The sequence below is a fragment of the Moschus berezovskii genome, chromosome 7, assembly GCF_049115385.1.
Source record: "Moschus berezovskii isolate FMDL1 chromosome 7, NW_MosBer_1.0, whole genome shotgun sequence".
Taxonomy (NCBI): Eukaryota; Metazoa; Chordata; class Mammalia; order Artiodactyla; family Moschidae; genus Moschus; species Moschus berezovskii.
The window spans coordinates 78,836,778-78,965,010 of NC_142466.1; the positions used below are offsets into that span (position 1 = coordinate 78,836,778).

General features: G+C 39.7%; 1 protein-coding gene and 1 pseudogene across 2 annotated transcripts; both read left to right on the forward strand.

Annotated features, from left to right (window-relative positions):
• Positions 1-36,009: 36,009 nt before the first annotated feature.
• Positions 36,010-114,043, forward strand: ADAM28 (ADAM metallopeptidase domain 28). 2 transcript variants are annotated; one of them, XM_055427238.2, is made up of 22 exons: positions 36,010-36,130; positions 44,398-44,501; positions 49,894-49,970; positions 51,734-51,812; positions 53,368-53,444; positions 55,217-55,406; positions 60,319-60,390; positions 61,643-61,714; positions 66,954-67,123; positions 69,305-69,389; positions 72,910-73,040; positions 76,207-76,384; positions 78,137-78,226; positions 91,255-91,450; positions 94,996-95,098; positions 97,566-97,725; positions 98,652-98,732; positions 99,527-99,605; positions 108,077-108,185; positions 109,134-109,212; positions 110,808-110,870; positions 112,730-114,043. In XM_055427238.2, the coding sequence occupies exons 1-22, from the start codon at positions 36,082-36,084 to the stop codon at positions 112,748-112,750; spliced, it is 2,265 nt and encodes a 754-aa protein (XP_055283213.1). In that variant the 5' UTR covers positions 36,010-36,081; the 3' UTR covers positions 112,751-114,043. The 2 variants fall into 2 exon arrangements, with proteins under 2 accessions (XP_055283213.1, XP_055283214.1); XM_055427239.2 differs by lacking the exon at positions 36,010-36,130 and adding an exon at positions 48,905-48,984.
• On the forward strand, positions 57,004-57,456 carry LOC129556906 (ubiquitin-ribosomal protein eL40 fusion protein pseudogene; annotated as a pseudogene).
• Positions 114,044-128,233: the final 14,190 nt, after the last annotated feature.

Sequence of the window (128,233 nt, forward strand, 5' to 3'; positions counted from 1 at the left end):
GGTGGAATAGTGTCAGGATTGAATTGTAGGACACCCAGCTGGTGTCAGAGAATTGGTCAGTGTCAGAGGGAAAAAAAACACACGTGTGGTGTTAGAAGTATTGTGTGATGAAGAAAGATTTTTTTCTGTGTAAATCTGCAAATATGCATTAGTTATCCATATGTGGGTTCCCAGGTGGCTCAATGGTAAAAGGCGACACAGGAGACGTGGGTTCAATCCCTGTGTCGGGAGGATCCCCTGGAGGAGGAAATGGCAACCAACTCCAGTAGTCTTGCCTGAAAAATGCTCTGGCCAGAGAAGCCTGGCGGGTCAAGAGGAGTCAGACACAAGTTGGTGACTGAGCACACATGCATACATCCACACTGTAATAATCTCTATGGCTTGATGTAATCTTTTAAAGAGCATTCAGTCTGAAATACTGCCGCTACTATCACTGCTATGATGGCTTGTGCCAAGCTCTACGTGCCAGACGCTATTTTGAGAGCTTGACATTTATTAAGTCATTTAATTTTCACTATAACCTAGTAAGACAGGTAACATTAATTACATCTAACACAGGCAAAGAGAAGTGCCATAAGCATAACTTGTATATGCTGGAGCTGAAATAAGACACACAATGGAAAAATTATTGATGTTAAAAAAAAGAAATTACACTAAATGCCACATGAGTGTTAGAGGCAGTAAGTACAATAGGCGTTCAGTGGAGCAAGAAATCAGCGTGGGTTCTGTATGATCAGGGAATGTGTCTTGGAAGGTACAGGATCATAAAAGATAAAAGTATCTTTTAAGTATACTCTGAGCTTAGCGGAGCATAGTTAAGACAATGTCAAGCTCCATGATTTTTACCTAACCACGTTTGCAGTGTGAATTCAAAAATGAGGGCAGAGGTGGGCACCAGTGGCGTTTGGTCATTTCCTGTATTTCTTATCTATTCTGCTTTTTTCAGAGGCAGTATTCTGTTTTGTGGCTTGGGTGATTTAAAAAAAATGTAGAGCAGAAATCAAGGTGAAATAGATTAGGTTTGAACACTAGAAAATTGTTTATAAGATTCAATTGTTTTGTTTCTCTTCATTCTTTTTTTTATTTTTTAAATTTATTTTTTAATTGAAGGATAATTGCTTTACAGAATTTTGTTGTTTTATGTAAAACCTCAACATGAATCAGCCATAGGTATACATATATCTCCTCCATTTTGAACTTCTCTCCCATTATCTTTTTAAAGTGAAGTTGCTCAGTCGTGTCCAACTCTTTGCGACCCCATGGACTGTAGCCTATCAGGGTCCTCTGTCTATGGGATTCTCCAGGCAAGAGTACTGGAGTGGGTTGCCATTTCCTTCTCCAGGGGATCTTCCCAACCCAGGGATAGAACCCTGGGTTCGATGCGTCTCGCATTACGGGTGGACGCTTTACCATCTGAGCCACCAGGGAAGCCCAATTCTCTTTTTAAGCCACTAAATAAATCTGAAATAGCTTTACCCCGGTCATTTATGATTACCTGAGATTTATTGTTAAAGTGACTGAGTCAACTTTGGAATACACTCAGTATGAGAACCATTTTCAGTCTTTACTGCTATTACAATACTCTTTCTGTTTTATATTTTGGTTTTTTTGGCTGGAAGGCATAATCCACAACCCCTGCTTTGGAAGGTGAAGACTTAACCACTAGACACCAGGGAGACACCAAGAATTATTATTCAATAATTGTTTTATTTAATTGTTGTGTTGTCTCTGTTGCATTATCTAAAATGGCTATTTCAAACTTTTTCGTTTCCCTCAAATCTCTTCTGTCTCATTTCAGATCCCGTGAGTAGCTGATAAAGACCATGATAAAGTCTGTACCTCCTTGCTGCTCTTGACTCTATTATGAAGGATGATTAGTTGTTCAGTTGCTAGGTCAGGTCCAACTCTTTGGGATCCCATGGACTGGAATATACCAGGCTTCCGTGTCCTTCACTATCTCCTGGAGTTTGCTCAAACTCATGTCCATTGAGTCAGTGATGCCATGTTGGGTCCATCCAGTCAGAATCCCTTGAACATTTTTGCATTTTATCTGGATATTTCCTTGGATTATCATATTTTCTGTCTCTCTTTGATCCTGGCCAAAATTCCTTCTAAAGATCAGGTTGACTGAAGCCCATCCTCTGCTCCTATTAGGTCCTAAGTCATCTCTCTGCCCAGCCTCTTCCCTCACTCCCTAGTCATTGACTTATTGCCTTCAGGCATGTTGAGGTCTTACCACCTCAATATAACCTCTCCTTCATCCTAGATCTACTTATATTACCAAGATATCTTCCTCTTTCCTAGATCACAAATCTCCTAAATGAGCAGTCTTTCCTCAGTTCAGTTCAGTAAGCTCAGTTGTGTCCGACTCCTTGCAACCCCATGGACTGCAGTACACCAGGCTTCCCTGTCCATCACTAACTTCCAGAGCTTGCCCAAACTCATATTCATCAAGTCAATGATACAATCCAACCATCTCACCCTCTGTCGTTCCCTTCTCACCATCTCATCCTCTGTCGTTCCTTCTCCTCCTGCCTTCAGTCCTTCTCAGCATCAGGGTTTTCTCCAATGAGTCAATTCTTCACATTATATAGCCAAAGTATTGGAGTTTCAGCATCAGTCCTTTCAATGAATATTCAGGACTAATTTCATATAGGATGGACTGGTTGGATCTCCTTGCAGTCCAAGGGACTCTCAAGAGTCTTCTCCAACACCACAGTTCAAAAGCATCAATTCTTTGGTGTTCATCTTTCCTTATGGTCCAGTTCTCACATCCATACATGACTCCTGGAAAAACCATAGCTTTGACTAGATGGCCTTTTGTTGGTAAAGTAATGTCTCTGCTTTTTAATATGCTGTCTAGGTTTGTCACAGCTTTTCTTCCAAGGAGAAAGCATGTTTTAGTTTCATGGCTGCAGTCACCATCTGCAGTGATTTTGAAGCTTAAGAAAAGAAAGTCTCTCACTGTTTCTATTGTTTCCCTATGTATTTGCCATGAAGTGATGGGACCGGATGCCATGATCTTAGTTTTCTGAATGTTGACTTGTAAGCCAGCTTTTTCACTCTCCTCTTTCACTTTCATCAAGAGGCTCTTTAGTTCTACTTAGCTTTCTGCCATAAGGATTGTGTCATCTGCTTATCCGAGGTTATTGATATTTCTCCCGGCAATCTTGATTCCAACTTGTGCTTCATCCAGCATTTTGCATGATGTACTCTGCATAGAAGTTAAATAAGCAAGGTGAAAATATACAGCCTTTATGTACTCCTTTCCCAATTTTGAACCAGTCCATTGTTCCATGTCTGGTTCTAACTGTTGCTTGTTGACCTGCTTATACATTTCTCAAGAGGCAGATCAGGTGGATTATTTACCATCTGAGCCACCAGGGAAGTCCAATAATAATAATAAAACCAAGTCAAATACATGAATCTCTTTTACAATAACAAATGCACATTGCCTTTGGTGTATTTTTAAATTTTTCTCATTTTATATCCTCATTTGAAATATTAAATGACAGCAGAAAGTATATCCCATTCATCTCTGTTTTATCTGTGGTCCCTAGAATTTGCCCACATATAGTAAGCAATCATAAAGATTTACTATATTTACAAAGATATTCACAAAGTTCTCAAGGTATATAATGCCAAAAGATGTTCCAAATACAGGATGGTTGGTGGAGCCATTGCAGGCAATAGAGTAGAAAGGTTGCAAAAAGCAATTTTTGCATATTTGTGTATTTTTTCCTAGGTCCAGACATGACTGTGACCTCTTCAGTAAGAAACAAAGGACATTAATACAAAAAATGGATATATTTCTACCCATATAAACACTACGTGCTTTTTAAATCCCTTTGTTTTCTTTGTGATTGGGGAGCCCTACATATTCAGATTAATGTTCATTCTGGGTATACGTCCAGAAATATTATGGGATTAGTTCATGTATGAAACTTAAGTAATTTTTGTATATGATTATTACGCCGAAGAATTGATGCTTTTGAGCTGTGGTGCTGGAGAAGACTCTTGAGAGTCCCTTGGACTGCAAGGAGATCCAACCAGTCCATCCTAAAGGAGATCAGTCCTGGGTGTTCATTGGAAGGACTGATGCTAAAGCTGAAACTCCAATACTTTGGCCACCTCATGCGACGAGTTGACTCACTGGAAAAGACTCTGATGCTGGGAGTGATTGGGGGTGGGAGGAGAAGGGGACGACCGAGAATGAGATGGCTGGATGGCATCACCGACTCGATGGACATGAGTTTGAGTGAACTCCGGGAGTTGGTGATGGACAGGGAGGCCTGGTGTGCTGTGATTCATGGGGTCGCAAAGAGTTGGACACTCCTGAGTAACTGAACTGATTACTGGTAATAATAATAATTAGTTAATAAAGACAACATTGATTCAAGACCAACAGAGCTCTAAAAACCACTCAGTGTTTGAAATCCAACTGGAGGTAGTACTTGAAGAGTCAACGAGTGTGAGCCAAGAATTACAGAAACATAAACCTTAGGGAAACTTCCAACTTCATAAATTCCCTCTTTAGGTTTCAAAGTTGCTTTTTAAAAAAATTATAAAATACCAACACTTTCCATTTTATTTTGGAACTGAATTGTCTCAGAATTGAGCCACTGCTGTTCTCTGAGTTTTGGTTGGTTTCATCCTGCCTGTTCATTAGTGTGTCTGGTACTGGCTCTAGCATTATTCCTAAAAGTGTGGGCTCGTCAACAAAATTCAGTTTTTTGTTTTTGTTGCCAACATGTTACTTGTATACTCACTGAATACTTACTGGGTAAATGGAATAGTCTCCATTCTCTGTGGCAATAGGAATTATTTTTGAGTCATCTGCTGTAAATGAATGTGCTGATGTGGGCTACTGCTTATACCAGCAGTATGTAAAATTAGAAACATATTTTCAAAGAAACCTTAATATGAGGACATGATTTAAATCTTGGAAAGTTTTTAGATTGATATTTGATTTCTTAGACTAACACATGATGTATGGAGTATTTACCGGGGAAGAAATAAGGAACAGAAAGAAAAAAAGGCCCACAGAAACCTTTTCTTTGACGTTTATTTTTTCTTTTAGCCTATACAGACAAAAGAAAGTTCAGAATTTACTGCCAAGCACTTGTCCCATGAGTTTAAGTCAACTTAAATGAAGACAAGTTAAAAACAGCACTTTGTAAAATGATAATTAACTAAATAAATGAAAGGTATTACTATATTGCAGATCATTTAAAGTAATATTAGACAATATGGAGCAGTTTAGGAAAGATTTGAATTCATGAAAGACTGTAAAGTACTCAATGCTAGGAAAGAAACTCTGCTTCATTTTTGTATCTATTCGGAAAAGTGGTGTATTTTAAATGAAGATATACATGTGAATGTATTAATATAGGATTTTATATGCATATATCAAATATATAAATATTTTAATATTAAAAATATTTGATTAATATTGCAAAATATAATATGCACATATGATATATATTCAGAGTCACAAGTATATGTTTCTATTGCTTTATGGAAACATAAAAAGTTAAATTCAGGAAAGAGAAAGCAGGAGCCCAGAATTCTCCAATGTGACACCTTAGAAATATTCCTACCAAACAGAAATGTCTATGGATTGATGGCCTGATCTGAGAATATGGCCCTACAAAGATAATAGGATGAAGAAAACAGTTTGTTGACTCATCTGTTTTCAATAAATGTTCCTATGTAGTATTGTGAATGAAAGGCATTCCCACTCCAAAATAACACACCCAGACTCATTCAATAAAGTCAACTTCATATGTCCATTTCTTTAGAGAAAATTATAAAGCCAGTTGTTAACACACTTTGGAGACCTAGTAAAAATTCACTTATAGCATAGAATTGGCTCAGATGGTAAAGAATCTGCCTGCAATGCAGGAGACCTAGGTCGGGAAGATCCCCTGGAGAAGGGACTGCCAACCCCATCTAGTATTCTTCCCTGGGAAATCCCATGGACAGAGGAGCCTTATGGGGGCAGAGGAACTATGTCACAAAGAGTCATACACGACTGAGGGATTAACATTTTCACTTTTGTCTGTTCATTAATCCTAACAAACCCTCCAATCCCAGGTCTCACTTGTTCCTGGAGACATCCACTCTGCAGAAAGGAAAATTAAAAGCCATCTTATTTGACTGTATTATTTTACAGGCTAGAGGACTGAGGTTGGGAGAAGTGAAGTGAATTGCCTAAAGTCACATAATTTGTTATTCTAAAGCCAGAATGCAAACCTCCAAGTCCAAGTCAACTTTATTTTCCCCATGTCCTCACCATCTTTAGTGAATTTCTCAGGCTTTGAAAATGACCAATAAATACAGCTTAGGGATGTGGTGTTCTCAGAAATGGGTAAAATGTTTCAGGGCCAGCTCCCTAGAGGATATCGTCCTGACAAAGGAAATATATATCGTCCTGACAAAGGATATAAGAGGCTTCTTAGAGGCTAAACGTCACTTTTTCCTGGCTGATGAGTTTGAGTGGGTGATGACGGCATTTATAACAGAGTTGGGACAACCTCCTTGCCAACGTTATTACAGCTTACCTTTGATATCAGGAACTGGTGTACGTTCTAGAACACTGACTTTGAAAATGAATCCAGGAATGGACTTCACAAGCTCTGTACCTTTCCTGAAAATCTATGCCAAATTTTGTTAATTTGTTTTTGCACTTATCAAGGGTAAAGTCCAGAGATTTCTTCATATCATCTAAGGATTTGTGACCCAAAGAAGATATAAAAATCACTGACCTAGATTGTCAAAGAAACTAAATATCACTCTAAAATTGCCAAGTTGATGCTTTTATGTTTCATATTTCCAGCCTCTTTTTTCTGTAGTATTTTGCCTTCATTAACAATATTCTATTCCAGTCATTCTCTGCTGTTTCAGTCCTCTGTTCTTATGGTTCCCCGCCACCCTTCAAAGACTGTCTTAAAGGAAAAAAAATTCAAAACTTGTTACTCCCCACTGTGATGTTTGTAACCATAAGGTTAGCATTCACCCACTCTCTTCTGTTTGGTTAAGCTGGAGGTTTAAGGGTGTCCAACCACTTCCTGCTTTGGTAATGAGAGAATGTCCTCAACATTCCTTGGCTATTTGCCATCCTCTTTGTCAGACCAACTTTAATGATTCTAGGTGGGATATAATTCTTTTCCTGTGTTTATCAATTTAATCTTCTAGAGAACATGGAGTTTTTTTGTGAAATGATTACCAAAATCAAACTCATTAATATATCCAGTCACCTCCCATAGTTATCATTCTCTGCGTGTGTGAGGTCTGCTATCTTGGCAAATCTAAAGTATACAATAATGATGTATTGTTAATCATTTCAAGAACAAAACTCCATGTTCTTGAGGAGATTTGCAATACCAAAACAGAGGCACAGATGCAGAGGACGAACACATGTGTACCAAAAGAGGAGTGGGAGAGGAGGGTGGGATGGACTGGGAGACTGGGACTGACATATATGCTCCACTATGTATAAAACAGACACCTAATGAAAACCTTCTGTATATCACAGGGAACTCTACTCAATGCTCTGTGGTGACCTAAATGAGAAGAAAATCCAAAAAAGAGGGGATATTTGTATATGTACAGCTGAGTCATTTTGCTGGACAGCAGAAGCTAACACAGCATTGCAAAGCAACTATATTTCAAAAAGGATTTTTTTTATAAAAAAGTATACCATGCATCAAGCTTCCCAGGTGGCGCTAGTGATAAAGAACCAGTCTGCGAATGCAGGAGACATAAGAGAAGCAGGTTCAATCCCTCGGTCAGGGAGATCCCTTGGAGGAGGCAGTGGCAACTCACTCCAGTATTCTTGCCTGGAGAATCCCACACAGAGAATCCTGATGGGCTACAGTCCATAGGGTCACAAAGAGTCGGACATGACTGAAACAACTTAGCATACAGGTACACATTCATCAATATTAACTCTGATTACCGTGTTTTACCTCAGCTCTCCAGAATATATTCATTTTATAACTGACAGCACCATTTGATGAATTTCTCCCCTCTTCCCTTTTGCCCTCAGTCTCTGGTGTCTATCATTCTATTCTCTATTACTCTGAGTTTGACTTGCTTTTTTAAAGATTCCATTTATACATGAAGAAAGGACTGCTGGACCAGCCTGTAGAAAAAGGATTTGCTTTGGGAATTATAGGAAGTAAGGCTGAGCACCTACCAGAAGATAAGTTATGTAGGGTTTTCTATTCTATGATGAATTTGAATAGTGTTATCTTTACAGATTTAGTATGGAACATGCTTTTTTTGTGGGGACTTATGGACAGAGGAGCCTGGTGGGCTGCAGTCCATGGGGTCGCTAGGAGTCGGACACGACTGAGCAACTTCACTTTCACTTTTCACTTTCATGCATTGGAGAAGGAAATGGCAACCTACTCCAGTGTTCTTGCCTGGAGAATCCCAGAGATGGGGGAGCCTGGTGGGCTGCCGTCTATGGGGTCGCACAGAATTGGACATGACTGAAGTGACAGCAGCAGCAGCATGGCAAAAATAAAAGATGCTCAGGAAAGTGACTTACCTGCAAGAGTGACCCTACAGGTTCAGATGGGTGGAGGCGACATAATCAGGTATTCAGAACAAAATAGCAGGGAATTTAGGCAGAGGTTAGTTTTCAGATTTCAGCAAGAAGATCAGGAAGTAGTTGCTATATGTGAAAATTCTTCATGGATGGTGACGTTCTTCACACTGACCTGGGTTGAATGTAGAGCTCAAAACTTAAGGTGGGACTATGAGCCACATCAGGATCTCTCTCAACAAACACACGTGTGCACACACATACACACACTTGCACACTCACACACTTTAATGGACACAGTCCTAGATCAAAGACACAGAATAATAAGTAGGCCAACATTTTGGTCAGACTGAAGAAGGAATTATATCAATTGTACAACTTGTATCCAGAACTCTTCTGGGATTACAAACCTCTGCATTGACAAAAGGGATACAGAGATAATGGCAACCCACTCCAGTATCCTTGCCTGGGAAATCCGATGGACAGAGGAACCTTGCAGACTCTCAAAGAGTCAGACACAACTTAGTGACTGAACAACAACAACCAATATTACAGAAGTCCAGGTGTGGTAATGGTAATTGAGAAGGGGATGGTAAACGTGATATAAAAACTGCAGGTGAATTGAAAGTCTAGCAGGTACCAGATTGAGGGCTTGGTTATAGGCAAGTTAGTATGGAATTTATCATCCAAATCAAGATATAACTGAGAGTGAAAGAGCAATAGTTAGGTTGGGACAACAGGAGTAAACCAGGGTTGTCCCAGGCAAACTGAGATGGATGGTCACCTTGGGTATGGAATCCAGGCAGAAGAAGGAGTCCAGGTGAATTCTCAGATTTGATCAGCGCAAGGGAAACTTCCACTCAGCCTCCAGGGAAGTAGCTCTTATATTCATTCACTCATTGTACGATACGAGATTGCAGGGTATAATAAATCTTCTGTTGTTGTTGTTTAACCACTAAGTCGTGTCTGACTCTCTGCGACCCCATGGACTGAAGCCTGCCAGATTCCTTTGTTCACGGGATTCTCCAGGTAAGAAGACTGGAGGAGGCTGCCATTCTCTTCTCCAGGGGATTTTTCCGACCCAGTGATTGAACCCAGGTCTTCTGCATTGCAGGCAGATTCTTTACCACTGAGCCATCAAATAAGCCCAAAAAAATCTTCTAAGTACATGCTATTTTCTCCTTTTTTAGACTCATTTTAACAATTTGTATGTCTAATATGTGAAGTCCTCAGTATGGTGATGCTCCAGGCTTTGGATGCATTAAAACTAGTTCAGGAAATATCTAAAAGACAGTTTCCCAAACCATATTCTGAGAAACATTGCTTGAAATAATGTGATGGTTTTAAAACTTGTCCTCAGATGATTCTATGACACTCCTTCCATGAAGAGAAATCAAATTCTCCTCCCCTTAGTGACTTGTTTTTAATGATTAGAAGTTGGTGGAAATGGTTCTGTATGATTTTTAAGGCTAGATTTTTGAACGTCTGCCTCCTGAGGCTCTCTTGGGACACTTGTTTTTGTTCTGTTTTGGAACTAAGATAACTTGCTCTGAGGGGTGTCTGGCCATGTGGAGAGACCATATGACTGGTCAGTTGCTGTCTGGTTTGGATCCTATGCAACAAACAGTGCTCACCTCCAGAAACATGAAAGAATGTATCTCCAGGTGTGTCAAGAGCCAGCCACTGTCAGATATTTCAAGAACAACCTAGCCCAGGCAAATTCCAGAAATAGGAGAAATATTTGTCTATGGTTGTTTTATAAGTACTAAAATGTGTGGGGTGGTAAGGTATGCATCAACTGGGCTTCCCAGGTGGCTCAGTGGTAAAAAGCCTGCCTGCCAATACAGGAGATGCAGGAGATATGTGTTCGATCCTTGGGTAGGAAGGATCCACTGGAGGAGGGAAATGGCAACCCACTTCAGTAATCTTGCCTGGGAAATCCCATGGACAGAGGAGCCTGGGGGGTTATAGTCCATGGGGTCACAAAAGAGTCAGACACGACTTAGCAACTGAACAACAACAAATAAGTTACTAGAACAGATAGTAATCATTCTTCCACCAAAAATATTTCAGTGATCAAATATCTTCTGGCAATTCTACTGTGTCTCGTCATGTCATCAGGGATAGTATAGCTTCTGATATGTCTTACAGTAAGGATAGTTTGTCATTGCCTAACTCGTGAAGTCAACGAACATCCCCACCCCACTTCTTTTTTTATATAATTTAATTTATTTATTTATTCAATTTTATTTTTGGCTATGCTGGGTCTTCTTTGCTGCACTGGTTGTGATGAGTAGCGTCTACTCTCTGGTTTCAACACGTGTGCTTCTCATTGAAGTGGCTTCTCTTGTGGAACACTGGCTCTAGAGCAATCGGGCTTTGGTCCTTGAGTCACTTGAACTTAGTAACTACTGTTCCCAGGCTCTAAAGCACAGGCTCTGTAGTTCTGGCTCACAGGCTTAGTTGTTCCACGACTTGTGGGATCTTCCCAGATCACAGATCGAATCCATGTCGCTTGCATTGTTAGGTAGATTTTTTACCACTGAGCCACCAGGAAACCCAGCATCCCCACTTTTTCTGATAGAAATAGCTTTTAATATTAAAAAAAAATTCACAGTGTATCAGAGACTGTATTGACAGTATTGAAAACCACCTAGAAAACTCTCTATTTCTACTAGGTATTTTAAATTGTTGTTGAAGTGTCTCACTAGGAGCTAAATTTTTGCTTTTAGGTACATTGCTATCTTTCTAATTTTGCTAAAATGAATTCTGTGCAATTGAATAAAACCTTTTGCTCCAAGCTATCCAGTGTCCTTTCTGGCCAGTAAAGATCATCATTTCAAGAATGGGCTAGACAATAAAAAAGAATGAAATAATGTCATCTGCAGCAACATGGATGGGCCTAGAGATTATCATACTAAGTGAAGTAAGTCAGACAGAGAAAGACAAATATCATATTATATCACTTATATGTGGAATCTTAAAAGGAAAATGATAGTTGAGAACTTGTCTAGAAAACAGAAACAGAGTCACAGACTTAGAAAACAAATTTATGATTACCAAAAGGGAAAGGTGGAAGAGAGGGATAAATTAGGAGGTTGAGATTAACATATGTACATTGCTATATATAAAATAGATAACTAATAAAGACCTACTGTGTAGCACAAAGCCCTCTACTAAATACTCTGTAGTAGCCTATATGGATAAAGAATCTGAAAAAGAATAGACACTTCTTTACTATACACCTGAACTAACACAACAGTGTGAATCAACTATACTCCAGTATAAAAACAAATGTGCTAGACAGAACCCAGGGATGATAAAACAGCTTGTTAGGCTGGAATGGAATAAAACTCAGGTTCCTTGGTAACCTGAGCTCAAATTTTGTTGTTGTTTAGTTGCTAAGTTGTGTCTGACTTGTTATGATCTCATGGATAGTAGAATGCCAGGTTCCTCTGTTCTCCGCTATCTTTGAGAGTTGGCTCAGATTCATGTCCATTGAGTCGGAGATGTTATTTAACCATCCTATCCTCTGTCGTCCCCTCCTCCTCTTGCTTTCAACCTTTCCCATCCTTTCCCATCATCAAAATGTTGGACCTTCACCATCACTGTTTCCTGTGAATATTCAGGGTTGATTTCCTATAGGATTGACTAGTTTTATCTCCTTGCAGTCCAAGGAACTCTCAAGAGTCTTCTCCAGCACAATTTGAAAGCATCAGTTCTTCAGTACTCAGCCTTCTTTACGGTCGAACTCTCACATCCATTCGTGATTATTGGAAAAACCATAGCTTTAACTATAGGGACCTTTGTCAGTAAAGTGATGTCTCTCTGCTTTTCAATACACTGTCTAGGTTTGTTATATCTTTCCTTCCAAGGAGCAAGCATCTCTTAATTTCATAGCTTCAGTCACCATCAGCGGTGAGTTTTTGGAGTCCAAGAAGATAAAATCTGTCACTGCTTACACTTTTTCTCCTTCTATTTGCCATAAAATGATGGGACCGGATGCCACATTTAAGGTTGAGTTGTTTCAAGCCCCTTCACCATGACAACGCTGTGATCCATGAAAGAGGAGCTCAAATTACCTACCTTGTATCTCCTGAGTGTCTTATTCTGATCTAGAAGGTCATTTTGCTGAAATTCCATGTGAAGTTTTCCTGAAGTAAACATGAACGGGCTGAGAAAAACTAGCACAACAGTAAAGCGCACAGAACCAAGATTAATAGGCACATAGGGCTTTGGGGGAAGACTTAAGTGTTACACCATTTACTCTGGGATCGAGTATTAATGAGACATGATAAAGAGGAGAAAGTAATTATGACTCACTTTGTCATCTGGTACAAAGCACAACCTCTGGTGTGCAAACAGGTCCCTGTTCCTCTCCAGAAATGGTAGAAAAAATGGCTTTGGAAAAATCTGTTTCGCAAGATGAGTTTCTGAAGGGCCTAGTGTTATTTTTTGTTTTTCACAATCCTTACCTCCAAACACAAGGCCACCAAGTCCTTTATTTTTAATCAGGCTGCGGAGAATGCCAGTTTCTTTCAGGTCACGCTGACAAATCTGTTGCCCTGGTGCTGGTCCATTTCTGCCTAAATGAATTCATGAGAAATGCTGTAACTGGAGACAAGGTTTTCAGCCAAAACATTTGACTGAGACAGAGAACTAACTTTATTTCCCACTTTGGTGTTAAGTGATACCGGGATTGTTTTTAAAAAGTAACTTAGCCTTGTTGATCCCAGCATTCTTCTTCTGTTGTTGTTGTTGTTGTTAATGTTTATTTATTTATTTGACTTCACTGGGTCTTAGTTGCAGCATATGGGGTCTTTTATTTGAAGACTCTGGGATCTGGTTCCCTGACCAGAGGTCAAACCTGAGCCCCCTGCACTGGGACATGGAGTCTTAGCCACTGGACCACCAGGGAAGTCTTGACCCCAGCTTTCTTGTTAGGAATGGGATTTTTGAGTAGAGGCAGGTTTGGGTAGGAGGCCCACTAACAAGACCTTCTGTAGCTCAGACCCCTGATGCGTTTCATTTGTGTTAGGGTTAACAGCGGTGTGCTGTGCAAGCAGGGATGATTTCCACAGCTCAGTCTTTCCTTCGTCGGGTTCTGTCTTCTCCCTCTTCTTCAAATGATCTTCTCACCACGCACATTATCCATTCACTGATAATGAATGGATGCCTCAAATAGCATCCCCAGCCTTCCTTATACCTTCCATTAGTTCACACTCTAGATGTCTTCCCCTCATTTCCTCCCAGACTCCTCTCTCTCAGCCTTCCCTCTCACACCCAAGTCATTAACAATCATTGCAATTGTTCCCTTTATGTGTTCCACTTTCTTCCTCTCTGCATGCATGCATACTCAGTCACCTAGGTCCTGTCTGCCTCTTTGTGACCCCATGGACTGGAGCCCCCCAGGCTTCTCTGTCCATGGCATTCTCCAGGCAAGAATACTTGAGTGGGTTGCCATTTGCTCCTCCAGGGGATCTTTTCCCAACTCAGGGATCGAACCCACATCTCCTGTGTCTCTTGCATTGCAGGTGGATTCTTTACCCACTGAACCACCTGGGAAGTCTAGTTTATTCTTACAAGAAGTTGTTCTGCCTGGACAGAAAGAATAAATAAAACAGGACCAATGAAAATTCTACCTCTTCCCTGCCATCTTCTCCCATATGCTGTGTGCTATTTAATCATTAATTTTATGATATTCAGGTCTCCAGTTCTTGATTATAAATTCTCAGAGAAGAAAAATGCTCTCTCCTTGAGCATGGGAGAACAAAATTCTCATGTTTATTTTATTTGCTGTGTGATCTTTGGCAAGGGACTGCTGTGTGATATATGCGAATTCATGTTAGGACCAATCTCATGATCTCAGTGTGTCATCATGCAGTAAATGAATTGCTTTCTTCCTTTGCTCTACTTTTCTTTTTCTTCTCAGAAATGCTCCCATTAGGAGCTTATGTAAGCCTCTTGCAGGTAGTTTCTTTAGTGTCTGCTGTGTGTGTGTCTGTGAAAGAGAGAGAGTGAGTGGGAATGTGAATCTATAAAGAAGGTAATGGTTAGTCACTTATGGAATGAATGAATGAAAGTAGTTAAAAGACATGAAAATCAATGGGTTGTCATTTCTATTAATAAATATAACAGAGAAACACATTCACTTACTAATTGCACTATACTTAAGAAAGAAAAGCCAAAGTTTTCAAAAATTCAATGAGATTTTTTTTTGCTAGCTCCCATTTTTCATGAGTTGGACTGTGAAGAAAGCTGATCGCCAAAGAATTGATGCTTTTGAACTGTGGTGCTGGAGAAGACTCTTGAGAGTCCCTTGGATTGCAAGGAGATCCAACCAGTCCATTCTAAAGGAGATCAATCCTTGGTGTTCATTGGAAGGACTGATGCTAAAGCTGAAACTGCAATACTTTGGCCACCTCATGCGATGAGTTGACTCACTGGAAAAGACTCTGATGCTGGGAAGGGTTGGGGGCGAGAGAAGAAGGGGACGACCGAGAATGAGATGGCTGGATGGCATCACCGACTCTGTGGACATGAGTTTGAGTGAACTCCGGGAGTCGGTGATGGACAGGGAGGCCTGGCGTGCTGTGATTCGTGGGGTCGCGGAGAGTCGGACACGACTGAGCGACTGAACTGAACTGAACTGAACTGATTTTTCATGTCTGACTCTTTGCTACCCCAGTACTGGAGTCCAGCTTACCAGTACTGGAGTTGGTTACCATTTCTTTCTCTAGAAGGTCTTCCCAACCCAGAGAGCGAACCTGGATCTCCTGCATTTAGGCAGACACTTTACTGTCTGAGCCACCAGGGAAGTCCCAATTTATTTCAGAATTTTCCAAACTCCACATCTTCTTAGAAGGTGTATTTAAGGTTTTTAAATGTAAATAAAATAAAGCATGCTTCCAGGAAAATGCCCCTGTGCTAACAATTAGTTGTTCAAATTTTCAAGTGACTATGACTATTAATTCTTATTTGATAGAGACTTTGTGAGCACACTATACTCAATAGCTTGAGATTTGCCAACAGCAGGTTTACTTTTGTTTCCAGTGAAAGGCGTTGCCCATTTTGGCAAAAGTAGAACTAATTAATAAATCACTAATTTACTGTCACGTATTTACATATGGGTGACTCAGTGGTAAATAATCCACCTGCAGTGGAGTAGATGTGGATTCAATCCCTGGGTCAGAAGCTCCCCTGGAGAAGGAAATGGCAATCCACTCCAGTATTCTTGCCTGCAAAATCCCGTGGACAGAGGAGCCTGGTGGGCTACATACCACAGGGTTGCAAAAGCGTAAGACACAACTGAGAGACTAAACAACAATATACTCTCCCAGTAAACAGCCCAGTTATTCAAGCCTGCATTCCAACTTGCCGATACAAAAAGAAAAATGGCTGAAATAGCAAAAGATGTTCTAATAAAATTGTATGTCTACCTGCAAACTGTGAGAGTGTTCACATGTCTCTGTATGGGTATTTTCTATAACTCTGTGACAAAGAAATGTTGGAAGCAATCCCAACAAAAGTGCATTAGTTAAATTGTTGTTTATCCATCCACTGGGGTGCTGGGCAGCAATGCAAATGCTTCAAAAGTGTACCTGTTAATTTAAAAGGTTTTCATGGCATTTTTTAAATGAAAAGGAAAGCTATAAATCTTAATATCACGATCTCATTTTGGAAAAAGTAACACACATACAGATGTGTAGAAAATTTCCTAAATGATTATACTCTGGAGTGAGAACTTGTCTGTCTTGTGGGGAAGTTAGAATCTTTAAAACTAGGTTTTTTACCTTTGTTGCTTCTTGGTACTTTCTGCTTATCTATTCTCAGCATGAGTTAACATGATAATAAGGAGAGACACTTTCAGGATGGCTATTTGGCCATGTATATTAAAGCCCAAGAATCATCATGCCCTCAGCATAAGAAAATTTTTATACTTTGGAATATAACACATGAAAATGATTAACAATGTATACAACATATTCAAAATATTGGACTAATTTCCCTGCCCTCCAGCAGTGGTATTTTTAGCAATATTAAGCATTATCATTTAAAAAATTTGTGCCAATTTGATGGGTAATAAGAGGTGTTTATTTTTATTTATAGATTAATTTTTAAGCAATGTGGAATTAATATATCAGACAGGAATTCTAAGTTGATTTTTTTCTATGTAGTTAATTAATTAGATTTACTGATGCTAAAGCTGAAACTCCAATACTTTGGCCACCTCATGTGTGGAGTTGACTCACTGGAAAAGAGTCTGATGCTAGGAGGAATTGGGGGTGGGAGGAGACGGGGACGACAGAGAATGAGATGGCTGGATGGCATCACCTACTTGATGGACATGAGTTTGAGTGAACTCCGGGAGTTGGTGAGGGACAGGGAGGCCTGGTGTGCTGGGATTCATGGGGTCACAAAGAGTCGGACACGACTGAGCGACTGAACTGAACTGAACTGAATTAATAAACCTACTAATTATTACCATTTATTGAGGACCATAAGCTGGTATGAAAATTTAACCTTATTATATACTAAATTTTATAGATATATTTCTGTCTATTTCTGGACTATCTAGTTTATCTCATTTAACAGTCTATTAAAGACTGGACAACAGTCTGGACAAGACCTTAGAGTATTGTAGCTTCATGATTTAACTCTGGTGAAAATTGTCCCTCCTTCTCATCTATTTAATGTAAGTTTGTTTACTAAAATAGAGAACTATTAATCAAGAAACTCAAGAACATGAATAGGACTATTTGGAGGCCCTTTACAAAGTGCTTTGTTTTGTTTTTTTCATTTTGGCTTTTTTTTTTTTTTTTTTGGTTATGCTGGATCTTCCTTGTAGCAGGCCGCTTTCTCTAGTTGCATCTCGAGGTTTTAGTTGCTTTATAGTATATCGGATCTTAGTTCCCTGACCAGGGATTGAATCCTTGTCCCCTGAATTGGAAGACGGATTCCCAACCACTGGACCAGCAGGCAAGTCCCCCTTTACAAACTTTTGACAGATAAACTGGTGATATATTTCTCTAGGTATCCAGGTAAGTGATTTCACTCTGACTTGTTTACATGTGTAGACAGGTTTCATGTGCCCATCAGTACTTCTAATCAGCTTCTCTACTATAAATTTCTTGCTCCTTGCCACCCAGTTTCTTTCCTAGGGACAAGGAATAACAATGTAGAAACTTCATACAGCAACTTGAGTTCTGTGGGTCATATTTCATTGTATTCATCCTACTCCCCTGACCCCATTCACAAGGTATCACTGTTCCTGATAAATACCTTTCCTACGTATAGTAAGTCACCTACTAACGTCTGTACCCAAGAGCTCTGGTAGGTCAAGAAACTGGCTGTGATTCATTAGACAATTATGCTGGAGACATTGGAGATTGTTTTTGTAAATCTCTGTGATCTATGAAGTTAGTTCAAGACACTGTTTGTGAATGAAGGTCTCATCTCCCATTTCTGCATTCTTTTTATCCTTTCAAATATTTTCTCCTAGAACTGTAACTTTTAAAAAAAATTTAATTTTTGTTGTATAATGGAGTTGAGTTGACTTAGAATGCTGTTACTTTCAGGTATACAGCAAAGTGATTCAGTTATACATACACATATATACTCTCCTTTTCATATTCTTTTCTCATATAGGTAATTAGAGAATATTGAGTAGAGTTCCCTGTGCTATGCTGTCAGTTCAGTTCAGTTCAGTTCAGTCGCTCAGTTGTGTCCGACTCTCCGCGACCCCATGAGTCACAGCACGCCAGGCCTCCCTGTCCATCACCAACTCCCAGAGTACACTAAAACTCATGTCCACAGAGTTGGTGATGCCATCCAGCCATCTCATTCTCTGTCGTCCCCTTCTCCTCCCGCCCCCAACCTTTTCCAGTGAGTCAACTCGTCGCATGAGGTGGCCAGAGTATTGCAGTTTCAGCTTTAACATCAGTCCCTCCAATGAACATCCAGGATTGATCTCCTTTAGAATGCACTGGTTGGATCTCCTTGCAGTATAAGGGACTCTCAAGAGTCTTCTCCAACACCACAGTTCAAAAGCATCGATTCTTCGGCGATCAGCTTTCTTCACAGTCCAACTCTCACATCCATACATGACCACGGGAAAAACCATAGCCTTGACTAGACGGACCTTGGTTGGCAAAGTAATGTCTCTGCTTTTTAATATACTATCAAGGTTGGTCATAACTTTCCTTCCAAGGAGAAAGCGTCTTTTAATTTCATGGCTGCAATCAGCATCCGCAGTGATTTTGGAGCCCCAAAAAATAAAGTCTGACACAGTTTCCACTGTTTTTCCATCTATTTCCCATGAAGTGATGGGACAAGATGCCATGATCTTTGTTTTCTGAATGTTGAGCTTCAAGCCAACCTTTTCACTCTCCTCTTTCACTTTCATCAAGAGGCTTTTGAGTTCCTCTTCACTTTCTGCCATGAGGGTAGTGTCATCTGCATATCTGAGGTTATTGATATTTCTCCCAGCAATCTTGATTCCAGCTTGTGCTTCTTCCAGCCCAGCGTTCCTCATGATGTACTCTGCATAGAAGTTAAATAAGCAAGGTGACAATATACAACCTTGACGTACACCTTTTCCTATTTGGAACCAGTCTGTTGTTCCATGTCCAGTTCTAACAGTTGCTTCCTGACCTGCATACAGGTTTCTCAAGAGGCAGGTCAGGTGGTCTGGGATTCCCATCTCTTTCAGAATGTTCCACAGTTTATTGTGATCGACACATTCAAAGGCTTTGGCATAGTCAATGAAGCAGAAATAGATGTTTTTCTGAAACTCTCTTGCTTTCTCCATGATTCAGCGGATGTTGGCAATTTGATCTCTGGTGCCTCTGCCTTTTCTAAAACCTGCTTGAACATCTGGGAGTTCTCAGTTCACATATTGCTGAAGCCTAGCTTGGAGAATTTTGAGCATGACTTTACTAGCGTGTGAGATGAGTCAATTGTGCGGTAGTTTGAGCATTCTTTGGCATTCCCTTTCTTTGGGATTGGAATGAAGACTGACCTCTTCCAGTCCTGTGGCCACTGCTGAGTTTTCCAAATTTGCTGGCATATTGAGTGAAGCACTTTCACAGCATCATCTTTCAAGACTTGAAATAGCTCAACTGGAATTCCATCACCTCCACTAGCTTTGTTAGTAGTGATGCTTTCTAAGGCCCACTTGACTTCACATTCCAAGATGTCTGGCTCTAGGTCAGTGATCACGTTATCGTGACTATCAGGTCCTTGTTAATTATAGAACTGCAACTTTCGTTTTTCAAGTCCTGCCATCCTTGGACATCTTCCAAATGAAAACTACTCTGGTTAGTTTTTTTCTATAGTCTTATCTCAGAATTTCTCTGTGCTTCCTTTGCCAGCTTGTCAGCATACCAATGCTCTCAGACTTTCAGACTCTCTCATTCAGACTTTCCAGAATGACTGTGTCATTGTTTACAAAATCTGTGTCATTTTTAACATCATTCAGCTCTAGCAAGGATAATGCATATCTGCAGCTTTTTATTAGACAGTCTTCATTCAATTACCTCCTAAGAATGCAAGTAGTGTTCCGTTTTCCTAAGTTTCTCACTGCTCTTTGCATCTCTCCTCTTCTACATGCATGACATCTCTTTTCCTATGAAGTTCTATATTTGCTTAGCCTCCAAACTATTTCTCCGTTTTCGTCTAGAAGTTAGTACACATTTCACAGGTTTTCCTCTTTCAAACCCTAGTTTTCACCACCGTCCCATGTGAACACAACATTCATAAGATCTGATAGAAATATCTCAACTTATCTCTCAGTTTCTTGACATTCTGTTGTATTTATCTTCTCCTAATGTCATTCTAATAGCTTCATCCTCAACCTGCTTATGATTCTAAAATTTTCTGGTTTTGAAACATTAAAAGGTTTTTGACTTCTAATTTATTTTATTAAATTAATCATGTCCTCTTTAGGAAAATTTTGAGAGATTTTAAGAATAAAATAATTTACAACTCACCAGTAAGCCCATGATATTGGTGATTTGAATGTTACATATCTATCTCTGTATCTATCTATCTCCATATCTATCTATCTATCATCCAGCTGTCTATCTAATTTTTGTCTATCATATGTACCTGATGCGAAGAGCCGACTCATTAGAAAAGACCCTGATGCTGGAAAAGATTGAGGACAGAAGGAGAATGTCGACAGAGGATGAGGTGTTTGGATGACATTAGTGACTCAACGGACATGAGTTTGAGTAGACTCTGGGAGGTAGTGAAAGGCAGGGAAGTCTGACGTGCTACTGTCCAGAGGGTTGCAAAGAGTCAGACACAACTGAGTAACTGAACAACAATATGCATGTTATCTAGCCAGCTAGTTATCATCTAGCTAGATAGTTATTGATCTATAATTCTCCCTCTTCAAACCCTTAGACAGGGACCTCCCTGGTAGTCTAGTGGCTAAGAGTCCACCTTCCAATGAGGGACACAAGTTCAATCCCTGGTCAAGGAACTAAGATTCCACATGCTGCGGTTTAACTAAGCCCAAGTACCACAACTAGAGAGAAGCCTGAGCACAGCAACTAGAGAAGCCTGTGCACTGCAATGAAAGACCCCACATGCCGCGCAAAGATCCCACATACCAAAGTTAAGATCCCATGCAGTCAAATAAATAAATAAATATTTAAAAAGGAAAGAAAATTCAGCTACACAGTAACACTTAACACAAAAGCTAATGCCAGTATGTACACACACACACACATATATATATACATTTTTTTTTCTATGTCTGCATGAAGTGGCAAGTGAAACCCATTCTGACTCGGACTGCTATGAATATGCACATGCCCTGAAAATATGGCTGTGTGGATGAATTCTCAATATCATTACGTTGTGATTCAAGCCAATTTGAGCAAGAAGCAATACAGTTTCAGCCTTATTGCCTCTACCTGGTCTAAACAGAAGACCTCTTTAACTCCCTATAGCTCTTAAATAATCGTGAATAATGTGACCAACAACAGTGCAGCAACTGTCCTGCAAGACATGCAGGTTTCACTGTGTTCTGTGTATCTCCAGAGGACTTGTAGTGCCTGGAGCAGAAAGATTAGATTCCTAAACTCACATGGCCATCTGACATATGCATTCTTCTACATGCTTTTTTGTTTTTTCATTACAGGTAGCAATCTTTGAACATTAAGTGTATTTCCTTTTCATGGCTTTCTTTACCTGTTATACGGAAATTAAAAATACATGTATTTTGTTGGGGGCAACATATGACTTCTAAATAAACTCCCAAATAAACCCATGTCTCCTTTGTTGGCAGGTAGATTCTTTATCACTGGGCTACCTGGGAATCCCAAAGTTTCAGTTATTTGAGGTAAATAAGTTCTAGAAATCTACTGTGCAGAACAGTGTCTAGAGCTAATAATACTGTATTATAAGCTTAAAATTTACTAAGAACGTAGGTCTTAGGTTAAGTGGTTTTACCACACATAATAGTGATAGTGAAAATAAAACAATAACTTAAAATGAAGTAGGAGGAAACCTTAGGAGAACTTAGATATATCTATGGCCTTGATAGTGGTGATGGTTTCTTACTCCCAGACTCATCAGCTTATATACAGTGAATTTGTACAACCTTTTACATGTCAATTGTACCTTAACAAAAAGGTTTTAAAAAAGAGTTTGATGATTTAAATGTTAATCTCATCAAAAAACTATCATAGAAACATCCAGAATAATATTTGATCATATATCTTGGTAGGGTATCATGGCTTAATCAGGTTGCCACATAATATTAATCATCATATATTCATAAGTTATGTCAACTAAAAAGATTGTCAATGTGAGGGTTGCAAGTTAGGTTTTATTCGGGGCAAAGTGAGGACTGCAGTCCGGGAGACAGCACCTCAGATAGCTCTGAGAGACTGCTCCAAAGATGCAGTGGGGGAAGGTCAATATATAAGATTTCAGTGAAGCGGGAGCTCAATGCAATCAAATACTTACTTTACAAAAAGTTTTCTGCTAGTCACGAGGAACTGATGGCACCATGAAGGGATTTAGTGCTTTTTTAGATATGAGGATATGCAAGGACTGGGATCATAAAACTGGTTCCTGAAAATATCTAACTACCTAAAGACCTATTCCACCACTTTCCCTAGAGCACAGAGTGCCTCACTGTCGACCCTGAATTCCACTCAGGGGATGTTGAAGGTCTGCAGCTGCAATAGCATAGGGTTCAATCTCCACAGAGGCAGATGACAAATGCCTTGTTTTTCAGTCCCTGGCAAATGCTCTAGGCAAGTGCCAATTTGTAGTTAAATTCTAAATCTTAATTTCTTCAAGCTCTCTTTTCTCATTTCTTTAACATTCAGTTGCATTTATCTTTTCTTAAACCACTCTCAGAAATGAGAGTGTTTTTATTCTTTACCTATTAAGCAGATCTGTTTAATACAATATTAATTTAATCTGTGAATAATTAGGTGATTTTCATTCATACATGTAGTGCCTAAGTGATCACACATTAATAAGAGCGTGGGTTAGCAGCTTTGCTTGGTCAACTATAGAGAGAAATCAGAAAGGATCATTCAATCATATATTTTTATTTTATCGACCTTACAGAGCACTTTTTATCAACCCAGAAACATGTGACACAGAACTAGAATTTGTAGAATGACTCAGTTATAAATAAATTTGTTGAATGTTACTCCTGGAGAAGGAAATAGTAACCCACTCTAGTATTCTTGCCTGGAAAATCCCGTGGACAGAGGAGCCTGGCAGGCTATAGTTTATGGGGTTGCAAGAGTCGGACATGACTGAGCGATTGAGCACACACACTCTCCTGGAACAAAGTTTTTCCATATAGTTTGTATGAAAGTAAGGTCAATGCCTTCAGTCTCAGAGGTGTTTTTTGTTTCTGGTTTATACCAGGTTAAAAGATGAACAAGTCTGAGAACATATTCAGAAGACATTTACTCAGAACCTGCAATCAGCTTTCACTTCCGGTTTTTAAAGTTCATTCTAATTAACCTGTCCCTCCTAGCATCAGAGTCTTTTCCAGTGGGGGTAGGAGGAGACGGGGATGACAGAGAATGAGATGGCTGGATGGCATCACCGACTCGATGGACATGAGTTTGAGTGAACTCCGGGAGTTGGTAATGGACAGGGAGGCCTGGCGTGCTGTGATTCATGGGGTCGCAAAGAGTTGGGCACGACTGAACTGAATTAACCTGTCACAGTTTGGGGCATTATTACTTATGTGGGTATCCCTTCTTTGTACAAGGAGTCCAAAATTTCTAATCCTGTGTTGATCTTCTTTGTCTGGCAAAAGATCCCTTGGAGAGCCTTCTTTGATATGCAAATAGAAGGCTAGCAGGAACACATTTTTTTCTGGGATTAGAGGATTAGTGTATAGCTAGTTCTGTTTTTTTAAAAAAAAATAATTAAAAACCTGCAACACCCACTTGACATGCACAAATACATCTCTGTAGAGAGATTAAAGCCCTGGGTTTTCTGGAAAAAAATAAATAGATAAAATTTAAATTAAAAGCCCTGGATTCTCTGGAAGGAAAGAGTCAAATTCCAATCTCTATGTTCAGCATATGGCCAGCAGGCTTGTGAAAAACCCTTCTCCTCCTGCCCTCAAACTTTACTAGCATCAGGGTCTTGACCAATGAATCGGCTCTTTGTATCAGGTGTCCGAGTTATTGGAGCTTCAGCTTCAGTCTTTCCAATGAATATTCAGGATTGATTTCCTTTAGGATGGACTGGTTTGATTAGGGAACTCAGGGAATACTTCATGATGAGAGTTGGACCATAAAGAAAGCTGAGCACTGAAGAATTGATACTTTTGAACTGTATTGTTGGAGAAGACTCTTGAGGGTCGCTTAGACTGCATGGAGATCCAACCAGTCCACCCTAAAGGTGTTGTAGCCACGTGTTCTGGGAAACAAACTCACTCAGAAGGACAATGCAGATAGTGGAGTGCAGTTTATTACGCCGGTGGGCCCAAGGCATAGTCTCCTCTTAGCCAAGGACCCTGATCAGTTTTTGTGAAAACATTATATACCCTAAGTGTACTTGCTCAAACCCACCTCCCCAAATTCTTTGAAACTAGTCTGGACAAGGTAAAAGAGAGAAACGATCAAAGTTAACCCATGATTCATGTGTCACAAGACTAGATAAACAGTGGATATTTATCAATAGGCCTGTGGCCATATCCCGATAAACATAATGAAATTTACGACTTTGTTCTTTTACAGAGATAATTAGCATATTCTTTTATGTAACGGAGAGTCCAAGTACAAGTCCTGAAGCTCTTTTATCTGGGGGTCTGGTTTTCCATTGGTATGCCATTTCTATAGACACTGGGCACAAAGTTCAGAGTCCATTGGGAGGGTGACCATGCATGTAGTCTAATGTTCGCAGCCTGGCCTAAGATGGAGTGCAGTTCTGTCTGTTTCCTCCCTCAAAGGAAATCATTCCTGAATATTCATTGGAAGGACTGATGCAGAAGCTAAAGCTCCAATACTTAGGCCACCTGATGCAAAGAACTGACTCATTGGAAAAGCCCCTGATGCTGGGAAAGATTGAAGACAGGGGGAGAAGGGGACAACAGAGGATGAGATGGTTGGATAGCATCACTGACTTGATGGACATGAGTTTGAGCGAGCTCCGGGAGTTGGTGGTGGAGAGGAAGGAAGGCCTGGTGTGCTGCAGTCCATGGGGTCTCAGTTCAGTTCAGTCAGTTCAGTCGCTCAGTCGTGTCTGATTCTTTGCAACCCCATGAATCACAGCACGCCAGGCCTCCCTGTCCATCACCAATTCCCAGAGTTCACTCAAACTCATGTCCACAGAGTCGGTGACGCCATCAAGTCATCTCATTCTCTGTCGTCCCCTTCTCCTCCCACCCCCAATCACTCCCAGCATCAGAGTCTTTTCCAGTGAGTCAACTCGTCGCATGAGGTGGCCAAAGTATTGGAGTTTCAGCTTTAGCATCAGTCCTTCCAATGAACACCCAGGACTGGTCTCCTTTACAATGGACTGGTTGGATCTCCTTGCAGTCCAAGGGACTCTCAAGAGTCTTCTCCAGCACCACAGTTCAAAAGCATCGATTCTTCGGCGATCAGCTTTCTTCACAGTCCAACTCTCACATCCATACATGACCACTGGAAAAACCATAGCCTTGACTAGACGGACCTTGGTTGGCAAAGTAATGTCTCTGCTTTTTAATATACTATCTAGGCTGGTCATAACTTTCCTTCCAAGGAGTGAGCGTCTTTTAATTTCATGGCTGCAATCAGCATCCGCAGTGATTTTGGAACCCCTCAAAATAAAGTCTGACACTGTTTCCACTGTTTTCCCATCTATTTCCCATGAAGTGATGGGACCAGATGCCACGATTTTTGTTTTCTGAATGTTGAGCTTCAAGCCAACTTTTTCACTCTCCTCTTTCACTTTCATCAAGAGGCCTTTGAGTTCCTCTTCACTTTCTGCCATAAGGGTGGTGTCATCTGCATATCTGAGGTTACTGATATTTCTCCCAGCAATCTTGATTCCAGCCTGTGCTTCTCCCAGTCCAGCGTTCCTCATGATGTACTCTGCATATAAGTTAAATAAGCAGGGTGACAACATACAGCCTTGACGTACTCCTTTTCCTAATTGGAACCAGTCTATTGTTCCATGTCCAGTTCTAACTGTTGCTTCCTGACCTGCCTACAGGTTTCTCAAGAGGCAGGTCAGGTGGTCTGGTATGCCCATCTCTTTCAGAATGTTCCACAGTTTATTGTGATCCACACAGTCAAAGGCTTTGGCATAGTCAATGAAGCAGAAATAGATGTTTTTCTGGAACTCTCTTGCTTTCTCCATGATCCAGCGGATGTTGGCAATTTGATCTCTGGTTCCTCTGCTTTTTCTAAAATCTGCTTGAACATCTGGAATTTCATGGTTCACATATTGCTGAAGCCTGGCTTGGAGAATTTTGAGCATGACTTTACTAGCATGTGAGATGAGTGCAATTGTGCGGTAGTTTGAGCATTCTTTGGCATTGCCTTTCTTTGGGATTGGAATGAAGACTGACCTTTTCCAGTCCTGTGGGCACTGTTGAGTTTTCCAAATTTGCTGGCATATTGAGGTCTCAATGAGTCTCAAAGAGTCAGAAATGACTGAGTAACTGAACTGAACTGAACTGATGATGACCAAAAGCAGAGACCTCTAAATTAAATAACATGTGACAAAGGAAGTTTAAGCTGGACAACTGGGCTTTAGACAAGGGCTTCAGTTTGATTGAGAAGAGTAGGTTTGAAGCAGTATGTAGCTGCTACCTCCTTTAGATCTAGGCACCCTGCCATGAACAAGCCATAAAAACAATACCTAACCAAGTCAACATGAACTAAAAACATTAGTGCTTTTTTTAAAAAATAACTTTATTTGTATACTTGGCTGCACCAGGTCTTAGTTACAGGATCTTAGTTGTGGCATGCAGGCTTTTTAGTTGCGGCAAGTGAGATCCTACAGCTTACTCGAAGCAGGAGTCAGATCTGTACTCCACCCCCCTCAGCCCCACCCAGGGTAAAGCAATTGAAGATTCATTCTCTGTTGACAGAAAACTCCAAGACAAGAATAGCAGGACAATTAAGGGAGAAAGCTGGGCCGTGCTCATATCACATATTTCTTGTTTCTGAAATCAGGAGACCTCCCCAACCATACATGTGCAGAAGACAAGAGGGGGAGACCAGAGGGGGAGTGATGTCAATGGGTGCTCCACCCAGATGCCTCTTCAGTAGGATCCACCTTGGCTAAGAGAGGTGTGCTCACACATTGGAGGATCCTGAGATATACGAAACAAGAACTGTGAAACAGGCAAATTATGATGATTGGCTAAAGGAAAACTGGAGGAAATGCCCCATGTAAGTGATTTAAGCTGCCATGCAGGTGCAACTCAGGGACTCTCCCTCTGAGTCTGCCCGTGTGCATATCCACAGTAGTGTACTTTTTTCCTCTTAATAAATATTTCACTCACTTCATTACTTTCTGTCTTTGTGGAAATTCTTTTCTGCAAAGCTGAAGGCCATTACACTTGTCACTGACCACTGGTCTAGTGACTAGGATCTGCTGCTTTCCACTGCCGTGACCCAGCCTCAGCCTCTGGCTGGGAACCCAAGCCCTGTTTCAAGCCATTGCAGGCCGAGGCCACCTAAGATCATACCCATGAAAATAGAATAGGGAGGGAAATTTGTAGTTGGATCAATCCAGACTCTCTTGCCTTTTTCAGGATGTCAAAGCACACATAATATGGGATTTTAATTTTAATTTTTATGCTAGATGAGAGATAAGGTAGCATGTAGGTCAGCAATGGAGCACAGAAAGAGCAGAGGAATCACAGATATAAAGATGGACAATGTCTATTTTTATTCCGCTTAGAAGATAGAGTGTTTTGACAACCCTGTCTGCTTGTTAATTACATCAGATTATGCAAATGATGCACCAGTTTGATTGGACTCAATAAATCTCTACTGATTAGCTGCTGCTGCTGCTGCTAAGTCACTTCAGTAGTGTCCGACTCTGTGCGACCCCATAAACGGCAGTCCACCAGGCTCCCCCGTCCCTGGGATTCTTCAGGTAAGAACACTGGAGTGGGTTGCCATTGCCTTCTCTGACTGATTAGCTACTGCTTTTTAATTTGTATACTGTAGGATGACAGGAACGGCCATTTCAAGTTATATATCACTCCAGTATTCTTGTCTAGGAAACCCCATGGACAGAGGGGTCTGATAGGATAGTCCATGGAGTCCCAAAATAGTCAGATATGACTTAGCGACCAAATAACAACAACAACAAAGGAAACATACCATATCTTAAATAATAGTGAATCATTCAAGGTGACTGGACATGGAACAACAGACTGGTTCCAAAGAGGGAAAGGAGTAGGTCAAGGCTGTATATTCTTGCTCTGCTTATCTAACTTATATGCAGAGTATATCATGAGAAATGCTGGGCTGGATGAAACACAAGCTGGAATCAAGATTGCTGGGAGAAATATCAATAACCTCAGATATGCAGATGACACCACCCTTATGGCAGAAAGTGAAGAAGAACTAAGGAACTTCTTGATGAAAGTGAAAGAGGAGAGTGAAAAAGTTGGCTTGAATCTCAACATTCAGAAAACTAAGATCATGGCATCCGGTCCCATCACTTCATGGCAAGTAGATGGGGAAACAGTGAAAACAGAGACACACTTTCTTTTTGGGGGCTTCAAAATTGCTGCAGATGGTGATTGCAGCCATGAAATTAAAAGACACTTGTTCCTTGGAAGGAAAGCTATGATCTTCCTAGACAGCATATTAAAAAGCAGAGACATTACTTTGCCAACACAGGTCCATCTAGTCAAAGCTATGGTTTTTCCAGTAGTCGTATATGGATGTGAGAATTGGACTATAAAGAAAACCAAGTGCTGAAGAATTGAAGCATTTGAACTGTGGTGTTGGAGAAGACTCTTGAAAGTCCCTTGGCCTGCAAGGAGATCCAACCAGTCAATCCTAAAGGAAATCATTCCTGGATATTTATTGGAAGGACTGATGCTGGAGCTGAAACCCCAATACTTTGCCACCTAATGCAAAGAACTGGCTTTTGAAAAGACCCTGATGCTGGGAAAGATTGAAAGCAGGAGAAAAAGTAAACCACAGAGGATGAGATGGTTGGATGGCATCACCAGCTCAATGGACATGAGTTTGGGTAAACTCTGGGAGTTGGTGATGGACAGGGAGGCCTGGCATGCTGCAGTCCATGGAGTCGGAGTCAGATACAACTGAGCGACTGAACTGAACAGATTCAAGGTGAGAGGGGTATTGGCTGATTATAATAGTAAAGCCTAAGCAACAAAATACTATTGCCTGGAAAATCCCATGGGTGGAGGAACCTGGTAGGCAGCAGTCCATGGTGTCGCGAAGAGTTGGACACTACCGAGAGACTTCACTTTCACGCATTGGAGAATGAAATGGCAGCCTACTCCAGTGTTCTTGCCTGGAGAATCCCAGGGACGGGGGAGCCTGCTGGGCTGCCGTCTATGGGGTCGCACAGAGTCGGACACGACTGAAGCGACTTAGCAGCAGCATTAGCAAGCAAGAAAATAAAATCTCTGTATAGTACCTGAAAAGAGATAGCAAAACCTCTTGGCTTTCTTATGTAGAAATTTATTTACAGAGTTTAAAAGCAAATAGCTTTCTTTCCTTTGTGACATACTCTACATCACCATAGGTGGGAACATGGTAAGTTAGAATAGGACACCTTTAAGGCTTTACCTTTGTTCTAGTTTTGACAGACTAACAGTTCTTTTATCTCTTTTCTTCTAAGACTCACCTGCTCGTTACTTGTGGTTCAGGGGCTCTGCTTGTTTTTTGAATGCTGCTGCTGCTGCTGCTGCTGCTAAGTCACTTCAGTCATGTCCGACTCTGTGCGACCCCATAGACGGCAGCCCACCAGGCTCCCCCATCCCTGGAATTCTCCAGGCAAGAACACTGGAGTGGGTTTCCATTTCCTTCTCCAACGCATGAAAGTGAAAAGTGACAGTGAAGTCGCTCAGTCGTGTCCGACTCCTAGTGACCCCATGGACTGCAGCCTACCGGGCTCCTCCGTCCATGGGATTTTCCAGGCAAGAGTTTTTTGAATGATCCTCTTTCAAATCCCTAATTAGATATCAGTAGCTACTACTTTCCAAGCACTGTGTTGGGGTTTTGGGGGTGCAATGATGACTAATATGTACCCTAAAGGAGAGCTCAGTTTAGAGGAGAAAAGGTCTGTCTATGGTTTTTGGAAAATAATCTGATTTTTATGTTTATTTTACGTAATTTTTAAATTACAAGAATAATAGTAAAAAAAAAATAGCAATAATTAAAAATTACAAAAAAGAAAAGTGAGTAAAAACACTCAGTTCAGTTCAGTTCAGTTCAGTCGCTCAGTCGTGTCCGACTCTCCGCGACCCCATGAATCACAGCACGCCATGCCTCCCTGTCCATCACCAACTCCCGGAGTACACTCAAACTCATGTCCATCAAGTCGGTGATGCCATCCAGCCATCTCATTCTCGGTCGTCCCCTTCTCCTCCCACCCCCAACCTTTCCCAGCATCAGAGTCTTTTCCAGTGAGTCAACTCGTTGCATGAGGTGGCCAAAGTATTGCAGCTTCAGCTTTAGCATCAGTCCCTCCACACTTTCCCAGAAATATAGAAATCTCTCTCTAAATATTTGGGAATTTTTTGCTTCTTGTTTTTTAAACTCCAAATAAGTTTTTGAAGTTTTTATTTAGCTGTAACCATTTTGTACATACATTTATGGCTTCATTTTTATTCCAATATTATAATGTTAAGATTTCCCATAATATTAAATGTTGTTTTAAGTGGTTTAATAGTTCATTAATTAAGTATGTTATTGACTATATACCTATCTTTTTACTTTTGGATATTTAGTTTTAGGTTTATCCATTTTAGATGCTGCAATTAGCATCTTGATACATATCTGAATTATATTTCAGGCAATTTTCTTAGAGTGATTCCCACTCTAAGAAGTTATTTGTTTAAAATATAGAAGATATTTTAAAATCTTGAATTTGATGACCAATCTGTCTTAACCTCTAAGCTTGTATTTTTGTTTCTTCTTTTCTAGAAATGTGATCTGATAAAATTTCAACATATATGCAGTATATTTGCCTGGAAAATTCCATGGACAGAGGTGCCTAATGGGCTATAGTTCAAAGGGTGACAAAGAGTAGGACATGACTGAGTGACTGAGCACACGTACATACAGTTTATCTATAGAGCAGACAAAAGGAATGTATTCAGCCATGTTAAAACCCGAGTTCCTTGTGCTCTACAACATACCTTTAATAGCATCTCTGGAAGCTATTTATTTACTCAGTGCCAAATCTGTGTAGTTCATTTCTGGGCACAGGGAAAACAAACGTGCCTCAGTGTTTGATGACCCTATAGTCTATCTCTGGGTTAAAGGAATGGTACTTTTCTGTCTGTTCCAAAAGCAACTAACTGTGAGAGTGTAGAAGTTTAAGAATATTTTAATTAAATAAAACCACACTGAAGATCCTAGGCCCAGTGGTCCCAAGATCTGCCACACATGCTTAGAAAAGATCAATGTCAAGTTTTTGATATTTTAATGATACTTCCTTCTCTAGGTGTGGTGAAGATGAAACATTTACTATAAAACAACAGGTGCATTCTAATCACCCAGGAAGTTTTTGCTCCCTTCTCTCTTCCTAATAAGAAGACTTTGCATCCCCTTGAGTGGGGTCAAGTAGATGGTGACTGAATCATCCTTTTTTCCCAGTTCCAATACTAACATCATTTGCTTTTCTTTTGATGTGATGTTCTTTGAAATAATCAGTATGGAAAGCAGAAAGAATAGTGAGAATTCTGGACTGAAGGGATTTTTGTGAAGTCGTTTAGAGGAAAAATAGAGTCTTCCATGTGTACTATTTCTCTTTCACCCCCAAGTGAATAGGAACAGAGCTATAATGGTCCAGAGAGATGAAACTGTGATGGTAAGGTCCTCTTGGAACTTCAGTGAGAACACTCCCACCTCAACTCTACCCAAGGAGACAAAGTTGAGGACATGATTTCTCATTCACATATCTTGATGGGCTTCCTAGGTGGTGCTAATGGTAAAGAATCCACCTGCCAATGCAGGAGATGCAGAAGATGTGGGTTCCATCCTTGGGCAGGGGAGATCCCTTGGAGGAGGGCATGGCAATCTATTCCAGTGTTCTTGCCTGGAGAATCCCATGGAATGAGAAGCCTGGTGGGCTAATCTTGATGGTTCGAAATAATTGTTTTTGAAGATATTTTGAAGGTCTTTAATGACATAAGCATACAGAGAACGCAGCAGAACTACTATGATTATTTAATCAGATACAATCTAAGAGTCTTAGTAACCTGCCCATAATTGGGTCCTTTTTTCCCCCATCATTCCACTCCCAGTTTTAGGTTCATCTACTCCTAAGAGGTAAGGATAAGATGTTTTAAACCTTGAGCACCTCTCCAACCAGACATTTATCTGTGTTTGTTCCAAGAGTTTCTTTTTTGAGGTGTGCAGCGGGGTGAAGAATAAGAAGAAAGGGTATCCTACTATGATACAGATACTCTGCTCCAAAATACATACCAAAAGCACCAATGAAAAGCCAGAGCTCAAGACAGATGCTCCCTGGTGCATTGATCCTCATTGTTTCCTGCTTGGTGCTAGATCTTTTCACTATCAATCTGTTACCAGCCAGCATGCCTAAAGGGTTTTCCTTTTCTGGCAATCATCTCCCAGTGAACTGTGCTCCTGAGGGGCACACAACTATTCTTTAAAATGATAATGAAACTATTACCTAGTCCATAGGAATGATGTGAAGATAAAAAGTGTTGATTCACATATGAAAGCTTAATATATGTAATCTATTATTTTCTGAAATAGATCTCTAGTCTGAAATCTGAATCTATTTTTCTAATTAACGACTGGATATTCTGCCTCTGAGCTTCCCTGGTGGCTCAGACAGTAAAGCATCTGCCTGCAATGCAGGAGATCCGGGTTCCATCACTGGGTCGGGAAGATCCTCTGGAGAAGGAAATGGCAACCCATTCCAGTATCCTTGCCTGGAAAATCCTATGGATGGAGGAGCCTGGCAGGCTACAGTCCATGGGGTCACAAAGAATTGGACATGATTGAGTTACTTCCAAAGGAGATCAGTTCATTGGAAGGACTGATGCTAAAGCTGAAACTCCAATACTTTGGCCACCTCATGCGAAGAGTTGACTCACTGGAAAAGACTCTGATACTGGGAGGGATTGAGGGCAGGAGGAGAAGGGGACAACAGAGAATAAGATGGCTGGATGGCATCACCGACTCGATGGACACGAGTTTGAGTGAACTCTGGGAGTTGGTGATGGACAGGGAGGCCTGGTGTGCTGTGATTCATGGGGTCACAAAGAGTCGGACACGACTGAGCGACTGAACTGAATTGAGCTACTTCACTTTGACTAACATGTCTTAGTAGCTTCCTAATTATTTCTTCTTCCATTTCCTGATCTCTTTCTGATTCCATTACTTTTTGCTGAATGAATGATCTTTTAGAAACGTGAAGTAACATATATTGCCCTCTGCCCAAGCACCACCAAGATCTTCCCGTTGCACTTGAAATAAGATACTTAAAAGCCCAACATTATCTGGCCCTTGGCCCACATACCCAATTTCCTCTTTTCCTCTCTTTCATTTCCTCCAGCTACATCAGCTCACTTTTTCTCTTGGATATGTCAGCTGTGCTTCAGCTTTAATCCTTTTGCATTGTCTCTTCCTTCTGCCAAAATGTTCTTCCCTCATATTTTTCCATGCCTGGGTTCTCATCATTGTGTTACCTCCTGAATCCATCCCTGTAGGCTGGACTTTAAAATAGACCAGTGAGACTTTGAGCCATCTGAGAAAGAAGGTAAAGCTAAGGCAGATACTGACTAAAACAGCTTCTTTATAATTGATTAAAGTGAATAAGGTAAAGTGAAAAAAAGTGAATGTGTTAGTCACTCAGTCATGTCTGACTCTTGTGACCCCACGAACTCTAGACTGCTAGGCTCCTCCGTCCGTGGAATTTTCCAGGCAAGAATACCTGAGTGTGCAGCTATTCCCCTCTTCACAGGATCTTCCTGATCTAGAGATTGAACCCATGTCTCCTCCACTGCAGGCAGATTCTTTACTGTCTGAGCCACCAGGGAAGCCCTGAAGGTAAAGGTGACTTATAACTGTGGAATAAGCATGTTTGCCAGTGCTTATCCTTAGGATTCAGAAGACTCACTTACCTGTCCTAGAAATTCCACAAGGCAAGCATCTTCTGACCCACACGAGGACTCATCTGCACAGCACCCATACACTGAAGGTGTTGAGAACAGAGACTCCTAATCCTGATAGCTGACATATTCAGTAATTAGATTCAAAAATTCCCTTATGGGCGGTTTCCCTGGTGGCCTGATGGTTAAGAAAGTGCCTTACAATGCAGGGGATGTGGGTTCGATCACTGGTCGAGGAACTAGGATCCCACATGCCACAGAGCAACCATGCCTGGGGACCGCAACTACTGAGTCCAAGGGCTCTGAAAGGTCTCACATGACACAAGGAGGTTTCCACTTGCTGCAACTAAGAGGCAGCACAGCCAAGTGAGTAAGTTAAAAGAAGAAAATTCCCTTATGGTTGTTAGCCAATATGTGTGTGATCATTTGGACATGTTTCTTTTCATAGTATAAGCTTGTGCTTCAGAATCCATAAAATGATGTATATTTTTAGTGGACCAGAAATGGGTTTTATAATAATACTTCAGGATTTTTTAATAATAGGAATTGCATATTTATTTCTCAACAGAAATATAACTGGGTATATAAATCAGTATAAGTCAGAAAGCATGTAAGTAAGTGATCAGACAACACAAGTTTAAATCTCACTTCTGCCACTTACTAGATAGATGACTTTGGGCAAGCTGCATAATCTTTTTATTCTGTAAAATAAGGAAAACTGAGTCTTAATCTCTTGAATTTTTAAACTTTTAAACCCCATTTTTTTCTTATACAAAATAGAAGTAAGATATTTATTAAACAGGAGTATTATAAGAATCAATATGATAATACACATAAAGGACCTGGAATTTAGTAAGCAGCTGTAATAAATGTTAGCTGTTTAATTAGCTGTACAGTGTGAGAGCTGGACATGCCAACTTGGACTCACTACCACCTGTGACAACTCCTAATATTTTTCTGGAAATTACATTCTTTGAGTCTTAAAGGCTTCCCCTAACCCCTCTTTCCTGGTTGTTATTGATGATATGAATACCCTTGGGGAGCTCAAAAGCCTTAAGCTTATAGGGTCATACATTCTTATTTCATGATAGTTTAAGTTCCCCAAGATCACTATTGTGGAAGAAGAGGCTAAGGATACAAGATAATGGAAAAGAGAATTTTATATAAATTCACACTGTAGATGTTCCATGGTGCCCTAAATGGGAAGGAAACTCTACTATATTATGATCTACTTCTTTTTCATATTCTTTTCCCTTATAGTTTACTGCAAAATATTGAGGAGAGTTCTCTGTGCTGTGTAGTAGGTCCTTGCTGGTTATCTATTTTATATATAGTAGAGTGTACATACAAGTATATTTCTTATACAGATAATAAATACACATATTTGTCAAGGTACATTGAAGCCGTTCTCCTGGTGGCTTCTGGGAATATAGAATTTTATTGGACATGGACTACTTTTAAGTGGGGAACATGGGGAATGTCAGAGAAACAATAGCATAGGATAAAGGGATCTTGGAGCCAGGCAGCAGCCAGAACTTCCGCCTGCTGTGCCATTGTTACAGGACCACAGCTCCAAGGTTGTGCAACACCTTTAGTAAACACTTCCTGAAGCAGAGACAAGAATGAACCCTGGGGTTTCGGTCTGTCTCACTTGAGAGGAGGAAGGGACAGACCAGGAGGGCAGTCTGCTTGAGTGAGAAGAGTGGATACCAGGCTCCTGGGAGCACCCAGCATGTGGCAACAGCTTCTGATGGCCACCTTACTCCTTGCTCCACTTCCAGGTAGGCGTTTAATTCCTTTACAGATTCTGTTAAATACCTGCTTGGTTTTCATCTTCTCCCAAAAGTTTTTTTTCACCAGCTTTACTAACCAGTTTGGCAGGCTTAATCTGTTGTTTTTGGGGGCTCTGACTGATATAAATAGTATAAAGGAGAAGCAAGGGGGCTTCTTGACCACTATTTACACATATGATCTGAGAATAGGGAAGTCACAGGGGAGATTTCATTCACCATCATTTAACCAATGAATATGATCTTTGAGTCAAAGAATGGAAGGCCTCAAAATCAACCTTGTCATTTTTAGAGTGGTTAAGATGAGGCAGATTTGACTGGTTATTACAGTGCAGGAGGCTTCAGAAAGTATGTTATTATTGTTGGAGCCAGTTTGACTCTTTTCGTTTCGATCACATTTTTGTATTTGTTGTTCAGTTGCTCAGTCGTGTCCCCGACTCTTTGTGACCACATGGACTGCAGCAGGTCAGGCTTTCCTGTCCTTCACCATCTCCCAGCACTTTCTCCAACTCATGTCCATTGAGTCAGTGACAGCATCCAATCATCTCATTCTCTGTCGCCCCTTCTCCTCTTGCCTTCTTACCCCTTTTTATATTTAGTCCTCTTATTATTGGTGATAATAAATACATTGAAATAGAAATAAATATGATGCATTAAAAATAAACATTTCATGTTTATAAAGCACCGTGATATTACTTGATCAAAACAATGCTGCCATAAAGCTTAAGTCGATCATTCACTTCCATTTTTCTGGTTAGATCAAACATTTGTTATTGAAAAAAAGACACAATATGAAATTTGTGAATGAAGCTTTATTTGGGACAAAATGAGGACAATAGTCTGGGAGACAGCATCTCAGATAACTGGGGAATTGCTTTCAAGAGGTAGGGCAGGGAGATCAGTATATCAGTGATCTTGCTGAGGGGGATGCATGCAATCAACAACACATTTGGGCAGGTTGATCATAAGAAAACTGCTGCTGGATATCTCCATTAATGATTTTAGTGCTTTTCTAGATATGGGAAAATGCAAGAAATTAGGCTTATAATATCTTCTCCTAAAAGTATCTAACTATCTGAAGGTCTGTTCTACTAGTTTCTCCCAGAGCCAAGTGTCTCATTTCTCATCTCTGCCCTGAACTCTTGTTTCAGGCTATGTATTGAAGATCAGTTACTACTAGTGACTTCATTCTTGTAGTGCCAGATGGCAAGCAGCAGTTTTTAGTTTAAGGATTAAAAAGTAGGGACTTCCCTGATGGTACAGTGGCTAAGACTCTGTGCTCTCAGTGCAGGGGACCCTGGTCAGGGAACTGGATCCCACATGCTAAAAGTAAGAATTTGGGATGCTGCAACTAGAGATCCTGAGTGCTGCAACTAGGACCTAGCACAGCCAAATAAATATATTTATAAATATATGTGCATGCATGTTAAGTTGCTTCAGTCCATGAGATTCTCCAGGCAAGAATACTGGAATAAGTTGCGGTGCCCTCTTCCAGGGGATCTTTGACCCACTTGGGTCGAGCCCAAGTCTCTTACATCTCCAGCATTGGCAGGCAGTTTCTTTACCACTAGAGCCACTTGGGAAGCTCTTGTATGTTAGATCAGATAACATATTTCCTTTGATTATTTCTACTTCTAGAGCTTGTTGAAGTCAGCACATTAACTTCAATGTCTGAGACTCCTTCCCTGGTAAATGTTTTCTTGGGTTTTAGAATGTTTGTTGGGACCTAGAAATGATACAAACAAGAAGGATGAGGTTAGGAAGGGAAAGACTCTCCTACCCCTTGCACCTGCTCAGTTCAGTTCAGTTCAGTTCAGTTCAGTCGCTCAGTCGTGTCCGACTCTCCGCGACCCCATGAATCACAGCATGCCAGGCCTCTCTGTCCATCACCAACTCCCGGAGTTCACTCAAACTCATGTCCACAGAGTCGGTGATGCCATCCAGCCATCTCATTCTCTGTCGTCCCCTTCTCCTCCTGCTCCCAATCCTTCCCAGCATCAGAGTCTTTTCCAGTGAGGCTAGGCAAGAAAAAAAAAGGAAATACATTTAAAAAAGACGGCATATATGTATACATATAGCTGATTCACCTTGCTGTGAAGCAGAAGCTAACACATTATAAAATAACTATGCTCCAATAAAAATTAATTTAAAAAGTTGTGCTAGATATTTAAATTATTGACTTAAAACTCCTATTTTTAAAAAATCAAACTTACTAGACACCTTCTTTTCCACATTTTCTGAAAATACAATCACTGAAAACTCTCTGGGGCCCTTTGCTTGGTTGAAACATAAGAATTGTTTGTGTACTAGCCTTATCCAACAGCATAAAGATCAAGCTGGATCCATTAACAGAATAGCATAGCTGACACTGGGTGCCACCCACATTATAGCCTTTTTGATGAAACTGGGCATACCAACTGGTTCTGTTCCCCTGTCTTTGCACTCACAATTGCCCCAAGAGACACAATATTTTTAGAAGTTAAGTCTAAAAGTATGATATCTCTGAATGCTTGGTGGTGGAGGACCAAGGTTCTGAAGTGGCTTTTGTGAGGATGGGGAGGAGAGTCCTTACAGAAAGCTCCCCTGCCCCCATCTTCCATCTGGGACAGAAAGCTCCCTCTCTTCTTACCTTCCAATGTGTATTTTCAAGAGTGTTTCTATGGTCACTGAAATACCCTGATATCATTCCCATATTAATTTCTTTTCCAGTCAAATGTAAGAAGTAAAACAATTTTCATTTTCCCATCTTTTTTTGTTTGTTTCTCTGCCCTCATCACCCAGAGAATAAACAAGAGCCACTCCCAGCATACTTTTGCCCAGTTCTTAAATATGTGAAATTTAAAAAATGAAGTAAAATCAGGCCAACTGTTTGTAATGAGCTTTACAATCCCTCAAGAAAAATAACAAGAGATTTCCTTGTGGAAAGGGGGAAAAAATTTAAAGAATGTGGCAGGTGCTTGGGGGTGAAAAACTGAGACCAAAGAGGAAGGTCTTTATTTCAGCAGAATGCCCAGGGAATACAGTATCTTTTGAAATCACTTTACTTCAAATTAGCAATTTCTTATTGCTTTCATCAGGTAACTAGAAGACCAAAAAGAATATCTGTAATTTAATCTTAATAACCAAAATGATAGACTTAATTAGGATGTGTTTTTTCCTTAGTGTCTGTACTTTTTTTTATCACATAAAGTTTAAAATCATCAGATAGTTTGGTGGGGTACAGAGAATTCCAGAACTTAAGTCAATGTCATTGCATAAACCCTGATTCAGGGCTTAACATCTTGTGTTTAGTTTGGAAAGAAACTTCTTTAAACAGTATCTTTGGGAAAAAAAAAGGCTAAGCTCCAAAATGCCCCATGCATATTAAAAAACAAAGTAGCCTTCCAGATTAATGTCTGTTTTATTAATCCTGTAAACAAGACTTAACTTTTTCTAGAGACAAAGAAGAGCTTCCCAGGTGGTGCCAGTGGTTAAGAACCAACCTGTCAATGTAGGAGACAAGACAGGGCTTCGATCCCTGGGTTGGGAAGATCCCCTGGAGGAGGCTGTGGCAGTGCACTTCAATATTCTTGTTGGAGGATCCCATGGATAGAGGAGCCTGGCGGGCTACAGTATATAGTGTGGAAAAGAGTCAGACAGGATTGAAGTGACTTAGCACGCACACAAGTAAAGACAGAGAGAGGGAGTGAAAGGGAGACAGAACACAGGAAGGAAGAAAGAAGGGAGGGAAAATTCTAGATTAAAAAAAGGTAGGGAGACATGAAAACTAAATAAAAGACCTGATTCTAGACTGGACCCTGCAATGGAATGAATAAAATACCAGAAAGGATATTACTGGGGCAATTGACAAAATTGAAATATAGATGATAAAGTGTTAGGTCAGTGTTAAATTTCTTTAATTTGATTGTTGGGCTGTGGTGGTATAAGAGAATATTCTTATACTTAGGAAATATTGAAGTTTGTAGGAGTAAAGAATCATGGTGCATCTAATGTAACTGCTGCTGCTGCTGCTAAGTCACTTCAGTCGTATCTGACTCTCTGCAACCCCATAGACAGCAGCCCACCAGGCCCCATGGTCCCTGGGATTCTCCAGGCAAGAACACTACTCATCCTCAAATGATTAGAAAAAATTGTGTGTATATGTATATGTACACACATGTATATAACATATGTATATATGTGAGAGGCTGAGAATATGCAAAATTTCAGTAAGAACAACTTCAAAATATTGGTGGCTTACAAGAATACTTTATTTCTCACTAATCAGCATGTTTTGAAAAGGGTGAATCTGTGAATCAGGTAAATTTGGGCAAAGGCTATAAAGATGTTGTTTCTACTATTCCTATTCTTGCAACTCTCACGTATATTTGAATTTATTTCCAAATAAAAAGTGTTTAAAAGTCCAAAAATAAAAGATTTAACTTTTCTAAAACTATTAAGCAGTGAAAATAATGATCTAACCCAAACCTGAATAACAGTTTTCTTTTTTGATCCAGTTCTGCTAGTTAGAACTAATCTAGTTTGTGAGTTCTGCGGGAGAGAGAAAAGCAAGTGTTGAGATGAATTGGTGGAAACACTGTGTTTTGTCTTCAGATTTGTGGAATTCCTGGATGGCAGTTAGTTGTGATCATTCCACAGGCTTCAGAGTAATTAGCCTGATGTTTTTCAGCTGGGAGGAGACTGCAGTATCTCCATCACACTTAAGGATGAATGAGCCAAATAACATGTGGGTCCATTTCCTCTCTCTTCCTGCTGCATAATTAGTTATATCTCAAGTCTCATTCTTTCAGGGGCCTTCTTGGTTTCAGAAAAAGAAGGGCCATTAAGGGAAAATCTATCTGTTTTACTTAGAGATGTCCTGTGTTGTAAAAGCATGAAGAGCTGGAAATCTGTTCACTTCAAACTGAAAAAAATATGAGAGGTTCCTGGAAGCTTTTGAAAAACTCTGCTAGTTTAGTTTATTCATTGATTTAATTTGGTTGTCCATTGGAAGTGTTTGGCCATCAAACAAAGAGTTGGAAAGACAGTTCACCACAGATTTACATATTTAGACTTCACATTTAAGAGTTAGTTGATGATTTCTGATTTCATGAAATGTTAGAATTTGGATTATGAACTGGGTGCGTGGAGATCAATGTGTACATCAGAGAAAACTTGTGTTGGGTGGATTTGCCTGTTTGCACTCACCACCTCTGGTGGGGAGCATGTGAGTGTTATCACCCTCTGTTTTTATAAAAGGAATTAGTTGAATAATAATTTTTTTATGACCTGAGGGCAGTTTGGACTAATATTCCCCATCAGAATAATGTGTATTATGAATGAAAGCCATTTTTCATGCAGCAGTTTTAGAAGAGTTACTCTGGTTGCAGCATTGGTGGAATATATGGCTTCATGAGCTCCATATTAATGGGACTAATTGTGTCGATTACACAATCACCAGACAGCGCGTGGGTGCCTTTGGTGTATTTATACACAGAATAATGGGAAGCTGTAGGGAATTGTGTTGCTACCATCAGTTAATTTCTGGAGTAATGTCTCTGATTTTTAATAAGATGTCTAGATTTGTCACAGATTTTCTTCCAAGGAACAAGCATATTAAAAAGCAGAGACATCACTTTGCTGACAAAGGCCCATACAGTAAAAGCTATGGTTTTTCCAGTAGTTATGTATAACCCACTCCAGTGTTCCTGCCTGGAGAATCCCAGGGATGGGGGAGCCTGGTGGGCTTCCGTCTATGGGGTCGCACAGAGTCGAACACGACTGAAGTGACTTAGCAGCATGGATGTGAGAACTGGACCATAAAGAAGGATGAGTGCCAGAGAATTGATGCTTTTGAACTGTGGTGTTGGAGAAGACTCTCGAGAGTCCCTTGGACTGCAAGGAAATCAAACCTGCAAGGAGATCAATCCTCAAGGAAATAAGTCCTGAATATTCATTGGAAGGACTGATGCTGAAGTGGGCAATACTTTGGCCACCTGATGTGAAGAGCTGACTCATTAGAAATGACCCTGATGCTGGGAAAGATTGAAGGCAGGAGGAGAATGGGACAACAGAGGACAAGATGGTTGGATGGCATCACTGACTCAATGGACATGAACTTGAGCAAGCTCTGGGAGATGATGAAGAACAAGAAAGCCTGGTGTTCTGCAGTCCATGAGGTCACAAAAAGCTGGACACAACTTAGCGACTGAGGGACTGAACAACAATGACAATTTTCACCATATGGAAAGAAAATGACTGATTTAATATTCCTTTAAGATTTTGAACTTCAGTTATGAACTTTTAAAACTAATGCTATTATTTTCCTTTACCAAAAATTAAATAAAAATAAAAAACTCCCAGACTGCTTGAACTGTTCTTCAGTTCAGTTCAGTCACTCAGTCGTGTCCGACTCTTTGCGACCCCATGAATCACAGCACGCCAGGCCTCCCTGTCCATCACCAACTCCCAGAGTTCACTCAAACTCATGCCCATCGAGTCGGTGATGCCATCCAGCCATCTCATTCTCTGTCGTCTCCTTCTCCTCCTTCCCCCAATCCCTCCCAGCCTCAGAGTCTTTTCCAGTAAGTCAGCTCTTCGCATGAGGTGGACTTAGAAATCATTTAATTTGACTAATTTTTCTGAACAATTAAAAAACCCAAACTAAACCTAAAGTTAAGGTAAGTGTTGATGTCATGGCTTTAAGTGTTTTGGGAATGTTTTTAAGGATAAATCTTGAGTCAGTGAAAGAAAAGCCATTTCATTACTTAAGCACTCCATTTTGAACCCAATGAGCTCTTTGCCAATTTAATCCCTTTTCCTATCCTTCAGAGTTAAATGCAAATGGCTCTAAGAATGGTCAGATGAATGAAAACTATCCTAAAATGATAAAACAAAATCAACATCACTAGGCAATTTTGGAAAGTTTCTACTTTAGTTTCTGAAGAAACTTTGAAAAAATAAACACTTTTCTTCTCTGGTGCATCATTAGGATAAGTGTACACTCATGAAAGTTGATTAATGAAAAATACAGTTTTCTTTGCTATAAGATCAACCACAGTCACATAAATTTGTATTATCATAGAATTTAGGTTTGCCTATTTTATTTATTTATTTATTTTTATTATTATAATTTTAAAATTTCTGCCTGCCTTGGGTCTTTTTCCTAGTACACAGGCTCTTAGCACGTGTGATCTTAGTTCCCAGGCCAGGGATGAAACCCTTGTCTCCATCATTGGCAGGCTGATTCTTATTCTTAACCACTGGATCACCAGGGAAGGTCCTAGGTTTACCAATTTTAATAAGCTAAGAATACCCTCTAGTCATTTAAAGCCTTTGCAGTCACAGTTAGGACCTAACTTCTGGTTTGGCCAGAAGTTTCAAACCAAGTTGTGCACCTTGATTTCCCTGTACATACAGTCTGTGCTGAACCATGTGGGCAAATAAAAAAGAAAATAGAAAATTTTGTGTTAGCTTTGGGAAATCTGAATTTCTCTAAAAAAAAAAAAGAAAACTTCCAGAAGCAAGATTGATATGAGATCTCAAGATGCAGATAGAAAATTGAAGCTTTCCAATTCTCTTTCAACATAACTGCAGACTCAAAAATTTTCCTTCCTGACCAGTGCTAGTGTTCTAATTGTCTGCTTCTCTAGTTTTCTTTTTCTTTTTTGGTATTTGTATGCAAAAACATGAAGGTTTGTCTGTACTGCAAAAGCTAGCCCAATCTATGGAGCTGGTACTGGAGACTTTTCCTACTGATTCAGTTTCTTTCACTAGTAAAAAATATTCCTGTTGGAAAACCCAACAGAAATATACTTGAATCTTAAATGGCATCCATTCATTATTTAATTTTTATAACACTGTGTAGTTTCAGAGTGCTTCAATTCGATTATTCTGACACTGATTAGCTTTCTGGAGGATTAGTTTGATTCCTTCTCTCCTGTCCTGGTTTTTGTCTATACTGTTTGCTCCATTCCCCTAGGTGATCCTAGAGGCAAAAAGAAGTGGGGAAATTCCAAAGAAATATATTCACTAAGCAGAGGAACTGGTAAACTTTCAGTGGAAAAAATATCTGAAGATATAGGTTAAAGATAGAAAGAGTGGGTTTCTGATTTTTTTGGTTGTTTCTTATGTTGGCACTTGTATAACTCTCTCATATAACTAAGTTAAAGCCTCTGCATGTGGTATCATTCATCAGCAATGCCATCAGGAAGGTCGTTACCTAGTAGCCTATGTTAGTTCTGCTTAGCTTAATCTTCTCCAACGTTTTATTTTCTCAGTAAATTCTATAAAAGAGCTTCCAGGAGTGAAAAACTATGAAGTGGTTTATCCCAAAAGACTTCATCCACGACATAAAAGAGAGGTCAAGGATCCAGGTCAACAGGTACAACTTTTGATTTAATAAAAAAATTTGAATATATATATATATATATATATATGCACACACAAATATATGGGCTTTCCAGGTGTTTCAGAGGTAAAGAATCTACCTGCCAATGCAGGAGACTCTGGTTCTAGCCCTGGGTTGGGAAGATCCCTGGAGGAGGAAATGGCACCACTCTAGTATTTTTGCCTGGGAAATTCCATGGACAGAAGAGCCTGGTGGGCTTTAGTCCATGGGGTTGCAAACAGTCAGATATGGATATACACACTTCCCTGGTGGCTCAGAGGGTAAAGCGTCTGCCTGCAATGCAGGAGACCCGGGTTCAATCCCTGGGTCGGGAAGATCCCCTGGAGAAGGAAATGGCAACCCACTCTAGTACTCTTGCCTGGAAAATCCCATGGACACAGAAACCTGGTAGGCTACAGTCCATGGGGTCGCAAAGAGTCGGACATGACTGAGCGACTTCACTTTTGCTTTCATATATATATAAATATATTTCATATATAAGTATATACATTTTTTGTAGATAGACATATACACATTTGTGTATGTTTTTTACCAATATTATCTTTGTTAATCTTCATGATAACCCAACATTCTATTATTAGCTTCATTTTGATGCTAAAATTCTGACAGTTGAAATAAACTATCCAAAGTCTCACAGAGAGTAAACTTTAATTACTTATGGCAATTCATAATTCATTCTGTTACTTTTAAAGAATTTTATACAGTGTTTTTTATCTCTATCTATCATCATCTTTAGAAACGTGGTGGTGGTGGTTTAGTCAGTAAGTTGTGTCCAACTCTTGCAACCCCATGGACCCCTGCCAGGTTCCACATACAAACAAAACTGTGAACACTAAATTTGAAGTGAAAAAATAAAATATTGTGAGTGAATGCATGCATAGATGTGTAGTAAATTAGAATTACTGTAATTAAACACAAAATTTACCCTGCTTTTTTCAAAAGAAGTGGTTATTAAAGTTTGTAGAATTCTTACCACTTGACAAAATACACATTCTCAGTCAAAAGACGGAAGCTGAAACATGATGATTCATTCCACAGCAATTTTCTAATTACCTACACCTGCAATTCTTCTGCTGAGAGCCAGGAAAATACTAATATATGAGATGGAAATAACTTTTACATCTACCTACTATAAGATGAAACTTTCTGGAAGTTCATATTCCCCAACTGGACAAAGTTCCTCACCGGTTATTCTTTCTGACACAAACACATGTATAGCAACTAAAGTCAGAGAAGACTCTGTTTTCCAAAATAATAGTCTCTCAACAAAATGTTTCTGCTAAATTTATATAGGACCCATATGTACTGGCTTCTATGTCAATATTACTTTCTTCAAAAGCTCTCTGGCAGTGTCTTAAAAATGCCAGCTACCTTTCTTACTGAGTATTTTGAGGCAGAAACAAAGTTCTTGGAAATGATCTTGGTGATTTCTGTATTGAGACTTTTGGTCTTCCTTGTGCAAATAATTAATTAGCAATTACTTGAAACATTGAGAATTTCTAATGCCTGACCTAGGGGACCTACATAGATCTCAGTCTGAACTGATCACTTCTCAAGGCAATCTGCCTGCAGTGCAGGAGACACAGAAGATGTGGGCTTGATCCCTATGTGGAAAAAATCCCCTGGAGAAGGAGATGGCAACCCAATTACAGTATTCTTGCCAGGAAAGTCTCACAGACAGAGGGGCCTCATGGGCCATGGTCTGAGACTTTGCAGAATCAGACACAACTGAGCCCTCACTCACTATTATACAACTGTGCCCCCTGCTGGACCAGAGCACTAAGGCACAAGCATTACCTGTCAGGTGTGCCAAGAACATGGCTCCATCTCTCTGACTTCATCACACTTGTCCAAGTCACTTAAGATTTGAGCTGGAGTGAAGTCATCCTTTGAAAACTTTTCTGGAGGAGGCACTAATAGCCAAGGTAGAATTTTGAAGATTTTATTCATGATTGTATGTTACATACATGGCATAAAGAGGCTTGAATAAGCTTTTGTGGGATAAGTGAGCAAATAAATAAGTAAACAGATGAATGAATTCGTGTAAGTGGAATACATTTCCTATATACCTGCATAGATGCATTTTCAGCAAATACTTAGTCAAGGTCCCTGATGTTGAAACTTACATTCTAAAGTTGATCACTATTCTTCCTAGGATTCTGTCTTCAGATCACACACTTTCTTAGAGGCCAAAACCATCTTGTTGTCAGCCTATGACACAAAGTAGAATATCTGGCACCACAATGTGTGCTGTGCTTAGTCACTCAGTCATGTCCAACTCTTTGTGACCCCATGGCATGTAGTCCACCAGGCTCTTCTGTCCATGGGGATTCTCCAAGCAAGGGTACTGGAGTGGGTTGCTATGCCCTCCTCCAGGGGATCTTCCCTACCAGGATTGAACCCAGGTCTCCCGTATTGCAGGCGGATTCTTTACAAACTGAGCCACCCAGGAAGCCTAGCACCACAATGCCTCCCCTATAGTGCAAACAATTTCAGACCTTAACTCGGTCCAACAGGGTTTCTAGAGCTTAGATTACCATATGTTATGATCACAGTTGTGCTACTAGAATTAAGAAACTCCCTGGACTTCTGAGGTTTCCCTGGTGTGATCACTTGCCATTATCCAGTTCTGCTTCCATCCCAGAAGCATCCAGAACCATGACCTTCCCAATCCACCCTGTAGTCCTTAACCATGGTGTTTCCTAGAGGGAAATTTTATTTATATATCCCTGTGCCCAGCTAATCTTACTCAGTGGGCTCCAAGTCATTTCCTTCTAGTAGAATCTCTCCAAATCAAGATGCCAATTTCCTCTCCCACCCCCTAATTCAAAACCTAGATAGACGAGAAATAAAACACACTTCTTACTATCAGGCATTGTCCTTCACCATGAATTTCTACTTGAGAAGTGCAGTTGTAACGTTACCCAGTCCTGACTCTCTAATGCTCAGTCACTCAGTCATGTCCGACTCTTTGCAACCCCATGATTGGTAGCCCATCAGGCTCCTCTGTCCATGGTATTTTCCAGGTGAGAAAATGAAAATGGAGTGGGTGCCATTTCCTTCCCTAGGGGATCTTCCTGATCCAGGGATCAAACCCGTGTCTACTGCATCTTCTGCATTGGCAGGTGATTCTTTACCACTGAACCTCCAGGGAAGCCCTCTTTCGCATAGTCTCTGGTTTTCTTCTTTGCTGTTTCCTTTCATCCATACCCTTTATGCTAATGTCAGCTAAAACTTCCAATCCACAATTATCTTTTCTGAAATAACCTCCAACTAATATTGGGTTGACCAAAAAGTTCTTCGGGGTTTATATCGGAAAAAACCAAACAAACATTTTTGTCAACCTAATATTTTAGCTCACTATCCACCACAAACCTTTCATGACAGAAAATAGATATTGGGAAGGCTCTTCTGTATGGAAGGTCAAATCTAGTATTCTCCTAATATTTTCATTCTAAATCTGGCCTTTCTTAAACCTGAACAAAAAGTGGTGACAATAATTCCCCATGACATTTGTTTTCAACCTTTAGGCTTTTGCAGCTCCTGTTATTCATGAAAATTAACTGAATTACAACAGCTTTCCCTCATTTAGACCCACAGTGTAGGATATTTATAGTCCTGGATTTTTAACACCAGATGAGCCTTCAAAACTGATCATTTAAAGGAAATTTGGGCTGAAATAACTGACCTTGGAGATGGCAAATCCCTGTACAATATTTTGAATGGATGGCTCTTTCTTTTTTAAAAAAAGTTTTATTTATTTTATTTATTATTATTATTTTCCTTGTGCTTGGTCTTTGCTGCAGTGCACAGGCTTCTCATTGCAATAGCTTCTCTTGTTGTAGAGAATGAGCTGAAAGGCTTGTGAGTTTCAGTAATTGTAACATCATGGGCTCAGTAACTGTGACTCACGGGCATAGTTGCAGCTGCGGCATATGGAATCTTCTGGGAGCAGGGATCGAACCCGCGCCCCCTGTGTTGACAGGTGGATTCTTATCCACTTCGCCACCAGGGGGTCTAGATGGCTCTAACTTTCTGTTGTCCTTGGATGAGCTCAGGACTTTTCCCTTTCTCAGTAGAGGGAGGAGACAGGAAAACTTGACCTTAAGTGCAGCACAGCAGTGGAAACAGCACTCAGCTCATAAGTGGTGCTCCATCACATTTGGTCTGCCATATTGGATCTCTTTAATAATAACAATGTCCTGGCACTTCCCAGAGAATTGGTAGAGATTATGTGCCACCATGGTTTATAACCTTGCTTTATAGAACAAAGTAAGAATTCAGTACTTGATAACATCTTTTTAAAATCTTTCGATGGAGACCTGTCTCCTCCTGTATATACAAATCTAAACTTAAAATAGTTTTTTTCTACACAGTGTACTAGAAGTGACATTGTCTTCTCTTTCTGAACACCCGAGACTGTATTTTCTTCCCGATGACCTCTTCCTGCCTTCAGGTACAAATTTGTGTTATTTTTCCCATATTCTGCCCTCCACTTAGCCTTGAGAAGACCTATAGACCACATTAGTGAGGACTTTCTTGGTGGTACAGTAATAAGAATCTGCCTACCAATGCAGGAAATAGGGGTTCTATCCCTGGTTGGGATGGTTCCACATGCCACATGCACCACAACTACTGATCCCATTCTCCAGAGCCCTTGGGCTGCAACTACTGACGCCTGGGTGCCACAGAGCCCATGCTCCTCAACAAGAGAAATCACCCCAATGAGAATCTTGTGCACCGCAATGAAGAGTAGCCCTCACTCACCACAACTAGAGAAAGCGTGCACAGCAACAAAGACACAGCACTATCAAGAAAAGACGTTAGTGAGAGGCTTGCAGGTCTTTGGGTCTGTGTGCACACTAGTTTTTCTTCTCAAACCACTTCCCCATGCTGCATCACCTGTTCAATTCATATCTTAGCTTTCATTATTTCCTCAGGAAAGCCTTTCCTACCCTTAAGATATCAGACATCCTACCCTACTTCCATATTTATGCCCCTTATCACAGGCAACTCACTTTTGCTGTGTCCTTTTCACAAGGCTATAAGTTTTCTGATAGTAGGTAACACTTTTTTCTGCTTAGAAGCCCATTCCCAGAATTAAACGGTGTCTGGCATGTAACTTGCACTCAGTCTTTGTAGAATGAGCAACTGGATGGATGGATAGATGGCTTGGCATAAAGATCTCAGATAATTTGTCTATTCAATTGGCAGTCGTTTGCTTTGTTAAAAGTGACAGAAGTAGACATTTGGGATTACAGCCATTACTGGGGAAAAAAGGCAGGCATTGTTTCTAGTGATGAACATAGCCAAATGAATATGTGTATGTATTTATTTGCCAATAAATGTTTGTGTATTTTTGCAGGAAAATTTTGAAACTGAATTGAAGTATGAAATGACGGTTAATGGAAAAATGGCAGTGCTTTACTTGAAAAAAAACAAGTAAGTGCCTTTATTTCTGATGTTATCCTTGCCAACAACCAGTTAGCATATGGAAAGTGTGCTAATTTAGTCTGTTACTAGTTAGGGGCTCCTGGAAATCTTGGATATTCAGCTTTTATTCTCAATTGACCCAATGGGTTCCTTGAATATTTGTTCCTACTGAAGTAGTAGAGACAAATTGAGTAAAACCACAGTTGACTAGCGTTCTGATAGTTGGAGTCATAAAACGCAATGCAAGCAGACATATATTTTAGCAACTTCTATGAAATAGCATAGAGTTTTAAATCTTCCCATGCATTATTGCATTATTTTAACACTGAAAGATTAGCTATGAAAACAATTTGCAAGTATTTTTATTAGAAAAAAGACATATATGTGTTAAATTCTAGAGCCAAAATTCAAGTCAGTGGTAAAATTAAAATTGGGGTCCCCTAATTGTAACACCAGTTTGCTTTCTACCCACATCCACCAACCTTCCATCTTCTCAAACACTCCATTGTCTCGGTGCCTTCAGTCAGTTCATCTAAATTCAACATTGCTTTTCAAAATTCACTGCCTCAGCTTCCATCCAGATCTTGATCATCCTATGTCTACACTATTTCCAGAGTAGTTTTTCCTAGTCCTACTCCTTCAAGCTTTATTAATTCCTTAACTGTTCTATATAGGGACAACAAGATGCTTTCCCCCCCTCAAATAGACTATTACCTTTTACAAAAAGTCACAACTGACTACAGTATGGAAATAGTTTGATGCAACGGAAATTGTACAGACTTTGAATTCAGGCAGACCTGGATAGATTCTTTGTCACTATTTAATCTCATCTGAAATATAAGGAAGGTAATATTTATCTTGTTTGACTGTTGAAATGATTAAACATTACGCATATTGTATCTATTTCAGCGGCTAGGATAGAGACAGCATCTAATACATATTCAGTTCAGTTCAGTTCAGTCGCTCAGTCGTGTCCGACTCTTAGTGACCCCATGAACCACAGCACGCCAGGCCTCCCTGTCCATCACCAACTCCCGGAATTCACTCAAACCCATGTCCATCAAGTCGGTGATGCCATCCAGCCATCTCATTCTCTGTCATCCCCTTCTCCTCCCGCCCCCAATCCCTCCCAGCATCAGAGTCTTTTCCAGTGAGTCAGCTCGTTGCATGAGGTGGCCAAAGTATTGGAGTTTCAGCTTTAGCATCAGTCCTTCCAATGAACACCCAGGATTGATCTCCTCTATTAGTTACTCCCTTTTCTCCTTGCCCTGCCTCTTTAAAAAAATATTCAGACTCCTATTTGCTGGTGAGTCATTGAAAGAATTTTAAGAAGCTCAGTGAAAATGCTGAAAGGTCCCTAACTGCCAAGTGCAAGTCCATTTTCAATACACTTTCCACTGCTGCGATCGGTAGCTGACAAGGACTGGGTGAAAAAGGCAGTCGTCCGAAGCTGGGGGTGGGCGAGCCTTGCTCTTTTCAGTCATTTTATCAGTCATCATTTTTATCCAACCTTGCCCATTTCAGTTCTATTTCTTCCTCTAATCGCTCCTCTGACAAGCATGCAAAGTTTGATGAGGAAACAGACATTTTTGCACACTACTCAGGAATTTCCCTGTCCTTCTCACTCCCTCCAGTTTAAGGACCTCTTCCATGTTGAATTCGTCTTGGGGGACTAGGAGGAAAAGCTCACCACATCCAGGAAAATCTCTCAGTTGAATCACTGGACTTCGCAGTTAGCATGAATAAACATGACATTTCTTTTTCTCCCCCAGGAATCTCCTTGCACCAGGCTACACAGAAACATATTATAATTCCAGTGGAAAGGCAGTCACCACGAGCCCACAGATCATGGTAAAACAGAATATCCTAGATTCACTGTTAATTGGGGGTGTGACCCACATACCCAGAGGCAGTGTCTTTGCCAGACAATTAGTGAAAGTGAAATGGTGTTTTAGCAATGTTGCTTTTTTCAGCTGTAATAATTCATTATTTTAAAAAAATTTTTATTGGAGTAGAGTTGATTTAGAACATTGTAAAGTTGTACGGCAACTTTCAGGTGTATAACAAAAGTGATTCAGTCATACATATACATGTATCTGTTGTTTTTCAGATTCTTTTCACATATAGGTTGTTACAGATTATTAAGTAGAGTTCCCTGTGCTATAGTTGATTATTATTATATATAGTAGTATGTATAAGATGTGGTACATATATATAATGGAATATTACTCAACCATTAAAAGAATGAAATTATGCTAATTGCAGTATATGGATGGACCTAGAGATTATCATACAAAGTGAAGTAAGGCAGACAAAGATACATATCATATGATATCACTTTGTGGAATCTAAATAAAAATGATTCAGATGAACTTACAAAACAGAAGCAGTAGCAATTCTTAATAGATCGTCCAACATTTTTGCAGTTTGAACAAACCCATTCCTTTACCACCTTGGTAACCCATTCCTTTACCACCTTGGTAACCCTTTCCAGCCTTCAAGCATTCCTTATAGGAGAGTAGGCAGAAGGAGCTTCTTGTTTTCATTAGAAAAATAAAGAATTACGTGCATCTGGTGTTTTCACTTAGTGCCAGTCACCTGTCAGTGTCATTTAGTCTCTCAAACTCAACCCTATATCCTCAATATTAGAATTGTAGAATTCTGTGCTTTCCCTAAATAATTTCCACTTTGGACTCTTATTCAGAGAAGACAGGATGAAGAGGTACAAGGGGTGTTTTATCTTTGGCATCTTTTCTGAGAAAGGTCTTCAAGAATTCTCTTCCATAGCAATGCAGAGGTTTACGTAGGCCAGCAAGGTGCCTGTCCCAAAGTAGAAAGGTGAAGTTGACTGATGGACATCCACATGAAGAAGCATTAAGGTTGAGCATTTTGCTTCGAGTGGAGACAGAGTTGTTATATTAATATTAATCCAGTTTGCCTAGTGGCACTCTTTGGATAAATCAAGAAATAACAACACGATCTGAATAATCCATTCATTGGAAAGAGCTTGATGGTGTTAAGAAAATTTAATGAACAATTATCCAGGGAAAGAATGAATGTCTGGTATTTCAGGGACTCAAGTTTTAAACTTACATATATGAGTTGGTTTTTTCCCAGACTCTATTCATCCCTGGCATTCTTCTTTTGCCACAATAAAATTTGCAACAAGGTATAGTTAATGCCTCTTAGGCATTTGGGATCATCAACTAAATGATGAAAATTTTATCCACAGAAGGCTGGTTAAATTTTTTTTTTTTTTTTACAGCTCTAATTGACTACTGTTTAGCATAAAATGGTTTGAAAACATTTTTCATCCCATTTCAAGATTTCAAATTCAAATTTAGTTGCCGGTCTAAAATACATGCACACTCGTGCTTTGTCAACCCCCTTTTCCCTTTTTTCCTAGGATAACTGTTATTACCAAGGATACATCATTAATGAAAAAGTTTCTGATGCTAGCATCAGCACATGTAGAGGTCTAAGGTAAGGAAGGCTTCATGATGGTTTGTATGTTCCTGTGATGATGATGATGACGATGATGATGATATGTGTGAATAACCTAAAGAATTTCAAATATAATTCATTGAACTATAGTTGAGTTTGAATTCTAACCGCTCAAAAATTTTGAAATTTGAAGGAAACGTGGCGTTTCTTGATAGTTTATAAATTACATCCCTGAATTGCTTGCAGAGTTTTTTTTTTTTGTCTGCTTGTTTTCAAAATATAGGTTATTGAGTCCTGGTTTTAGAGTCAGAAACTTTAGGGAATGAAACCTTCTCTCTTCACTCTAAACTCTTTCTAGTGTGTCCTATCCATTCCTATGACATCCATTTCTTTCTGGATGTTTATGACTTGCTTTGTATCTGTCTACAATAAGATATTTCTTCTGAGGCCCAGACTTGATTATCTCATTTCCTCTTCCATAACTCTATATCTCTCCACATCTGGAGATTTCAAGGAAATCTCAGTCTTAATATACTACAAGTGATTTTCTCCCTAATGTGGTATTTTTCCAGTGATTTCCATCTCGGTGAATGTTACAGTCAACCAACCACTTGCCTAATCCAGAAACCTAGGTTCTTTGATGACTTCTTGCCTTTCAAATACACATTTTCAATTCATTTAATGATCCCTGTTGATTATATGTTCTAAATATTCCCTGAGATTATTCACTATAGTCTCTCTCTGCTGCCACATCTTAGTCCAAACTGCCATGATCTTTTATGCAGACCACTGCAATAAACCACCTAAGTGGAACTTCCCTGGTGGTCCAGTGGCTCAGATTCCCTGTTCCTAATGCAGAGCACTCAGGTTTGATCCTTGGTCAGTAAATTAGATCCCACATGCCACAACTAAAAATCTCACATGCCACAACTAAGGCCTGGCACAGTCAAATCAACAAAATAAATAAATATTGATATCATCTAACTTATCTATCTATATCCACTCTTCTAATTCCATGTACACTTAGTCCAGTCTCCCTACTACTGTATGTTCTTGGACTTTTCCTTCCTAGCAATTATCTGTTGTAATTGTATATATTACATATACATCATATAATTATATGTATTTGTAGATCCAATGTGATCATTTGATTCACTTCCATCTTCCTCATTTTAATATAAGCTCCATGAGATGAGAGAACGTGACTCTTTTCCTTTTTACCTTTTGCCCTTGCTCCAATGTTTAGTGAAAAATGGGTGCTCCCTAAATAATGGTTAAGTGAATCCTAGCTCAGGATTTCAGCAGAGAGAAGTGAGAAGAAAATGATAATATTCATTGTGTGCTTTGCATCTTATCTCCTTCAGCCTTTGCAACTATACTGTTCAGTAGATATTATTATTCCCATTTTGTAGATGGACAAACTGAAGTTTTATGACTTTAAGTCATAGACCCAGAATTTCAACCCTTGCTATTAAGACTCCAAAGTCTCTTTCATTGTCAGTGTACCTCTAGAGCAGACAATGCATAGGATTTGGAAGGCCACTGGACTGAGGGTCACAAAATTTCATTATAGCACCAGCTCTGACATAGCAGTCTGACTGCAGTAGTCACTTCTCCCCAACAGGTCCAGTTTCCTCATAGAAAAAACAAGTTTAGGTTATCTCTAAGGGTGCCTTCAGCTGTAATGTTATACTATATTCTACTGCCCTGAGTTTGGAATCCTTTGGTGATAGTCACTTTTTAGAATCTACAAGTCTTTAACACTCAAAACTGGAATATTTTTAGGAAGCTTAGACTCTTCTGTTTTTCAGGGGTTACTTCAGTCAGGGAGATCAAAAGTACTTCATTGAACCTTTAAGCCTCACAAACCAGGATGAACAGGAACACGCACTCTTCAAGCATGATCCTGAAGAACAGAAGACTAACAGCTCCTGTGGGATGAATGACACAATATGGGCACCTGGAATTCATCTGAAGGCAATCTCATCTACCAGTCTGGCTGTATGCATATTTTTATTTTTTATTTTCAGTGTTCTCATATATCTCATCCTGGTTGCTCTGGGTTCCAGTCCTATTAAATCCAGCTGACTGAAACTTTACAATCATTGTTGAAACTAGTAGGTTACAGAGACATTAAAACCTCATTGTACGTTGATTATTTATTTAATAAGTACATATGGATCTTGAGAAGGAAATGGCAACCCACTCCAGTATTGTTGCCTGGGAAATCCTGTGGACAGAAGAGCCTGGTGGGCTACAGTTCATGGGGTCGCAAAGAGTTGTGCATGACTTAGCGAATAAACGACAACGACTATTGTTAACAATCTGTTGTGTTCAAGGGTTAAAAAGATACATAGATATAATGCTGGTCTCCTAGAAGCAGACAACTTTCACAATGCTACATCATACAACAAGGGGATAAAGTATTATTATTGCTTTGAGATAAAATACCCTGTTGTCTCCATGAATGAATTTATTCAAAAAATCTTTCTTAAACTACTGCTGTAAGTCTTGGAGATATGGCAGTGAGCAAAATAAATATGGGATCTGCAACTCAGAATTCAGCTTCTGGTCACACAAGAAAATGAACGTGGCTTGTGTTGGAAGTGTTAGTGTTAGTCGCTCAGTTGTGTCCAACTCTATTTGACCCTATGTGCTATTGCCTGCCATGCTCTTCTGTCCATGGAATTCTCCAGGCAAAAATATTGGAGAGGGTAGTCAGTACCAGAGGATGAATCCAACCCAGGGAATGAACCCTGGTCTCCCACTTTTCAGGCAGATTCTTTACCTTCTGAGTCACCATGAAGCCAGCATGGAAACAGTAAAATATATACAAAAAAACTTTGTCATCATTACCTTCATTTTCTTCAGGATACACTTCACATCCAATCATCTCTTATACATGTTCTCAGAATCCGTAAGACCTGGACAGAAGAGGTCTGAATAAAATAGAATCTCCGTTGGATTCAATTTTCTGTGGGTTTAAATTATACCAGGCTTCCCAGGTGGTTCATCAGTAAAGAATCCACTTGCAAGAGACATGGGTTTGATCCCTGGGTTGGGAAGAGCTCCTGGAGAAGAAAATGGCAACCACTGCAGTATTCTTGCTTGAAAACCCCAATCGACAGAAGAGCCTGTTGGGCTGCAGTCCATGAGGTCACAAAAAGGACACGACTGAGAGACTGTGTACTGAGCACTAAGTTGTACCAGTGCTATGATAGCTAAGAGCCCAGGAGAATCACTCTGAGCCATAAATTTCCATGAATGTTGATCTCCTGGTTAAGCTTGATACAGGTCCCTAGTCTTTCTGTCTCAATTCCTTGGTAATCATGTGCAAATATATTCACTCTCATGACATCTTACTGTTTTGTTTTGGTACTCCTCCTCAGGTCCTCTCACTGTTATCCCACATCTGCTGGACCACTAAATATTAGAGGCCTCACGTAGCTCAATCCTGCATCCCATTCTTTGCTTTATCTACATATCCTTCCTGGATAACCTCATCCAGTGCTATGTCTTATTTAAATAGGAACTTTGCACTAATTACCATCAAATGCATATCTCTAGCTTTGGCCTTAAGAAGCCAGACTGTAACCAGGCGGCCAAGCAGATGCAGAGATGCAGATCTTTGTGAAGACCCTGACGGGCAAAACCATCACCCTTGAGGTCGAGCCCAGTGACACCATTGAGACTGTCAAAGCCAAAATCCAAGACAAGGAGGGCATCCCCCCTGACCAGCAGCGTCTGATCTTCGTGGGCAAACAGCTGGAGGATGGCCGCACTCTGTCAGACAACAATATCCAGAAAGAGTCCACCCTGCACTTGGTGCTTCGTCTGCGAGGTGGCATCATTGAGCCTTCCCTCCGCCAGCTCGCTCAGAAATACAACTGCGACAAGATGATCTACCGCAAGTGTTACGCCCGCCTGCACCCCTGTGCTGGCAACTGCCGCATGAAGAAGTGTGGCCACACCAACAACCTGCGCCCCAAGAAGAAGGTCAAATAAAGCTCCTCCACCAGCTTCTCCTTTGCCTGCAGGGCGGCCTCCTGCCCAAGCCCCGTGGTCCTGGAGCCTCAATAAAGTTTCACTTTCGTTCACTGGAAAAAAAAGAGGCCAGACTGTTACGAGTACTTCATGCATCTAACTCTTGTCTGAATTTTGTATCTTGCCTCTTATCAATTACCACTGATTAAAGAGTTCAAGGACTTCCCTGGTGGTCAGTGGTTAAGACTCCTTGCTCCCAAGACATGGGTTCAACCCCTGGTCAGAGAATTAAGATACTGCATACCGCGCACACACATGCACACACAAAGTTCAAGAACTCGGGTCAGTAGCAAATCTACTGTGAAACATGGTTTTTGCTTTGTTTTGTGGAAAGAAACTGAAATGAGGGAAGCGTGGAATGTACAAAGGAGATGGAGCTCTGTTTGAGAAGCAAAGGACAGACTAGGTGCTGTGGTGACTCCTGCTTTGAACCGTTGGTAAAGGAGGGGCTACTTATTGAGATAGGAATACAAGGAAACCAAAACAAAATCAGACCCAAAGAGAATGCTGAAGTTAACGTGTCTATTTCATGGCAGGCTAGTAGAGAAAGTCCACTGTTCAAAAAATCTGAAGACTTTTTTTTTATTTTTAGCATTCTTATTAATTAATTGTGTGTGTGTATATAAGTGATAAGTGAAAGTCGCTCAGTCGTGTCTGACTTTTTGAGACCCCATGGACTACAGAGTCCATGGAATATTCCAGGCCAGAATACTGGACAGGGTAGCCTTTCCTTTTTCTGGGGGATCTTTCCAACCCAGGTCTACTGCATTGCAGGTGGATTCGTTACCAGATGAGCCAAAAGGGAAGTCTGGTTTTAGAAAAAGCAGAGGAACCAGAACATTTCATGCAAAGATGGGCTCAATAAAGGACAGAAATGGTATGGACCTAACAGAAGCAGAAGATATTAAGAAGAGGTGGCAAGAATTCACAGAACTATACAAAAAAGATCTTCATGACCCAGATAATCACGATATTGTGATCACCAACCTAAAGCCAGACATTCTGGAATGGGAAGTTAAGTGGGCCTTAGGAAGCATCACTATGAACAAAGCTAGTGGAGGTGATGGAATTCCAGTTGAGCTATTTCAAATCCTGAAAGATGATGCTGTGAAAGTGCTCACTCAATATGCCAGCAAATCTGGAAAACTCAGCAGTGGCCACAGGACAGGAAAAGGTCAGTTTTCATTCCAATGCCAAAGAATGCTCATACTACTGCACAATTACACTTATCTCACTCATGCTAGTCAAGTAATGCTCAGCAGTGGCCACAGGACAGGAAAAGGTCAGTTTTCATTCCAATTCCAAAGAATGCTCATAATACTGCACAATTACACTTATCTCACTCACGCTAGTCAAGTAATGCTCAAAATTCTTCAAGCCAGGCTTTAGCAGTATGTGAACTACAAACTTCCAGATGTTCAAGCTTGTTTTAGAAAAGGCAGAGGAACCAGAGATCAAATTGACAACATCTGATGGATCATCAAAAAAGCAAGAGAGTCCCAGAAAAATATCTATTTCTGCTTTATTGACTATGCCAAAGCCTTTGACTGCATGGATCACAATAAACTGTGAAAGATTCTGAAAGAGATGGGAATACCAGACCACCTGACCTGCCTCTTGAGAAACCTGTATGCAGGTCAGGAAGCAACAGTTAGAACTGGACTTGGAACAACAGACTGGTTCCAAATCGGAAAAAGAGTACGTCAAGACTGTATATTTTCATCCTGTTTATTTAACTTATATTCAGAATACATCACGAGAAACGCTGGGCTGGAAGAAGCACAAGCTGGAATCAAGGTTGCTGGGAGAAATCTCGATAACCTCAGATATGCAGATGACACCACCATTATGGCAGAAAGTGAAGAAGAACTAAAAAACCTCTTGATGAAAGTGAAAGAGAAGAGTGAAAAAGTTGGCTTAAAACTCAACATTCGGAAAATTAAGACCATGGCATCTGGTCCCATCACTTCATGGCAAATAGATGGTGAAACACTGGAAACAGTGACAGACTTTATTTTCTTGGGCTGCAAAATCACTACAGATGGTGATTGCAGCCATGAAATTAAAAGACGTTTGCTCCTTGGAATAAAAGCTATAACCAACCTAGACAGCATATTAAAAAGTAGAGACATTACTTTACCAACAAAATTCCATCTAGTCAAAGTTATGGTTTTTCCAAGAGTCATGTATAGATGTGAGAGTTTGACTGTAAAGAAAACGGAGTGCCAAAGAATCGATGCTTTTGAACTATGGTATTGGAGAAGATTCTTGAGAGTCCCTTGGAGTGCAAGGAGATCCCACCAGTCCATCCTCAAGAAAATCAGTCCTGAATATTCATTGGAAGGACTGATGCTCTAGTTGAAGCTCCAATACTTTGGCCACCTGATGGGAAGAACAGACTCATTTGCAAAGACCTTGATGCTGGGAAAGATTTAAGGTGGGAAGAGAAGGGAACGACAGAGGATGAGATGGTTGGATGGCATCACTGGCTTGATGGACATGAGTTTGAGCAAGCTCTTGGAGTTGGTGATGGACAGGGAAGCCTGGCATGCTGCAGTCCATGGGATCACAGAGTCGGACACGACTGAGTGACTGAACTGAACTGATTAATTAGCTATGCAATCCTTTACTCTCTGGTAAAAATGAAGGGCCCAGACTAAAAGATCACCAGTGTCTCTTCTACCTCTGACATTCTAAGTCTAGTCTATAAGATGATTCTGGTGGTTAGTTAGAGTCGAAATGGTAGTATTGTCTTCCTTCCTTCCCAGACACCAACCAGCTGTTATTAGATTACAGATTTCAAATTTAAGAATGATTCTTGCAGAGAGAGACTTTGCCTTAGTAATTTTCCTTTTTATGTTTTTTACAGACATCCAAAGACCAGAAGGCTTGGGAGAAAAAGAAATATGTAGAATATTATTTGGTCCTGGACCATGGTGAGGTAATTATATCAGATAAATTAGTCTTTTAAAATGCTATACTGAATAAGATTATTATGCAAGATATTAAATAATGGATATGTTCTTAAAATAATGAATATGAACTATTCTTTTTTATAAATTTAGAAATTTGACATGCATTTAGGCTGATATGATTTTACTTTTTAAGGAATGAGTATCTAACATAATATGCATAAACTGATCTTTTTGCACTGTAATGCTTCTTTTTATTGGCTCAAGAGCTCCAAACTTATTTTCTAATTAAATTCTTTAGTCACTTGCTTTATGTTAAGTAGTTAAATCATTGGTCAATTATGTTTACGCTTATCAGGGAGTGATAAATTTTTTAAAAAGCTAATAGAATTTTCTGAAAAAGGCACTTTTTGGTAATATTCATTGTTAATCTTTTTTAAAAAAATTTTGAAATAAAGCTTTATTTACAAAAGCATGTCATGGGCCAGATTGGGTTCTTAGTTTGCAGATGCCTGACCTAAAAGCCAGAATCCAAAGTGAAAATTAAAACTATTCCTTTGGCAAAACCAGCCTATAAAAGAATTAGGACCACAAACTGAGAAAAATCATTTGTAGCATGTGTGACTGATAAAGGGCTAGATTCTTAACTTGGAAAAATGTTCATGACAAACAAAAGAAGACAAGGACTCATAGAAAACTCTGTAAAGAACTTTTCATTTAGTTACATAACACATGGAGCTTTGGTTACAGTTTTGAATGCATTTTAATATATTGATTATCCTAAATCTGAATTCCACATATGTGATCACAAAGGAAAACTTATGATAATATGAGTAAGTTAATTCATTTTTGACCTATCTTATTATATAAAGTTTTGACCTCTTATTATATAAAGTTTTATATGTATACTTATTATATAAAGCTTTGACCCTTCTTATTATACTAAATTCATTTACTGCTCATATTTCCTTAAATGAATAAACTCTTCCTTGCATTAGTTCTACGCAGTTTAGGAAGCCATGGTATTTATCTGAAAATACTTCAGGAATAGTTCCTTAGAGTTTTACACTGAGCTAGTACTTTATGGGATGAAACATCATCTTCTAAAGTGCTTTCATTTAGCTAGAGAAATAAGGAAGTGTTTTGTTTTTAATGTTTAAGTGTCAACTTTTATAATTGATCATTAATTATAATAAGTAAAATTAGTGAAATTGCTATTTTTAATCTTCTAATTACATTCATTTCTATCAATGTCTATATTTTGTCTGTGCTGTTTTTTAGTTTAAAAAGTACAATCAAGATCAAGAGGAAATAAGAAAGGCGGTATTTGAGATGGTCAATTACATCAACATGGTATGATATATTTTATTAAGTGTAGTTTTAACAGTTTGCTAGGTAGTGTCATTGGTCGTCTCATGAGACAGGGAAGAAAAACCAGTACTTCTAAGAAGATGGCTGACTGTCTCTTGAAAAGTGACCGTGACTTTGGCTACTTCATTGAATATTAATATTACATGATAGAGAAGTATCTCACCTACTTGCCACATTATTCTCAGGTTCATCAAGATTTAGAAGATGGTTTTGTTTCATGGTCTTCGTTTTTCTAAAGCCCAGTAAGAAAATGCTGACATACAAATCCCAATAGAAAACCAAATGGAAAAACCAACTAACCAACCAATGAGATAAGCCAAATTCTGGTACAATAAGCAACTTTCAATACATTATCTCATTTAAACCTTGAACAACCCTAACATATCATTAAACCTAATTTATAGCTAAGGAATTAGCTTCTAAGACACAAAATAACTTGACTAAAATCACAAAGATTGAAAACAATGGAGAGAAGATTTAATCTTAGATTGGTTAGATATCCCAGCCTATTTTCATTGTACAACTGTTGATTCAGTTCTTTAAACATGACTTTATCATCTAATTTCCATTAAAATTATTTTTATATCCCTTCTATTCAAACCTTGTTAGTTGAACATATGATTAGCCTACTTAGTTGAGATGGCCGAGTCACCTGTGGTCCTGCAAATACTGTAACAATAGAAATGAAATGAAGGTTGACTCAGTAACTAAGGTCATATCTCATTTTCTCACCACAAAGAGTATGCTGACTCCTCTTAAGAGACCTCAAGAAGTGGCCATGTTTATTGAGCACTTACTTTGTGCCAAGTATTTTTCTAGATTATAGAAATAAAAAGGTGAACAAAACTGACAAATATCTCTTTCTTCAAGGCATTATTCTTCCCTTCAGGAAGTTGGCATTATTGTTCAAAGAGGCAAACAAGTCAAATAAAGAGTGTGTAAGATGATGATATGTGCTATAAGGAATAATAAAACAGTTTTAAAAGAGAGAGAGAGAAAGGAAGAGAAAGATTTAGAAGTATGCATTGTGGTTTGGTGGGTTTTTGGTTTTTTTCTTCTTTTTTGGCTATGTTAATTCTTTATTGCAGCACTCAGTTTCTCCGTTGTGGCATGCACACGGCTCTAGTTGCAATGCATGGGCCCTCTGGTTATAGTGTGAGGGCTTAGTTGCCCTGCAGTATGTGGGATCTTAGTTCCCTGATCAGGGATCAAACTCCAATCACCCTGCATTGGAAGATGGTTTCTTTACCAGAGAACCACCAGTGAAGTCCTGAGACGACATATCTTGGGTGCTGTGTTAAATAGGGAAGTCATCTCTAGTAGGGTAATATTTGAGCAGAGACTTGTAGGAAGGAAACAGATCTAACCCTAGGAAGAGCAAATGACCTGAGTGCAGAACCTAGATTGCCTTGCTTGAAGAGTAAGTGGAAGGCCAGGGCCAAGAGAAGGAGATGACATCGAAAGATAGTGGTGACCCAAACTTGAAGGCCCTAGTGAGCCTGTGTGAGGACTTTGCTATTTTTTTTTTAAATTAAAACATAGTTGATTTACAATGTTGTATTAATTTCTGCTGTACAGCAAAGTGATTCAGTTATACATTTATGTACATTTTTTAATATTCTTTTTCATTATGGTTTATCACAGGATAAACCATTTCAAAGTATGTATGGTTTATACTGAGTATAGTTCCCTGTGCTATACAGTAGGACCTTGTTGTTTATCCGTCCTATGAATAATAGCTTGCATCATCTAATCTCAAACTCCTAATCCATTCCCCCACGCCACCCTCTCCCCCTGGGCAAATACAAGTCGGTTCTCTATGTCTGAGAGTTTGTTTCTGTTTCATGCATAAGTTCGTTTATGTTATATTTTAGATTCCACAGATAAGTGATCACAGATGGTATTTCAGTTCAGTTCAGTTCAGTCAGTCTCTCAGTCGTGTCTGACTCTGCGACCCCATGAATCACAGCATGCCAGGCCTCCCTGTCCACCTCTTTAGGACTTTGTTATTCTTAATGAGTGAGGAAGACATTAGAAAGCCTGAACTGAGATGTGACATGTTTAGGTGTGTGTTTTTAAAAGATGACTTTGGCTGTTCTGTTGAAGATAAACTGAAGGAGTGCAAGAGCAGAGACGAGGCCAGGTAGGGGAACTGTGTCATAATTCAGGCTAAGAGATGGTGGTGACTTGAGAGAAACCAGTGATGGGTGACCTATTGAAAAGGTCTGATCTCTAGATAGAGTGACTTGAGTTTATAAGGTGGATGGGATATAAGAAGCATAAAAAAAAAGAGAAGTCAGGTGACATCAAGGGTTTTGACCTGACAACTTCAAGAATGTGAAGCAATGGTGGGGGGACAATAGGAAACTTTCAGAGAAGAGATTAGGCTTTCCATTTTGGACACATCAACTTTGAGGTATCTTTTTGCACAAAGACTTCTAGGTGGAAGGAAATCCTGAAGGCACAAGATTGGAGTTCAGGGCAAGGTCTGGATGGAGATATAAATCTATACCTTTTTTTAAACTTGGTCATTATTTATTTATTTTTAATTTATTTTTTATTTGGATTCTAATTGCTTTACAATGCTGTGTTAGTTTCTACAATAGTGTGAATTAGCTATATGTGTAGCACACATAGGTGGCATAAGATGGGTCAGCAAACTGTGGCATGTGGACCACCTGTGGCCTGTTGCCTCTTTATAAAATAAAGTTTTATTCAAACATAGTCATGTCTATTTGTTTACATTGTCTATGGTTGCTTTCCTGCTACAATACCAAAGGTAGTGAGTAATTGCAGCCAAGACCATGTGGCCTCAAAGCCTAAAATATTTTCTATCTGGACCTTTACAGAAAATATTTGTAAAATCACCAGGGAAATGGGTGTAGGTAAGCAGGGAAAGGACACAAAAATATATCCTTGAAATACTTCTTTGAGGAGGAGTAAGCGGGGAGGAGGTGAGAGTGGAGGTGAGACCAAGGATAGACAGTAAAGAAAAGAAAAGGAAACGTTGTGGTTGTGGCAGCTACTTGAAACAAACATCTATCAAAGAAAGACATACTCAATAATGTGAGATGCTTCTGAGAACCGGGAATTTGCCATTGGATTTAACAAAGGAGAAATTATTGGTCTCCTGGATGAAGCAACAGACTGTAAAAATAATGATTTTAGGGCGTCCAGAGACAGTGAACTTAGAAACAGCAAGTACAGATTTTTTTTTTTTTCTGGAAGTTTTTGCTATAAATGGGAGCAGAGAAATGGGACACAACTCAAAGGAGGAAAAATCACAAAGAGAAATTCCCCCCGCCACAATGAGGCATCCTTTTGATTCTGATGAGAATCACTGCGCAGAAGGCTAAACATTGACAATGCAAAGAAGACGGAAGAATTGCTAGCGGAATCTCTTTGATATGTGGTGAGATGGCAGGTCCAGTGCATAAGTGAGGAAGTTGGCCTTGGGCTCACAGTCCTGTCATTCATACAGTGAAGAAGGGGAAGTGCAGGTTGTTTGAACAGGTGTAGACCAGTGTGGGTGGATGGGTGGAGCTTGTGAAAATTCTCTTCTGGTTGCATCTGTACTCTTCAATGAATCTGCTCAAAGTGAGGACTTGAAAGAAAGTGCCAGAATGTTTAAGAAAGAGGCATGTGCAGAAGGCTGTGAGAATGAATGGACTTTGGAAATACAGTAGGTTTGCTAGAGGGTGGTTCAGACCACTTGAGGTTAGTAGTCATGTCTTCTGAGTGAAAGCGGTCACCATCATTTGCTTTCCCCTGTCTGAAATCAGAGCTTGATGGAGGAGAAACAGAAAGGACAGTTTGTTTTAACCACAGCTGAAGTTTTGTCAGGTGGGTGAAAAAAAGGAAGAGAGAAATAAGAAAGTTGGAAAACAAAGCAATATTTTAATCTGGTTAGATTTTTACTTCCCTTTTGATGATAACTGCATACCTCAACACTTTTCTTGTTTTCTTTTTTAAAAAAATGTCTTCTCAAATTTCTTAGGAGGAAGTTTCCCCAAGAGAAGGTCTTAACTGCAATTTTCCCCAGCTTTACTGAGATATATTTGACATATTATATTGGACAGATTTAAGGCATTCAATATGTTGATTTGGTATACTTATATATTGCAAAATGATAAGTTTGGCTAACCTGATATGTTGGCTAATACCTCCATCATGTCACATGATTCCATCAGTTGTTTTTTTTTTTTATGATGAGAAAATTTAGAGATCTACCCTTTTTGCAATTTTGAAGCATAGAATACAGTATCATTAACTGTAATCCCCATATCATACATTAGATCCCCAGAACTTACTTATCTTATAACTGGAAGTTTGTACTCTTTGACCAACACTGCATTTTTACAAACTATAGTAGCAATATAAGTTTTTAATCTGTAAATTAAGTGTATTGTCTCATAAGCTTGACTGGTTATTTCTAAAGGTATCCTATATGTGCTGCAGATTCTTTGGTTCAATCTGTTCGATAGCAGAGGTCCCTTACTTTATTGTAACTCATATATGCAGGAGTTTTCCATGTAGCCTTTTCCTTTTCTGATGTTCAAATCAGCACCTAGTCAAGCTTGCTAATTCTCTTTAAAATTTTATTTATTTTCCGTAGCAAGATTTTTTTAAAACTTTTTATTTTGTATTTAAGTATAACCAATGAACAATACTGTAATAGTTTCAGGTGGACAGTGAAGGGACTCAGCCATACATATATATGTATCCATCCTCTTCCAAACTCCTCTCCCATTCAGGCTGCTACATAACACTGGAACAGAGTTCTCTATGCTATACAGTAGGTCCTTGTTGGTTATCCATTTTAAATATAGCCAAGCTTGTTAATTTTGAAAAATTATGTCTCTGAGAAAGTTACATAGCAATTGAGGAAATACATTTATAGTGAAGTCATAGTCATGAACTACTAGCAGGATATTATAATATTTCTTGAGGTTGCAAGCAGGAAAAGTTTGTTTCAACAGACGCTTTGTCACAAAAAAAAGGAGTTTATAGACCTGAACTAAGAGTGTCTGTCTTGCCTACAATTGGGGATTCTAGTGTCTGCCAAAAGAGATGGTAACTTCCATTACACAAGTATGTTTGGAAATAAGGTTTTTACAGTGTAGCTGTAAATATGTTTGAAAATCTGGAGTACATAGAAAATATTATAAGATAATAGCACCATTATGAATCGCTGCTTTGCCGTTTTTTTCTTTTTTAACAGCTTTATAAAAAGCTCAATACTTACGTGGCCTTAATTGGGATGGAGGTCTGGAATGACAAGGATAAGATAGATATATCTTCCAATGCAAGCCTCACTTTAGAAAATTTTTCTAAATGGAGGACAGGTGTCCTCCTGAAGAGAAAGCACCATGATGTTGCTCAGCTACTCACGTATGTATAGATTTCCCCCCTTTTTACATTCTGTGGTATTTGGCATAGACATCTTTCAAAGTCTTGGTATCTCAAAGCATTACAGATTTACACATAGGGTGCTAAAAGTTTAAAAAATATTCTTTTGGATCTTACATTGCATATGGTCTTTTCTTTTTTATTTAAAGAGAGAGAAGCTATATGGGAGCAATGATTCATCAGAAGCATTTTTTTATTGTTATTTGGTCTATAACAGAACAGAAAGACAGAGTTTAGACAATGGGAGCTTCCCTGGTGTCTCAGCAGTAAAGAATCTGCCTGCCAATGCAGGAGACGCAGTTTTGATCCCTGGGTTGGGATGATCCCCTGGAGGAGGAAATGGCAACCAACTCCAGTATTCTTGCCTGGAAAATCCCAAGAACAGAGGAGCCTGGTGGGCTACGGTACATAGAGTCGCAAAGAGTTGGATACTACTTAGCGACTGAACAACAACAGCAGTTACACAGGATATGAATACAGCAAAGCTGGTTCATTGGGGTTATCTTTGAAGGATAGCCACCACAGTTTCTTAGTTTGGAAAGATGAGTTCCAGACTCAAGGACTCAGCACAAGACATCATTTTTTGAAACTACTAACACAATAGCAGTATCGAAATTAAACTTAATGACTGAGCTACAAACATAACAATATGAGAATTAAACTTTTACTAGACAGGCTCCAGGACCAAGCTCAAATTGTAGTAGAGTCTAGCGTTGTGAAATAACTAAGGTAGAGAGATATAAATCATGGCCAGGATGACAGATTGTACAAATAAGGCATGGTAATACGATATCAAGAGTAGATTTCCTGAATAGACCAGAATAAACAGGATGAAAGGACTAAAAAGATAACAGTAGAGGAAATAACTGTGCTAGCATGTGTAAATTGAAAGTCTTACCATTTCTCTGACAAATTAACAAAATACACCTATACCTGGGCATCATCAGGTAGGAATCTAATATGGACTCTAAGATTCCAAATGATCTCTCTCCACTGGAAAGAGACAGCAAAATAGTGAACTCCATAATGGAGAAGAATTTTATTTTTATAAATGAGCTAGGAGCAAGAATTAGATCCACAAAAATGTAGACTTGAATATAAAAACTTTCTAATATAATTTTAAAAGAGAATATAAATACCATAAATCTTTAAAGTATCATGTATGACACAAAGCATCATTTCAAAATAACAGATAACTCCATAAGGAATGGAAAGTGGAAGGAAGTTCTCTACTTTCCTCATTTTTTATGGCAAAATTTACACTCTCCATTCTCGATGTTGATAAGTGGGAAAATATAGGTTCAACTTTTTATGTAAATGCATCTACTAAGGGAATTTAAAAAACAATGAATACTTCACAAATTTCTAGAGATAGACCAGAGTGACCATCTTGAACAGATAGTGCAATGGTAATAAACAAAAAAGCACGTGGAATAATTACAAATTGAGAGGAAAACAAAATGGAATAAAATTTTAGAAAAGAAATTAAAATGACTAAAGACCAAATATATCATCTATGTGAACAAATGCAAGTAGTTAAAATATCTCTTAAACAGGACAGATATTTCAATTGCATAAGTACTTCAATAATACAAAAGCTTTCAGAATGGGCCCAAATTCCAAATCCAGCTACAGCCATAGCAGTGCTAAAAGAAAATCAAAGTAAACATATATAAAAATATATGATGAAAATATAAATTAAAATGAAAAAAAATTTCACATATATATACATTTATAATTTAATTTATATTTATAAAGCAAAAATATTAACAGTGATTACATCCAGATGCCTCATTTAGATGGTATGACAACCATTATATAAAAAAAAGTGTCATGAATTTCTCTGCTAATCAGCATTCTAGAGGAATTGTCTATAGAAAAAAATGTCTATTATTAGAATCATGAGTGCCTGCTAAGTTGTTTCAGTTGTGTCGGACTTTTTGCAACCTCATGGACCATAGCCCATTGGAATTCTCTGTTCCTGGGATTCTCCAGGCAAGAATACAGGAGTTGGTTGCCATTTCCTCCTCCAGGGAATCTTTCCCACCCAGGAATCAGAGTCTCTTATGTATCCTGTATTGGCAGTCAAATTATTTACCACTAGCCCCACCTGGGAAGCCCAATTAGAATAATAATTTGTATCAATTTCTTTCTTCTTCACAGGACAGTAGCATTTTCTGGAACAACTGTGGGCCTTGCCTACATGTCTACAATGTGCTCTCCTGATTTTTCTGCTGGCATCATTAAGGTTTGTTTAAAGATAAAATTGTTGGTTCTACAGTTCAAGTCTGTCAAGGGCTGTTGTGCTGAATCTATGGAGAAAATATTGTTTTTCTCCTTTAATCTGTTGATGTGGGAAATAATATTGATTGAATTTCAAATATTGACTCAATCTTGCACATTCACCATAAACCCAGCATGGTCAAAATGTATTAAATCTTGTATACATTGTTAAATTCAACATGTTAACATATCATGAGGATTTTTGCGTCTATATTCAGAAGGGATATTAGTCTGTAGTTGTCTTTTCCTATAATATGTATTTTTCAGGTTTTACTCTTAGGGCAAATATCAGTATAAACTTGACCATATACAATGATGTGCAATTTTCAACTTTCTGGAATATTTGAATAAAATCAGTTTATTTTTTTCTGGAATATTTGAGTAAAATCAGTATTGTTGTTGTTTAGTCGCTAAGTCGTGTCTGACTCTTTTGCCACACCATAAACTATAGCCTGCCAGGCTTCTTTGTTCATGGGATTTCCCAGGCAAGAATAATGGAGAGGGTTGCCATTTCCTCCTCCAGGGGATGTTCCCGACCCAGGGATCAAACCTACATCTCTTATGTCTCCTGAATTTGCAGGCAGATTCTTTACCACTGAGCCACCAGGGAAGCCCCAAATCAGTACTGTAACATAGTAAAATGTTCAGTACAATTCACCAGTAAAACCATTCGGGCCCGATATTTTTTGTGGCAAGGTTTTTAAGCATGCAATCAATTCTTCAATAGATATAGAGCTATTCAGGTTATTTATCTCTTCTTAAGTAAGCCATGGTAGTTTGTGTTTCAAGGAAAGTTGTCCATTTCATTTAAGTTGGCATAAATTTGTTGATGATATTCCCTTACTATCTTTTTAATATATATAGACTTTATAGTGATTTCCCCTCTGTCATTCATGATATTAGTGACTTGTGTGTGTGTGGATGGGGGGAGGGTTTCCCCATGATCAGTTTGGCTAGGGTATATCAATTTTATTGATCTCAGAGAAACAGTTTTAGCTTTCCTGGTTTCTATTTCATTGATTTCAGTTCTTGTCTTGACTATTGATTTTTTCTTGCTTTCTGTGTATTTAATTTGTTCTTTTTTTAGTTAAGTAAGGAAGAATTTTAAATCATGAACTCGAGACTTTTCTTCTTTTCAAATATGATCATTTAATGCTATTAATTTCTTACTATGCACTGCTTTAGCTGCATCCGAGATATTTGGATATGTGTGTTTTCATTTTTATTAAGTTAAAAATTTTTCTAATCTTCATTTTTGTTTATTTTTGGACTCATGTATTATTTAGATGTTCAGGTCAATTTTGATTTGATCCATTTATCATATTATGTTTCTCTTTTTCCTGAATTATTCCTGTTGTAAAGTCTACTTTATCCAATATGAGTATAATACTTTGTGGACGGTTTACTTGATACAATGTTTTCCTTCTTTTAATTTTTAACATATGGACTTCATTCCACTTAAAGAAGATTATTGCTAGATAGTGTCCACCTGGGTTTTTTTAACCTAGTCTGACAATCTGTATTTTACATTGTATGCTTAAGTAATTTATATGTAATACGTTACTAGTATTGTTCAACTAAAATCTGTCATCTTGCTAGATGTTTCCTATACCATCTCTTCTACTTTTTCTGCCTTTTTAGAATTGAGTATTCAAAAACGAATTTCATTTACCTCCATTATTAGCTTTTTATTGATTTTTCTTTGTAATGGTTGCTGGGATCTGTCATACATCTCTGCTAATCTGTTTTACCTTTGTCGTTGCTGCTGTTCAGTCACTCAGTTGTGTCTGACTCTTTGCAATCCCAAGGACTGCAGCACGCCAGGCTTCCCTCTATTTTTCCTCTATTTCCTTGCATTGGTCACTTAAGAAGGCTTTATTATCTCTCCTTGCTATTCTCTGGAACTCAGCCTTCATTTGGATATATCTTTCCCTTTCTCCTTTGCCTTTCACTTCTCTTCTTTTTTCAGCTATTTGTAAGGCCTCCTCAGGCAACCATTTTGCTTCTTGAATTTCTTTTTCTTCGGGATGGTTTTGATCACTGCCTCCTGTACAGTGTTATGAACCCCTGTCCATAGATCTTCAGGCACTCTATCAGTTCTAATCCCTTGAATCTATTTGTCATATCAACTGTATAATCATACGGAATTTGATTTAGGTCATATCTGAATGGCTTAATGGTTTTCCCTACTTTCTTCAACTTAAGTCTGAATTTTGCAATAAGGAGCTCATGATCTGTGTCACAGTCAGCTCCAGGTCCCATTTCTGCTGATTGTGCAGAGCCTCTCCATCTTTGTCTGCAAAGAATGTAATCAATCTGATTTTTGTATTCCACCATCTGATGAAGTCCATGTGTAGAGTCATCTCTTGTGTTGTTGGCAGAGGGTATTCTATGACCAGTGCATTCTCTTGGCAAAACTCTTTTAGCCTTTGCTCTGCTTCATTTTGGAGAAGGAAATGGCAATCCATTCCAGTATTCTTGCCTGGAGAATCCCTTGGACAGAGGAGGCTGGCAGGCTACAGTCCGTGGGGTTGCAGAGTCAGACATGACTGAGCAACTCACACACACACACACACACACACACACACTTTGCTTCATTTTGTACTTCAAGGCCAAACTTACCTGTTACTCCAGGTATTTCTTGACTTCCTACTTTTGATTCCAATCACCTATGATGAAAAAGACATCTTTTTTTGGTGTTAGTTCTAAAAGGTCTTGTAGGTCTTCACAGAACTGTTCGACTTCAGCTTCTTTGGCATTAGGGGCATAGACTTGGATTACTGTGGTGTTGAATGGTTTGCCTTGGAAACGAACTGAGATCATTCTGTCATTTTTGAGACTTAACCCAAGTACTGCATTTCGGACTCTTTTGTTGACTGTGAAGGCTACTCCATTCTTCTAAAGGATTCTCACCCACAGTAGTAGATATACTGATCATCTGAATTAAACTCGCTTATTCCAGTACAATTTAGTTCACTGATTCCTAAAATGTTGATGTTCACTCTGTCATCTCCTGTTTGACCACTTCCAGTTTATCTTGATTCATGGACCCAGCATTCCGGGCTCCTACATAATGTTGTTTTTTACAGCATTGGACTTCACTTTCAGCACCAGATGCATGCACAACTGCATCTGCACAAATGCATGATGCATTTCTGCTTTGGCCCAGCCTCTTCACTCTTTCTGGAGCTATTTCTCTGCTCTTCCCCTGTAGCATATTGGAAACCTACAGAAGATGAGGTGGGGGGCTCATCTTCTGGCATCATATCTTTCACTTTTTCATACTGTTCATGGGGTTCTCAAGGCAAGAATATTCAAGTGGTTTGTCATTTCCTTCTCCAGTAGACCATGTTGACAAGGAAAGGAGGCTGAAGCTAAAATCAGACTCTCTACTTCACGTGGCTACAGTAAAAATATTTAATTATTTCCTGAATGATAATTCAGTTTGCAAACCAGAGGATCTGTCTCTCTATTCTTATCCTCAGGATCACAGTCATGATGTACTTCAAGTTGCAGGAACCATGGCCCATGAAATGGGCCATAACTTCGGAATGATTCATGACAGCTACGATTGCAAGTGCCCTTCTATAGAATGTGTGATGGACAGATCATTAAGGTGAGCCTTTCTGGGAAGATGATACTTATTCTTGTTTTGGGTTTACTCTGGGCTATGCTGTTCTTTTCTGTCATCTTCAGAAACCTGTTCAAACTTTCAAATTATTAAATAGCAGCATCAGGACATGATCATGGATGTGGGTCTATACCAATCTACCTATACCGTCACACTCTTTGTGATGCCAAGGACTGTAGCCCACCAGGCTCCTCTGTCCTTGGAATTCTCCAGGCAAGAATACTGGAGTGAATTGCCATTTCATTCTCCAGAGGATCTTCCCGACCCAGGTATCGAACCTAGGTCTCCTGCATTGCAGGCAGACTCTTTACCATATGAGCCATCAGGGAAGCCCTGTACCATCACACAGTACTATATATATCATGTAATGTTTTTCATTAACTGAGACATAGTTTAAACATATTGTCTCTTTGCTGTTGGGGTGACTTGTCACTCTATCCTCATCTTAGGTGCTTAAGATATGGGTTCAGAAGATCATTAGCATTTACCACAGTTTCAGTGAATTCAGATTGGTTGATCATAAGGGAAAAGTTTTAGAAGAAAAATCTAATTAAAGAGGAAGGAAATTAGAACACTTCCTAACACCATAGACAAAAATAAACTCAAACTGGACTAAAGACCTAAATGTAAGGTGTATTACTACAAAACTCTTAGAGGAAAATATAGGTAGAACACTCCTGGCATAAATCACAGCAGGATCTTTTTCTATCCACCTCCTAGAAGATTGAAAATAAAAACAAAGATAAACAAATGGGATCTAATTAAACTTAGAAGCTTTTGCACAGCAAAAGCTTTTCATAAAATGAAAAGACAACCCTCAGAATGGGAAAAAATTTGCAAATGAAACAACTGACAAGGGATTAACCTTCAAAAATATACAAACAGCTCATGTAGCTCAATATCAAAAAACAGACAATCCAATCAAAAAATAGGCAGAAGATCTAAATATATATTTTTCCAAAGAAGACATGCAGACAGCTAAAAAGCACATGGAAAGGTGCTTGACTCACCCATTATCAGAGAAAGGCAAATCAAAACTACAATGCGGTGTCACCTCACACTGCTCAGAATGGCCAACATCAAAAAAATCTACAAATAGGGCTTCCCTGGTGGTTCAGTGGCTCGAAGTCTGCTTTGCAATGCAGGCAACAGCAGTTCTGTCACTGGTCCGAGAAGATCCCATACGCTATGCAGCAACTAAGCCCATGCACCACAAATACTAAGCCCCTCTAGAGCCTGCAAGCTGCAACTACTGAAGCCTCTGCACCTAGAGACTGTGCTCCACAGCAATAAAGAGCAGCCCCCACATGCCATAACTAGAGGAAATCCACCTCCAGCAACAAAGACACAGCACAACCAAAAATAAATAAGTAAAATAATTATAAAAAAGAATACATTTATTAAAAAAAATAACTACAAACAGTAAATGCTGGAAAGAGTGTGGAGAAAAGGGAACCCTCCTTCACTGTTGGTAGGAACATAAATTGGTGCAGTCACTATAGAGAACAGTATGGAGGTTCCTTAAAACAATAAAATTAGAGCTACCATACCATCCAGCAATCCCTCTCTTGGGTATATATATGGAGAAAACCATAATTCAGAAAGATACATTCACCCTAATGTTTATTGCAGCATTATTTACAATAGCAAGGATATGGAAGCAACTTAAATGTCCATTGACAGAGGAATGGATAAAGAAGATGTGATTCATATGAAATATTACTTAATCATAAAAAGAATGAAATAATGACATTTGCAGTAACATAAAGGGATCTAGAGACTGTCATATTGAGTGAAGTCAGAGAAAGACAAATATATGATATCACATATACGTGGAATCTAAAAATAGGGTATAAATGAACTTATCTATAAAACAGAAATAAAGTTGCAGATGTAGAAAACAAACTTATGTTACCAGGGGTTTAGGTGGGGAATATATTAGGAGATTGAGATTGACATATACACTCTACTATACATAAAATAGATAACTAATAAGGACCTACTGTATAGCACAGGGAACTCTACTCAGTACTTTGTAATGGCCTATATGGGAATAGAATCTTAAAAAGAATGGACTTATATATATATATATATATAACTGATTCACTTTGCTGTATACCTGAAACTAACACAGCATTATGCATCAACCATACTCTAACAGAAATTTTTGTAAAAAAGAATATTCTCACAGGAAGATGAAGAGAAAGTCTTTGAAAAGAGATTATATACTTCTGCCTCATCTGAGGCAAAACTGCTCTGGAATTTTATCTTTAAATACCACAGAATTCCTTTGATGTGTTCATTTTCTCTTGTATTTCCCTCTCTCAGTTCACCTAAGCTAAAGTTAAGTCTCCCATGCCCTTCTACAAAATAGAATATGGCTTGTAGGCCAGTTACATATCTTATACTATCTCTTCCAGATATCACTGCATTTTTATTAAAAAAATTTTTTTTAAATTTGTATTTAAGTACAGTTGATTTACAATGCTGTATTCTTCTGTACAGCAAAGTGACTCATATATATATACATATGTATGTATATGCACATGAATGCATATATATTATTTTTCATATTCTTTTCCATTATGGTTTATCACAGAATATTGAATATAGTTTCCTGTGCCATACAGTAAGACCTGTTGTTTATCCATTCTATATATGAGAGTTTGCCTCTGTTAATCCCAAACCCCCATTCCTTCCCTCCTCTCCTCCCACCACTGCCTTTTTAAACCTCATCCTTATTTGTGGAATGAAAAGAGGCTATCAATTTAACTTCCTCTGAAGGAAAGTGAATTCTTAAACATATAAGTAAACATAATTTTAGTGCCTTTAGGGTTTCACAACCAAAATGACCTAAGGCTGAATGAATGAGATTATCAGGATAAATTAGAAGAATTTTCAGTTTTTTAAATAGCAGCCTGGATGCTCTATTTTGAGATGTGGCCATACTTGCTCATTAAGCTGGAGGTGTTTCTACTTGCCCAGGTGAGCTAATTCAGGCACAAAAAAATGAGCTCATGATTTAGCAGCTGCTGAGTGGATTCCATGCCCTCTTTTGGGTTATGTTTTGAGTATATCACACTCAGCATCTGATATTTCTCCCTATCTACTCAGTGTGATTATATTGTTTTCTCTTTCCTTACCTTTACAGCAAAAATATACCTACAGACTTCAGTTCCTGCAGCCTGGACAGCTTTGAAAAATTCTTTGAAGATAAATTATCCAATTGCCTCTTTAATGTTCCACTGCCTACAGATATCATATCCACCCCGATCTGTGGGAACCAGTTGTTAGAAATGGGAGAAGACTGTGATTGTGGGACCCCTGAGGTACCACCAGCTCTTTTAAAAACGATCTAGTTTGTTTTTCAATTGCTTAAGAGATGAACTATAAAAGAACATGTGTGTGCGTGCTAAGTCGCTTCAGTCATGTCGACTCTTTGGGACCCCGTGGACCATAGCCTGCCAGATGTCTCTGTCCATAGGACTCTCCAGGCAAGAATACTGGAGTGGATTGCCATGCCGTCCTCCAGGGGATCTTCCCCATCCAGGGACTGAACCAGAGTCTCTTACATCTCCTGCATTGGCAGCCTGTTTTTTACCACTGGCCCCACCTGGGAAGCCCAAATGAACCTTGTGTTTCCTGTGATTTTGTAGATTTGTGTTTGTAGACAGTGGTCAGGTCAACCTTTCTCACAAAAACCCCTGAATTGCTCAAGATCTTCCTTATTTCCTTCTCAAGATTCCTTCCCCATCTTCTGTTTTATAAATTCCACCCACCAGCTTGGGCTTCATATCCTAAACCCTCCTTTTTTGGGAGAAATACCTCACATTTCTTATGTGCCTGAGGCTTACTGGGCAATTACTTTAGACCCAGCCCTATGATAGATCTCAGAGAGTGGAAATAGCTTGCTTAGGGTCATTGGGCTGGTAAGTGGAGGAGCCAAGATACTTTATTCAGGTGTTAGGTGTATTTGTTTTAGCAACCCTGGAGCCTTCCTGCCCTGGGATTCAATCATTTCTTACTGCTTTGGGACTCAGAAATTGCTATCCTTCAATGTGCCTGGCTTGGTCCCACCCTCTTAACAGGGCAGCCAGGACTCTGATTGGGACCTTTGCCCCTATCTTGTTAACATTCAAGTGGGTACCATGCCAAGCCCTTAGGGTATAAGCCTTTCAGTAACTTGAAAACCATGCATGTTTGCTCAGTGTCCAACTCTTCAACCCCATGGGCTGTAGCCCACCAGGCTCCTCTGTCCATGGGATTTTCCAGGCAAGGATACTGGGATGGGTTGCCATTTCCTCCTCTAGGGGATCTTCCCAACCCAGAGATCCAGCTCTGTCTCCTGTATCTCCTGAACCGGAAGGTGGATTCTTTAACACTGTACCACCTGAGAAGCCTAACTTCAAAATAGGATTACACATTTATCTTTTCTGTGGGAAAAAGGAAACTTTTCCAGATGATGTTTGAAGTAAGGTCAAGAGTTTCAACACTAAAAATTTGTGACTCTAAATACATCACACCTTTTGGCTGAATCTAAACAGCTACAAGGGGAGGTTCCCCAGTAGGATTTTCCCCCATGCCTCGTGTAGGTGTCTGATTTCCCAGAAACAAGGAGAGAACAAGACAAAGTATATTGCCCTACAGAGGATTGAGTCAAATGTCAAACTTGAATAAAGAACTATATTTTTAGATTTTCTGTACATGCTCTAGAGCTTAAACTTACTGCTGGATAGATACAAAACTGATGAGCTGAACTAATTATGTTCATTAGTTAGAAGAATTTGATTTTCAAAACTATCCCTTTCTTTTGTTTTCTTTCGTATTTCACCAAAAAATAGACCATGCTCAGTATTAATCTGGTAGATTGGAGAAGCTAGAAAAGATATTAAAAACAAAAACACATAAGTAGAATTCAGATAAACTCAATATTTCTAATGTTAAGCTTGTGTTTTTCCCCCCAAATTATTTTCAGCCCATATCAAAGGAATGTCTGTGTGATGAATAAATTATATTATGAATCGTGCAAAAATGAGACCAAAAGCTAATCTGGTATTTACATTTGTTTCTGGATTTCTTAGGAATGTACCAACATTTGTTGTGATGCAAAAACATGTAAAGTGAAAGAAAATGTTCAATGTGCATTAGGAGAATGCTGTGAAAAATGCCAGGTAAGATGATTATTTATTTATACCTTAATAATTATGTTTGCTCTTTGTTTTTTTTTTCTGTATTAAAATCTTATCTTAGAGATTATGTTAAATGAAAAAGGCAAAGTAATATTTTTCTGTCTGTAAAATAATGTTAGCTACCATCTCTCAAGTCCTCACTGAATACTTTGCAAACGTGGGCTCTTTAATTCTCTAACAGCCCTCTGAGGTAGATATTATTATTTAGTTTTGCTTTTGAGGGGACAGAGTCTCAGAACAGAAAATGGACAAAATAATACAGCCACTAAACAGCAAATTCCAAATATGACCAGTTCTAAAGCCAACGTTTGGTTACTACTGTTTCTTCTGATGCCATGGGATCTTCTTGGACCAAGTTCAGTGACTGTTTGCATATACCCTTTGTCAACAAAAATTGAATCAGTTAATCTAGGAAAGAAATGGAAAATTTTATTCTAGTCAAATTGAGGATCATAACTGGGGAAGAACATCTCAGAATGCTCTGGAAACCAGTGAGCCCCATTAGGAGTCAAAGCATAGTTGTGTAAGTTTTTCAAGACAAATACATTAAATAACATATTATCGATAATTTACACAATCCATATCTAAGTGCCATCATGGCCCCTTACAAGCTCAAGAAGGAAAGTTTTTTATTTTATTTTTTTGTTATTCTAATTCTTTTTTTTTTAATTTTAATTGGAGGCTAATTATTTTACAACATTGTATTGGTTTTGCCATACATTGACATGAATCTGCCCCGGGTATACATGTGTTCCCCATCTTGAACCCCCCTCCCACCTCCCTCCCCATCCCATCCCTCTGGGTCATCCCAGTGCACCAGCCCTGAGCATCTTGTATCATGCATTGAACTTGGACTGGTGATTCATTTCACATATGATAATATACATGTTTCAATGCCATTCTCCCATATCATCCCACCCTCGCCCTCTCCCACAGAGTTCAAAAGATTGTTCTATACGTCTGTGTCTCTTTTTCTGTCTCATGCAAAGAGTCGGACACGACTGAGCGACTGAACTGAACTGATACAAGGTTATCGTTACCATCTTGCTATATTCCATATATATGCGTTAGTATACTGTAGTGGTATTTTTCTTTATGGCTTAATTCACTCTGTATAATAGGCTCCAGTTTCATCCACCTCATTAGAACTGATTCAAATTTATTCTTTTAAATTGCTGAGTAATACTCCACTGTGTATAATAGGTACCACAGCTTTCTTATCCATTCGTCTGCAGATGGACATCTAGGTCCTGGCTATTATAAACAGTGCTGCGATGAACATTTTTTAAGGAGTTGTCTTGTTGGTGCTGGGAGGGTGTTGCTCTTTATGGTTGAGCAGGTGTTTCTGCCCATGGAGAAGTTCGGTTCATCCTAATGCACATACACAATGCACAGTCAGGGGAGAGAGGAGGCCATAGGCAGAGATACTTTTTTTTGTTTAAATTTTTCTTGTCTTGCCATTAAAATATGAATTTTATTTCACATTTTAATAATGGCTTAGTGGGAAAGTTTATTTTGAATAATATAGGTATTCCTTTATCTTTATTCTTTGAAGTCACTTCTGGGTTAAATTCTTAGATAAAAAGACTTAGGATGAGGATGTTCTGTCAATTTCTCTGTGGGGCTTTTTAAAATTTCTCTTCCAGTTAAGAGTTCAGCATGTTACATTCTACTACGCACAGAATTCTGTATTATGATTATTTATCTGTTTTCTTAATTAGACTGATTGTTAAGGTCCAGGATCTGATTCATGCTCATGGTAATCATGTGAAAAATGATTATGCAGATAGCATGCTGGGTTATAGCTAGTGTTTTGGATAGATGTTTTTTGTTTGTTTTTGGCTTTGTTTTGATGTTGGAAGGAGAGGAAAGAAATAAAGAAAGCCAAAAGGAAGAAAATTGGAGAATGTAAGTAGTATTCAGCAAGTATTTATTAAGTCCCATTTGTTAGAGATTATGGGTGATAAAAAAAAACTAGCTTGTTTCTAACAAGTTGTGTGTGCTGTGCTTAGTCACTCAGTAGTGTCTGATTCTTTGTAATCCTTTGGACTCTAGTCTGCCAAGCTCCTCTGTCTGTCGTGGCAGTGTGTAATTTCCTCGGTTCTGTCTCACCACCACAAGGATTTGAAATGGCTGACAAGTGTTACAGCTCTGTTACAGTTCAGTTTATTCAGCAAGCAAAGGATAGTACACCCTCAAGGCATGAAGGTGGGCCGACCCCAAAGGAGAGACCTCAATCTGTCTTGGCTTCCTCCTTTTATTCATTTGTTTCCTCCCTGCTGAGCCTGCCCTGTGCAAACTGGACTAGCCAAGAAGTGGGTGTTTGTTTCACCGAAAGTTCTCACTCCAGTCCACAGGTTTTCTTTTGTTCCATTTTTGCAGGCTTTTCCCTTTCTTTTTTTAGCCACTGCCATTTTGGACTCCTTTTTCCTATTCTAACCCCCTAACAGTCCCCCCTCAAGGAATGGGAGACCCAATTTTTGGGGAATAGGGGCATCAGGGTCTCTCTGGCTACTTCCTGCTGAGCTGGGATGCGAGGTGCATTGGACCTCCCCCTCTTTCTAGTCGGAAGCCTCAGAGTCCTTATAGCAGTGTCCATCTAAGGGTGAGTGATATTTTCCACGGTCGGGTGTAGCTTCATATATCCTTATTGAACTAGCACTGCATTTTGTAGCTTGTTACCTGGGCAGAGACAAATGGGTTAACCAATTGATAACATATGGAGCAATCATAAGCAGCATCCATATGGTGATAACAGGGATTAGTAGGGGCATTAACCAACTCCAAATCCCCCCTTGCCAAGAGAAAGATCCCCCAAAGAGAGATTGTAGCCACCCTGAGAACCCTCTAGCTTGTTCTTTGAGCTCATTCTTTGAGATCCCGTAGGATTTGAATATTTTTCTTGAGGACTGTGAGACTTTAACTTAGCTGGAGGTATTTACCCAGAAACAACACACCTCATTCAAGATGGCTCAAGTCCTTTCTTGTTCAGGGATCAGGAAATCTATCTTCTGGATTTTTCTGTATTTTGGAGTGCAAACCCTGCCAAGTTGTTTTGCCTCTTTAGAGCTATCCTGAGAAATCTTATCTCCAGAAACTTAATTTTGGGGGTATTCATTAGAATAGCACTCATCTGTAGTCCTGAATAGGTATCTGAAATCTCCCAGGGGCTTACAGGTGTATTGAGTGTCCTCTACTGTTTTCTTCCACAGCTTGACTCATGAGTATTAAATCCAGGAGTTGTGTCCTGCTACCTTGATTGTTGTGGGGGTAGAAAGTATTACCGGATAGGGGGCCCTTCCATTTGGGCTGGAGTTGAGACTTTGGGGACCCATCTTTCCAAACTTTAATTTGAACTTGAGTCCCTGGAGCATATTGTGGTAGGTCTTTAGAATCTTTTGGGTCCTGGTTGACAACCTACAGCATATATCTTGTTGGAATTGCCCAAAGGCCATGGATTAAAACTGGGGGGACTGAACCTCTGGATCTAGGAAGAGGTCATTGACATAAACAAAAAGTCTCCCATGTAGCATCTCATAAGGACTAAGACCAGCCTGTTCCTTAGGGGCAATATGGGTGCAGAGGCGAGATATTGGTAAAGCCTCCTTCCATCCAAGGGAGGTCTCCTAGGTTATCTTTTTTTATCACTGATTTTAAAAATTGGTTGGCTTTTCTACTTTTCCTGAAGACTGAGGGCTCCAGGCACAATGAAGGTAATAAGTAATGCCCAATGCTTTAGAGACCCCTTGGGTGACCTTAGAAGTAAATGATGTCTCATTGTCACTTTGTAATGAGCTGGGCAGACCAAATCTTGAAATGATTTCATGGAACTTTTTTTTTTTTTACCACCTCCTCAGCCTTCTCAGTGTGGGTGGGAAAGCCTTCAATCCATCCTGTGAATGTATCTATCATGACTAGTAGGTATTTATACCCTTGAGAAATTGACATCTGGGGGAAGTCGATCTGCCAGTCCTCTCCTGGGTAGGTCCCATGCCATTGGACAGGCTGGGCCAGCTAGGGTCCTTGAGCTCCTTGGGGTTGTTTAATTGGAAAGTGGGACAAGAGACCACTTGCTTTATAGTTGTTTGGAGGCCTGTTTCTCTGAAGGACCTTTCTAGTAGTCTTTGAGGGCCTTCTCCCCTAAATGAGTAGTGGCATATAAGGAGTTAACCAACTACCACTGGGGGTTCCCAGGCAGGAAAAGGAGTCCCTCCTTTTGGAACCACCCCATTTGATCTACTTGAAAGCCCTCACTCTTAGCTTTAAGAGTCTCACTTTCAGAATATAAAGGAATTTCTGACAAATTAGTCTGTGGATCTAAGGTGGCAACCCCTATTAGGTCATTGTTTTGTCATGTTGCTCTCTTTTTGGTGTCCTTTACAATGGGAGACTGAAACCTCAGCAGGCAGATGGACCTCCAAGAACCTAAGGATTTGATCACCATATTTGATTGGGAACCCTTGTGTGGTCCAGAGGCCTCTTTCTTCCTAAAATAGCAGCATGTGCATGTAGCACCAGAAAGGCATATTTGGAGTCAGTGTAAATGGCTACTCTTTTTCCTTTTCCCAGCTGCAGTACTGGAGTAAGGCCAATAGCTCAGCCAATTGGGCTGAAGTACCTGGTGGCAAATGTTTAACCACTGTGGTCTCAGAATTGGAGACTTCTGCATATCCAGCTCTTCTTTTTCCATCCATGACAAAGCTGCTTCCATCGGTGTACAGATTTCCTCAGGATTGGTCAGAGGATCTTCTGATAATCCCTCTTGGGGTTTTGTCCAGTGGTCTAAAGTTTCTAGGCAAGAGTAAAAGGGGAGAGAGTCCTCGGGGCTAGGCAGGAATGTAGCTGGATTAAAAATCTCACAAGGGGATACAGCCAGCCTGACTTTTCCATCAGCACTACTTGATATCTGAGGATCCTTTGATCAGACATCCACAAATGGCCTCTCCCATTCAGGAGTTGTTTCACTGGTGGCTGGTAAAAATAGCTAGTTTGCCCCCAAAAGAGTTTTAAAGCATCTTCTATCAGGACTGTGATAGCTGCAAGATTTTGAAAGCAGGGTAAGATCTCTTTCCAATAAAGGAGTAGGACACTCAGGGACAACCAGAAACTGGTGGGAAAATATTTGTCCATCCCAGCAACAAAGAAGTGCTCGGGTGAATCTTTTTGTTATTGTTTTTCCTATAGCAACAAAAATGACACAGGTTTGGGAGGAGAATGCTCCAGAGTAGGAGGTCAGGACAGAGTAGGTAGCCCTGTGTCAACCAAGAAATTCTTGGACCTACCTGCCACATCCAGTTGGACCCTTGGCTCTGGCTCCATGATGGTTATCTGTGACAGGTGGACTGGCTGGAGCAGGCCACTTCAGTCCTGTTGAACCATCAAGAGGGAAGACTTGGTGCTTGACCTTGAGGCTCTTGTATCCCAAGGGCAGAGTGCCACCCAGTGTCCCAATTGATGGCATTTGTAGCAAGTCGTTTTAGCAGACTTGTCACAGTTTGGACACTCTTTGGCCCAATGTACCACCTGTCTACAGATTAGGCATTTGCCTTGTGCCTTATCCTTCAAGGACTCGGAGTTTGCCATAGGGCTTCCCTGGAAGGTGGCCAGCATCTGGGCATGCCTTATTTCTTTCCTTCTTTCCCTTTCCTGGGCCTTGGCCTCCCTCTCCTGTTCTCTGTTATAAAAGGTGTTGGTGGCTGTCTGGACCATCTCATCTAAAGAATCAGCAGGGTCCTGCTGCTGTAGCTGTTGCAACTGTATCCTGATGTCTGATGTACACTGGGGCAGGAATTTGTCCTTTAAGATCACCTGTTCCTTGTAAAAGTCTAAGTTGGCAAACTTTTGGAGGGCCTCTTTTAGACTTTCCAGAAAGGCAATGGGGTTCTCATTGGACTCCTGAGTTATTGCTGAGGCTGGGCACAGTCCCACAGCTAATAGGCTTCCTTCTATTTCCTTGGGGTGAGTCTATCTGAAGCTTATCCTACCCAGTACTGTTGTAACCTGAGAGCCAGGCATACTTGGGTCAGGGTGCAGAGCCCCAGGCAGGTAGAGATGTGACAACCTCCTGGAGATTGAATCCCCGGGCAGGTCAAGGCATGACAACCTCCCGAGAATTGGGTCCCTGGGCAGGTCAAGGCATGTTGACCTCCTGGGACCCCTGAACTGGTGGATCCCCAAGCAGGTTGAGGCATGACAACTTCCCAAGGACCAGATTCCTAGGCAGGTTGAGGCAGGTCGACCTCCTGGGACACCCAGGTTGGAGTTGGGCATTCCCAGTGACTCCAGTGTGACTAGTGTTGGGTAGGATTAAGGGGTTATAATCTTAACTCATTGCTGGTTTGTCCACCACAGATGGGAATAGATACCATGATGTAAAGCAGTACAAGCCTGTGCCCTGAGACTGGGAACCTGAGGAAATAGCCATAAACCTCTTATTTCTCTGAGGGAATGTAAGTCACTGATTTCCTACCTTAGTTTTCCAGAGCAGTTTAGGGTATTTCTGATGGTGAAGATTACATTGTCATAGACCCACTTTAGGTAATAACAGAAGTCATGACAAAGAAGTGGGTTATCTGGTCCTGATAGGGGCTTTTCAGTTCAGTTCAGTTCAGTTCAGTCGCTCAGTCGTGTCGACTCTCCGCGACCCCATGAATCACGGCACGCCAGGCCTCCCTGTCCATCACCAACTCCCGGAGTTCACTCAAACTCATGTCCACAGAGTCGGTGATGCCATCCAGCCATCTCATTCTCCGTCGTCCCCTTCTCCTCCCGCCCCCAACCCTTCCCAGCATCAGAGACTTTTCCAGTGAATCAACTCGTCGCATGAGGTGGCCAAAGTATTGGAGTTTCAGCTTCAGCATCAGTCCCTCCAATGAACATCCAGGATTGATCTCCTTTAGAATGGAATGGTTGGATCTCCTTGCAGTATAAGGGACTCTCAAGAGTCTTCTCCAAAACCACAGTTCAAAAGCATCGATTCTTCGGCGATCAGCTTTCTTCACAGTCCAACTCTCACATCCATACATGACCACGGGAAAAACCATTGCCTTGACTAGACGGACCTTGGTTGGCAAAGTAATGTCTCTGCTTTTTAATACACTATCAAGGTTGGTCATAACTTTCCTTCCAAGGAGCAAGCGTCTTTTAATTTCATGGCTGCAATCAGCATCTGCAGTGATTTTGGAGCCCAAAAAAACAAAGTCTGTCACTGTTTCCACTGTTTTTCCATCTATTTCCCATGAAGTGATGGGACCAGATGCCATGATCTTTGTTTTCTGAATGTTGAGCTTCAAGCCAACCTTTTCACTCTCCTCTTTCACTTTCATCAAGAGGCTTTTGAGTTCCTCTTTACTTTCTGCCATAAGGGTAGTGTCATCTGCATATCTGAGGTTATTGATATTTCTCCCAGCAATCTTGATTCCAGCTTGTGCTTCTTCCAGCCCAGCGTTCCTCATGATGTACTCTGCATATAAGTTAAATAAGCAAGGTGACAATATACAACCTTGACGTACACCTTTTCCTATTTGGAACCAGTCTGTTGTTCCATGTCCAGTTCTAACTGTTGCTTCCTGACCTGCATACAGGTTTCTCAAGAGGCAGGTCAGGTGGTCTGGTATTCCCATCTCTTTCAGAATGTTCCACAGTTTATTGTGATCCACACAGTCAAAGGCTTTGGCATAGTCAATGAAGCAGAAATAGATGTTTTTCTGAAACTCTCTTGCTTTCTCCATGATCCAGCGGATGTTGGCAATTTGATCTCTGGTGCCTCTGCCTTTTCTAAAACCTGCTTGAACATCTGGGAGTTCACGGTTCACATACTGCTGAAGCCTGGCTTGGAGAATTTTGAGCATGACTTTACTAGCGTGTGAGATGAGTGCAATTGTGCAGTAGTTTGAGCATTCTTTGGCATTGCCTTTCTTTGGGATTGGAATGAAGACTGACCTCTTCCAGTCCTGTGGCCACTGCTGAGTTTTCCAAATCTGCTGGCATATTGAGTGCAGCACTTTCACAGCATCATCTTTCAAGATTTGAAATAGCTCAACTGGAATTCCATCACCTCCACTAGCTTTGTTCGTAGTGATGCTTTCTAAGGCCCACTTGACTTCACATTCCAAGATGTCTGGCTCTAGGTCAGTGATCACATTATCGTGACTATCTTGGTCGTGAAGGTCTTTTTTGTACAGTTCTTCTGTGTATTCCTGCCACCTCTTCTTAATATCTTCTGCTTCTGTTAGGTCCATACCATTTCTGTCCTTTATCGAGCCCATCTTTGCATGAAATGTTCCCTTGGAATCTCTAATTTTCTTGAAGAGGTCTCTTGTTTTTCCTATTCTGTTGTTTTCCTCTATTTCTTTGCATTGATCACTGAGGAAGGCTTTCTTATCTTTCCTTGCTATTCTTTGGAACTCTGCATTCAGATGCTTATATCTTTCCTTTTCTCCTTTGCTTTTCGCCTCTCTTCTTTTTACAGCTATTTGTAAGGCCTCCTCAGACAGCCATTTCGCTCTTTTGCATTTCTTTTCCATGGGGATGGTCTTGGTCCCTGTCTCCTGTACAATGTCACGAACCTCCGTCCAGAGTTCATCAGGCACTCTATCAATCAGATCTAGTCCCTTAAATCTATTTCTCACTTCCACTGCATAATCATTAGGGATTTGATTGAGGTCATATCTGAATGGTCTAGTGGTTTTCCCTACTTTCTTCAATTTAAGTCTGAACTTCGCAATAAGGAGTTCATGATCTGAGCCACAGTCAGCTCCTGGTCTTGTTTTCGCTAACTGTATACAGCTTCTCCATCTTTGGTTGCAAAGAATATAATCAATCTGATTTCAGTGTTGACCATCTGGTGATGTCCATGTGTAGAGTCTTCTCTTGTGTTGTTGGAAGAGGGTGTTTGCTATGACCAGTGCATTCTCTTGACAAAACTCTATTAGCCTTTGCCCTGCTTCATTCCGTGCTCCAAGGCCAAATTTGCCAGTTACTCCAGGTGTTTCTTGACTTCCTACTTTTGCATTCCAGTCCCCTAGAATGAAAAGGACATCTTTTTTGGGTGTTAGTTTTAAAAGGTCTTGTAGGTCTTCATAGAACCGATTAACTTCGGCTTCTTCAGCATTACTGGTTGGGGCATAGGCCTGGATTACTGTAATATTGAATGGTTTGCCTTGGAAACGAACAGAAATCATCCTGTCATTTTTAAGATTGCATCCAAGTACTGCATTTCGGACTCTTTTGTTGACCATGATGGCTACTCCATTTCTTCTAAGGGATTCCTGCCCACAGTAGTAGATATAATGGTCATCCGAGTTAAATTCACCCATTTAGAGTATTTTAATAATAAGCTGGGTGGAGCAGTGTTGCCTACAGTAGGGGCAGGTTTATGGTTGTAGGAGTTAGTAAGGGGCTTAAGGACAAAATGATAAGAGTCAGCAGATCAAGATGTTCCATAAAAGTGGAGTGGAGATTTGATCCAGGGGTATGTTTGTAGCTTTAGGAGAAGGGTGGTAAGGGTTTGGGCCCAAACAACCTGCAGGGTTAACTTCCAAAGTGGCAAACATTGTCCCTGGAAGCCCAGTTGCCCTTGAAAGGATGCCACCAACAGATTAACTTCTAGCAGGCACTGTGGGCCTGTCACCCATCCTAGCAGGTTCACTGAGAGGGAATGTTGTTGCATATGTTGTGGGAAACATGGAGGATGAAGGTGTGAATCTCTATAAGGATTGGATATTATGCAGTATTTCCCTCCCAAGGGCTAGCTATTTTCTGGTTGTCCTGCCAGAAGATTGTAGAGGCAACATTGTGGGCCTGGACAGGGCTCATGAAAAGAGCATGAAAGAGGATTGAAGCAGGCAGGGCACAACTTTTGAAAGACTGATATAGCCCAAGGGCATAACATAAACCAATTAAAATCAAATGGGTCCAAGATGCAGACAAGTCAAATTCAACTAAAAGCCTTCAATCTGCAAGCTAAATGACACACCTGGAGGCACCATGACAGTTCCAAGGCACTATCAAAAGACCAAGGAGTGAGTGTTTCCCCAAATGTTGGAATGATCCTTCCACTCATTAGCATATGAAATCACCCAGCCCATAAAAACTAACCACACCACATTGCATGGCCACCATATATACCCTCTGTGATGGCACACACTCTGTGGACTGTGCTTCTCTGTGAATTCAAACAAATCTACCTCTTACTTATCGCTGTGTCTCTCACTGAACTTTTTTGCAATGAGACATCAAGAACCTGAGCTTCATTAGGTGCTGAAACCAGGCACTGTGGGTTTTGGCCAGGTTCAAGTCCTGATTGGACACAACTGAGTGACTAAGCATAGCACAGAGTCCCTGCCACGTGGGTTTGAGTCCCAGTCTTCGGTAAACAGTTTCAAACACAACTTTCAGAAATGGAAGGATGATGACCTGCCCAATACTTTGTAAACAGAGGCATAGATGGAAAGAGGAGCTAAAGGACAGGAGAAAAAAGCAGTGGGAAAAACATGCCAAGGAACCCCTTTCATAACTTGCTGGAAAAACTGCTAAATGCCTAACCTGTGCCCACAATTTTCATTGGCCTGATCCTACGCACAAAGGAGGTTGAGGACCGAAGAACCCTCACCCACTTGGGCAACAGCTACTTGGGCACAGCAGTTAGTGGAGCCTTCAGGAAACACTGGGGAGTAGCCCCTGCCAGAGTCCCTCAGTTGTGCCCACGGCCATTTATCTGTTCACAGGGGGTTCGAGGAAATAAGAAACCAGAGACTGTAAAGGAATTAAGATTCTGTTAGCCATATGTCCATCAGCCATAGGGGTAAGGACCTCCTACCTAAACTGGAGGTCTTCTGGAATTTGAGACTGAGCCTCATGAGCTTTCATCTGAGTTTGTTTTTGCTGTCCCAGGTTCCAGCACACTGGGCTTCTTGTCATTTCCACTGTGCTGGGTTTCCTTTGCGTTCAGCTTCCAGCATATGAACTTTCACCAAGTTGGTCTTCTGCTGTGCTTGGTCTCCGTCTCACTGTGGATGAGCTGAGGTTGTTTCAGCCAGGTTACATCTGGGTCACGACACCTGATATGTTGGGGGATTGTGTAATTTTCTTGGTTCTGTCTCACTGCAACAAAGATTTGAAATGGCGGACCAGTGTTACAGTTCAGTTACAGCTCAGTTTTATTTGGCAAGCAAAGGATAATACACCCTCAAGGCGTGAGGGTGGGCTGACCCCAAAGGAGAGGCCTTAATCCATCTTGGCTTCCTCATTTTATACATTTGTTTCCTCCCCACTGAGCCTGCCCTATGAAAATTGAACTAGCCAAGAAGTGGGTATTTTTTTTCACCTGAAGTTCTCACTCCAGTCCACGAGTTTTCTTTTGATCCATTTTTGTGGGATTTTCCCTTTCTTTGTCGTTTAGACACCACCATTTTGGACTCCTTTTTCCTATTCTAACTACCTAACATGTCCATAAGATTTTTCGTGCAAAAATACTGGGGTGGGTTGCCATTTTCCTCCTTCAGGGGATCTTCCTGACCCAGGGATCAAACCCACAACTCCCTTGTCTCTTGCATTGCACACACACACACACAAAGTGGTATTTTTTCTCAAAATATTTGCTGTTTCCTCAGGGTGAGGATATATTCATACATACCTGAAATAGATGAAAATGTGATACATGATTAAATGCCAGGTAGATATTATAATGATATATGACTTTTGGGTAAAATTACTTTCTACGTATTTTTTGCTTAATTTTCATAATGACTTATAAAGTTAAGATTAAATTCTTTTTCTAAGGGTACACATCTAACCACTGGTATGTATCTTTCATATCCAAAGTATGTTGCTTTCATATCCAAATTCTGGGCTGTTTTCCTACTACATGTGGAAAAGAGGAGCAGTGATCCACATTGAAGAAATAAGAGGAGTTTTCACGGAAAAATTAGGTTTTCAAATAGTTTGGAAAGTAGAGCAGATTTTATATAGACAGAAAGGAAAAAACATTCCAAATGAGGAAAGAATAAACAGAAGGTAAAGCATGGTTTGTGTGACATTTGATAAGAAAGTTAGTCTGACAGTAGCAGAGGGGTTTTGCAGGGTCTCACAGGCCCCAATGAAAATTTTGATTATATGCTCTCACCAGTGTAAAGATGTTAAAAGTTTCTTGATGATGTGAAGTGGTGGTAGTTTAGTCACTGAGTCGTATCTGACTCTTTGCGACCCCATGGACTGTAGCCCACAAGACCGCTCTGTCCGTGGGATTTCTCAGTCAAGAACACTGGAGTGAGAACACACCTAGTTGCTTCAGCTAAGGAAGGAGGTGATTTCAGTATCCACACAGGCCTCTTTAGATCTGCCTGAATAGCAGGATTTCTTTGATTTAACATTTCTCTAAGCAAATAAGAGCAAGATTTGCAGTAATAGATTTTAATGGAATTAACACAGCAAACGAACATTTTTGGTTTGTTTCTCTCTCCTAATAAATCATTCCGTAGGAAGATGTGGGTAAAAAAGAAATATCTAAAATTACATTAAAAGGAATTCAGGATTAGGGAACTCGATGCCTGGGAAAATCTCAGAGCTTGCTGATCTGGGCTTCGAAGCTTATCTTCCTTATTACAGAAGATTCACTTCACCAGTAAATTTCTGGAGCTGCAAATTTAAATCTCCTTGAAAAGCTTGAGAAAGTTGCATTTAACAAAGGGAGAGGTAACTTCCTTCTTTGCATCTATAATATTGCTGGGTGTTCTAAAGTATTTTTTCATTGTTATTTTTAAAGCACTTGCTCTACAAATTCAGAAGTATTGATTGCTTTAACAACTCAGAGCTTGGCCAAAGTCAGTAGAAGTGACATTAGAGGAGATGGTTTTGGCTTATACAATACAAATGTAAACTAAAATGGAACAATGCCTCTAGGAACACATTGCTAATTAAAGGCCACAGGGAAAATATAATTTGCCTCAATTTGAGATATTGTGGTAGGTCAGGTGGAAAAAGTCCAAGTCTACATTTTTATTTCCCTACAGTTAAAAAAGCCTGGTGAGGTGTGCAGACCGGCAAAAGATGAGTGTGACCTGCCTGAAATGTGTGATGGCAAATCTGCTCTTTGCCCCAGTGATCGCTACCAAATCAATGGCTTCCCTTGCCAGAATGGGAAGGGCTACTGCCGGATGGGAACGTGCCCCACCCTGGAGGAGGAGTGCACTGACCTCTGGGGACCAGGTACGAGGACAAGCCCAGTGTCACTGGCATGTCTGCCTCTCTCCATGTCCATACACAGGAAACCGTATCATGCCAAGTGACAGCGTTTCATCATGGCTAAAATAGCATTCCGTCCCATTTGTCCTTCCTTTATGGTTTCCTTTGCTGTGCAAAAGCTTTTACTTTTAATAGGTTTTGTTTATTTTGTTTCTATTTTCATCACTCTAGGAGGTGGGTCAAAAAAGATCTTGTGATTTATGTCAAAGTGTGAACTGCCTGTATTTTCCTTTAAGTGTTTTACAGCATTTGGCCTTACAGTTAAGTCTTTAATCCATTTTGAGTTTATTTTTGTGTGTGGTGTTAGGAAGTATTCTAATTTCATTCTTTTACATGTAGCTGTCCAGTTTTCCCAGCACTACTTACTGAAGAGACTGTCTTTTCTCCACTGTATATTCTTGCCTCTTTGGTCATAGATTAGGTGACCATAGGCGTGTGAGTTTATCTCTGAACTTTCTATTCTGTTCCATTGATTAATATTTTCTTCTAATCTTTTGCTGTGAGTGTATAGGTATGCAAGATTCCTTTGTTTTAATTTTGTATCCTGCAACTTTACCAAATTCATTGATGAACAGTAGTAGTTTTCAAATTCACTGATGAGTAGTTTTCTGGTAGCATCTTTAGTCACTTGAGTTCAGTCGCTCAGTTGTGTCCGACTCTCCGCGACCCCATGAATCATAGCACGCCAGGCCTCCTTATCCATCACCAACTCCCGGAGTTCACTCAAACTCATGTCCACAGAGTCGGTGATGCCATCCAGCCATCTCATTCTCTGTCGTCCCCTTCTCCTCCCGCCCCCAACCTTTCCCAGCATCAGAGTCTTTTCCAGTGAGTCAACTCGTCGCATGAGGTGGCCAAAATATTGCAGTTTCAGCTTTAGCATCAGTCCTTCCAATGAACACCCAGGATCGATCTCCCTTAGAATGGACTGGTTGGATCTCCTTGCAGTACAAGGGACTCTCAAGAGTCTTCTCCAACACCACAGTTCAAAAGCATCAATTCTTCGGCGATCAGCTTTCTTCACAGTCCAACTCTCACATCCGTACATGACCACGGGAAAAACCATAGCCTTGACTAGACGGACCTTTGTTGGCAAAGTAATGTCTCTGCTTTTTAATATATTATCAAGGTTGGTCATAACTTTCCTTCCAAGGAGTAAGCGTCTTTTAATTTCATGGCTGCAATCAGCATCTGCAGTGATCTTGGAGCCCAAAAAAATAAAGTCTGACACAGTTTCCACTGTTTTCCCATCTATTTCCCATGAAGTGATGGGACCAGATGCCATGATCTTTGTTTTCTGAATGTTGAGCTTCAAGCCAAACTTTTCACTCTCCTCTTTCACTTTCATCATGAGGCTTTTTAGTTCCTCTTCACTTTCTGCCATAAGGGTAGTGTCATCTGCATATCTGAGATTATTGATATTTCTCCCGGCAATCTTGATTCCAGCTTGTGCTTCTTCCAGCCCAGCGTTCCTCATGATGTACTCTGCATATAAGTTAAATAAGCAAGGTGACAATATACAGCCTTGACGCACTCCTTTTTCTATTTGGAACCAGTCTGTTGTTCCATGTACAGTTCTGACTGTTGCTTCCTGACCTGCATACAGGTTTCTCAAGAGGCAGGTCAGGTGGTCTGGTATTTCCATCTCTTTCAGAATTTTCCACAGTTTATTGTGATCCACACAGTCAAAGGCTTTGGCATAGTCAATGAAGCAGAAATAGATGTTTTTCTGGAACTCTCTTGCTTTCTCCATGATCCAGCGGATGTTGGCAATTTGATCTCTGGTTCCTCTGCCTTTCCTAAAACCTGCTTGAACATCTGGGAGTTCACATATTGCTGAAGCCTGACTTGGAGAATTTTGAGCATGACTTTACTAGCGTGTGAGATAAGTGCAATTGTGCGGTAGTGTGAGCATTCTTTGGCATTGCCTTTCTTTGGGATTGGAATGTAGACTGACCTTTTCCAGTCCTGTGGCCACTGCTGAGTTTTCCAAATCTGCTGGCATATTGAGTGCAGCACTTTCACAGCATCATCTTTCAGGATTTGAAATAGCTCAACTGAACTTCCATCACCACCACTAGCTTTGTTCGTAGTGATGCTTTCTAAGGCCCACTTGACCTCACATTCCAAGATGTCTGGCTCTAGGTCAGTGATCACGTTATCGTGACTATCTTGCTCGTGAAGATCTTTTTTGTACAGTTCTTCTGTGTATTCTTGCCACCTCTTCTTAATATCTTCTGCTTCTGTTAGGTCCATACCATTTCTGTCCTTTATTGAGCCCATCTTTGCATGAAATGTTCCCTTGGAATCGTTAGGATTTTCTATATAGTATCATGTCATCTGCAAACAGTGACAGTTTTTTGTATTTCTTTCCATTATGGTTTATTACAGGATATGGAATGTAGTTCCCTGAGCTATACGATGGACCTTATTTCTTAACCATCCTATAATAGTTTGTATCTGCTAGTCCTGGATTCCATAGGCTTTTTATTATTTCTAACTTCATTGTTTTTTCAAAGGCTGGATTCATATTTTCCAGGTCTTCCTTATTGATCTTTAAAGTGGGAGAGAGAGAAGGAGTAGAGGCATTAGAAAAAGAAGGATAGAGACATTTGACTCAATAGAACTTGATATGAAGTCTGATTTTTCATCTCTCTTTGTGGCTTTAACCAGTACCACCCTCTGTACCTTTATTAACAAAATGAGAATGCTAATAAGAATGCGTAATATTTATACACCATGTTCTACTGACCAGGCACTCTTCTCAGTGGCTCACATAGATTAACTCATTTAATCTTCTTAATAGTGATTTTCCTTGGTGGTCCAATGGTTAAGACTCTGTCTTCCAATGCAGAGGGTGTGGGTTCAATCCCTGGTAGGGGAACTAAGATCCCACGTGACTCCAGATGTGGTCAAACATTTAAGTAAATAAAGTTTGTTTTTTAAAAAAGACATAATCCTAAAAACTTAAAAAAATAATCGTAATAACATTATGAGGGCATACTATCATAGAGTCATCATTTTTACACAGAGCAAATTGAAAGTTTAAGGCAATTAACCATATCAGCTCTTAACCACTGATTGCCCATCTGATGAAGAATGCATGAGAAATTAAACTTGTGATGCACATTACTTCCTGGCAGAGTAGAAGTCTGACTAAGCACAGGATGTACCTGTCACATGTGTACCCTCCAGCAGGACAGCATTCCAGTATCTGCCTGTGGGCTGCTGCTAGGATAACTGTGGCTCTTCTAGCTAAGTCTTCAATCTTACAGATGTTTCCAAATATTTAGATAGCCATCATTCAAAAATAGGCCATCCAAAAGATTATTTTAACTCCAGACATCTCTCTTGATATCATATCAAAGCAAACTATATTTCCAAGAAGAGGTATGATGCTAAAATTGTGTTCTTCATGCTGGCTTTCTGTTCCATGAATCCTTTGTAGCACTGAACTACTTATCTCTCTTCTTTCCATCTATGACCTTACTGACCTTGTTTGATCCCAGGAGCCCAGGTTGCAGATAAGTCATGTTTTAGACTAAATGAAGATGGGTCAACTCATGGATACTGTCGAAAAGTGAACAACACACACATTCCCTGTAAAGCAAAGTAAGTGGCCTTGCTATTTGAACTTCCTGCTCACTTTCACAGATGCTGATTTATCTCATTTAAAGAGAAAGTAATTTGGACATCATTTATTTAATAAACATTCATTGAGTGACAATTACTTGCTTTATTTTAGGCTAGGCACTGAGTTAAAAAGGTAAATAGGGATTGATTCCCATTTTTCAGTCTCTCATAATGCATGCTTCAAAGGACACCAAGTATAGCTGCGGTTAAATAGAATGAATATTTGAAAAGGAACATGCAAGAGTAAATGGGCCTGGTTAAATGTGTACACTGATTCTCCAGTATGCTTCAGATGCTTTTCCATCTACTGCATTTCATGATGATTCTATGGTAGAAATATGTACCTTCTCAGAGGAATAAGCAACACAATGATTGTACAGTTATTTATTATTATTTTTTAACTTGCCATGGCATTCCATAAAGAAAAATTACAGTAAGGGAAAAGATTGACAACTGACCTAAAGAATTTCTTTTCCATAAAAAAATTGATAGTCTGAAAAAAGAAAAGATAAAACACTGTAATCAATGAACTGGAGATTTTTCTATATATTTCCCTTGGGTTCTACAGTTCTAAGATGATTTTTAAAACTTAAATGATAATAGGTGAAATACCTGTTCCAAACTTTGCATGTGCAAACTAATGTGTAACAAGACACTGAATGAAAAAGATCAGCACTCCTCCAAGTTTTTTTCTGTTGAAATAACACTAATTTTTCTCGATAATTATTACCAAACAAACTATTTTGGACAGAAGATCATCTCTTGGGGAGTCTGAGCCTCAAAGACGGTCATGCCTTGTGGGCTCTCCTTTATAGGAAATCAGGGGAGAATATATTAATAAAAGGCTATATGTGTGTGGGAGTAGGGTGAATGGATAGCAATATTTAGTATGAGATGTTGTGAGAGGAAAAGAGACTAGGGTAATTCCATCTTTCCTCTGTAAAGTGTACACACACCCTTGTCCTGTATAAATGCTTGTGTAAATACTGGACAATTTCTGCAACCAAAGGCATAAGCATTTCATTTCTTCCCACAGTTTGACCTTCTGATCACTTCTTAATAATTTTTGCTTGTAGTGAGAAGTAAGCCTGAAATTCCCTGGGTCCTAGAGCCTTCCTAGGGCTTCCGTGGTGGCTCAGAGGATAAAGAGTTGCCTGTGATGCTGGAGACCTGGGTTCAGTCTCCAGGTTGGGAAGATCCCCTGGAGAAGGAAATGCAACCCACTCCAGTATTCTTGCCTGGAGAATTCCACGGATAGAGAAACTTGGCAGGCTACAGTCCATGGGGTCGCAGAGTCAGATATGACTGAGCAACTTTCACCATTTTAGACCCTTCCTCTTAAAGCTCTACCTAAATGATTCAAGAAAAACACCTTCTCAAGTCTGGAAAGAATGCATACCTTTCTCTGCTCCTCAGTGGTATTTTTTCTAAAAGCCACCAGAGTAATCAGAAGACTCTGATCCTAACACTCTCAGACATTTTTCACAACTTTCCTCTAAAAGCAATTGATTCCAATTTTGTTGGCATTGACTTTCTTCCCCTTGCTAGTGAATGCAAGGCTTTAGTGATCCCCTGGCAGTTTCATCTGAATTTGCAGGGGTTCTTTCAGGAATTCACATGATGCCTTGGAGTGTCATCTAGGCTCAGCCTTATACTGATACAACTATAGTCAAGAGAATTATTCTGCTGCAATTCATGCAATAAATAACCTTAGCTGAAACAAGACAGAAACTGACTTCCTAGGTGCCCTCCTTGATGTTAAGAACTGATGTTCCTTGATGTTAAGAACTGATGTTGAAGCTGAAGCTCCAATACTTTGGTCATCTGATGCAAAGAACTGACTCACTGGAAAAGACCCTGATGCTGGGAAAGATGGAAGGCAAAAGGGAAAGGGGAAGCGGAGGGTGAAATGGTTGAATAGCATCACCAACTCAGTGGACATGAATTTGAGCAAACTGTGGGAGATAGTGAAGGAGAGGGGAGCCTAGCGTGCTGCAGTCCATGCGGTCCCGAAGAGTCAGACACAACTTAGTGACTGAACATCAACAACCACACATACCCTCACATAAGGAATCTGAACATATACCCTCACATAACTTCAAGAATCTGACGTTAAGGTGCTGCATCCCTCCCACTGGCCAGAATTTAGTTAATTGGCCAAAGTTAGGGAATCTGGGAGACAAGGGTTTTTTGTTGTTGTTTGTATTTTTAGCAACACCGGGCCTTGCAAACCATTGAATATGGTGGTTCTGTTACTTAAGAATAAGGGGAAAACTGGTATAAAGGAGAGCTAGGAGTCTCTACCTTAGGGAAAAATATCATTAGTTAAATATTGATAGTCCATCAATTAAATATTTATATTTAATTAAATATTGATTTATATTTGTATAAAACTGTAGTTTGGATCCTGGTGTTTCAACTGCAGCAAATTTTGGCTTTTCCTCAGAGATGTCATGTGTGGGAAGTTATTCTGTAATGGTGGCTCAGATTATCTGCCCTGGAAAGGACGTATAGTCACAGCCCTGACATGTAAAGTATTTGATCCTGAAGATAGCAGTGAAGAAATTGGCATGGTAATCAATGGAACCAAATGTGGAGATAAGAAGGTGAGTTGAAATTGCGGCTTTTACTCAGAATGTTCTTTTTGTTTGTTTTTGTTTTGTTTATTTTCTTCTCAGGGCCACCCTGTATTTCACGGAGCACAATTTTCAAAGTAATGTTTATGCCGTTCATGTATACATGACTGTGTTCTTCCTGTCGGTGTTATTTAATAAGTACCTGTTATGTGCTTAGCACTAGGATGTTAAATTTGGGCAAGTTTTATTGCCCCTAAATTGGTAGGTTCTCAGCAAATGATAGCCACTGATAATAATAAATATAATCATAACAATACTGCTTATTTTTACACAAATTTTTATTTTAATCTTAGAGATGATATGATATTAACATGTTTTCCATAGTATTTTTGCTTGGAATATCATGTGCAATGCTTCACTCAGTGCTAACTGTCAGTCTACAGAGCTGGACTAAAGAGGTGGATTAAGGGGATAATCCATGAGGAATGAAGTAAGAAAATTTTCTTTAAAGAGGACTTCCTAAATATTTTATTACAAAAATTACCTAGATTCCATCTTCCTATTTTCAAAAGGATGCTGTGATTTCTCTAATAAAAAGCAAGTTTGATAACAATGTGTGCATGCATGCTTAGTTGCTTCAGTCTTTTCCGATTCTTTGTGACCCTGTGGACTGTAGCCCACCAGGCTCCTTTGTCCATGGGATTTCCCAGGCAAGACTATTGGAGTTGGTTGCCATTTCCTCCTCCAGGGGATCTTCCAGATCCAGGGACTGAACCCACGACTCCTGCATCTCCTACATTGCAGTCAGATTCTTTATCCACTGAGCCACCTGGGAAGCTCTTAATAGCATTAATAGTAGCTAAAAATATAAGATTAACTCCTGAAGAGTCAACAGCTTGCATAAGTGATATCTTTGGACATTCATGTCAGCTTTATGTTTTTCACTTCACTTTCAGGTTTGCATTAATGCAGAATGTGTGGATATGGAAAGAACTTACAAATCAGCAAATTGCTCCTCTAAGTGCAAAGGACACGCTGTAAGTCTTAACAGTGTTTTCCAAAGCTTGCTGAATCTTATGTAATTTTAGGTCAGACAGTTTGGGTGATGTTAATGTAGTGTTTCAGTGTTGAATGATTAAAACAATTAAGTTTATCTAACTCTTCAGTACTTTGATTCAATGAAAACTTCCTTCAAAGAACCCGGTACTGAAGTTCCTGATTTTTGTTGTTGTTTTTTTAACTTTTTGTTTTGTATTGGCATATAGCCAATTAACAAATGATGTTGTGATAGTTTCAGGCAAATATCAAAGGGACTTGGTCACACACACATACGTATCCATTCTCCCCCAAACTCCCCTCCCATCCAGCCTGCCACATAACACTGAGCAGAGTTTCCTATGCTGTAGGTAGATCTTTATTGGTTATCCATTTTAAATATAGCAATGTATACATGTCCATACCAGACTCCCTAACTATCCCTTCCCCCCAACAACCATAATTTCATTCTCTGTGAGTCTCTTTCGGTTTGGTTAAGTTCATTTGTATCAATTCTTTTAGATTCCACATTATGTCATATGATATTTCTCCTTCTCTGCCTGACTTACTTCACTCAGGATGACATCTCTCTAAGTTCATACATGTTGCTGCAGATGGCATTATGAAATTCCTACTACTGATACTTAAAATATGTAGGTAGTTGAAAGGCTGCAGAGCAGGGGGTTATTCTTTTGATTTTTGTGTTTTTTTTGAAATGTACTTAATTATGGATGAATAAGCCCTTGTGTTGAGCATTAGTTCAGTGAGAAAACTAACAGAAACATTGCTCCTCTAGGTGTGTGACCATGAGCTCCAGTGTCAGTGTAAAGAAGGATGGGCCCCTCCTGACTGCTCTAGTTCTTCCACGGTCTTCAGTACGTAACATTACATGTCTAACTTGAGAAAATTGCTCACCTCTTCTAAGCGTTTATTTCATATTATGTAAGATTCCATGCCTTTTTCTCTCTCTTCTTGGAATTCCTGTTCTGTAGGTAATGAATCCATGATATTAATCTCCAAAGTCTCTCATCAAAGTTTTAAGTCATATTACCCACCTTCTTATGTTTTTCTATTTTACCAAAAAAATTCTTGAAATTTTATATTTGTCATTTCAATTTTCTGAGTTTTCTTGCTTTACAATTGTCTGATTTTCCTAACAGCCTTGACTGAATGTATACATTCTCATAAAACTCTCTAAGAATATGAATTATTTTTGCAGCTTCAGTTTCTTCTCGAGAGTACCTCTATTTATTTTGAGTTGAGTTTTTTTTTTTTTAATTTTTTCACCCTCTCTTCTCTTATATTGCACGGTGCTATTTTTCTTCAGGATATATGATCCTTCATTGAATGTGGGATTAGGTTGACTTGAATTAGCTCCAAAGGGGTTTCCTTGCTTGTTGGACCTTACCTCTCCTGATGGGAGATCAGCCTGAGAGCTCTATCAGTAGGCAGATTTTCCTATAGACCTCAGACCTTCAATGTGGAATCAGCCAGAGTAGAGAGCCTCACCTCCAGTTGCCATGGTGATGAATACCTTGCCCTGAGGACAGAGCTTTTCATCCAGTTTAGTTTAGTCTCTCAGTCGTGTCCGACTCTCTGCAACCCCATGAATCACAGCACGCCAGGCCTCCCTGTCCATCACCAACTCCCGGAGTTCACTCAAACTCATGTCCATTGAGTCAGTGATGCCATCCAGCCATCTCATTCTCTGTCGTCCCCTTCTCCTCCCGCCCCCAGTCCCTCCCAGCATCAGAGTCTTTTCCAGTGAGTTAACTCGTCGCATGAGGTGGCTAAAGTATTGGAGTTTCAGCTTTAGCATCAGTCCTTCCAATGAACACCCAGGATTGATCTCCTTTAGAATGGACTGGTTGGATCTCCTTGCAGTCCAAGGGACTCTCAAGAATCTTCTCCAGAACCATAGTTCAAAAGCATCAATTCTTCGGCGATCAGCCTTCTTCACAGTCCAACTCTCACATCCATACATGACCACGGAAAAAACCATAGCCTTGACTAGACGGACCTTGGTTGTCAAAGTAATGTCTCTGCTTTTTAAGATACTATCTAGGTTGGTCATAACTTTCCTTCCAAGGAGTAAGCGTCTTTTAATTTCATGGCTGCAATCAGCATCTGCAGTGATCTTGGAGCCCAAAAAAATAAAGTCTGACACTGTTTCCACTGTTTCCCCATCTATTTCCCATGAAGTGATGGGACCAGATGCCATGATCTTTGTTTTCTGAATGTTGAGCTTCAAGCCAAACTTTTCACTCTCCTCTTTCACTTTCATCAAGAGGCCTTTGAGTTCCTCTTCACTTTCTGCCATAAGGGTGGTGTCATCTGCATATCTGAGGTTATTGATATTTCTCCCAGCAATCTTGATTCCAGCCTGTGCTTCTTCCAGTCCAGCGTTCCTCATGATGTATTCTGCATAGAAGTTTCATAAGCAGGGTGACAATATACAGCCTTGACGTACTCCTTTTCCTATTTGGAACCAGTCTGTTGTTCCATGTCCAGTTTTAACTGTTGCTTCCTGACCTGCATACAGGTTTCTCAAGAGGCAGGTCAGGTGGTCTGGGATTCCCATCTCTTTCAGTATTTTCCACAGTTTATTGTGATCCACACAGTCAAAGGATTTGGCATAGTCAATGAAGCAGAAGTAGATGTTTTTCTGGAACTTTCTTGCTTTCTCCATGATCCAGAGGATGTTGGCAATTTGATCTCTGGTGCCTCTGCCTTTTCTAAAACCTGCTTGAACATCTGGAAGTTCACGGTTCACATATTGCTGAAGCCTGGCTTGGAGAATTTTGAGCATGACTTTACTAGAGTATGAGATGAGTGCAATTGTGTGGTAGTTTGAGCATTCTTTGGCATTCCCTTTCTTTGGGATTGGAATGAAGACTGACCTTTTCCAGTCCTGTGGCCACTGCTGAGTTTTCCAAATTTGCTGGCATATTGAGTGCAGCACTTTCACAGCATCATCTTTCAGGATTTGAAATAGCTCAACTGGACTTCTATCACCACCACTAGCTTTGTTCATAGTGATGCTTTCTAAGGCCCACTTGACCTCACATTCCAAGATGTCTGGCTCTAGGTGAGTGATGACACCATCGTGATTATCTTGGTCATGAAGATCTTTTTTGTACAGTTCTTCTGTGTATTCTTGCCACCTCTTCTTAATATCTTCTGCTTCTGTTAGGTCCATACCATTTCTGTCCTTTATTGAGCCCATCTTTGCATGAAATATTCCCTTGGTATCTCTGATTTTCTTGAAAACATCTCTTGTTTTTCCTATTCTGTTGTTTTCCTCTATTTCTTTGCATTGATCACTGAGGAAGGCTTTCTTATCTCGCCTTGCTATTCTTTGGAACTCTGCATTCAGATGCTTATATCTTTCCTTTTCTCCTTTGCTTTTTGCTTCTCTTCTTTTCACAGCTGTTTGTAAGGCCTCCCCAGACAGCCATTTTTCTTTTTATCATTTCTTTTCCATGGGGATGGTCTTGGTCCCTGTCTCCTTTACAATGTCATGAACCTCCGTCCAGAGTTCATCAGGCACTCTATCTATCAGATCTAGTCCCTTACATTAATTTTAGAAACAGCTGCTCTTCCTCAGGACCCCTTCCTGTTGCTTTACAACCTTTAAGCCATTTGGCATAAATAGAATTGTTATATTTTAGCAATTCTTGTTGGTCAGTAGTGATAACACATTGAAATTTTCCTTTAAGTTCTTTTTATAGCTAGTAATAACGATAGAATCTTTTCTTAATTTTTTTTGCCCATTGGTATTTTCTCTTTTATGAAATATGTGTTCATGCCATTTTGTGTATTTTTCTATTGGTTGTCTCCCCGACCCCCTATTAACTTGCTTAGGTTTTAATATACTCGATATAAGCTATTTTTCAGTTATATGTGCTGCAAATAACTCCATTCTGTGTTTTCTCACTCTTTGTGATGTCATGTGATTACAGAAACTTTTAATTGTAATGTAGTCAATTTGTTTATCATTTCCTTGATGATCAGTTTTCCTTTTTGTGTCCTCTTTAAGGAAATTTTTTCTATCCTGAAGTTATGAATGTATATCCATATATGATCATCTGAAAAGGATTATTGCATTGCTTTTTCAAATTTAAATCTATAATGTATCTGGAATTATTTTGTGTATGATGTAAGTGTTCAATTTCACTTTTATCCCAGATAGATACTCAATTGTCACACCGTCATTTATGTAATAGATCTGTGCTATGCTAAATCGTTTCAGTTGTGTCCAACTCTTTGTGACCCCATAGACTGTAGCCCACCAGGCTCCTCTGGCCATGGGATTCTCCAGGCAAGAATACTGGAGTGGGTTGCATGCCCTTCTCCAGAGAATCTTCCTGACCCAGGGATCAATCCCTTGTCTCTTGTGTCTCCTGAACTGGCAAGTGTGTTCTTTACCACTAGCACCACCTGGGAAGCCTGTGTAATAGATCATCCTTCCTTAAAGCTTTATAGTGCCAATTTTCACTAAAGCACATGTGTCTGCATGTGTGTCTTTCTGGGATATTTCTACTTTTCTGGGGGTTCTATTTGACTATCCATATGCCAGTATAAGGCCTTCCTAGGTGAGTCAGTGATAAAGAATCCTCCTGCCATTGCAGGAGATGCAGGTTCAGGGAAGATCCCCTGGAGGAGGAAATGGCAACCCACTCCAGTATTCTTGCCTGGAGAATCCCATGGACAGAGGAGTCTGGCAGACTACAGTCCATGGAGTCACAAAGAGTCTGACACGACTGACCACAGACATGCATAATATTCTTTTATTATTGTATCTTTAAGATAAGTTTGTTATCTTCGAGGCAGTCCTTTAATTTTGTTCTTCAAGAATGTGTTGGCTATTAGCTTTTGTATTTCCACATATATTTTTACAGTCAGATTCTTAAGTTATATACACAATTCCTGTTGGAATTTAAAGTTAGTCTAAACTGTATCTATAGATTCACTTGGGGAAGAATGAGCATATATAAAATATTTAATTCCAAACCCATTACATGAAATAAGTATCCATTTACTTCAGTTCAGTTCACTTCAGTCGCTCAGTTGTGTCCTACTCTTTGTGACCCCATGAATCACAGCATGCCAGGCCTCCCTGTCCATCACCAACTCCTGGAGTTCACTCAAACTCATGTCCATCGAGTCGGTGATGCCATCCAGCTTAGCGTTCTTTAATTTTACCAAATAATATTCAATGATTTTCACCATAGAATTGTTATATATAATATATATTGTTTAATTGGATTTATAAGAAATTAACTTGTATATTTTGAATGGTATTTTTTGAAAAAATATTTTAACTATAACTAGAATATAGAACTTTAACTAATTTTTCTATATTTATTTTTGTTTGAAGCACCTCTGCTAACCTGTCAATAATGTTAGTAAGTTATAAATTCTTTTACATTTTCTACATATTCAATCATACTGTTTGAGAAAAATGACAGTTTTGCTACTTCCTCTCTAATATTCACAATTTTAATTTCTTGCTAAATCTGAGTACAGGATTATGCTAGTCATGTTAAATAAAGTGGAGTGTTTTCATTTATTTAAATTCACTGGAAGAATTTGTATAAGAATGGAAGACTCTCCTTAAACATCTGGTTAGAACTTGTCAGTAAGCCAAGCGGGCCTAGAGTTCTGAACAATATTTTAATTAAAGATCCAATGCCTTTAGTAGTTATAAGAACCTTCAGGCTTTTATATCTTCTTATGTTGAAACTCCAATACTTTGGCCACCTCATGCGAAGAGTTGACTCACTGGAAAAGACTCTGATGCTGGGAAAGATTGGGGAGGGTAGGAGAAGGGGACGACAGAGAATGAGATGGCTGGATGGCATCACTGACTCGATAGACATGAGTTTGAGTGAACTCCGGGAGTTGGTGATGGACAGGGAGGCCTGGCGTGCTGTGATTCATGGGGTTGCAAAGAGTCGGACACGACTGAGCAACTGAACTGAACTGAACTGTACAAAATTTTAAAACTTTAATTATTCTTTATGGTTTGTTTTTTCTTTTTCAAACTTTTTTTTTTTTTTTTTTGCTATTTCAATTTCTGCTTTATACAATTCCCTTTCCTTAAGTTTATTTCCTCTTAAAAAAAAATTCTTGAAAGAAAACTTTGCCTCATTACTTTTCAGTTTGTAGCCCATATGGTAACTAATAGTTTCATTATCATTTTATTCAAATTATTTTCAATTTTCCATTTGCTTTCTTCTTTGGCCCTTGAAATGTTTGGATGTGTATTTCTTAATGTATATGCATATACAGATTATTTAGCTATTGTTAACCTTATACGCAACATAATTCCATAAGGTTCAGAAAATCTACAGTGTTGAGAATGTATTGAAATTTATTGACACTTTCTATGGCTCAGCATATGCCCATATTGTAGGTGTTCTGTCTGTGCACAAAAAAATATGTATTATCCAGTTATGTGCAGTGTTTTCCATGTTTTTTAATCCATGTTTATTGGTTGTGTGTAATATATTAATCCTTACTGATATCTTGTTTGTTTGTTGTACCAATTACAGAGCCACAAGTGTTAAAATCCCCACTAAAATTATGAACTTGGCTATCACTTCTGATTCTATTCAGTTCAGTTCAGTCCAGTCACTCAGTCATGTCCAACTTTTTGCGACCTGGTGGATTGAAGGCTTCTCTTTTTATCACCAACTCCTGGAGCTTGCTCAAACTCATGTCCATCGAGTTGGTGATAACATCCAACCATCTCACCCTGTTGTCCCCTTCTCCTCCTGCCTTCAATCTTTCCCAGCATCAGGATCTTTTCCAATGAGTCAGCTCTTTGCATCAGGTGACCAAAGTATTGGAGCTTCAGCTTCAGCATCGGTCCTTCCAATGAATATTCAGGACTCATTTGCTTTAGGATTGACTGGTTGGATCTCCTTGCAGTCCAAGGGGCTCTTAAGAGTCTACTCTAGCACCACAGTTCAAAAGCATCAGTTCTTCAACACTCCACTTTCTTTATGGTCCAACTCTCACATTCATACATGACTACTGAAATAATCATAGCTTTGACTAGACAGACCTTTGTCAGTAAAGTAATGTCTCTGCTTTTTAGTATGCTGTCTAGGTTTGTCATGGCTTTTCTTCCAAAGAGAAAGCATCTTTTAATTTCATGGCTACAGTCACCATCTGCAGTGATTTTGCAGTCCAAAAAAATTCTGGGTCTATTAATGCCTATATATTTTGAGACCTTGATATCCGCTACAAAAAGACTTAGAATTGTATGTCTTCCCAGTGAATTAACACTCTTGTCATTATGAAATGCTTGTGTGTATCTCTAGTTTTCTTGCCTTTTAAAGTCTACAGGTCATGGAGAAAAATATAGCTGTACCATATTTATTTTGGTCTATATTGTTTTGGTTTAACTTTTTCCGTACTTTTATTTTCATCCTTTCTGAAACCTCATGTTTTACATCTGCCTCTCATTTTAAAAATACAAATATATTTAAAAATTTTAGATTGATAATAATTTTTAAAAAGCCTGGTCCATTCAAATTAAATGTAATTACTGATATACTTGGGTGTATTCTTCCTATCTGGTCTCTTCTTTTTTCTCTTCTTTCTTATCTTATGGGAGTTGTAAGGATTTTAATCACTCCAGTTTTCTTTTTATTAATTTGGAGATTATGCATTTATTTTGTATTCTTTTAGTGGCCATCATAAAAATTTCCACTCTATTATTTTTAATATAGACTTTACTTTTTAGAGCAGTTTTTAACTTCACAGGAAAACTGAGTAGAAAGTACAAAGGTTTCCCATATATCCTGCCCCACATGTACACAGTCATCCTCACCACTAACATCCCCCACCAGAGTGGAATGCTTGTTACAGTTAATGAACCTACAAGGAGGCATGATTATCGCCCAAAGTCTACAGTTTACATTAAGGTTCAGTCTTTGTTAATTTACTCTTCATTCTTTTGTGCATTTCTGGGCTTCCATCCAGAATCATTTTCCTTTCTGTCTTTCTGGGTTCCTGCTCTCTCACTTCAAACTAATTTTTTCTCACTCTAGAGTAATTTCCCCCTATTCTTTAGCAATTCTGTGTTTTTAGGAAGCTTTTTTTTTTTTTTTTTGGTTCAATTTGCTGTTTTTAGTGAGAGAGCTGGTTCAAATTTCCTAGACCTACGTTTCCAGAAATAGAAAGGCTGTGTTTTCTGTTCAGACACTGCCATCTTCAACTATAAAACTGCTTCCTGTTATAATACTCTCCATTTGTCATGCCCCAGCTTTATCCCTAGACCACGGCCTTTCAAATTATGGGTGTCTGTGGGGTACTGCTGAGTTCATCTTTATTTCCTCTGGACCATGTCACTCTTTTGAAATTAGCTACAATGTTGTTGTTAGTGCAAGTACATTTAAAAAGTTCTGAACATATCTATACTATTTCTAACACAAATACCTTAGAATTGTATTCCCTTTGGTTTCTTGGAAATAAATTTTTGTGGAGGGAAGAGGGTATTCAGTATTTGAACAATTATTGTCTTGCTTAGGATCCTACTTCTGAGGTCTCTGCCTTTCTGCATGCATGTGTGTTCACATTTGTGAGCTTTTCTTGCATTTATGCAAAAAAAAGCATTCTTATTATTGATTTAGTGATCTCTGTAATAAGAGAGCAGTCAGTAGCCATTGGCATTGCTCTTCAAACTTGTACCCCTGATCTTTGTGGTTTCAGATTATCATGAGATATTAATATGTGAGAAAACAAAAGCGTAAAGTTGCACTCATTACCTAGACTATAGATAAAATAGGAAACATCTTATAGCCCTCCAAATATAATTCTAATATAGAGCAAACATCAATAGAACACTCACTTATGTCCCATCTATCAGTAATCAATTATCCATCTGTTCTCTTTTTTTATGTCTCAGATTCTTATTTGGTACTGAGAGGAATAGAACTTCAAGACTTCAGGTTATTTTTACTTGCTTTATTCCAAGGTTGAATTTTAAAAATGTTTCTCTCCTCTTCTGCCATCCCCCTTATTTCATATACTTTCTGATCTTCCAGCCTTTTGTTTTCAATTTATTCCTTCTAAGAATTCTCAGTTATTTTGATGCTTTACCAATCTCATGTAAAATGTTCTGCATAGATATCCTTTAGCCTCTTTTTGTAAATAACATTATGATATTCATTATCAAGATACATTTTCATTTTGCTGGCTATGAGAGATTTTTCAGGCAACTCATGTTCTTTGGAAAAAGGATCGATGATGTTTGTGATGAAATCAGGACCAGTGTGCTGTGTATTTGTGAACTGATCATATTTTCACAAGGCCTTTGTTCTCTTTGTTGCAGACTTCTCCATTGTGGTTGGGGTGCTGTTCCCTGTGGCCGTCATATTTGTGGTGGTTGCTGTAGTAATCCGATGCCGAAACTCCAGAGAAAAGCAGAAGTTAGTCCAGAGGTAGGCCCTGCTCTGGGGACAGCTAATTCACTATAAATGTAAGGACCCAAATTATAAAATTTCATTTCATTTTAGTTTGCTTCAAATACTCAGAAATAAGTACAGATACATTTTTCTCAGACCAGATGCTTGGTATTCTGTTTATTGGGGCATTTTTCAGAGGAAGACCTGCTTTTTCTCTTCTGTTCATCACTGTTTATAATTCATAATAAGAAGAACTCTTATTATTAAAGATTTTAACACTCATTATACAAATACAGTCTTTAAAATGTATTGGTGACAGCTTTATGGCAAGCACCTTGCTTAGCCCTTTTGCATATATTATGTCATTTAATCTTCATAAGAACATTTAATCTTCACAAGGAAATAAGATTTACTTATTAGTATTTCCATTTTATAGATGAAAAGGTATTATATATTTATCCTCACAACAATCCTGCAAGGTTAGGGACTTCACATTTTTACTGATGTGGAAACAGAAGCTCGGGGAGGTAAGCAAGCATGTTTAAAGTCTTACAACCTACGTAACGGAATCTAGATTTGCACCTACATCAGTCAGTCTTTCAAACATAATCTTGACACTACAGTATCTTTCTAGCATTTTCAAAAGACTGACTTATTCACTCAGAATGGGCTTCTGATAAAAATGGAATGAATAAAATAAATCTTTATTTATTTAAAAGACACAATTTAGGTAAAAGTTGGACTCAAGACCATCGTTATTAGGTACCATGGCTCGGTAGAGAATCAAAAAGAAAATCAGTGGTGATGATTATGAATTACAGAAAAGGGAAACCCGGAGGATGTCCTCAGGAGCAGATGAAAAGCCCGTCAGTTACCAAGAAGGACACAAAAGGGCAAAGGAAACGAGCAGAAACTTCTCTCAAATCTCCCTCTTGTGGTAAAGACACTGCTAAGTCACTGTAAATGCTATGCTTTTACATACAGGCCACTGTCTACCACTGATGCAGGCCTACACAATCAGAAGAGGAAACCACAGGTGGCGAAGACTGTTCAACCCCAAGAGGTGAACCATAGTCTGTAGTGTGTTTGCTCTGGACCCCAGCTTATGATCCTCTCTCTCTCTTTAGTTGACATTTCTATTTAGCAACGTTTTACAAATCTATCTCACTAGTATGTAGTACTAGTATGTAGCAAGGACTGCAAGCTTTGTAAATACACATTCAGAAAGCTCGCCTTTGCCTTTTGTTAAATGCAAAAGAATCTCTCAAAAATGTAGAGGCCGCTTTGCTGTGGTTTACAAAAGGGAAAGAGAATAAAGAAAAAAAGGAAGGGTAGATGCCAGCTTCCTCTCCCTCTCTTTGTCTCTCTCTGTGTGATTCTAGGTCGATTCCTTATTCCTTTTGCAATATCCTCATAATGACAATAATATGTATACTTGTGGGCTTCCCAGGTGGTGCTAATGGTAAAGAATCTGCCTGCCAGTGCAGGAGACACCAGATGAGGTTTCGATCCCTGGGTCAGGAAGATCCCCTGGAAGAGGGCATGGCAACCCACTCCAGTATTCTTGCCTGGAGAATCCCATGGACAGAAGAGCCTGGCAGGCAAAAGTTCAAAGAGTCGGACACAACTTAGCGACTATAACAGCAACAACATGTACGCTTGTATGACAATACACGTAATATGTATAATCTTTAATGCCCTAGTTGTGTCCTGCAAATTTAGAAATTTAGATAGCAATTGCTTAATGATAATGACATTGATAATGTTTTTGATGGAAATATAACCATCTCTGATAACTCTGTACCCAGCAGAGTGCAGAGATTGGGTCACTATGATTGTCCCTCCAGTCTCTTGGTGCCATCTTAGTTCTGAGCTCACATTATCAGAAAAGGTGCTTATTTGGAAGCTGAAATTAGGAAACTTATTATTTCATTTTTAAAAATTTATATATTTTTATCAAATGAAAGATTATTTAAATTCTATAGTGCTTTACAATTTTCAAAGTTTAATATAACTATTTTATGGACATATGATGAACATAGCTTTCTATGTCTGTTGGCATTGAGTTTATTCCTGAACTGCATGTACACACCTAAATGAAAGAAGTAAACATGTGCATGCATGCTAAGTCACTTTTGTCATGTCTGACTCTTTGTGACTCCATGGACCATAGCCTGTTGGGCTCCTCTGTCCATGGCATTCTCCAGGCAAGAATACTGGAAGGGGTTGCCATGCCCTCCTCCAGGGGATCTTCCCAACCGAGGGACTGAACCTATGTCTCTTGCATCTCCTGCATTGGCAGGCAGGTTCTTTCCACTTAGCACTACCTGAGAAGACTTGGGAAGCCCGTATGTAAATATGCAGATTTAGATTATTCCTAGTTTTCTATATTTGAAAATGATTTAGTGAAAGTCGCTCAGTTGTGTCCGACTCGTTGCGACCCCATAGACTATTCAGTCCATGGAATTCTCCAGGCCAGAACACTGGAGTGGGTAGCCTTTCCCTTCCCCAGGGGATCTTTCCAACCCAGGGATCAAACGAAGGTCTCCCGCATTGCAGGTGGATTCTTTACCAGCTGAGCCATATAAGTCTTTCTTTCAAGCACACCTATTTTCAAGGCCCCATTTTTTAATTAATTTTTTTTTACCTTCCTGCCAGCTTCCTGCAAATCCAAGTTTTCCTCCACCACTGATTTCTACATCTGTATCATCCTCTTTTCTTGTAAGTATCAGATGGTCACTGGCAATGTTTGAAAGAACTCTTGTGCCCAATGTGAATGATGTCTTCCAAACTCTGGGTTGCATTTTAGGATACTCTAACTTGAGAGATCATAGCCCAAAGGAATATTGGAGAAAGCAAGACCTCCTCACTATCTGTAAATTAGTATGGCTATTATTTTTGACTGTTAAAAATAGTTCTGTTATGTAATTGTTAAAAAGGGATACATGATTCTGCTGTAGAAGATGCATTGTCTCCTTCAAAGGATAGTCTCTAGATGCATAGTTTGGAGGACATAAAACTGTATTATAAGTTAGATTTTACTTCCTTATTCTAGATAGAAAAAGGCCTCTACTAGTCACAGTTTTCTAGAGGAGGAAGTGTATGAAAAAGAGTCCATAAAGGCAAATTCAGAATAAAAGCCAACACCCGTGAAGAGGTAGAGTCATTCACTCAACTCGATCCTGAGACTCTTGCCTCCTACTTGGTACTCTATTGTGAGTAAATCAGAAGGAACTAAAATTTAAGGTCATTTTCTCAATGATTTTTACATTTTTGCTGGGAAAGCAAGTCATACACATATGGAGCACCTGTGCCGTGTGTACTTAGTTGCTCAGTCGTGTCTGACTCTTTGTGACCCTCTGTCCATAGGGATTCTCCAGGCAAGAATACTGAGCTGGGTTACCATGCCCCCCTCCAGGGTATCTTCCTAACTCAGAGACTGAACCCAGGTCTCCCACATTGCAGGCAGATTTTTTACCGTCTGAGCCACTAGGGAAGCCCATGGAACACCTCATATATGATGGGTGCCAAAGTGGATGATACTACAGAGAAAAGTATGGTAAAGGGATAAGGAATGGGGTACAAATGGTACAGTATGAGGAAAATCCCCTGACTAAGTGGTGGGAATCTGTACCGGACCCTGAGAGTAGAAATTAAAATAAATGGCTGAGACTTCCCTAGTGGTCGGGACTTCACCTTCCAATGTGAGGGTACAGGTTCAGTCTCTGACTGGGGTCCTAGGATCCCACATGCCTCATGGCCAAAGAACCAAAACATTAAAAAAAAAAAAAAACAGAAACAGAAGCAATATTGTAACAAATTCAGTAGTCTCTAAAAATGGTCCACATCAAAAAAAATCTTTTTAAAAAAGTAAGTGACAAGGATGTAAGGAATGACTGAAATAAGGAAATGAGTACAGTAAAAACAAGAATTGAATAGCATTTTTAATGCCGACCATTATTTTTGTTTCTATTATAGCATAGAAACATAAAAGGACTTTCTTCTGTTTTCAAAGATAATCCAGGGTCTAAACCTAAGATTAGTGATACATAGTCAAACTGTTACAATCTTGTAGCACTCCTAGAATCAAGGACAGAAATTCTAACCATGTCTTCCAAGAAGATGTTCACTGAGGACAGTATCTCTATAATTGTGCAATAGGCTTTAGTATCTGTCTGCCCTCTAGTTTGGACAATAACCAAGAGAAAGAAGATGTAAGGGTCTTTACTAGAAAGTGATGACCCCAATATTCTTTGTTTTCTCAGAAATATTACCCAGGGTTAGTGAGATGGAGAAAATTTCCCACAGAAAAACACTCAGCATGACATCACTGTTCTTCTGTTCCCTGCCTTCTTTCCTATAAGTACCCATATGGATAGTTGGATACCAGTGTGATGTTTTTCTCTTTTTCTTTCTCTACCCTCCTGTGTTTCCACTCTTTCATTGTGAAGTATCACAGAATCTATAGAAAAGGACGTGTGACTACAAAGAATTCATTTTAACTTCTTAATAGTTAAAGGTTATAGAATATCTACATTTTTAGGAAAAATTCATTATTTAAGAGTTTTGTCTTTCTTTAGGACTCCAATCCAAAAATCTGAAGAACACCTAAGCAAATGTTGCTGGGTAAATGATCAACTTGGAAGACTGGACAATCTGGATGGAAGAGAAACATACTTACTTCCTCACTATTATTTGCCATCGATACCCAGCAAGGCCACTATTTCTTGATTATACTTTAACGACCCAAAATTTCAAGAGAGACATACTCTTGATAATCTTTGTATGAATTAAAATTTTCTGTTCTCCATACTTATGGGAAAAAGGATGATTCTAAAGAATGACCTATGAAGCTGATATCTCTAATTAGGTGAATTTCCTAATCTTTCCCACACCCTATTTTTGACCATGATGCTGGCTAATATTTGTTAAAGGACTTGTGCACCTTTATTTTCTCACTTGCTAGGAATTAATTCACCCTCTAATGAAGATAAAAAATAAGAAATCACAGGAAACTAGGAGAAAATTACATACTCATCATTAGATAACTAGCAACATCTTAACTGTTTGAACCATGAAACTGTCAAATTAGAACCCTTAGTTACAAAAACCTTCTCTGGTTTATATAATATCTTTTTCCTACATTATCTTCTGCAGTCCTTATTAGCTGTGTAATCGGAAGTTCACTACAATTGATTAAGACTTTATTAACTAAATTTTTATAGAAATTTGTATAATTCAGTTACTGGCAATCATAAAGTGAACATTACTAAGTAGAAAAGTTTTAGTTAAATAAATTAATAACATAAACCAGAAATAAATTACTAACATAAACCAAAGTTTATAAATTGGTGACTTGCAAGATGTTTTTGGACTGCAGATTTATTTTATTTGGCCTGAATGATTTTGGCCAAAAAAGTTTGAAATGTTTTGAATGTATTGCCAATATTTAAAAATTGGGAGATCTTGCATAAACATCCAGATCACCAGCATTTTAAAAGTAATCAAATGGTTTTTCAACACTGCAATCACATTGCCACCAGTAACCATAGGCTTAGTTGACTAGTGATGGAACAGAGTTGGTAGATTGCCTACTAAAACTTTCTTCCCTTTCAGAACTCAAATTTTTTTTTCATATTAAAAAAAATCTCTGTAATAACCTTTATGGGAAAAGGATCTGAAAAGGAACAGATATATGTTGTTGCTCAGTCACTCAGTCGTGTCCAACTCTTTGTGACATAATGGACTGTAGCATGCCAGGCTTCCCTGTCTTTTACCATCTTCCAGAGCTTGCTCAAACTCATGTTAATTGAGTCGGTGATGCTATCCAACCATCTCATCCTCTGTAGATACATGAGTGTGTATAATTAAATCACTTATACTGTATACCTAAAATTAACACAACATTGTCAGTTCAGTTCAGTTCAGTTCAGTCGCTCAGTCGTGTCCGACTCTCCGCGACCCCATGAATCACAGCACGCCAGGCCTCCCTGTCCATCACCAACTCCCGGAGTACACTCAAACTCATGTCCACAGAGTCGGTGATGCCATCCAGCCATCTCATTCTCCGTCGTCCCCTTCTCCTCCCGCCCCCAACCTTTGTAAATCAAATATATTCCAATATAAAAATTTTTTAAAAATTAATGGTAATTCTAACTCCATCTCCTGAAGAAATTTCTGTCACACTAAATCAATCACAATAATCTCATTTCCTTACCAGTGGTTGATTGATTTGGAGGTGTGGGTACCATTACTGCAGATGGAGGAGGTGGAGTTACAGGTGCATCCACAGTTGGAGGGTTGAGATGGCATGTCCCACTGCTATCTAGTCTTTTTACATATTTATATACATTGCACACACAAATTGAGCAGGTTTCAAAAAGCATAAAAAAAAAACCCAGGAAAATTAGAAAACAAAACATGGCGTCACCAGCTCAATGAGCGTGAGTTTGAGCAAATTCCAGGAGATGGTGAAGGACAGGGAAGCCTGGCATGCTTCAATCCATGGGGTCACAAAAAGTTGGATGCAACTTAGTGACTGAACAACAACAGCAAAATTGCTATGTGCGGGAAATATACAATACACAGGGATAAAAGCAGAGACAGTTCCCCTGGCTCTACCATTAACTAATCTTTTAGACTTAGTAAATCACTTGAACTCTGTGGGTATCTTTAAATTTCCACACCTATGAAATGAAATCAACAATTCATAAATTGCCAATATCTAAATAGGATTTTCTAAGACATGCATTTTTCTATGAAAACTTAAAAAGAAAAAGAGAAAAGAAGAGAAATGTCCATTGTGTAGAAGGGCAGATAATGTCCATATGTCAAGGATCTACCCATAAGATAATTGCATTCTTGGCTTTGTCAAGGCTGTGGCTACTGTTTCACATGTCTTTGAGCAGGAAGTAGGGCCGAGTTACTTATTATTTGTAGATATTTCATCAGTGAGACTCTATTTTTCTTTGTGCTTATTCTGCCTATGAAGTGCTTTTAGAATTTGCTTCATATCCTCATTCATATTCCTCTTCTTCCATTACATCTAAATCTCAGCCAAAACTTCTGGGTTAAACTGAACACTGTCCTAGATTTGGGGTTGCCATGTGAAACGACCCTGAAATGATAGTTGTGGGAAATCAACAAGCACTGAGTGTATAAAACTTTTATAAAAAAGCAAAATTAAAACTGTAAATCTGGCAATTTTTAAAAAAAGGTTAGAATACCATAGTGTATAGTGAAGTCACTCAGTAGTGTCCGACTCTTTGTGACCCCACAGACTGTAGCCTACTAGGCTTCTCTGTCCATGGGATTTTCCAGGCAAGAGTATTGGAGTGGGTTGCCATTAGAGTAGCGTAAAAATTTACAATTATAGAATGCAATATGATTTATACAAGTCTGTGTATATATGTGTGCACAGATGTCTTCATTTAATTCATCTAACATTGTCTTCACTGGGGCTTCCCTGGTAGCTCAGATGGTAAAGAATCTGCCTATAATGCAGGAGACCTGGGTTCAATCCCTGGGTCAGGAATAATCCCTGGAGAAGGAAATGGCAACCCATTCCAGTATTCTTGCCTGGAGAATCCCATGGGCAGAAGAGCCTGGTGGACTATAGTCCATGGGGTCACAAAGAATCAGACATGACTAAGCAACTAAGCATGCAAGCATGCATTTTACAGATGAGAAAACAAAGATAAAATGAGAATAGTTTATTTTTCTCTAGATTACTCAGCTAGAAAGTGTTGAAATAGGGACTCAAACCCAACTCTTCTGACTCGAAAATTTTAGTTCCTTCTATACAAACTGTCTACAGCAAAACTATCTTGCACAGGAAAGCACATTTAATGTTACATTACTAAGTATGGAAATTCCATTTTATCTCCAGCTATCATTTCTTTTCTACAATATTACTAGTGACAATTGTCTGATGTTGAAGTCAAATCTTATGTCTCTTTGCTGTCCACTACTATTTTTTCTCTCCATTCTGGCCACTAGTGATGAGCAAAGAGTCTGGAAAATGTTATATACTCAACAAGTCCTTAACAGAAGTCTTCTGTCCAGATTCTAGATTTGTGCATTATGCAACTTACACTTACCTGTGTTTTTTGTTCTTTAATTAAAACATTTATAAAAATTCCAGTTTATTTATATTATGTTGACCTTGAGGCCAGAAAGATTAACCTCTTTCCATGCTGTCCCAGGGCTCACAGCCTCATTCTAAAAAAGCCATAAATAAGTATGGAAATATAATCATTGCTAAAATAACAGCATAAGGGAGCTAATGGGAAATATTTGTCAAAGAAGGGAATGAGAAGTTTCTCAGGAAGGTGCCGTTTAAACCTTAAAAGAGTAGGTTTGTCAGGCCTATAAAGGAAATTAAAAGAAAGGGACATTCTAGGAAGATAATGAGATTCAATGATATCATGTATAAAGTCATGGTTCAGCAGGTTTATCAAGATTAGACTGAATAAAATACTTATTTTTGAGTCTTTTTACATATTTATATACATTGCACACACAAATTGAGCAGGTTTCAAAAAACATAAAAAAAAAAACACAGGAAAATTAGAAAACAAAACAAGATATTTCAATGGTTGTCCAGGGAAAGGATGGAGGGAATGGATAGTTAGGGATTTGGGGGTGGACATGTACACACTGTTATATTTAGAATGGGTAACCAAAAAGGATCTACTTTTAGCACAGGGAACTCTGTTCAATGTTAAGTGGCAGCCTGGGTGGGAGGGGATTTTGGGGGAGACTGGATACATGAGTATATATGGCTGAGTCCTTTCGCTGTTTACCTGAAATTATCATAACATTGTGTGTTACTTGGATATATCTTAATACAAAATAAAAAGTTAAAAAAAATAAAAATCTCATCTAGAGAAAAAAAGCAAGAATGTTCCAGAAACCATAAAGCCATGGGTAAGATGAGACCAGTGAAATATAAAACATACAGCCTTACATGGTTGATAAGTATGTGCTCCAAGTTCTCTTCCAAACTATAGGAAAAAAAAAAGCAAACAAGAGAAGTAAACAAGATTGATAGGAGATTTATAGCATCCATAAAGTAAAATTATTGTGCTATCAACAAGGATAATAAAATTACATAAACAGGACAAAGCCAGCTAGCTAAGTTCAGTTCAGTCGCTCAGTCCTTTGCAACTGCATGGACTGCAGCATGCCAGGTTTCCCTGTCCATCACCAACTTCCAGAGCTAGCTCAAACTCATGTCCATCAGGTCAGTGATGCCACAGCCATCTTGTTCTCTGTTGTCCCTTTCTCTTCTTGCCTTTAGTCTTTCCCAGTATCAGGGTCTTTTCTAATGAATTAGCCCTTCTCATCAGGTGGTCAAAGTATTGGCGCTTCAGCTTCAGCATCAGTCCTTCCAATGAATATTTGGGATTGATTTCCTTCACGATGGACTGATTGGATCTCCTTGCAGTCCAAGGGATTCTCAAGAGCCTTCTCCAACACCACAGTTCAAAAGCATCAATTCTTCGGCACTTAGCCTTCTTTATGGTTCAACTCTCACAGTAGCATACATGACTACTGGGAAAACAAACCAGCCAACCAAATTATAAAAATCAATGATTCAGAAGGAACACAGTTTTTCCTGCTTGGCTAGGGGTGTGGGAGGAATGAATCTGCAGAATAAATAGGCTGCTGCTGCTGCTGCTGCTGCTGCTAAGTCGCTTCAGTCGTGTCCGACTCTGTGCGACCCCATAGATGGCAGCCGACCAGGCTCCGCTGTCCCTGGGATTCTCCAGGCAGGAACACTGGAGTGGGTTGCCATTTCCCTCTCCAATGTGTGAAAGTGATGTCGCTCAGTCGTGTCCGACTAGTAGCGACCCCATGGACTGCAGCCCACCAGGCTCCTCTGTCCATGCGATTTTCTAGGCAAGAGTACTGGAGTGGCTTGCCATTGCTAGTGCCATGTAAATGCTTCCCTGGCGGCTCAGCGGTCAAGAATCCACCTGCAATGCAGGAGATACAGTTTGGATCACTGGGTAGGGAAGATCCCCTGGAAAAAGGCATGACAACCTACTTCAGTATTCTTGCCTGGAGAAGCCCATGGACAGAGGAACCTGGTCCTCTTAACAGAAACAACTTGTAAAGAATCAAAAACAAGCAATATTTATATTTGCTGCTGCTGCTGAGTCACTTCAGTTGTGTCCAACTCTGTGCGACCCCATAGACGGCAGCCCACCAGGCTGCCCCGTCCCTGGGATTCTCCAGGCAAGAACACTGGAGTGGGTTGCCATTTCCTTCTCCAATGCATGAAAGGGAAAAGTGAAAGTGAAGTCGCTCAGTCATGTCCGACTCTTAGCGACCCCATGGACTGCAGCCCACCAGGCTCCTCCATCCATGGGATTTTCCAGGCAAGAGTACTGGATTTATATTTGAGATGATTATATTTATCTTGGTGGTTGCTGAATAAGAAATTTGTATAAGGATATCAAGTATAAGCAACAAAATATATGAAACTATGCATGCGTGCTCAGTTACTTCAGTCTTTGTGAACCTATGAACTGCAGCCCGCCAGGCTTCTCTGTTCATGGGATTCTCCAGACAAGAATACTGCAGTGGGCTGCCATGTGCTCCTCCAGGGAATCTTCCTGACCCAGGAATCTAACTTCTTAATTGCAGGCAGATTATTTACCACTGAACAGCAAGGGAAGCCTCTATGCAACTATGGCAGAAACCAAAGCAATTGGATAATCTGATTAGCTGCAGCAAACACTCATAGTTCACTCATTTTATTTTGGTTCATTCCCATGGCTGAAGAGAAGAGACAAAGATTTTATTTTCTAGAGCTGTTTTAGATTCACAGTAAAATTGAGTGGAAGGTACAGAGATTTCCCATATACCCACTGCCCCTCACATGCACAACCTCCCCATTATCAACATTCCCCATGGGAGTTGTACATTTGTCATAGTAGATGAAACTACATTGACATATCATTACAATTCAAAATCCTTAATTTACATTAGGGTCCATCTTTAGTGGCTCAGACGGTAAAGCGTCTGACTACAATGCAAGAGACCTGGGTTCAATCCCTGGATCAGGAAGATCCTCTGGAGAAGGAAATGGCAACCCACTCCAGTACTCTTGCCTGGAAAATCCCATGGATGGAAGAGCCTGGTAGGCTACAGTCCATGGGGTTGCAAAGAGTCGGACATGAATGAGCAACTTCACCTTTCCTTACTTTACCTTAGTGTTATGTGTTCTAGGAATTGGACAAACACACAACGATGCCATATATCCACCATTAGAGTACTAGACAAAGTATTTGTATGGTTGTTATTGTTTAGTCTCTAAGTCATGTCTGACTCTTTTGGAACCCCATGGACTGTGGCCTCCCAGGCTCCTCTGTCCATGGGATTTGCCAGGCAAGAATACTGGAGTGGGTTGCTGGGTTGCCATTTCCTTCTTCAGGGGATCTTCCTGACCCAGGGACCAAACTGACCCAGAGATCAAACCTGCATCTGCTGCATTGGCAGACAGATTCTTGACCACTGAGCCACCTGGGAAGTATTTGTAATGTACTTGCCTCTTTTTCCTGCAGATTCTTTCCTCCCACACCCCTAGCACCTGGAAACCATTGATCCTTTTATTGTTTCCAAAATTTTCTTTTTTTCCAGAATCTCATACAGTTGAAATAAAAAGATATGTAACTTTTCTCATATCGACTTCTGTCACGTGGCCATATGCATTTTCTTCTTCCATGTCTTTTCATTCTCGGTAGTTCATTTATTTTTCAGTTCAATTCATTTCAGTTGCTCAGTCATGTCCGACTCTTTGCAACCCCATGAATCACAGCGCGCCAGGCCTCCCTGTCCATCACCAACTCCCGGAGTGCACTCAAACTCACGTCTATCGAGTCGGTGATGCCATCCAGCCATATCATTCTCTGTTGTCCCCCTCTCCTCCGGCCCCCAATCCCTCCCAACATCAGAGTCTTTTCCAGTGAATCAACTTGTCTCATGAGGTAGCCAAAGTATTGGAGTTTCAGCTTTAGCATCAGTCCTTCCAATGAACACCCAGGACTGATCTCCTTTTGAATGGACTGGTTGTATCTCCTTGCAGTCCAAGGGACTCTCAAGAGTCTTCTCCAGCACCACAGTTCAAAAGCATCAATTCTTCGGTGATCACCTTTCTTCAGTCCAACTCTCACATCCATACATGACCATGGGAAAAATCATAGCCTTGATTAGACGGACCTTTGTTGGCAAAGTAATGTCTCTGCTTTTTAATTTGCTATCTAGGTTGGTCATAACTTTCCTTCCAAGGAGTAAGCGTCTTTTAATTTTATGGCTGCAATCAGCATCTGCAGTGATTTTGGAGCCCAAAAAAATAAAGTCTGACACTGTTTCCACTGTTTCCCCATCTATTTCCCATGAAGTGATGGGACCAGATGCCATGATCTTCGTTTTCTGAATGTTGAGCTTCAAGCCAACCTTTTCACTCTCCTCTTTCACTTTCATCAAGAGGCCTTTGAGTTCCTCTTCACTTTCTGCCATAAGGGTGGTGTCATCTGCATATCTGAGGTTATTGATATTTCTCCTCGCAATCTTGATTCCAGCTTGTGCTTCTTCCAGCCCAGCGTTCCTCATGATGTACTCTGCATAGAAGTTAAATAAGCACGGTGACAATATACAACCTTGATGTACTCCTTTTTCTATTTGGAACCAGTCTGTTGTTCCATGTCCAGTTCTAACTGTTGCTTCCTGACCTGCATACAGGTTTCTCAAGAGGCAGGTCAGGTGGTCTGGGATTCCCACCTCTTTCAGAATTTTCCACAGTTTATTGTGATCCACACAGTCAAAGGCTTTGGCATAGTCAATGAAGCAGAAATAGATGTTTTTCTGAAACTCTCTTGCTTTCTCCATGATCCAGCGGATGTTGGAAATTTGATCTCTGGTGCCTCTGCCTTTTCTAAAACCTCCTTGAACATCTGGAAGTTCACAGTTCACGTATTGCTGAAGCCTGGCTAGGAGCATTTATTTTTACTGCTGAATAAAATTCCATTTCTAGATATACTGCTATTTATTTATCCATTCAACTACTAAAGGATATCTTAGTTACTTCCAATTTATGGCAGTTATGAGAAAGCTGCTGTAATTGTCCATATTCAGGTATTTGCACAAACAAGTTTTCATTCATTTGGCTAAATACCAAGGAGTGAGATTGCTGGACTGTATGGTGTGCTAACCTGTCTTCCAAAGTGGCTGAAAATTTTTGCTTTCCCACTAGCATATAATGAGAGCTCCTATTGCTTTACATCCTCCCCAGCATTTGATGCTGTCAGTGCTCTGGATTTGGACCATTCTAGTAGGTGTGTAGTGATATCTTCAGTTCATTTCAGTCACTCAGTTGTGTCTGAATTGTTGCGACCCCATAGACTGCAGCCCGCCAGGCCTCCCTGTCCATCACCAACACCCTGAGCCTACTCAAACTCATGTCCATCAAGTTGGTGATGCCATCCAACCATTTCATCCTCTGTCCTCCCCTTCTCCTTCTGACTTCAGTCTTTCCCAGCATCAGGGTTTTTTCCAATGAGTCATGTATGGATGTGTGAGTTGGACCATAAAGAAAGCTGAACGCTGAAGAATTGATGCTTTTGAACTGTGGTGTTGAAGACTCTTGAGAGTCCCTTGGACTGCAAGGAGATCCAACCAGTCCATCCTAAAGGAGATCAGTCCTGACTATTCATTGGAAGGACTGATGCTGAAGCTGAAGCTCTAATACTTTGGCCACCTGATGCAAAGAACTGACTCATAGGCACCTTTTATTTTGTTGTAACTGAAGATAATGCCATAATCAAACTTACATTTGAGTCTTCTAATTTCTCTTGAGATGGTAACTCTTCCACATGCAGTGGCTCAAGTGACCTCAAATAATACCTAAATTAGCAATGTGTGGGTTTCACAACTAAGATACACGAGCTGTTTGGTTTAGGCTTCTGCTTTTTTCTTGAAACACTAAATAGAGAAGCAAATAGGAAAAATAGGAAAAAACAATACAAATCGGTTTTATAACTAGAAAGGGGTTTTGAGGGACTAATTTAGTGAGGAAAGAAAACATGCGTATCTTGCTTATATTTAAAAATCATCCAGGGATTTGGAGCAAAAAGCTGATGTGGCCCAGCTGACTATTTCTTTAGTCCAAGAAGAACTTAAGACAACTGGAAGACTTCCCTAGATAATGTGGGAGTGAGTGTGGGCTTGTTTTTAGATTTCTGTGTGTGGTTTTGGCTTGGATCAGAAGGCAGCTTGGGCAAGTCTGTGAGAGAGTAAATAAGAGAGGAACAGGATGTATTGTGCTTCTCTGGCTGTTCGCCAGCTTTGCCTTGACTACACAGTGTTGTCCACTATACCTACCACAACTGGGATAAGTCCTGGCAGACTCAAGGATAAAATCAGGGCAAAAGAGAAACCCTGAGCAGTAAGAATTCAGAAAAAATGAGACTAATCCCTGAAAGTTGCTTTCTCACCCCACCAACTCTAAACTGACAGAGGAAGTTAACAAGTAAGGACTTTTTCTTACTAATGCTATTTCTTTAGGTGCAAAAGGTGAAGATCTGAGAACTGTCTGTGAGTGTTGAGTAACTGACTTGCTTCGCGGTCTTTGAGGGATTTCAGCCTGTGGGAGACCCATCAACTTCCCACTTTCTGGCTTTTCTAACTGACAATATCTGAGGCTGTCCATCTCTCCATGTATTGCTTAGTAGAATAAGCCACAGTGTCATGTAAAAATGAGATAGTTGACCCCAAAATAACACATTAAGGAAACAAACATTTCCAAAGATAAATGAGAGTAGAAATGTTAAAATCCAAATAATAGAACTCCCCAAAAGACAGAAAATTCAAAAAAGTAGAGATAAGGAAATAACTTGAATAATGGAAATGAATTTTCCAGACTTAAGAAAGAGAAAAGAGCATGGTGTGAGAAAAACCATGGAGAGTCAAAAGAAGAGAAGTAAAACATTTTAAAAAAATTGTGCCCCTGGCTAGTTATAGAAACTTTAGGAACATTAAAACAAAGAAAAAAAAATCCAATGATTACAACAAAAATAGTATATCACATAGAAAACAACCAAGATTATATTGATACCATATTTTCCAACAGCTGTAATAGATGCAAAAAGAAAATACAATAGCAATTTTTAAATATTGAAGGAAAAGAACTTAGAACTATGATTTTATGCCCAATCAAAGCCTTTATTCAAGTATCAGAGTTTAATTCAAAAATATTCTCAAGCATTAGGGGTTATAAAAATTAATGACATAAAGACCCACTTGAAGGCCTTTTATATAAATTAATAAATAGGAAGAAAGGAAATGCAGAGTATACCACAAGAGATATATGAAACAGAGATGCTCAAATACCTTGATAAAATGTTCAGTTCAGTCGCTCAGTCGTGTCCAACTCTCCGTGACCCCATGAATCACAGCACGCCAGGCCTCCCTGTCCATCACCAACTCCTGGAGTTCACTCAAACTCATGTCCACAGAGTCGGTGATGCCATCCAGCCATCTCATTCTCTGTCGTCCCCTTCTCCTCCCGCCCCCAACCTTTCCCAGCATCAGAGTCTTTTCCAGTGAGTCAACTCGTCGCATGAGGTGGCCAAAGTATTGCAGTTTCAGCTTTGGCATCAGTCCTTCCAATGAACACCCAGGTTCGATCTCCCTTAGAATGGACTGGTTGGATCTCCTGGAAGTCCAAGGGACTCTCAAGAGTCTTCTCCAAAACCACAGTTCAAAAGCATCAATTCTTCAGCGATCAGCTTTCTTCACAGTCCAACTCTCACATCCATACATGACCACGGGAAAAACCATAGCCTTGACTAGACGGACCTTGGTTGGCAAAGTAATGTCTCTGCTTTTTAATACACTATCAAGGTTGGTCATAAATTTCCTTCCAAGGAGTAAGCGTCTTTTAATTTCATGGCTGCAATCAGCATCTGCAGTGATCTTAGAGCCCCAAAAAATAAAGTCTGACACTGTTTCCACTGTTTTCCCATCTATTTCCCATGAAGTGATGGGACCAGATGCCATGATCTTTGTTTTCTGAATGTTGAGCTTCAAGCCAACCTTTTCACTCTCCTCTTTCACTTTCATCAAGAGGCTTTTGAGTTCCTCTTCACTTTCTGCCATAAGGGTAGTGTCATCAGCATATCTGAGATTATTGATATTTCTCCCAGCAATCTTGATTCCAGCTTGTGCTTCTTCCAGCCCAGCGTTCCTCATGATGTATTCTGCATATAAGTTAAATAAGCAAGGTGACAATATACGGCCTTGACACACTCCTTTTCCTATTTGGAACCAGTCTGTTGTTCCATGTCCTGTTCTGACTGTTGCTTCCTGACCTGCATACAGGTTTCTCAAGAGGCAGGTCAGGTGGTCTGGGATTCCCATCTCTTTCAGAATTTTCCATAGTTTATCATGATGCACAGTCAAAGGCTTTGGCATAGTCAATGAAGCAGAAATAGATGCTCTTCTGGCACTCTCTTGCTTTCTCCATGATCCAGTGGATGTTGGCAATTTGATCTCTGGTGCCTCTGCCTTTTCTAAAACCTGCTTGAACATATGGGAGTTCTCAGTTCACATATTGCTGAAGCCTAGCTTGGAGAATTTTGAGCATGACTTTACTAGCGTGTGAGATGAGTCAATTGTGTGGTAGTTTGAGCATTCTTTGGCATTGCCTTTCTTTGGGATTGGAATGAAGACTGACCTTTTCCAGTCCTGTGGCCACTGCTGAGTTTTCCAAATTTGCTGGCATATTGAGTGCAGCACTTTCACAGCATCATCTTTCAAGATTTGAAATAGCTCAACTGGACTTCCATCACCACCACTAGCTTTGTTTGTAGTGATGCTTTCTAAGGCCCACTTGACTTCACATTCCAAGATGTCTGGCTCTAGGTCAGTGATCACGTTATCGTGACTATCTTGGTCGTGAAGATCTTTTTTGTACAGTTTTTCTGTGTATTCTTGCCACCTCTTCTTAATATCTTATGCTTCTGTTAGGTCCATACCATTTCTGTCCTTTATCGAGCCCATCTTTGCATGAAATGTTCCCTTGGAATCTCTGATTTTCTTGAAAAGATCTCTTGTTTTTCCTATTCTGTTGTTTTCCTCTATTTCTTTGCATTGATCACTGAGGAAGGCTTTCTTATCTCTCCTTGCTATTCTTTGGAACTCTGCATTCAGATGCTTATAACTTTTCTTTTCTCCTTTGCTTTTCGCTTCTCTTCCTTTCACAGCTATTTGTAAGGCCTCCTCAGACAGCCATTTTGCTTTTTTGCATTTCTTTTCCATGGGGATGGTCTTGGTCCCTGTCTCCTTTACAATGTCACGAACCTCCGTCCAGAGTTCATCAGGCACTCTATCAATCAGATCTAGTCCCTTAAATTTATTTCTCACTTCCACTGTATAATCATAAGGGATTTGATTTAGGTCATATCTGAATGGTCTAGTGGTTTTCCCTACTTTCTTCAATTTCAGTCTGAATTTGGCAATAAGGAGTTCATGATCTGAGCCACAGTCAGCTCCTGGTCTTGTTTTCGCTAACTGTATACAGCTTCTCCATCTTTGGTTGCAAAGAATATAATCAATCTGATTTCAGTGTTGACCATCTGGTGATGTCCATGTGTAGAGTCTTCTCTTGTGTTGTTGGAAGAGGGTGTTTGCTATGACCAGTGCATTCTCTTGGCAAAACTCTATTAGCCTTTGCCCTGCTTCATTCCGTGCTCCAAGGCCAAATTTGCCTGTTACTCCAGGTGTTTCTTGACTTCCTACTTTTGCATTCCAGTCCCCTATAATGAAAAGGACATCTTTTTTGGGTGTTAGTTCTAAAAGGTCTTGGAGGTCTTCATAGAACCGTTCAACTTCGGCTTCTTCAGCGTTACTGTTTGGGGCATAGGCCTGGATTACTGTAATATTGAATGGTTTGCCTTGGAAACGAACAGAAATCATTCTGTCGTTTTTAAGATTGCATCCAAGTACTGCATTTTGGACTCTTTCATTGACCATGATGGCTACTCCATTTCTTCTAAGGGATTCCTGCCCACAGTAGTAGATATAATGGTCATCTGAGTTAAATTCACCCATTCCAGTCCATTTTAATTCACTGATTCCTAGAATGTCTATGTTCACTCTTGCCATCTCCTGTTTGACCACTTCCAATTTGCTTTGATTCATGGACCTAACATTCCAGGTTCCTATGCAATATTGCTCTTTACAGCACCAGACCTTGCTTCTATCATCAGTCACATCCACAACTGGGTATTGGTTTTGCTTTTGCTCCATCCCTTTATTCCTTCTAGAGTTACTTCTCCACTGATCTCCAGTAGCATACTGTGCAGTGAGAGACGCCAGCGGCGCAGATGCCAGAGACGCCCGGCCCTGTCGGTGCAGATGCGAGAGAAGCCCGGCCCCGGCGGCGCAGACGCGAGAGACTCCCGGCCCCGGTGCAACCGACCAGGCAAAGAGGCGCGGCCGTGAGGAGCTACCCCAGGCCTGAGGCCAGGGCCAGCGGCCAAGAGGAGCTGCCCCACGTCCAACAGGCGGTGGCTGTGCGGGCGCAGGAGGGCAGAGAGGAGCTACTCCACTTTCAAGGTCAGGAGGGGCGGCCTTGACGAGATACCCCTCGTCCACGGTAAGGTACAGCGGCTGCACTTTGCTGGAGCGGCTGTGAAGAGATTTTCCACAACCAAAGTAAGAGAAACCCAAATAAGACGGTAGGTATTGCGAGAGGGCATCAGAGGGCAGACACACTGAAATCATAATCACAGGAAACTAGTTGATCTGATCACATGGACCACAGCCGAATGTGGTCCACTGGAGAAAGGAATGGCAAACCACTTTAGTACACTTGCCTTGAGAACCCCGTGAACAGTATTAAAGGGCAAAATGATAAAATGTATGTATCCTAAAACAAAATCATTATAACCCCCCCAAAAGTGTATTCATAATTTCCCTGATTTGAAAGTCTAGGTAATTCTATCCAAGAAAACTTTCTGTTTTGATGGATGTCTTCTATATCATCACCTTGCAACATGGGAGTCACCAGCAACATAGTTATTGAATACTTGAAATATGACTTCTGTGACAGTGGAACTGAATGTTTAAATTATATTTAGTTTAATTAATGTTAACCTTAATAGCCACATGAGGGTAGTGACTGTTTTTCAGACAGTGTAAGTCTAGGTAGTACTTTCACAGCATCATCTTTTACGACTTAAAATATCTCAACTGGAATTCCATCACCTCCATTATCTTTGTTCGTGTGATGTTTCCTAAGGCCCACTTGACTTCGCACGCATTCCACCATTTCTAGCTCTAGGTTGGTGATCACACCATTGTGATAATCTGGGTCGTGAAAATCTTTTTTGTATGGTTCTCCTGTGTATTCTTGTCACCTCTTTTTAATATCTTCTGCTTCTATTAGGTCCATACCATTTCTGTCATTTATTGTGCCCATCTTTGCATGAAATGTTCCATTGGTATCTCTAATTTTCTTGAAGAAATCTCTAGACTTTCCCATTCTATTGTTTTCCCCTATTTCTTTGCGTTGATTGCTGAGGAAGGCTTTCCTATCTCTCCTTGCTATTATTTGGAACTCTGGATTCAAATGGGTATATCTTTCCTTTTCTCCTTTGCCTTTTGCTTCTTCTCTATTTGCAGCTATTTGTAAGGCCTCCTCAGACAACCATTTGCCTTTTTGCATTTCTTTCTCTTGGGGATGGTCTTGATCCTTGGCTCCTGTACAATGTCACAAACTTCCATCCATAGTTCATTAGGCACTCTATCAGATCTAATCCCTTAAATCTATTTGTCACTTCTTCTGTATAATCTTAAGGGATTTGATTTAAGTCATACTTGAATTGTCTAGTGGTTTTCCCTACTTTCTTCAATTCAAGTCTGAATTTGGCAATAAGGAGTTCATGATCGGAGCCATAGTCAGCTCCCGTTTTGTTTTTGCTGACTGTATAGAGTTTCTCCATCTTTGGCTGCAACGAATATAATCAGTCTGATTTTGGTGTTGACCATCCGGTGATGTCCATGTGTAGAGTCTT

Bases quoted from the DNA above. Each gene is read 5' to 3' on its own strand.
- ADAM28 (XM_055427238.2), top strand. From the start codon at position 36,082: ATGTGGCAACAGCTTCTGATGGCCACCTTACTCCTTGCTCCACTTCCA. The intron at 36,131-44,397 runs GTAGGCGTTTAA...TTATTTTCTCAG, and splicing joins ACTCCTTGCTCCACTTCCAG to TAAATTCTATAAAAGAGCTT. The intron at 44,502-49,893 runs GTACAACTTTTG...GTATTTTTGCAG, and splicing joins TCAAGGATCCAGGTCAACAG to GAAAATTTTGAAACTGAATT.